Here is a 144,179-nt window from a genome sequence, read left to right on the forward strand (position 1 = left end):
CAAGTTATTTTTTAAATGACATTATTATATTAAATTCCATGACTCAAAATAGATGCACATACATTTCAACAATTTTCCTTTTGTTTTAGTAAATAACAGAAAATATGATTTGAGTTCTTGTGATTCATGAATAAATGGCATTCTTTTTCGCAGAATCTGTGAATACCATGAAACTGATTCCATTCTAAAGATGTCAAAACATTTCTGAGAGTTCTATTAAATTCGTTTTGTTTGGAATTTTATAAACTATTCTTAATTACATTTTGTGAAATTCTCTAAAATTAAGATGTTTTATTTTCTTTGAAAAGAGACAAAGTTATTAATCTAACAAATTATCATACTAAGAAAAAGTATTTTCAATACTAATTTAAGTATGTTATGTTTTATGCCTGTTATGGCATGTTATTTTTGGTGTCATGTCATTTTCTTTATAATGTGTAATTTGATATTGAATAATCTTTATGATTTTAAGGTTCTATTATGCCTTTCTGCTTGAACTTGCACTTTTCATTGCCTTAGCCCCAAAGTGACTCATATTACTCTGTTCATATTTTTTTCAGCCATAATAGTCACATGACCCCACAAGTGGGCTGGCAAGTTTGATCTCCCAAACACCCAGGAAGGAAAGGAGAACTCACTGTTGATGAGTCCTAGCAATGCCTTCCACATGCCCCTTCTCGATTCTAAACCCAAGCACAATGAGTGTTTTATTGTTATATTTATTCCACCTACATGTCTGTCAAAGCAGCTAACTCATAATAGATCCTCAAGAAACATTTTTTTGAAATATTGACAATGTCAAAGAAATTGACACCACAAAAAATTACAGAAAGTATATATTTCACGGATCCCAAAATGGACACAAAAATTAAAATATAACGATGTTACAAGAACTATTATAGCAATACCTATTATAACTGGTATTATAATAATACCAATGAATACTTAATGATTATCTGCTCTGTGAAAGCACAGCTATATAAACTTATTCAATTTTCACCATAAATGTATGAGATAACGTTCTCCTTCATCCTGTTGTAGAGATGAGGAAGACTGTGACACAGAGAGGTTAAATAACTTGCCCCAAATCACGTAGCTAAATACAGTAGACCTGGAATTTGAAGCCAGGTAGTTTGGCTCTAGAATGTGTGACTTTTTTCCCATGATGTCAAAATGCTAGAATTCATGAGCAAATCAACCATGATGGTATACATAACAAGAATCTTTCCAACCATTTTAAGGTTTAAATGATTCATTTAAATTGCTGAATTATCAAGGACAAAAATAATTCAGGAGAGAAGTAAATAAGAATATAGAAAATATAACAATCCATCTTGTTGACATCGAAGTGTACTCCTCAAGTGAATTTACTGGGTAAAACAGCATGCCAATATTAAAAATGAGTTATCAGAGATGAAAGAATTTTGCTGGTCAGTTAATGTTTCCTAAGAGATTGCTGTTTTAAGAAAAAGTATTGTAATATTAATGAAGAAGATTCAATATTGGTTTTACATTTTCCAATTTTAACCTTTTAATTTACTGTATACAATGTTACGATATACTCACAGAGGACACACCAGATGCCAAGCACTGTGATACGTGCTTTACAGCTATGAACTTATTCAATTCTAATAGATCTTTTTGAAAATCAGCTTCCTGATGAAAAACTGAGATAAAATACATGCCTGATGTCACAGTCAGCAAGTTCTGGGGGCAGGATTCAAAATCTTGGCAGCCATTCTCAATGTCCGTACTTGACATTCTATGCTCTTAAAATAAGAATCTTGTATATAATAATAAATAAATTATCATAAGAAATTTAAAATGTTTAGTTCATGTTCCCAAGGACAATGAGGAGTCTATCATGGGTTTCTTAGATAAATAACACAGTGTTTCTTTATTGAATAGCTTTTTACGAACTGATTTATACTCTATCTTTGAAGACCTTATCTTGCTTGTTTTTTCCTATGTTATATGAATATAGCAAGTGATTTGGATGCAGAGAGTTTATTTTGAGACATAATAATCTCAGTAACCAATTTTCTAACAATTCTCCTTAATCTGCCTCAGCTAGTAGGTATTTTGAAATGTAAGAAATACAGTGTTTTGGGTATAGGTTTTGGAGACAGCCTTGAATATTTGGTATGCCAGTGTCTCCCACAGTAAAAAAAAAAAAAAAAAAAAAAAAAAATGAAATGAACAAATAAACAAAATCTCTTCCATCTGATGTAAAAACAACCAGGGAAGACTATTCCCTTTGGTTAAATCAGTGCAATGTGAAGTCTGTAAACTTGTAAGCATTATGACAGATGGGAAAGAACTCATTTAAATTTAAAAAACCTTTTGCCTTGCAAAGGAATTTTCTTAAGATAATTTGTATTCATATCTAAATAGTAGGAGCCTGAAGATTAAGCATTGCAACTGCCATTTATATGGCAGAGAGAAATGCAGTCTTGAGCAGGTCATATGAATTCCATTTCTTCATTTTTCTGAGTCATCCTCTTTGAACTATTATTTGGAAGATGGTGTTGCTTTTTGTCTTTTATGGGGTTTCTTCACTTTGGTTGATGATAAAAAGGTGCCATTTCCTTTCATCCTCATTATCATGTTCATTGTTCTCCTTAGTTTGGTGCTTTTTGGATGATGTTCTTGTCCTGCAGAGAGCTGCAGGACTCCCTCAGCTCTGTTCAGGCATCAGAGCCCAATTCACAACGTTCTAACTATTCTTTTCATCTTAGAAATGGGTAAATTAAGGTGTTTACCTCTAAGTAGCTAAGGATTGAGTGCATATTTTTAAGTGGGTCTTTACTAAAGATCACAAAGCCTATCTCCGTATCATATTAATGAAGAGAACTAGAATATGACCAATTTTTATGTAAGAATTCATTTATTCGTACTGCCCATGATTCAGTAGAGAGAGCATTCCATTTATAAAGTTACCATTGGAATCATGTAAACTCTTAAACTTTGAACTCTTAACAACTGAATTGGGGAAAAGAAAAAAGTCCTAGACAGTGGTGATTAGCCAGAGAAAAATAATCCGTATTCTTGAGACTATCTGGTTTCTCTACATTGGCTTCTATTTGGTTATCATCATCATTGTAGTAGTAAGAACTCTGGCTAATGTAAGCAGCAAAAAAAAGGACTTAAAGCCTCTGGTCCATCTGCTCCAATTAGTGGGAAGATTGGAGAGCCCAGCTTGAGAAGTAAAGTGGGCTAAACACGCAGGCCCAAAGCCTCCTTCAGTTAAGGATGCTACTCATAGCATCACTCACACAGGATCCTTGATAAGAAACTTTTCTCTGGACTCTCATTCCCACCATTGCTATGAATTGTTTCCTACCTATCCTAAAATCTTTCTCTTATTTTCTCAACACTCAATTCAGGCAGGATTGAGTCACTGGCCTGGCCTCCAGTTATCAAGGGGCAGGAAGAGAAACCTTTTTTTTTTTTTTATTCTTAGTAAAATTATATATTTTAATAAAGGTAAGTCTGATGGTCAGAGTACTTGCTTTTACATAGGCAGTGGAAATATTAAACTTTCCACGTTTCTTTTTTTTTTTTTTAAACATCTTTATTGGAGTATAACTGTTTTACAATAGTGTGTTAGTTTTTCCTTTACAACAAAGTGAATCAGTTATACATATACATATGTTCCCATATCTCTTCCCTCTTGCATCACCCTCCCTATCCCACCCCTCTAGGCGGTCACAAAGCACAGAGGTGATCTCCCTGTGCTATGCGGCAGCTTCCCACTAGCTATCTAATTTACATTTGGTAGTGTATATATGTCCATGCCACTCTCTCACTTCGTCACAGCTTACCCTTCCCCCTCCCCATATCCTCAAGTCCATGCTCTAGTAGGTCTGTGTTTTATTCCCATCCTACCACTAATCTCTTCATGACATTTTTTTTTTCTTAGAGTCCATATATATGTGTTAGCATATGGTATTTGTTTTTCTCCTTCTGACTTACTTCACTCTGTATGACAGACTCCAGGTCTATCCACCTCGAGAAACCTTCTTGAACTTGCAGCCTTGAGGACCCTTCCTCCCCAGAAGATATATACTCACAGTGGGGGATTTACTAGCAACCAAAGGGTTTCTAATGCTCTTTAGTCAACCTTTTTGGACCCATTTCAATCATCATTGTCATATTCACAGGTAGTACAGTGTTGCAAAAAATGATCAGTTAACAAACAATTTGGGTTCTAATTCATACTCAGTCATTTACCATCCTGATGGTTTTGGCTAAGGAAGTTATCTTCTCTGAGCCTTTGTTTTCTCAGTTTTAAACTGGGATAATATTATTCTGTCTAGAATGTAAGGTCATTGTAAGGAATGATATGAGATAACCTGTGTAATATTTCTTTCAATTTTTGTCCATTCAAAAATAGTATTAAGGGCCTACTAGGTAGGAGACTGAAAAAAAAAATAAAGTAACAATATGTGTCCTAAAGAATGTATTATTGTGGGAATTCCCTGGCAGGCCAGAGCTTAGGACTCCACACTTCCACCACAGGGGCATGGGTTCGATCCCTGGTCAGGAAACTAAGATCCCACATATCGTGCAGCACAGCCAAAAAATAATAATAAAATAAAACAAAATAAAATAAAAAGTTAATCAACATTAAAAACAGAAAGTATTATTGTAAGGTATTTTAATTAACATTTTAATTAAAATATATTGAGAATATGCATGTTCTTATTCTGTTTGACAAATAGGGCAAATAGGTGAAAAGTCAAACAACACTATGATAAATAAGAAATTTAAGAGAACAGAAAATTAATGCTAGGCTATTTCACCACCACCAATGCCTCTTCTGAGACATATTTCTTATCCTAATCCAACCACTTTTTTTGTGAGAGAGCTGGCATTCTTATAAAACCCCACCTCTAGGGGAAAATGAATGGTCAAATGTAATCAATCAATCAGAACCCATTCCTGAAGCCTTTGAAGTTGGAACCATTTATGTTAAAATATGTGCCTTGGTCAGAAAAAATCTTGTGTAGAATACATCACTGTTGAATAAGGGATTCAGTGTATCTGTTAACTGGTGCTGGGGAAAGCACTGAAAGCAGGAAAGGCAAATCCACATCCTAAGCAAGTGTTTATTCCAGTGAGGATTCAACATTCTTCCCTGGAAGAGGCCAGATTAGGTTTTAGCATTTGCCTCTGCTGTTGAAATATTGGAAACTCATTCGCGATATCCAGATCATCCTTGTTGAGAGGAAGCCTGTGTTGTTCAGCTCAGGAGTCACTTTCATCTCTTTTGCAATATGACTTGTACATGTACTAACTGGGGGGAAAAAACTGGCTGGATTTCACCAGAGAAAGTTCATTTTTGTCAGTCAGATTATTCAGTCTCCACAGTGGGTGCCCTCTAGTGGACATTTACACCGGAAATGAGTGCTTTCACACTTTTGCCCCTTCTGAAAGTTTCACTCATATATCATCTCCCCAGAATCACAGCTTGGTGACATTAATATTTGATTGTGCCCTGATCTCAAGAGTGTTCCTAGTGATGCAGGAAAGCTTTTGGATTACTACCCTAATGGGGGCGGGGAGTTTCATTAGCTGCTGTTTGACCCTTTCCACCATAAGAGTTTTTGCTCCATAGATCAAGGAACCAACGTGTATTCGTCCAATTGTTAAATGTATCTATTCTTAGTACACATTTGTGACTGGAGAGAGAACCATAGGATGGGTCTGTAGTCCCTTAGGATCCACTGTGAAATGGACTTGGGCCAAGAATGGCATGAGCTCTGAGTCTCTATTTAACAGACACCAGTAAATCACCTTGGTTTATTGCCTTAGGAACCTCTGGAGAGGGCATCAAGGGAGGTTTTACGATATAGTCTTTGTTAATAAACAGAATCGTGTTCTCCCCAAATTCATATATTGAAGTCCTAACCCCTAGTACCTGAGACCGTGGCTGTATTTGGAAATAGGGCCTTGAAAATGGTGATTAAGGTAAAATGAGGCCTTAATCCAATATGACTAGTGTCCTTATAAGACGAAGAAACTTGAATGATAGACACCAGGGGAATGTGAACATCAAGGGACGACCATGTAAAGGAGAAGCAAAAGGGCAGCCGTATGCAAGCCAAGGAGAGAAGGCTCAGGGAAAACCAAACCTGCTGACACCCTGATCTTGGACCTCAGCCTCCAGAGCTGTGAAAAATAAATTTCTACTGTTTGAGCCACCCTGCCTCTCTAACACGGTGTTTTATTATGGCAGCTCAAACAAACAAACAGTCCTGGGTTCGTTTTCTACTGCTGCAATAACATATTAACAAATTTAGTGGCTAAAAAGAATACAAGTTTATTTTCTTACAGTTCTCTAGGTTCGATGTCCAAAATGGATCTCACTGGGCTAAAATTAAGGTGTCATCAGGGCTGCATTACTTTCTCAACACTTTAAGGGAACGTCTATGTTCTTGCCTTTTACAGCCTCTAGAGGGCACAGCCTGTGGCCTTTTTCCTCCGTCATCAAAACTAGAAACTTTTTCCTCTGACCCTCTTCTTCTGCCTCCCTCTTCTACTTTTATGGATCCTGGTTATTACCTTGGGCCAACTCAGGTAATTCCAGAATAATTTCCCTAAGTCAGCTGATTAGCAACCTTAAATCCATGTGCAAACTTAATTCCGCTTTGCCTTGTAACATAACATTCTTCTGGGAATTAGGATGTGGATAGCTTTCGGGGGGAGGACATTTTTCTGCCAACCCTAAGTGCTATCACCAGCCATTGGTTATTCTTAAAAAGTAGTGGATTTTTAGCTATCACAGTTCTGAAAATGGGTATGATATTGAAATCTCCACAGTAAGGAGAGTTAGGTTTCTGCCTAACAGACCCAGACATTTTCTGCTTATATAGGTCAAGTAGCCCTTAAGAGGCCACCAACATTCCCAGATAATAAGTATTTATTTCATTTCTAGACAATTAACATGAAGAACCAACTCTCCTTCCTTTCACAAATCTCCTGCCGGGCTGCCCATTTGCCAGACCTCATCAGAAGCCAGAGATCAAGAGAGCTATGTGTTTCAGTCCAAAAAGTCAACCTCTTGGGGAAAATAGAAGGGTAGAGAAAGGTGGAGAGTGGATCTGGGGTAGTAAATGAGAAAAATTTAAGCCCACCATCTCTCACCATCAAATCCATTATCAAGTCCCATTAAATTTGCCTTTTAATATCTCTCTCCACTTCTCCCCTTTACCACTGACACCACCCAAGTCCAAGCTGCCATCAACTTTCCCAGACACCATTGCAGTAATTTCCTAACTAGTCGACTTACGCTCAACCACACTGCCCACATCCAGTTTGTTCTCCACGTTGCACTCAGTCAACTTTTAAAATCCAAATATGTCTCATTCATCCCACTTCAAAATCATTAATGTCTTTCCACTGCTGTTTTTTTTTGAATTTATCTTTTTTGGCTGCGCTGGGTCTTCGTTGCTGCGTGTGGGCTTTCTCTAGTTGCAGCGAGCGGAGGCTACTCCTCGATGTGGTGTGCGGGTTTCTCATTGCGTCGGCTTCTCTTGTTGCAGAGCATGGGCTCTAGGGCACGCGGGCTTCAGTAGTTGTGGCACGTGGGCTCAGTAGTTATGGCTCGCGGGCTCTGGAGCGCAGGCTCAGTGGTTGTGGCGCACCGGCTTAGTTGCTCCGCAGCATGTGGGATCTTCCCGGACCAGGGCTCGAACCCGTGTCCCCTGCATTGGCAGGCAGATTCTTAGCCACTGCGCCACCAGGGAAGTCCCTCCACTGCTCTTAAGATAAAGAAAAACTCCTCAGTTCATGGCCACCTACCCAACGGTCAGCCTTAGCTGGAACCTTGCTTGCCACTTTTTCCATTTTTACCCCGGCCACGTTGGCCTTGCTCTGGTCTTTGACACTCTTTATGTTCCTGTCTTTTTCAGGCATTTGGATGCACTGTTTTCTGCACCCAAGGCAGTCTTTCCCTCTTTTCAGCAATTCAGTTTCCACTCCCTCTTTGGATGGTAAGTGTGCTTTTCTGAATTGTCAGACTACATAGACATCCACTATTGCTTTTTGCCTCACTACACTTTTACTATGTTTCCTATGCCCCACGGGAGATGCCAGGAACTACATTGTTCAGAATCCTCTGACGCATACAATTCCTGGTTAGAGTCGGCTAAGGAGTAGCGTTTTCAAGAGATTTGGAAGTCAAAGAGAGAGCCCTTTATTCTCTGAAAGCTAATGGAGGCAGATGCAACAGCAAAAGACAGATCTGAGCATTGTAAGCACTCCTGGAAGTCATCAGCCATGGCTTCTGAAGATATGGGAGAAAATGGAGATGTAGAGACGAGTAATTATGTGTGTTCATGAAAACTAAGGATCCAAGTGGCATAGTGGAAAGAACATCATAGAATATAGATTCTAGTTCATGCTCTGTCACTGGCCAGGTGTCCCTAGATAAATGTTTTGAGGAGTCTTTAAGTTCTCTCATTTTAAAGTGATTTTTTTGCTATGAGTCGGAAAGAATATGGCACATGTGAAGTTGCTATAAAGTGAGGGATAACTCAGTTTGCTGCAATTCTCTTAGCTGTGATAGAAAGTTCTGTTCTCTTTTGAGCCCCTAGCCTGACATCTCATAATGATTCCAGGAGACTTCTGGATAAGAATTTGCTTAAGGAGGGAATTCCCTGGTGGTCCAGTGGTTAGGACTCCAGGCTCTCACTGCTGAGGGTCCAGCTTTCATCCCTGGTTACTAAAATTCTACCAGCTGTGTGGTGTGGCAAAAATATAGAAAAAGAGGAAGAATTCGCTTAATGAATTTTGCTCAAGCTTAAATGGACACTTTTACCACATTTGAGCTTATTTAAACTACATGGGTCTGTCACTCTGAAGCCAAACTTCCCTAAATTCAGGGCATTCATGTTTTAAAAATATCGCTTAAAAATATCACAGTCACTTTTTTCTTAACTGGCATTTTTGTGTCTCTTTAATCAGACATGAATCACGAGGAAGGGGTGATTTGTTAATGTTGCTTGAGGGAAATTAGTCACTAGTATTTTGTACATACTCTACCCCCCCTTACCCCTCACCACTTCCCTAACTCTCCAAGGAACCTGTGACTTTTAGGGTTGGCACACACTTTCTTGCCTTGCAGCATGTCTTTTGTTGAAAACTGGAGTTGATGTGTCAGGCGGTCAGGTATAGGAACTGAGGTAAACAGCATGTTAGTGTGAAGTTTTATGGTAACCTCACTAGGACTTCCCTTAAAAAAGAACTTTGCAGGTCTTTCAGCTGTAATCCACTCTTAATCCTACCGGAGCCCAAGGGGCGGTAAGGTATGGGGCAGGGGAAGTGTTCTATAACTGATTAAATCCCAGTCTTTCACTGGGCCCTGTCCCCGACCCTGACCTTCCCAAGGGTTTCTTAGCTCCTCCCCCTCCCCCTTCAGTAGGGCGGGAAGGAAGCTGGAGGAGGGTAATGGCCCGTCTACGGCCCAGGTGAGATAAGGCCTTTCCCTGGAGAGTAAGACTTTATTACGGAATGCTCCGGGCGAGGGGGGACATTTAAAAATGCTTACTTGGGCTTCCCTGGTGGTGCAGTGGTTGAGAATCCGCCTGCCGATGCAGGGGACACGGGTTCGTGCCCCGGTCCGGGAAGATCCCACATGCCGCGGAGCGGCTGGGCCCGTGAGCCATGGCCGCTGAGCCTGTGCGTCCGGAGCCTGTGCTCCGCAATGGGAGAGGCCACAGGAGTGAGAGGCCCGTGTACCCGAAAAAAAAAAAAAAAAAAAAAAAAAAAAAAAATTAAAAATGCTTACTTTCCCCTTCCTCTGCCAGAGGCGCCAGTTGAGTTTTTGAGTTTTCTTGGCTCTTCGCTTTAAGAACCTGGTGGGGTTCCTGGGGATAAAGCCCAGGACGTTTGGGGTCCCCCCTGAGACTGCAGCCGCAGGAGTCCCTCACTCTCACACGGGCTCTCACCGAGCCTCCAGCAGTTCGTCCAATTTATAATTTAAGGGTTCCCGCTGGTTTAGGATTCCAGCGGATCTGTTCCAGGTAAGCAGAACTCAGCTGTGAGGTTTTGTGTTTACCTCTCTCACGTTTGCCCTGAGACCTCAGTTCTCTGCCAGCTCCAGGAAGAGTCACTGATTTCCAGTGTGTTCCGGTTTTTTTTTTTCTTATTGTAGGGACTTAACAGGCTCTTTAGAGATCTGCACTTTCTTTTGAAAACCGTATGGTTTTTGAAACAGTATGGTAAAGTGCGTTTCTCCAAGGAAAGTATTTTACGCCCTCTACCTCACTGAGTGTGGATTATATTACTTTATAATTATATGTTAAACCATAGAAACATAAATTTAGACCTAAATTCCATAGGTCTCTAGTTCTTAACCAACTTTTGGTTACAAATATATTTTACAGATATAATGCATTTGTAAATTAAGTTTAAAAACCCTACAAAAATACTAAAACTTTAATCAACTGTATCACTTTAGGATCATGTGGGTGAACCAAAACATTTGTCGTAGGCTTCACAGAAGGAAAATACACTTAGTTCTGATTCTGTACTTAGTTTGTTTATGTATTTTAACTTCAGTAATACTTTGGCAGGGGCTTCCCTGGTGGCGCGGTGGTTGAGATCCCGCCTGCTGATGCAGGGGACACGGGTTCGTGCCCCGGTCCGGGAGGATCCCACGTGCCGTGGAGCGGCTGGGCCCGTGAGCCATGGCCGCTGAGCCTGTGCGTCCGGAGCCTGTGCTCCGCAGAGAGAGAGGCCACAGCAGTGAGAGGCCCGCGTACCGCAAAAAAATAAAAAATAAAAATAATACTTTGGCAGGAAACTTCTGTTCATATAAAGTTATATAAAATGATACTGATAACATCAAAGTTTTTCTTATGATCATCGATCAAAAGCTCTGCTAGGATGCAATTTTTCAATACCAATTTTGATGAGGTATCTTTTGATAGTTTTATAAAGGCTTTATAGTCACATGGAGAGATGTGTCCAATGCAACATTATTAAAACTTTTAATCATTAAAACAGTAAGTAGATAGTAAGAATTACTATCTAACTATTATTTTGAGTCCAGAATAGGAAAAAATATTATCTTTGGGCAGATTTATCATGTAAATATATGGTATCACGTACCTTGTAACTAATGACCTGTTGCAATTTTAGACTTCAAAAGTATCACTTTATGAGTATAAAATGTATCTTCCTTTGAGTTCAGCTTGCATTCTTCTACCACAATGAGCGCTGTGAGACTCAAGTCAATTCTTCCAACCCATTTCTTTATTTATCCGTGAAACTTTATTTGAACATTGGGCATAATGTTATATAGTCTTTAATCTAGACAAATATGTCCATAAGCAACAAAAACGAAGTCATGGAATCCCATAGCAGTAACTGATGACAAAGCAACTATTCTGATGATCTGGAATATGCCCATGTTTTAGTTTGTTTTCAATATAACATTTGTACTAATGGCCCCTGATAATACACACACACTGATCTCAGACTGAGAGAAATGTGTTTGGCCAAGTTTTGAAATCATACTTAATTGGGTTTGAATACCAGCCCTGATGACTCATAGCTCTATGCTCTTGACAAGTTTACTTAATATCTAAGCCTCAATTTCTTAATCAGGAAAATGACCTGACAAAGTTGCTGTGAATTCAAATAAATCAATGGATGTAAAAATCCATTCGCTCCCTCTGTTCTTTCCATGAGTCATTAGTTTGACCTGAACATTTTCTACCTGGTTCCCTGGTAAGGTATCTTATAGAGAGTAAGGCCTAATAGATAATATAATACATTATATGATATTCTATACACACAGAGATTTTTTTGTTTTAAATGAATGATTAGGTTGACTGAAGAATGTGGAAATAATCAAATAGAGAAGTGGTTAGCATTGTGGAAATAAAGATATATACATAACAATATTACAGAGACATCCTTGAAATATAGCCCACTCTGGCAGAAATAAACCTCATCAGGATAGAAAGCTGGTGGCTTCGCTTGTTATTTCCAGAGTCTGACTTTTCTAATCATGTCATATTGACAGGGCTGTCTAAATTTAGCAATATACCTAGGGGTTCTTAAACTTTAGATTTTTTTTTAAAGACCCCCAAAGGACCATAGTCTATAATAAGATGTATATAGAAACGGTTATAAAGGAAAGAGAGTGAGTTCTGATGTTAGTCTCCAGTTCCTCTTCACGAAGAATTTGGTGAACTAGTGTGGTTAAGGAATAGCCTTCATGCAGGTCCAGCCTGGGTCCACGTCTGTGACCCTACACTTGTCTAAAGCTGCCTGGCCAGCATTTGTGCTGCCAGTTTCAACACCTCTGTTACTACTGTTGTTAGCCTTTGCAGTAATGAGAATGGCCGTGGGACACTGCTACTTTCTCTCAAGCAGTTTGCACTGTTCCTGCATTCTCTCTACCAGGCATGTTGTCTCCTGGAGGTGGGGTGGGGATAGTGTTCTGTGGTGCCCATGGGCAAGGCAAGGTCATTTTGACCATCTTTTGGTAGAAAGTAGGATCCCTCCCTGTTTGGAGCACCAAGAAGTATCCATGGAATATAAATTAAACACCTTCCCCCAAAAGAATCGATCTAAAAATTAGCTCATTCCTGTAATGTTGTGTGTTTTTCATTATACAAGCCCTTCTGGAACTTGAATGTGATTAAATAAATGAGATTAAAAGTGTAAAACTCTGACAGGGGTAGAAGATGAAGGTCATTGCTTTGCTCTGATTCAATGCCTGAGACCCCTTTCCTCTATTATACTCTTGGGGAAATAAGTAACTTTTTAGGTGCTCAGAAGAGATCGATAGATAATGCTAACATCACTATAGACAGAACTGAAGTGAACAGTGTGGGATTACTACTTTTACTTAGTAGGAATCCTTTCCTCCTGTGATTGGTGTTTGAAGCTAGAGATAAGGGATATAGGGAAAAGGATTAAGGAAAACAAATCACTGAAACATGGAGTCTTCCCTCAAGGTTATATAGTATGAAAGAGATCATGAGAATTAGTGGAAGATAATGAGATGAATAGAAGATGAATAATAATGAGAATGTTATAGAAGGCAGACATATCTTATAAAAAGGAAAAGATCAGTCTGCCATACATTATGTACCCTGTTACATTAACTCTGTTTCTTTTTCATTTTACTTCTCTTTTTCTTTTGTAAAGTCCTAGATGGGAAGAGGAATGAGTTATCTGACAAATTTAGATTTTGCAAACTTGTGCACTGAGGAGAGTACTATTGAAATACATTGTTAAGAAAGATTTCCAACATACAAATGTGTCATTTCCTTTCTTCATGTGCCCTGCTGAAATATTATGTGATAAAGGTTTTAGGTTTCAGTTGTTAAGAGAGGGAAGTGGATAAATCAGTGCTGCTGTCTTTAGGACACACGGTAAAAGAAGTTTACTTATGCTTTTCCCAAATTGCTTCTATTGAGTGTATGTGTCTACTCTGTGTGTTTGTGTGTGTCTAAACGTATGTGTGTATGTGATATGTGAGAGATATATACATATGTGATCAATAATTTGTGGTAGACTTTTTTAATCCTATCCCTAATTATTTGATTTGATTGTTTCAGTGATAGAGATTTCTGCTAGATTTTCTGTGGGTGAAAAATGTATATGTGTGCTGAACTAGCAAGAGATTTTTAGCATATAATTGTGCATATTTTATTAAAAATTATTGGCTTTATTCAAATATGACTAAATATATTTTAATTAGTCTCATCTTCTTAGTTTTTACATAATACTTTTGACTTTGATACTTCATATTGTCTTTACTGCTCATATAGCAAATCTTAGTTGGGCATCTATTATGTGCACTTCCCTGAACTAGATATAGGGAAAGGATACGAAAAATAAAATACAGTCTCTGTCTTCAAGAAGATCATGATCTAAGGCAAATTGGCATAATATAATCTGAGCACTGTAAGTGGTGTGAAAGTGCTCTATATAACTACTGTGGGAATACAGGAGAGGCCAAAACTACTTCAAGAGGAGAAAGAAAAATCTTCATGGAGGTGTTAGAATTTAAGTTCACCTTGAAGAATGATTAAGATTTACACAACATAAAGAATGGGGGCTAGGCGTCTCATTGGCAATGTGAGAATAGTGGTAGAAAAGTCATGAAAGAGATTATAAATGTTTTACACAGGTTTTAGGAGCTGTTGTTCTGGTAGTACACTGCCTACCTTCAGGCCCCGGCTCCCCCTCTCCCTAGTTGTGTTAACGTTAACTAGGTACTTCGATGTTTTAGCTCTTGGTTTCCCAACCTGTAAAATAGAGAAAATACCTCATGGCGCTGCTGTGAGGATAAAATAAGAGAAGTTCATGTTAAAAAAAAAATTGGTGTTTTAAAATAATGGTGATTCATTTATTGGTGGTTGTCTGTGTACCAATTTACAAAAGTTATTTTTAATCCTCATAATAATTCTTTAAGTTGATATTATAACCATATATATGGTTATATATATATAGTCATGTGTATGCATGTGTATATATGTGTATATATATATATATATATATATAAGACTCTGCAATCAAATAAATTAAAATATTTGCCAAAGATCACACAGCAAGGAAAGGACACAGCCAACATTCAAATCTAGACCTCACATTAAAGAATTTATACTCTTTCTACTTCACTACAGAGGATGAATATGAGTAGCGTAAGGGACAATATGGATGTTTCCAGGCCTTACCTTAATCCCTCTTATGGACGTATTCTGTAAGTGTAGAGCTACTGGTTTTACAAACATGTTAATTTTATGTTCACTTCATGTGGGTTTTTAACTGTTCATAAAATCAGAGTTTTTGTTTTTAAATAATATTACAAAGTTATTGTTTACCCCAAATCTTAACAGTGAAATGAACATTGAGAGTTTGAGGATAAATTCAAATAAGACATAGTCTTAGAAAAAAGAACGTGCATTAAATTATATTACATAAAAAAGGTTTTTTTTTCATATCTACGTAAAGAAAGATACCCTGGGGAATGTATGAGCGATTGATATGAATAAACAAAAACTCAAGAAGAAAAATAAATAGTAAAAAATTACATGGAAATAGCCTTTCCACACTAAAAGTAAAAAAATGCAAATGAAAGCCACCTTAAGGTATCATTTAACTCTTACTAAAATCTAAATAATTCTAAAATAAACATTATTACTGAATAGTGGTGAATTTGGCTTAAAACATAAGTGACTGGAATCTTTGTAAATGTGTACGATCTTTTTAAAGAGCATTCGGACAATAGGTGCTAAGAAGTTTGAGATAGTCTTCCTGTCACCTGGTAGTTCAACATATAATGAATTATCCTAAAGAAACATTTCAAAAGAAGAAAGCTAAGTTATGAAAATACTACAGCGTCTTCATCTATCTTAGTTAAACATTGCCCTCCAAAGAACAGGGAACATTTTTTTTTAAAGAATTATCGGAAAATGGCTGCATAAATAAGATACATATATTTGATGAATTATTATGTAGCCCATCATTTTAAATTTGAAAAAATAGTTCAAAGTATAAAGTTGTTGATATGATTTTAAGGGAAATGCACAAGACCAAATGATAATGTACACTGTGGTATCAATTTGTAACATGTATACACTCAATGTTTTTCTTCTATTAGGGTGATGGGATGATAGAAGTTTTGTCCCAACTTATCTTTAATAGTGTTATAATGTTTTTGTAATAAAAACAGGAAAAAAGAAGAGTGTGTTTTTGAAATTCTTTCATTGTTTTTCCTGTTGTAGCTTCTCTAAACTTTTCACCCACTTCATGAAAAGCTGATATTGCAGAGATGTGTTTCACTTCTCATGAGAACATGCTTTCAGTAGATTATACAAACTCAAACGATTTCATGTCATGTCAGTGCATTGACATTTGTTAGGAATAATTTTATGTGAAGTTACTTTTCTTCTTAACTTTGGAAAAGACATTTAAAGGCACACTCGGATTATGTGAATTGTTCACTGGCTGATAACAAAACTTCACATGTGTATATTCTCTGACATTGCTAAAAAATTTATACTGTTGGAGTAAGGAACTGAAGGAATCTGGTAAATCTCACGAATACCTTTGAGGCAAAAGTGGGAACCTTGGGGGTGAGATTTTTTTGTTTCAGTTTCCTATTTACACACAATTCAGAGAAAAACCTTTTATTTCCCAAAGTGTAGCAGAAGAATTTTTTTCTATTTCTACATTAGTGAAATGCAGACTTGTCTTGAGGCATAACCCCAGGTATAAAATCCAGTCATCTTGTAAAATATTTTGTCTTTCATTTATTTATGGAATTTCTCCTAGTGATAAACACATGCTAAGTGGCAGGAACTCTCTAGTCATTGAACCAAAGAGATAAAAACTCCTGAATCATGGATATAACTTGGACAAAAAGAGACAGACAATAGACAAGATAAACAAGGGAAATGTATTTCACGTTAGACGGTGGTAAGTTCGGGGCTGGAAATCAAGGCAGGAAGGAGAAGAGGAAGTGAAAGAGGTAGGTTGCCATTTTGAATCTGATGCTGGAGAATGGTCTGTCCGAGCTAGTGAGCTTTTAGTCAGGACCCACGTGAGGTGGGACAGTGTTCACATGTTTTGAGCAGAGGAGTGATCTGATCTGACTTAACTTTTTTCAGAGGAACATTCTAGAGGCTGTGTGGAAAGTAAAATGGAAGGAACTGAATGAAGCTGAGAGACCACATAGGGAGCTATTAAAATCGTCCAGGTGAGAAAGATGATGGGGCTTAAGCCAGGATGGCAGGAGGGGAGGTGACGAGAAGCAGTCAGTTTCTGCTTAGGGTTTGAAATCAGACGAGCAAGAGCTGATGGTAGATTGGATGTGGAGGATGACAGAAAGTGGGTGACAAGGAGACCCCTAGGTTTGGGCCATATTAGAAATCCAGATGGTGGTGTTAGGGAGATGCGTATCCAGGTCTGGAGTTAAAAGGAGTGGCCTGAGTGGGAGATGAAGATGGAGAGTCATCAGCCGTATAGATTGTATCTAAAGCCATGAGACTAGTGAGCTCACCGAGGGAGTGAATAAAGATAAAAAGAGGACAAGAACTGAGACCAGGTACACTCCAGTGTCAGTAGTTTGGGAGATGAGAACAACAAGCGGGAAAAAATAACCCTGTCCTCAGTGTACTACCTCAGTGCTATCTTCAGCATCTCTTCTCAACAGAAAAGCATGAACATGACTAGATTTCCAGTATACACTCAATGCATTTCATTTTTATACATTTACTGCTTCTTGATGTCTCAGCATCTGCTTTTGTCTCTACCATAAGAGTAATACAGCTCAAATTCCAAGTGGCAGGTTATGGGTGACCTGCATGTCTTGACATTCTTTTCTTTTTTCCCTGACCCTGACTTCCTGTTCTACCATAGTGTCAAAGTTTCTTCCTTATTTTTAGTACTGCCATTCTTTCTTTACTAGCCTACTAAATATGTTTGTTGATATCTGCCATATTTGTTTCCTGAAAAATAATTTCTACTGTTTGATTTTTTTTCCTCCTAGTCTTTGTTAAAGTGCTACATTTTGATGCTTGTTCGTCAATACTTTTGAATTTCCTCCTCCTTCTTAATGCCTCCTGGATTCGCCCCTCAGTTGCCTACCCCACTGCTACTATCTAAGATGCCTGGCTGGGTAGATAAAAATGAACTGAAATCTAAAAATTGGGATCGAGTGGAAGGAATGGCTTTGAGGAAGTCAGGAGTTGCTGTGCTACCAGATACACGTCTTTGGGTGAGAGTGATCTAGAATAAAGTCCTGGCCTCTGGTTTGAATGACAGTGCTTTTCTGGCACTGCCATATTAATTCTGTATTGCCATACACCTGATTATGTCATGTATGCCTTGCTACACAAAAAAATAGTAAAAAGTAGTAAAAAAAAATGATTATGATAATAAACAGATGATATAAATGGGTGGCATGCCAACATCAAAAATCCTGGAAAAAGAAAAGTTAGGTCGATGTGGAAAGTATACCATTGTAGCTAGCTCTATTATTAAAAATAAAATCTGATTCTGAGACATGAGATCTGAGCTGGATATATTGGCCTGGTCAGGACGCAGATAGTGGTTCCGCCATGGAAATAGATGAGATTCTCAGTGAATATGGAGACTAAGAACAAAAGAAAGAAAGAACAGAAAATGCCAGCAATCTTATGACAATGTCATCTATGATTAACTTAATCCATTTTTTAATGGAAAAAAGTATACTAATATTTCATACAGATCATGATTAACCCTTGTTATACACTGCTGCAGCAAACAAACAAAACTCATGATGCACCCAGAGTAGCCAAAGGGAAATATTTTTCATTCATCATGCCACGCAACAGATTTTCGTGTTCATCTCCCTTTCAGCCCTCTATACCTCTATAGCCCAGATATTTACTTATTTATTTATTTGTTGGCTGCACCACCCAGCATGTGGGATCTTAGTTCCCCGACCAGGTATCGAACCCATGCCCGCTGGAGTGGAAGTGCAGAGTCCTAACCACTGGACAGCTAGGGAATTCCCAGATATGGTCATTTAGCCTACTCCACTTGTAGACATTTATTAGAGGGTTTTCTTTTTCAGTTTTAATAAATCTACCCAAAGAAATCACAGTTTGAAATGCAGTAATGTAAAAGATGTATATTATCATCTAAAGCCCATAAAAGATAGATCAGAGTGTAGAGGCCTAAAGAAAAACAAAATTGAGGACTTCCCTGGTGGTACAGTGGTTAGGAATCCGCCTGCCAATGCAGAGAACACGGGTTCAATCCCTGGTCCAGGAAGATCCCACATGCCACAGAGCAGCTAAGCCCGTGCGCCACAACTATTGAGCCTGCGCTCGAGAGCCCGCAAGCCACAACTACTGAGGCCCACGCAAGCTAGAGCCCGCCCGCCGCAACTACTGAGCCCACGTGCTGCAACTACTGGAGCCTGCGCTCCACAATAAGACAAGCCACTGCAATGAGAAGCCTGCGCACCACAACAAAGAGTAGCCCTTGCTCGCCACAACTAGAGAAAGCTTGCACGTAGCAACAAAGACCCAATGCAGCCAAAATAAAAAAAATTGTAACTCACTTTATTAAAAAAAAAATTGAACTTTATTTCAGAATGTAAGGGAAATCAGCAAAATATTTAATGAACAATATATTTTTTGCTACTAGTAATATAAACCAGATTCCTATTGCTAAAACAAATAATTTTTTTGCTTACTTTGATAGGTACGTCTTCAATATTATATTTGGGTAGGTTGTGAAAACAAGGTCAATTTATGCCGTTGAAAAATGAAAGAAGAGATCGATGAGGAGGATGCCCCCAGCTACATGCCTCTCTGGCCTCTTCTGCTAACCCTCTGTCCAGGACTCCTGATTCCATGATTCTGATTCGCTCTAGGCCCCATGTTCTTCATGCCTTTATGCCCTTTAACAAATTTGCCATCCCTGGAATATTCTCACCCCAAATTCCTGCTCACTTTTCAAAACTCTGATAAAAGTGTCATCTTTTCTATGTTCTCACCTTGACTACATACTTTCCCCAAAGAGTTAATCCCTCCTCTTTGGACTATGCCTGAGCTTTGTGTGTACACATAACACACTGTGATTTTTTATAAAGATTTTAGTCTTTCATTTCAGTGTATAAATTCTTGGGTGGTCGAGAATATTCTATACATGTTATCTTTGGCATCCTAGACACTTGCACGGCCCTTGGTATAACGACACCTGACAGAAATTTGTTGGACTGGTCTACGTGAAGGGGCAGGTATTTCCATCTGAAAGTCATTGTTTGAAAATATCTCAGTACTTGCCATCTGTATTTTTGTTTTTATGATATAACATCTAACACTCTAGAGCCAATTTTAAAAAATGAGATTCTTTCTTTTCCCAAGAAAAGTTTTTTAAGCCAACGAGGCCCTGTGCGTTCTAAATTGCAAATGTATTTGAAAATACATGTGGAGTTTCTGAGCAAGTATATGGATAAAAGTGACATTCATCCTGCTTTGTTTGAAACCAAGATTAGATCAGTGGATTCTCATTCTGGATTTGCTGCTTTCTTTTCTCTTTAAAATAATAAAATGTTTTTAAGTTTTCTGCAAAAAGCATTCATATAGGCTTTGACAAAGATCTGTAATATATATATTTAAAGGGTTAAACACACAGAGAGTGTTTTGAAAGATATCCCCGTAATGATTTGAGGAATCTGTATTATTGCTGACGCTCATGAAGATATGCATTTTTTGCATTAAAACAAATCTTTATTAAAGATATGTTAACTGTCAGATTGCTCAAGGCAAATATTGGAGAGAGAAAGTTCCTTACTTTTCATCCACATTGGATATACATGCTGAAGAGTGATTCTCAAAGAGGGTTGGATGTTTGGAAATGTGTGGAGATGAAGTTTTGGGATTTTTTGGAGGAAGTAGCAGTGACTTAATGATTAGGAGGCATTATTGATATTTGCCAGGTGGCAGCCAGGGGTGATAAACATCCTACACAACTGAGACAGTCCTTCACAAAACAGAATTGTCCCAACCAAAACGCTATTAGTGTTTCCTTGAGGATGCAATGGGATGTGGTCATAGCTATTTGCCAATTGAAACTGACAAAACAAAAAGGAATGCTGAGTAGGTACAGGCTAGAGACAGTGGCAATGTCCCAATAATATAACATGGTCACCCAGCTCTAAGATTTGTTCCTGTTCAAGGAAACTATCAAAAGAGTAAGAATTTAGACTAGAAAAAGAAAAAAAAATCTGAATTATGGGCAAAACCTATTTACCAGTAAGTTCTCTATCAGAAGAAACAAACCTTTTTGGTCCCCCTACCTCTAAACATCCATCTTTTTTAAAAAACCCAAAACTATATGAGATTAGTATCTTACACAGAACAAATCAGATCATTCATTCAACAAATATTTATTAAGTATATTCTATATTCCAGGTTGCTTTACGTTCTGGTAATATAATGTTGAACAAAACCAGACATGGTCCCACCTCTTATGTAGCTCACAGTCTAGACAGATTTATCAGATTTAATGTTTTCACCTCTTTTACAAAAATATTCCCATCTAGAAGACTGAGTAATATAAGGATGTTTCCTTTTTTTGTTTTGTTTTGTTTTTCTTGGTTTTGTTTTTGTTTTGTTTTTTTGCTGTATGGGCTCTGTTGCAGTGCACGGGCTTCTCTAGTTGTGGTGTGTGAGCTCTCTAGTTGTGGCGTCCATGCTCAGTAGTTGCAGCATGCAGGCTTCTCTCTAGTTGTGGCACATGAGCTTAGTTGCCCTGCGGCATGTGGGATCTTAGTTCCCCGACCAGGGGTCGAACCCACGTCCTCTGCATTGGAAGGCAGATTCTTAACCACTGGACCACCAGGGAAGTCTCAAGGATGTTTCCTTTGTATATAGGTGAAAATGGAGTCATAATATCTCAACTATTAGAGCCAAAGCCATAGTCAAACATGTGGAGAAGGGGCTGGTAGACAGACTGACCGGAAAAGATTTCTAGGTACATAGCAGGGGTGTCTAAATGTATATACTTTGTGAGCCCATCGTTTATAAACTGAGTTCAAAGTTTAAAAGCTTTGCCACAGGCCTAATTGCTTTTTTTTTTTTTTTGGCTGTGTTGGGTCTTCATTGCTTCATGCAGGCTTTCTCTAGTTGAGGCGAGTGGGGGCTACTCTTCCTTGTGGTGCATGAGCTTTGCATTGCGGTGTCTTCTCTAGCTGCGGAGAACGGGCTCTAGGCGCGCGGGCTTCAGTAGTTGTGGCGCACGGGCTTAGCTGCTCCACAGCATGTGGGATCTTCCTGGACCAGCACTCGAACCCGTGCCCCTGCATTGGCAGGTGGATTCTTAACCACTGCACCACCAGGGAGGTCCCCCAATTGCTTTGAATTGTAGTCTTAAAATGCATTTAGCTAAGTTTTATTGTCGTCTCATTTGAAAAAATTATTTGTTCATTTGTTTTCCATGGAAAGTAAAAAACTGTCATCCAAAACAAATAATAGAGTGAATTAAAAAGGGGGAAATGGCAGGAGAGTCTGGACCTGAATTAATCAATTTGGTTTCCTATAATAGTGAATGTTCCCAGATAATCGTTTATTTAGCTTCACCTCTGCCTAAGGAAAGAGAACGTAGGTTCAATAAATTCCCTCTCTGACTGCTTCCTCCAGAGTAGCTGAAGCATTTAAAGAACGCACTCCTTGGTCAGATCAATAGGATTTACAAAAAACTAAAACCAGGTTATGGAATGATACAGGCACAAACTGCAAAATAAAGAATCTCCTTGGTAATATTTTTTAAAATATATTGACAGGAGTTGAGTCACATCTTTACTTGTCAATACCTCTTCCCAAAGTAGGATGAACGTTTACATATGAATGACTGTCCTTCAGTTTCTGGAGGAGACATGAGTTTGGTGTCCTGGAGCTGCCAGTGCTCTCAGTTACAACTTCAGCTGTGCTAAATCCATAACTCAGCATTAGAGAAAATAAATAATGATCTGAAGATGTTGGCTTTAGGCTAAATTTATCAATCAAATGAACTGAACTGCTTCCAAGAAAAAGTCATACAATTTCTTTTCATGGCAAATGTGCTTAAAATACAGTCCTCAGATGGGCAGCGACAGCGTCACTAGAAAAATTGTTGGGATTGCAAATTCTTTACCCCTGCCCTACATATCAGACACTCTGGGGGTGGGGCCCCTGGATGTGTTTTAAAGGAAGCCCTTCAAATGATTCTGTGCACCTTAAAGAGACATAGACCTAGACTGGGTCATAAAATATAATAGATTGTGCTTAAAAAGATACAAGCACATATTTGAGATGCTGCCAACGTATATAGTGAAGGAAGCCCTGAAAGAAAAATATGTGAGAAAGAAAAGAAAAACAAAAAAGGAAAAGAAAGGAAGGGAAGGAAAGAGAAAGGAAAGGGAAAGGGAAGGGAAGGGAAGGGAAACGAAGGGAAGGAAAGGAAGACAAAGGAAAAGAAAAAAGCTGGCTCCTAATCTTGTGACTAGACTTTGTTAAATCTTTCTAAAGGAATGAAGCTGATGCCTTTTTGGCAAAAGAAAACTTGGCTCGTGAAGCTCTGATAAAAGATCACAGGAAACATTTGTTCCAAATTTTGCATAACTGTTTGCTCTATCTGGAACCTCTGATAAAAGATCACAGGAAATATTTCCTTCAACTTTTCAGCTACTGTTTGTTCTAAGGGAAATTCTTTATTTCTTTTCAGCTAAATGTTTTTTTCTGCCAGTTGGGTTGGTTTTGGTTTTGTTTTGTTTTGTTTAGCTAAGAGAGCAAAGTTACCTCTCACTCTAAAAAAACACACACCTACAATCACAGGTACACATTTGTACATAGAAAGATACATGAGTGAGTTCATGTAAACCTGTCTTTTAATGTTAAAATTAAAACTTATGGGTAAGTATAATATGTTGCTGTATAGGTCAGATATGTAAATTTAACTAATTAATCATACTTGTTCCCTTGCTAAAATTGGATTTTAATTATAAATTTCAATTTGAAACTTTTTGCCAAAAGGCCCTAGCAATTCCATGTGTAATTATCATATTTTTCCACGTGTTTGATAGAAGTATGGAACCATGGGAGAGCTTTCCCAATCAACAGGAGGACAGTGATAGCTGTACAGAATCTGTGAAGTTTGATGCTCGCTCAATGACCACTTTGCTTCCTCCGAGTAAGTAGAATAAGAGTGGGGTGCTCGTGGAGATTGTCCTTAGAGTTAGTGACACTATGTAAAATTATGGCCTTGAGACTTACCCTAAATGTGTATATTCCATCTGCCAGGTTGGATTTCAAATTTAGTCACCTGACAGATGGAATATCCCATCTTGCTTATAGTGTGGTCGCTCATTCTCGTTTTTTAAAAAATTATTTATTTATTTATCTATCTATTTATTCATCCATTTTTGGCTGCGTTGGGTCTTTCTTGTTGCGCGCGGGCTACCTCTAGTTGGGGCGAGCAGGGGCCACTCTTTGATGTGGTGCACAGGCTTCTCATTGTGGTGGCTTCTCTTGTTGTGGAGCACGGGCTCTAGGCATGTGGGCTTTAGTAGTTGTGGCTCGCGGGCTCTAGAACGCAGGCTCAGTAGTTGTGGCCCACAGGCTTAGTTGCTCCGCGGCATGTGGGATCTTCCCGGACCAGGGCTCGAACCCGTGTCCCATGCCTTGGCAGGCGGATTCTTAACCACCGCGCCACCAGGGAAGTCCCGCTCCTTCTCTTTTTTCCTTCAATTGTCCCCCTTTTCTTTATTGTTTTCTTCTCTTTACTTAATTTTTTTCTCCTTTTTTGTTCAATCCCTTATAGAACATTATTGAACAGTGTCTAAACTTTTGTTCTAATTTAGGAGTTTACAACCTGAAAACACAATTTCCTTCTTTTTTATTCAACAATAAAAACAGTGGCCATAGGAAAGAAATTTGTATTCACTTAATCAGAGAAACGTCCTCCTTTGCTAGTAAGATTTCCCTCTACATTGAGTTATCTTTTCTACAATAAGCATCCCATTATGTAAATTGGTGTTCCATACAAACAAATAATACTAAAATATTACTGTGTTCTGAAATATCCAGAGAATGGGCTTCACTGATCCATTCCAAAGTTTAATCAAAATGTGAGTCATTTTATTTCATTTTTTTCACATTATATTCAAATCATAAGAAGCATCCAAATACAAAACTATTGAGATGAAATTCGGAGAGACAATTTGCATAATTATCATTGAAAATAATGTTTCTCCTATCTCACTTAAAATCTGAAGAAAAAGGTATAATTATATAGTTGCATGAAGAATTTTATTTTCACCCAGAATATATTCCCATGTGAAATAGAAGAATGAAATTTAGGTTTGCATGTATGTTGGTATGGTATCAATATTAAACTTTTCCAGCTAGTGCCCCCTGATGAGACAAGTACAACTTGCAGAGAATAGTAACTATGTCCTGGGTGTTTAGTTAATGGATAAGAAAATCAAATGTCCATACTGATGCCTGTATTGGCTTCTTCTGTGACTGTCCCTTTTGCTTTCTATTGAATAAACGAGAACCTATTTTTTTGTTTCCTTTTTATTCCAATAGGTTTGATACTAACAATATAATTGGAGATTTCAAAAATTTTAATTAAGTAAGAAGAGTAAGTTTTCTAACAGTAGGTTGGGTTTTTGTTTTTCAGATCCTAAAAATGGCCCAACTCTTCAAGAGAAAATGAAGTCTTTCAAAGCTGCACTGATTGCCCTTTATCTCCTTGTGTTTGTAGTTCTTGTACCTATCATCGGAATAGTGGCAGGTACAGTATTCTAGAGTTCTGAAACTCAGCAACTCATCTTGTGAATTAATTATTGCAGGAGCAAAACGAAGCATTCAGTCTTTTGTATATGGGAGATTCATAAGGGTGACTTCACATCACAAAGTGTTCCTCAAAGTTATTTCATGAAAAAAATAGATTCTGCAAAGTTATTAAGTAAAAAAAAAAGTTTTTAAATAGCATAGAAAATGGAAGTTTGAGATAAAAATATAGACATGTAAAGGTAAGACGGGAAGAATTAGACCATTTCAAAAATGTTATCCTCTGAAGTCCTATATATTTCTAAAGGTGCATCATAAATTTCATGGTAGGTATTCTAGTTGCCGGTGTGAGGATATAAACATGATCATTTACATTAATGATGCCTAAAATATAAAAATAAGCCAGTTGTTGAAGAAATACACTTCTACCCCTAGTATTGAGAGCAGAAAGAAGTATTCCTGTGAGTCTTCAAACAGAGGAAACCGTGTAAAATAATGGCCTATCCTTCAATAATATTCGTACAGTTTATATGGCCACATATTTCATAAGGGTATTATTTACAACAGCTCTAAAAATAACCTGCTAGCATCCTTTCAAAGAAAAAGAAAAATAGAACACTTTGCTTGGGCTCTACATGATGTTTTTCGGGTACATTTTTTTTTTCGGAGAGTTTGGCTTGAATTGGGGATAAATTTGAGGATTTCTACAGAGGTGGGTGGCTTGCATATATAACTCAAGCAAATCTGTAAATATTATTTTCCTCAGGAGCATTTTTGAGGGATTTGATTGGCATTTGAATTTATATACCTTGTAGCTCTCCTCTTTGTGAGTGGTAAAATGGACATACGCTCGAACAAGAGATAGGCTGGGAGGAAGATATATTTTTATGTGTATGCTAATCAGGTTAATAAGAAAATGCTCCTAATAAAGGCCAAACCTCCTCCGCCAAGAGACAACCTAAAGAATATTCCAAGACAAAGCCAAAATTCTACTAAGAAAGAAAAACAACAACGACTGTAACATTTTTGTAATGTTTCTGAGCATGTACTATGTTCAGGCACTAGGCTATACATTTTCCACAGATTATCTTAATACACCTTACACTTACCCTTGAGCAGATGTATGCTTACCCTCATCATCCACAAAAGGAAACTGTTCAGCAACGGAGTTGGAGTTCCCACCCAAGGCTCCTGACTCCTAACTTCTGTGGTCTATTATCTCCCAGTGCAATCGGGTTTTTAGAACAAAAGATGGTTGGCGAGTAAAAAAAACCAAAACAAAACAGAGCTGTCATAATTTTAGCCAGGACAATATTTTCCATATGTAAAAATCAACTCCTATTTTGAAACAAAAACATTAGCCAACCACAACAAACGGAACCAATCAACCTGTCAAACCAACCACAGCCATCTAAGTAAAAGAACCTGATACGTTTGTCATTAAACAACTAACTTCCTGATGAACTGAGATTATCTATGTGCTGTTTATGTATATGCTTATCTGTAGTTTGAAATGCATAACTGAAAGATGTGTCTTTGTTAGGGATCATTAGCTATCAACCAGTTAGAATTTGGTACATTTCATCACTTTTATACAAACTGTGGCCTACAGAGCCAGCCTCAGGGAGTGCAACTTCTTTCTACTAGGCCCAGGCAGAATGCGAACTGAAGTCTGGAAAGACTTCAGGGTTCTAACCAAGTTCAGAAATCTCTGGGCTATTAGAAAATACTACCAAGTCAACACATTTTTTTGTAGGGTTGACAATGATTGATTTGAAGTAGCTTTGTTTCCTAAAACTATAGCATGTACCTGACAAAAAGCTGAAAATGTTCAAATCTTATAAGTTCACATTAGCACCCAAATTCACCAGAATTTGAAACAGATCTCCCTGTGTCTATCATAGTTGAGTAATAAACACTGACAATCCGTTTACAGCTGTAAGTTGTAGGTCAGAATATTTTCCAAAAGAAAACTAAAATGCAATACATATCTCTACTTGATATCCAAAAATTTCAAATATAGACAAAATGTATCCCTGAAATGATAGAAATTACTCTGTTTTGGCAAATATAAATCAGTAGATAAAATAAAGTGTTATACATGAAAACTCTGTTTAAAGTGTCTTTTACATTGAAAGATATTCCTTAATTATAAAATCTTCTCCATGTGCTACCTTTTCTTCAAGAAGCTACTAGATCACTATCACAGTGCAGTGACATAGAATAATGTCTCTGAAGAATAAGATATAATCTAAGATTAATGTATATAAATTGTTACTGATACACTGAAGATCCTTTAGCTCAAAATAATATAAATTTTTGGTAGAAGAAGGTTTTGCCAACATGAAAGAGCAAATATGTTCTGTAAAATCAAATATAACTCTCTCTCTAGGTCTTTGCACAAGCCATAAAATTTGTCTCCTTTCAAATGTAAAATAGAAAACTCACAAAATGGCATCTCTCTGATGATAATGAAAGAAATGAACATGTGAAAATATGAACTCTGGCATTTTTTACCTATATTTCTGATACAGTATTAAATTTTTTAAAGAAAGTAAGGTTTAAATTAGTTTTCATTCAAGATTTGGGAAAATAAGCAATATTGTGTTTTTAAATCTATAAGCAAAAAATTGCCTTTATTGTCAGTTCACGTTGAACTTGGTATTAAAGAAAAATCCTTGGTCACATGACATTTTGTTAAATCAAGTCTTCCCTTTCTATACTGTGAAGAAGTTTTGCTTTACCCATATGAAAGAAAAAGCATTTCCAATGAAAGTAAAAATTATATGGTTGAGTAATTAGATCAATATGTCTGTTAAAGCACATATGTGCGTTAATAAACGATATTTGTTTTCCTCTTTGGGAATTGACATATACTACTATGTATAAAATAGATAACTAGTGAGAACCTACTGTATAGCACAGGGAACTCTACTCAGTGCTCTATGGTGACCTAAATGGGAAGGAAATCCAAAAAAGAGGGGATATATGTATACGTATGGCTGATTCACTTTGCTCTACAGCAGAAACTGACACAGCAGTGTAAAGCAACTATCCTCCAATAAAAAATAAATAAAGCACAGATACTACCTTTCTCATGGAACAGCCAACCTCCTCCCAATTTTTTTGTATTACACAACATCAATTCCCTTTGTTATCAGTATTGGGCATACAGATACTGAATCTGAAATACTAATAATAATTAAAATATTGAAAAGTATCAAATGTGTATTATGTGCCAGGAAAAGATCTAAGCACTTTGCATATATCAGCTCATTTAATTATTTAAACACTGACTAGTAGTGTCCCATTTATACAGATAGTGAAATGGAAGCACGGACCAATTAATTTGCTCAAAGGCACAGCTTATAAAGGAAAAGGCAAGAATTGCTAATCCAGGCAGTTCTCCTCCAGAACTTGGATTATTAACTGCTACCTAAAAAAGCAGTAATTATCATAAAAGAAAAATTTTTAAGGGACAAGTTTGAGATAATTTTGCAAATATTGTTAGTTTAGATTTCTGATTGTTAAAGTCAGAATCCATTCCCAGTCATTTTCTATTCCCAGAGTCACTCAAGCAGTGCTTTATATATAGTAGGTGCTTAATAAATAAATCATAGAATCGATGAATCCATGAATGAGGCTGTCAATCCCAAACTTGTTCTCTACACTTAATTTAATAAATGTGATGAGATCCAAGTAAGAAGTATACTATTTTGTATAATTTATTGATAGATTGAGAAATGTAAAATAATGTACGTGCAATATGGTCTTGGTTGTGGGTTATATCAAAATATAGTTACATATTTTATTAATTCAAATAAGCTAATTTTAAAGAGAATGTAACTAGGAAAATATGGTATAATGTGTTTTTGTAAATTGGGATTTAATTGCATATGTAGTTTAATACTTAACCATAGCTACAATGACAACCATCATCAAACAGCTTCTTTAAGTAAAGGTGGTGAAGACTGTAACGAAGATAGTATCTTTCAAGGATAAGGCACTTTAATTTGAGTAGTTTTCACACGTGCCGTCTGTGTGCTGCTTGATTTACATGCCCTATCGCATCCGTCCTCAGCACCCCTGTAAGATAGTTATTACTTTTAGATCACTGGGGAAACCTAATCAAGGAAAAGATAAATAATTTTCTCAGAGTAATCCAGCTAGTAATGAAGGAATGGAACTAGATTCCAGAACCAGGCAGCTTGTTCCTGTGCAAATATCAAGCTCTCATTTGTGTAACGGGTACCCTGAGCTCAGGGTGGAATATAATGTTTTTCATGTGTAATCTCATTTAAGTCTCAAAAACCTATAAAGCTGATACTATTGCCGTATCATTTTATTCAGAAAACTGACAGATCAGATATCACTGTTTATGTAGATATACTTTTAAACAATATTAAGTTACTCTTTATTGCTCAGTAATGGTCAAATATGGAAAATCTTATGCACTCAAATTAATATGGATGAGACTGATATAGACATAGCTAAAAGGTATAAACAATATAGATATATAAAGAGAGAGGAAGAAAAACAATAAAATCTTAACCACCACTGATTATATAAAATGGTGTTTAACATTTTCTTCATTGTGTATAATTATATATTATTTTTATCTGCAAAAGTAATGTTTATGCTTTTCATTTTTTGAAACTATAAACATATTCCTCTAGATCCTTTCAGGAGGATAATTAGCTTGTTTAGAGAACATATGCCCATTTGGAAATATATATCAGCACTTCCGTATGCCCCCAAATACCATTTAGTAGAATTTTTTTATTCAGGAAATAATTACTTATAAGATTGTTCATCAAAGTGTTCAATATATTAGTAGAAACAGAGGCAAAGTAAATGTAGGAGTTTTGTTAAATAAATCTGGTAAAATCACACATAGAACACAATGTAGTTATTCTAATTATTTTTGTAAAACAATATTAAATAATATGCAGAAGTCTATGACAGAGTACTAATTAAAAGCTAGTTTCCAGATTGTATATAAAATCTTGCTTTTGTGATGATAACATGGTAGTGGGAACAGAAATTTGATAGGCATATACCAAAATGTTAGCACTTAATTCAGGACGGTGAGATTAATGGTAAATTATTTTTCCTTATTACTTGTCTTTTCTAAATTTTCGAACAGCACACCTGAGGACCAGCATACAGTGTACTTCATGATCTCTAGAATTTACTCTTACTCTCAGAGCCATGTGCCACGACCCAGAAGATTCATCTAAGCAGCAGTTCAGGAAGAGTGACTTAACTGTGGGATAAACTCTGATGTAAAGTGGGAAAAGCAGACAGTTTCCCTCTCAGCAGTATGCCTACCTTGGTTCATACTTTGTATATTTAAAATACATACCTGATTTAGGATAGCGTTCAGAACGTTAGAATGGGATGAAGTGTTGTGGAATGGAATGGTGGATGCATTTAAGGTTACAGGGCATGACTCTGTTTATTTTTACTTAAATATGCAGCTCAACTCCTGAAATGGGAAATGAAGAATTGCACAGTTGGTTCAGTTAATGCAAACGATATATCTCCAAGTCTCACAGGAAAAGGAAATGACAGTGAAGATGCAATGAGATTTCGAGACGTCGTTACGGAACACATGAGCAACGTGGAGAAGAGAATCCAATATCTTTCAGATAATGAAGCCAATCTCATAGATGCCAAGAATTTCCAAAATTTCAGTGTAACAACCGATCAAAGGTTTAATGATGTTCTTCTCCAGCTAAGCTCCTTACTTTCCTTCATCCAGGGACATGGAAATGTAATAGGTGAAGTCTCCAAGTCATTAATAGATCTGAACACCACACTGCTTGATTTGCAGCTCAGTATTGCAACACTGAATGCCAAAGTCCAAGAGAATGCATTTAAACAACAAGAGGTAAGAGGTTTGTATTGGAAGGTCGTACCTGGGTTGAATCCATCTAGATCCTATCTCCTCAGATAGTCCAGGGGAGAGAAAGAGTTGCAAACCCTGTTTCAACATCCTTCTACTTACCCTGATTCCTCTTGCAATCTTACCAGAAAGTTTCAAATGGATTTACCCACTGCTTTCTCCAGATTCCTGGCAAAAGGGGAAATTTGTTTGTTTGTTTGATTTTCATTGAATATAGACTCAGGGTATTTTAATTTTATAAATACTGTTAGAATGCCTCTTGAGACTCTCGAAACCAATTATAGTTGTTAGATTATCTTAGCAGATTTGGACAGATAGATACTCTGCATTTGCAAATTTTATACGAAACCCAAACTTTCTTCATCATCAAAGGAATGAAAACCTTATTTACGTGGGCGAAGTACAAAATCTAAATTTTAAAATAGCTTGTCACTCCCAAGAAGCATCCATACGTTTTTATTTGTAAAGGTAACTATAATTAAAGAATTAAAGTTTGAATAATGTGTACAACATCTTATTACCATCACAGGATCAAAATACACAAGCCAAGAGAGCAAGACATATTCTAGACCAGTTGCTAGCAAAAGTTTCTTTGCAAAGGCCCAGATACAGCCCTTAGGCTTTGGGGACCACATGGTCTCTTTTGTAACTTCTTAACTCTGCCAGTGTAGCACAAGAGCAGTCGTAGACAACACATGGACAAATGAGTGAAAATGTGATCCAATAAATCCTTCTTTTCCGAAAAAGACTTTGACCCATGAATCATAATTTTCTCACCTTTGCTCTAAACTATTCTGTGGCCAACCCTCTGGGTCACTTTGTTTTGATGAGAAAGAAATTAAGAAGCAAGTTGTTTAGTTCAATATTGAATTACTTTTTGTTGTTGGGTAATTATAATTGTTCCAGTCCATGAAAAAATAAGCATATGGATAGAACTTCATTACTCATGTGAAAAAATAATCTTCATACTACAAAGTGTCTAAGCCCTAAGACCATAATTAATGTGAAATCTATAAATTTTCCACCATTAGCTCAGCAAGGCTGACATCTTTGTAGCAGATTTTACTTGAATAGACCATTTCTTAATTAATGAGGTTGTTTTCTGTATAGATACAGTGTTATGCAGTAGTGATTGTTAAAAATGGATGTCCCTTATAGAGAGCAAAGAGAAGCCTCTGAAGTTGTAACATCAGGTGGCAACCAACTAAATTATTGACTAGAGAATAGACTAGACAGATTAAGAAAGAACACCCAACACGTTTACTTTTTGTAAAATGCAATCACTGAGAAGACAGTGACATTGCTATTTAAATATGGAGACTGTTGGGGAACCTCATCCTAACACCAACCTTGATACTCTGTCTCTGATCCTTGTTACATCTTCCAAAATCGGACTGATAATGTTTCCCACACGGTTAATAAGTACCCAAGCATGTCAAATGCTATTGGAATATCAAGGACTCAAGCTATGGAGGAGTTAGAGAAAATTCTCAAAGAAGCAACTGTCCCCAGGGCTGAGGAACAGAGGAAAGTAAAATGTCAGCTATGGGAGTAGAAACTGATTACATTGGAGGGAAAGAGGAAGGGAGAAGAAATATTACTTTGTGTGGAAACAGGATCAGAGGAGCAGTGAGACAGGGAGTAGAGAGAACAAAGACGGACACGATGAAAAAATAATATATTTGATATTAGCGATGTCCCTAGTTCATTAGAGATTATAGAATATCTATGAACCCATGTAAATGAGGAATTGAAACCAAAGTGGAAACCATTTGGAAGGCAGTAGAAGTCCTGAACCTGTTTGAAGTGATACTTAATAGAAATAACCAAAATCTGGTGATCAGTGAGCTATTCAGACAGATTGCATTTACATTTTGGAAGGGGTCCTAGTATTAGATGTGGAGGTACAAGGGAAAGGAGGAACTTCCAAAGTTAATTATCTTTTCAAAGCTTTTTTTTTTTTTAAAGACAGTAGTCATCTGTGGAGATTTGGAATCTAGGTCAGTGCGTGTGTGTGTGTGTGTGTGTGTGTGTGTGTGCGCGTGCGTGCGTGCTTGCTCACTGAAAACAATATTTGGAATCTCATTCTCATCGCTTAAAACAATTGTATTCATCTTTGAATCTTTAGCCCAATGCAGGAATAAGTAAATTAAATGAATGCCTCAATCAGTAAATGCTGTTTGAGGAAAAGGCTTATAAGTAATAGCAGCATAATGTTTAGCAAGGACAGACCAAGAATTAATTTGAAAGAAAAGAGAACACTGACACAAAATAAAAGAGAGAGGTGGAATTTATCATCTCCATTGTACATACAAAGGACAGTAAGAATGCAAAAATAAATGCCTGTTTCTAGCAGTGCCACTGGTGATAGACTGTGGACGGTGTGTGGGGGTGCTGTATAGCACTTTAAAACATATATCAAATGCATTTTTCTCTCTTCCTAATAAAACTTATTTCAAGTGAAATACGGTTAATGTGAGCACCACATGCAGTTTTCAAAGACGAGAAAAAAAGGCAGCCGCAGCATTAGGTATGAAAAATATCGGCGGCTCCCAGGGTTTAGGTAGCAAAATCAGCAGCTAGTCCCCTGACTTTTGCTCTGTGGATATCAGGAACTACCTGACAGCTGTATATATTTGGCAATAGAAGCATACCTTAGATATATATTTAACCAATTTTTTTCTGGCAGAGGGTGTGAAAATTCAGCCATTCAGTTAAAAGAGGAATGCTTCAAAACCAAAGAATTACTATTTTTAAATTGCTCTCTAATTTCTATATCCTTATTCCATAATAGTACTGTAATATTATACATTTTTTAAAAACCTGACTTGTAGGGCTTCTTATATCAAATTATAAATTATATCAAATTATGAAACTTATATATTTTATAATTATGTGTGTAACAAAAATTGCGGATGTTTGCTTATGTTTCACAGGAGATGAGTAAATTAGAGGAGCGTGTGTACAATACATCAGCAGAAATAAAGTCTCTGGAAGAAAAACAAGTGCATTTGGAACAGGAAATAAAAGGAGAAGTGAAACTGTTGAATAACATCACTAATGACCTCAGGCTGAAGGACTGGGAACATTCTCAGACACTGAAAAATATCACTTTAATTCAAGGTAAAATATCCTCTCATTCTCCAGAAAATGATATACTAAAATGCACTGATATATGTAAAAATTTGATATTGGAAATTCTCTGGTTTTAAAATAGTTTACTAAAAATTTTACTGCAAATATCCAGAGGAAGGAGCCTTGAGAGCATATCAAGACATGTTAAGATGACAGTATCTTGGTATCCTTTAAATGGTGATTTTTTTAAAAAGCAAAAAACAAATGAAATTGCTCTTATGGTTTAATGAATTATTGTTCAGAATCTCATATGTCCAAATACAAGTTTTCTGTGAGGCACAAAGTTCTCTACCTGTCTGTAAATCAAGCTTGTTAATTCTCTTTTTCTAAACTTACAGGTTTTTTCTTCTTACCTGATCAATTGTATTCTTAATTAGAAAGGTCTTTTGAATTCTCCAAAAAAAACAATGAGTTTGTCAATTTCTTCTTTCGCTCCTGTGAGTAAAACAAGGTGAATTGAATCTTACTGACTTCTAAATTAGTATATATATCATATATATTTCTATACTAGGTTTTAGTCATTATTTACACTTTAACGTTTTTTTTTTCATATTTTACTTTCAACCTTTGTTATCCTTTGTATTAGGCTTATCTCTTTAAAGAATAGTTCTTAAAATTTACTATGCAATCTGGCCATCTCTTTTCACCATATTTACTTCTACTGTCATTTTGTGCTCCATTTCGGTCCAGTCCCATGTTCCTTTTGCTTTCCTTCCATGTCAACTTTAGGATTATTTGAAATTTTTCTCATTAAACTTTTCTCTCTATCAAAGGCACCAAAAAGATTTTGGGAACCTTATATTTATTTTTATTTTGCCAATAGTCATCCTTAAAATTTATCTTAAAGTCACAAGTTGATCAGTATCTTCACCTTCATCCTCAAATATACAAGGAACTTAAAATGCTCTGATGACCCTCTTGCGTGGTTTCCTGCTCTCTTTGAGTATAGCTCATTTCTATTTTATGTATTTTTTCAACCAAGAATTTAGTCAAGATTATTTTTCTTACATGATACAGACAATATTTATATAGATTAGCCCATGAGTTTGCCAATTTTTCCTCCTCCTAAATGTATCTGTGACATCTCTTCTGGGATCATTTTCTTCTTCCTGAAGTATTTTTTGGAGATTTGTTTAGTGCAAGTCCATTGGTGGTGAGATGTTTTGATTTCCTTTTTTTCTATTTTGTCCTTGATCTTTAAAATTGTTTTAACACGTACATATTTCTTAGGGTAACAGTTATTACTTTTATTTGTATTTTCTTCTGGCTTATGACCTTTCTTATTGCTTTTAAAATGATTATGGCCACATTGCTTGCCATTATCTTTGTCTTTAATACCTACAATTTCACTAGTCTGTTTCTTTTATATTGACAGTTTTTCCATGTGGCATTTGTTTTACTTCATTTTCTTCCTAAATCCACTTATATTTGTGGATTAAGTCTGTCATAAATTTGGGGACATTATCAGCTTCAGTCTCTGAATATTGCCTCTTCACAATTCTCTCTATCCTTTCCTCTATAACACTAGTTTAATTCATGTTGGATCTTCTTATTCTAGCTACCATGTCTGTTAAGCTCTACTTTACACTTTCAATTGTTAATTCTTATTAGAACAAGAGAAACAGAAATCCATGTGATTTCATCTTACATAACACTAGTTTAGGATAATTAAGAAGTCTTAATATCCAAATTTTTACAAGAAAAGAAAAATTAAAAAAATAAGTCCCAGAGACTATTTACAGTATGATTTTTGTTTCTAATGCTCATGATATAGCAAAAGTAAATAATGTATATTTACAGACACATACACATTTAATGAGAATGGTTGTGGTTTTTTTGTTTTGTTTTGTTGTTTTGCGTTACGTGGGCCTCTCACTGCTGTGGCCTCTCCCGTTGCGGAGCACAGGCTCCGGACGCGCAGGCTCAGCGGCCATGGCTCACGGGCCCAGCCGCTCCGCGGCATGTGGGATCTTCCCGTACCTGGGCCCGAACCCGTGTCCCATGCATCGGCAGGCAGATTCTCAACCACTGTGCCACCAGGGAAGCCCGAGAATGGTTGTTTTTAAAATGCAAGAAAATGAGAAACACAAAATTCAGGTTAATGATTGTTTTTGAAAAGGAAGAAGATGAATGAGATGGGAAAGTGGCTAATTAGCTGTTTGTTGGGTTTTAATGTTGCAGGTATATTTATTATTGTGTTTATAGCTAATCTGTATAGAATGTATTGCATGTATTCTTTTTTTAAAAATAAATTTCTTTCTTTCTTCTTTCTTTCAGTTGGGTCTTTGTTGCTGCACGCGGGCTTTCTCTAGTTGCAGCGAGCGGGGCTACTCTTTGCGGTGCATGGGCTTCTCATTGCGGCGGTTTCTCTTGTTGCGGAGCATGGGCTCTACGTGCACGGGCTTCAGTAGTTGTGGCACACGGGCTCAGTAGTTGTGGCTCACAGGCTCTAGAGCGCAGGTTCAGTAGTTGTGGTGCATGGGCTTAGTTGCTCTGCGGCAAGTGGGATCTTCCTGGACCAGGGCTTGAACCCGTCACCCCTGCATTGGCAGGTGGATTCTTAACCACTGCACCACCAGGGAAGCCCCTATTGCATGTTTTCTTTAAGGATTACATTGAAACCAATGATAAAGAAAAATTGAATTAATCAGCTTTCACTCTAACAATTAGACATTCCACTTGGGATTTCGTATTCCAATTGGGATTTCAATTAAATATCCCCAACTTTACAAATCCACACCCAAACCCTTAGATCTTTTTTTTTTTCTCTCTCTCTCTCTTTTTTTTGTTTGGCCGTGCCACACGGCATGTGGGATCTTAGTTCCCTGACCGGGGATCGAACCTGCGTCAAACCCTTAGTTCTTGAGAGCACCTACCCTCATCCACCCCTCAAATCTGTTGCTTTCCTAGTCTTACCTGTCAATTGAGTCATTGTCCAACCAGTAACTCACTCCAAGATCTTGGAAGCAAGTTTTGATTTCTCTCTTTCTCTCACTCTCTGTATCCAATCCATATATGAGTCCTGTTAACTCTTCTTCCACACAATAAAACTCCTTCTCACTGCCTCCTCTGCTATGACTCTAATTCAAGCAACTGTATTACAGCCTGGTGCACTACATCAGCTTCCCAATTGTTCTCCCTGATTCTACTCTTAATCCATTCTACAGAGAGCAAAAGAGTGTTATTGAAATAATAATAAGAACATATGATTAGATCTTTTCTCTCTTAAGACCCTCCAATATCTTCCCATTGGACTTGGAATAAAATCTGAGCTCCTACTTGATCTGGCCTCCGTCTACTTATCTGCCCTCTTTTCTAACTTTCCCTCTGTCTAGCTTGGAGAGCTGGAAGAATGAAAGTGCCATTGAACAGTATCAGTTAACAAGGAGGAAGTGCTGGTTTCACTTCTTGCTGTCAAAACGTGCGCTAGACAGCTCTCTCTCCCTTTCAATGTTCTCTTAGCTTTCGATTCTCCTTAGATCCACTCAAAATTACCTTTTTAGTGATAATTTCTCCCTCCCCATTCTCATCTCTCTATATCATGGTGTGCTTTAACTTCCCCATAGTATTTAAAAGTACATGATACTGTTTCATATATACATTTGCTTATTTGTTTATGACAGATCTTCTTGAATAAAATGTGAGTTCCATGAGGTTGGGTCTCGTCTCTCTTGTCTATCTCTCCATACACGGCACCTGTTAGAGTGCCTGGTATATGGTGGGTGAGCAAACGTATATGCCTTAAAGGAATAAGTGAAAGTAACACTTCCTTTTTATGAAGTTACACTTTGTAATGGTAATGTCATTCTTCCAGATTTCCAAGGTAGCAATTTTAATTGTTGTTGTTATTTTCTCCCAAGAATACCATTAGTTCTTATATTCCACATTCTCTAACCCCTTGTCACTCCTTTATATTCTGTGTAAACTATTCTTATCACTACTCTGCCAGACTATTGAAATAGTCTCACAATCATTTCCTGCCTCAGTCTTTCAGACTACAATCCTTTCTACACTATTGTTAGAATGCAGCCTTCCTAGAGGGACACCCTAGATTGCAAAGAGACTCCCTATCACCTCCTTATTACACATACACTTTTCTCTGCCGCGCTCAAGTTCTTCTATAGTGCTTCTCTTAACTACTTTTGAATGCCTCATTCCCTGTCTTTTCCCTTCTCATTTTCTGTCTTTTCAAATATTTCAATTGATTTTACTGTGATTCTGACATGCCCAATACTTTTTACATCCTGCCTCATGGCTTTTCCTTCATTTGAAAGAATATCTTTCCTTTTCTATTTGTATCTGAAAATATCTATCTATCATTAATGTCCATACATGACATACATGCAACCTCATCCATGAAGCTTTCTCTGGTCCCACTGTAGTAATACTTTTGCTGGCATTTATATCTTGCTTACTTTTGAACATTAAGTATTCTTTCACCAGAGAATTCCTAATATGATTGTTATATCTAAAAATATCTTATACTGTCTTCTATCGAAATGTTGTCTCTTACTGGAAACAGTAAGTTCATTAAAATTACGGGCTAATTTTTATATCCTCTACAGCACCTAGTCATAATTTTTAATAAATATTTATTAAACTATAACCCAAGAGAGACATTGTATTAATTAATGAGTGCTTTATCTAATGTCGGTTGTAGGATCAGTGTCATTACTTTGTGTCCCTCCTCTTTTATGTTAGCAGTTACTAAATATTTATGAAGATTAAAGAGGTAAAGATATTTTAATATATTTCTCAAGTAATTATGGCAATTAAAGTCTCAAAGACTAAGTGAAATTTCATTGTTGAAATGGTGAAGCAACATTTGGTGCGGAGTGGGGGATAACATGATTTAAAAAGACAAAGTCGTTAAACATTTGAGGAAGGAAGTTAAGAGAAGTTAAGAGAAATAAAATATGACTCATTGCTGAAAACAGTCGTTATGTGGAAAAATGTTAAGCATTTTTTTTCCAGAAACTAAAAGCACCCAGAAAAGAAAAAAAGTGTATCAATTGATCAATTGTCATAATAAAGAAGAAGAAGAAGTGATTGATAGAATTTGAATTTGGAGATTTGTACAATTAATTATTGGGATTTAAGAAATGAATTGTGTCTTTGACCACTATGTAAAAGAAAAATTCATCTCAGGAATAATGAAAGAACAGATGCCAAAAGTGAAATCAATTAATTTTGGAAAACTATAGCCTGGAACATCAGGAAAGAAGTATTCTAGTTCTGATTTTACCCAACTGGCTTTAAGACCTTGGGAATTCACTCTCTCAGACCTTTATAATTATGTTTGACTAAGCAAGCTTTAAGGCCTCTCCCAGATTAAACATCTCTAAGTCAGTGGGCATGAAAACTGGAAGGAAAAAAAAAAGGTTTAAATAGCAACAGCCTAGAAGATTTGGCAGATTTTTGTGGTGATCTAAATGTGAGGCAAGATTGAGAACAAAGTAGGAAATTTATGATCATAATGAACACGACATGGAGAAGCATAGCTCTGGAAATTTGGGCAGATACGATTAGTGCTATGTTATCATTTGAGGATTTTAAATGATGTGATGTCCCTGGGTTTTCTTTCCCAGTAAATTGGGTAATTTTGATCTATGATATTTTTTAATTACTGAGTATTTTAAATCAGTACATCTCTGTGGCTAAGTAGAAATCTTAGTTTTCCTTAAAAAAAATCATAGGGAGACAGCTAATAGCGGATTTGGTGGTGTGTTTTATAGAGGGAATTGTTCATGGCAAATTACTGCTATAGCATTTATGAATTATCCCTGTAACTTTGCAGTTAGATGGTACTAAAGACGATGAAAAATAGTGGAATTCTTATGGCTTCTTGAACTAGGGCAAATCAGATGTTTTGAACAATATTAATTTAGCGTCCTTTGACATACGTTAGCAAGAGAGCTGCCAGGAAGCATTATGTCCATTATTGATGCACAGAGGTGGTTGTTGATGTGATTATGGGGCAGAATTTTGAAAGGTTAAATAGTAACTCAGAACCAAGAAGGTGACTACAATAGACTCGAAGTCTCAGACTTAAAGTTCTTCATTCTTTTTTTCCATAACGTGGCAGAATAAATGGCTACATTTCTTTACAGTTGATGCAGACATTTGTTTTTAAACTGAAATAAATGAATGAATGAGGGTGGAATAGACAAAATATATTCAGACCAGATTTTAATAAAAAACCCTCTAGATTGGTCGAACTGCAGTATGATAAGGTTGTGAGCAAACAGCAGGATTGGAGAGACCAGTTTTGGAAGGTAGATGAGAACATTATGTTGATAATGTTCTCGAAAGTTCTACATAAGAAGCTAAGAGGAAGTAGTGTATGATCTGTGTACTTCCATCCCTCCAAAATATCGAAAAGACACTTAAACCATTGAGATACTTTCCACATTTTGTTCTAGGCAGTAGAAGACACATAACAAATTATAGAATTTAAACAGAATGTAATGGGTGAGATTAATGTTACGTGAAGACTAAGATAACAATAAAAATGTAACATCCAACACAGTCAGTTAGAACTCTTGAAGGAAAGACTTTACCTCGTTTTCTTACTCTGGGATTCAGGTACCTGGTATCAGCATTTTTATACAAAATAGACACAGAGGGATCTTTAACTCTGAATTTTATAAAATAGCATGGGTGTATTTGTTATGATTGAGTTAATGCTCTAACATTTGAGCTGTGTACAGTTACTATACATAGTTACATGCAAAATAATTGAAAAGATAGTGAGTTCCATTTCTTACTTATTAAAGAAATGGTGAAGACTCTTGATCTCAGAGGCTAAGAGCCCAGAGCTAATCTGTGTCCCTTGTTTCTTGTGTCACACCTTCTAGTTTTTCCTGGAATGTCTGTCTTGCTTTAGAGCCCTAATCACTGAATCAAAGTCTTTTCACGTGCAATTTTTTTTTCAAAATGCCATCCTGGAGTACTGTGGATTCGCTTCCCTTTAATTTGCCCAGCAGAATTCAAGCTGCAAATTGAGTCTTTCTGTCCTGCTTGCCCCCACCATTTTCACTGTGCAGAGATGAATGAACTGCAGTTGTGTTCATGGTTGTGAGAATTAAAACCCCTTTGTTGGGGAAAACTGCATTCTGCAGGAATAGAAAATGCATAGATTCCCATTGATGTAGAACCATGACACCTCTTGTGGACACCTTAATATATGTTTCCAACATTAAGCTATAGCTTAGGAGAATTTGCTAGTTGTTACTACAATTACTTAATGCCCAGTAGTATGCAGTTTGCATGATGATTATGTAAAAAAAAAAAAAAAAAACCAAAAAATACACACACAACACAAACAGAAAATAAATGTTAGTGATTATTCTCTTCAGATGATAGAATTATGTATTATATTTTCCTCATTTTGTCTAGGCTTTTATATGTCCTATAATATGTAGAGTTACTATTGTAATGAAAATGCAATAAAACCTTACAGCCCAATGGTGTGTATGAAGGGAAATGGATGATGTGCCATTGAGAAGAGCAATGAGATCTGGAAAATTACGTCACCAGGGAAGGAAGGTGCTAAAACCCAAGTTGGACCTTGAAAAATCAGAAACAGATCAGAAAAATGGAGAGAGGCAAGGGACAAGGATTTCAAAAGAAGCAAAGAAAACGGACAGAATATACTTACTCATAAGATTATCATTATTTATGGAGCCCCTTCTTAGAATTTTTCAAGTATCATATCTCCCCACCTGATTAAAATGTGTCAACAAGTGCTCTCTAACCAGTGATGCTAAACATAGTTGTGTGTTATCCTTGCTGTCCTTGAGCCACGGAAATTGAAAATGACACTTTTAAAACATCACTATTTGATTATTCTATGGTATGTCCAGGTTCATTTCTTCCTTTTGGAATTGAGAAGAAATTGCTAAGTGTTCTGCTTTAAAGGAAAGGAATAACACTTGTCCTGTGGCACTCCATGTAGCAGAGGGCCGTACTCTGTGCCATCATTCTAAAGAGGTGATCACCAGATATCTGTTTTGCTGGGCACAGAAAATTCAAATGACTAAATCAGTGTTGATCAAACTCAGTACTAGGGGGACACCTTGGTAATTGCCATGCCAGGTAGACAAAATTTTCCCTGCAACCTCTCCAACTTATTTTATAATGTCTATAGCTAATATTTTCGTTGAAAAGTTATTCCTTTACTCATTTTCACCTTCCTGCCTTTCCCCGCATCTCTCCCACTTACCCAGCATTCTCTTTCTTCTCATTCTACCCATTCTTCAAAATCCCCTTCAAATCCTACCTCCTCAACTAAGTCTTTTCAACCATTACTCCTCATGCTGACCTGCATTTTCCTAATATCCGAGAGTATCATTTTCAATGATAGGGTTTTGGGTTGTCTACTTCGTGTGGATTTTTGTTTCTCTTGAGGGTGTCACACATGACTTGACTTATACATTTTTCCACAGAGCATCTCAATTAATATAGTGAAATCTGCCTGGTGGTGAGGTAACAGGGTGATGTTCCCAGAAACTTAATCATCAACCTTCCGGTTCCAGCCAGTGTGGGGTCTACCTACTAGTGGTCAGCACATAGCCACCAACCTCCACATGGGTGAAGGGCTTAGTCTCTACAGGTCAACTCAAAGATATGTGTCAGATTGTTATGTATATCCATTGAGGAGGAACTAGGACTCCGAAGTATCATTCTAGCTACCTTGCTTGACCTCTTCTCCTTTGTTTCTGCATCCCCTCACTTCTCTCATTGTTAACTCCTTATGCCTGCTCTTTGGGGCTCAGGGAAGGCCTAGGAAACTGAAGCCTTTTTTCTGCAAACAAGAAACAGGGGACCTGGAGGGGTTTTGTACCCAGGAAGGCCCTGCAGGGTCCTGCTTGGTTTCAATCCCCCTTTTCTTTGCTATTCCTCAATCCTGAGGGGAACAGGGGTAGGACAAGAAGGGGAATAACATTTTGGATAGAGAGGCTAATCATAAACTTGGCAAGGGAGCTCAGTTTTAGGGGCACTGGGTTTCATACCCAGTGGGTACACGATACTAATGTGGATTTGTGCCATCATCGACTCACTGTCTTTCTCTGCCCCCAGGATCTGAGAACCTAGAACACTGCTTGGCACACCGAAGTATTTAGTCCATAATTAGGTTGTCTAATTTAGAGCTATCTCATTGCACTCTTCAGTAGCAGGGTAGGCTTCCATTCAGGAAGGTTAGTCTCATTCATTCCGTGTAATTGTGCAACAGATAAAAGGCTTTGGATTTACCTATGTAACTGTCTTGACAAATGACAAATCTATTTTACCTATGCTTTAAGCCTATGATCAGTAATTGTCATTTATTTTTTAAAGGTCCTCCTGGACCTCCAGGTGAAAAAGGAGATAGAGGTGCCAATGGAGAAGTTGGTCCACGAGGCATTCCAGGGCCAGTAGGTATGGTAACTACTCCATCATATACTGCAGGGCTAAGTAATGTACATCTGTGTCTGTGTGTAGGGGGAATGAGTTATTTGACTAGTTCCCTGTGTGGTGTGTGTGTGTGTGTGTGTGTGTTGAGGGGATATCAAATGTTTTGGTAGCCTAATCACTATCATGTTCTGAATGGTAAGCATTGACTCTTGATTTTTAAAGAAAGTTAAGTGCTTTAACAACATGGGGTTGTTCATAAGTCTAGAGAGTGCTGTCCATATCACTGACTGCAAACTGTATTTGGCCCACCTAGTTTTAGGTCACATGTGAAGGAAAATATGAAAACCATCTTCACATTGAATATATTTGGAGGTTACCTGGTTTTTAAGATACAAAAAAAACCCCACAACTAATGTAAAGCAAAGGCAAATTGGATTATACTCCTTATATAGTCCTTAACTGGAATTTATCTGCTTAAACCTATGCAATCTCGATGTAAATATTGACTAGAACACAGATGACTTTTCCCTTTGCTGTCAGCCACTCTCTGTATCTTACTTAGAGCAAAATTGTTTCAAATTATTTTCTTCTGTAATCTTGAAAGCAATATTTTGAAAGACAATAATAGAAGACAGAAAAAGAGAAAGAGCATGAACTTTCTTTGCTCTCAAAAAAATAAGGATAATAACAGTGACATGATCATCATGTTATTCATGGCTAGAAATCAAATACCTGCATGCTTTTTGAAGGTGGGGAGTATACTGCTCAGTCTAATGATAACTAGAATAGTTTGTGCTGCCAAGAAAATGTCTACACACCAGGGACTTGATCTTATTTTTCTGTGTTTTGATTATATAAACTGTTCTTCTTTCTGATCAATGTATCAACCAGCCCAGGTTACATCAGAAAAACAATTTTTAAAAATGAAAAGCATGAATTTGACACATGCCTGCCCTTTACATCATAGTGCTTAAAAAGCCAATATATAAAGTTTACTTTAAAAAAAAGCTTTTAGAATTATTTATATATATATATATATATATATATATATATATATATATATATATATAAATTGTTGGTTTGCCTTTGAAAGTAATACTAGGTAAGATTCTTTATTCAGGAAAGTCTTTCTACTTGACTAGCACCCAGCAGGTCTTAGCAATGGTACATTAATGTCATAAGCAGGGGAAGTAGCCAGTGTTATATTATCTGCCAGAGCGGCTATTGTCAAAGGTCTGTCAGCTCCTCCATTACAAATTGCAATTGTCAAAGCTTTATAACTCAACCATAAAAGTTCAGTCTGGGCTACAACTTGCCTTCCAAAGCTTCATCTTGGGACCATCTTTTGTAGCTGTTTCGGAATCAAATAGAAAGAGGGATTTAAGTTTCAGCTTTTGTTACTACCATGGACAGATACCGTTGCAAAGCTGCTTTGATTCTTTAAGTGAGGGTTTAGTCTGCTTCTGTTGGTATCGCTCATATACACAAATAGGCATTATCTGGCCCCTCACAAAAGAGAGGTAGATTTCATCGTTGGGGTGATAAATTGACTCTCTTAGATGATTAGGTTGCCATTTGATTTGGTGCACTGCAGCAAAAATATTCAAGTTACTAGGCATCTCTCCTACCTAATTGCTGCCTTCTGTTTTGTTCTTTGCCAGATTGCCTATTTGCCCCATGTTTGGTAGAGAATCAGGAAGTTAAAAGTATATGATGGACTGTCTTGATAATTCTACTTCCTGATTTAAGCAGGTTTACTAAAATCCCACCTATAGGGACTTCCCTGGTGGTCCAGTGGCTAAGACTCTGTGCTCCCAATGCAGGGGTCCCAGGTTTGATCGCTGGTCACGGAACTAGATCCCACATGCCGCAATAAGAGCTCACATGCCTCAACTAAAGATCCCACCTTGCCACAACTAAAAGATCCCATGTGCCGCAACTAAGACCTGGTGCAGCCAAACAAATAAATAAATATATATTACAATGGGAGTGTTTAAAGAAAAGACAAAAGAAACCCTGTACCAACAAAACAAAACAAAAACAAACAAACAAAAAATACCTGTACATGCAATTGAGCCCACTAAACTCAGCTTGACTCGAAACCATGATATGAAAATCTGAGAAGATATAAGTGCTCAGTAGTATTAAATAATCAGTACATTAAATATATTACAATTGTTACTCATGTACTGGGGTGGATATTATGTTAAACTGTGCTTTATCTCAAAATAATATAATAGAAATTCATTTCAGCATGCTGTTTCCTTGGAAGCATGCCAAGGAGAATTACCTATGACCTTTTACTTTAAAAAATGTTTACTGAATACTTTCCCTGTCCCTGGGACACACACACACACACACACACACACACACACACACACACACACATATGGGTACATTATTGTTTGGGATTACAGTGGAGTATGTAAAAACAAGAGCATGAGAGATAGAGTAATATATTCCTGCACTAGGGCCTCAGTATTTTTTAATAAATATTCTTCGATACTTCTCATTGATTGACTTGTGATTTTTCTGGGACAAATCTTAAAAATCCAATTTTTAGCTTACATTTCAAAGTTATCATTTCAGCTATAGCAAAATTCTGCCGTTTGAAGATTCCTGATTAGACTCTATAAGCCTTCCAGTTAAAACTCTAAGATTCTTTTTCCTGTGTGTTTTTATTTGTAGTGACAATATGTTACATACTGAATATTTACAGTGTACTAAATGTACTAATGTTTCTTCTTACTGTTACTGTTATTTGTCAATTTTTACACGTGAAATTTTAGGAAAGACATTGTTCCTCCATTTGGAGATTCACCTCTTTCATATCCATTAGTGAGATTACATTGTTTCATTATTCTCTCAAATCTTTATGCAAAATGAATTATTACCACTGTTTTTGGGGGGGGTTTTCTTCATTTACCATGTAGGTCCTCCAGGTCTTAAAGGTGATCGGGGATCCATTGGTTTTCCTGGAAGTCGAGGATTCCCAGGATCAGTGGGGAAGACCGGGAGGCCAGGTATTATGATAATACGTATTTTCTTCACAGAATATGTAAAATAAACACCAAATCATAGATATTCCTTTCAACTTCTTAGATAACAAAAACAATGGTCATCATAGTATGAATAGCAGCACTCACATGCAGTTTATTTTGTGATCTGAAACATTTTGAAACTGATTTCTGTCCACCTGAGGAACGTTTCTATGTCCAGAAGGAAAATAGTTCCATATCAAATCACAGCAGAGGATCTGTCAACTCCGCACCACTGTAAATCACCCTGAAGAATGGTATCTATCTTAGAATAAAGAGAGTGGAAAGACTGGTAGAGAAAAAACAAACAAGCAAAGTTTTAACACCCCTGTAACCCAAACTGCCAAACCCTGTTAAGTTACAGTTCGCAAAATACAGGCAGACCTGGAATCCTATCCTTTGCAAGAGAACCTGCCTGTATATTAGTACTTAACATTAGTACTTAATAATCACCATGTTCGGGCCCTTTACAATTTACGTACATGATGACATTATTTCTACTCCTTATGCCGCGAGCCTAAGCTTGAATTGTGAGCTGTACACAGAAATTTTAGAAGAGAGCAGGGGACAGGAAAATGCAGAACCAATTAGCTGTATTACCAAGTGGTAAGTAATAAAACATTTGTAGTGGGACAAAAGTCATGGAAGCTGGAAGCTGTGGAAGTAGAGTGATTAACTCTGTACAGCAAGACAAGGTGGTACAAAGAAAGTCGTGTTAGAGCTGGCCTAAAGATGCACAGAATTTCTTTGCATTTGTGGTTCTCAAACTTCAGCAGACATTAGAATCACCTGTAGGGCCTGTTAAACGAGCTTACTGGGCTCCACCCCCGGAGGACTCTCTGATCCAATAGGTTAGGGATTGGGCTCCCTCGGGAATGTTTACTCCTCACCGGTTTCCAGGTGACAGTGATGCTTCTGATCAGGGACCACACTTTGAGAACCACATCTTCAGGTGAAGAAAACTGGAGAAAGAGAGACTGGAAAAATGAAAGCAGGGGTAGAGGTAATAAATCCCTTGACAAAAGATATTCTCAGGATATTACTTCCTTATTAAAAGACTCAAATTTGCCAGACATATGAGCAGCAGTGCCTGGCACTAGTTTAGTTATACTGCAGATTAAAAGAGTGAATGCATTCTTCCTCTACAAGAGTCCAAAGAGGGTAATAAAATTAGAAATAAAATCTACTAATTGTCATTTTCTAATTAATGACACAGCCTGGACTCTCTGAGTGATATCAAAGCAAAGTGATTTCAAAGCAAAAAGATTAAGAAAGAGCAGCCCTATTTATTTTCTATTTTCTCTCCTGCTTTCCTTTTCTTCCCCACCGTCCCCTCTTCCTTCCACATGTATTAAGTACTCAATATGTATATATACAAGGGACAATGCTTGGTGCAGGGAAATGAGAAGTAAATAAGACACAGTCCTTAACTGATAAAGTATACAAATATAAGAAGAGAAAGGGAAGACTTTCTTCTTGATCCATGGCAGATCTATAGAGCATTTACCATCTGACAGATTTACGGCAGAGAGCTGGGAGGATTTAATTGAAGTGTGACCTTACATATCTTCAAAATCCCTAGATTACTCTGAATAGACCCTCATTAAATGAACTAGGTTTTCCAGCAATGTAAATAATGTGCTTCTCTCCAGTTGGACTCTTGGAGTCCATTCAAAGTCTGATTCTAAGGGTGAGTTATGGTCTTTCTTAGGAATGTCTAAAATTATAGACCACAACGAATTTTCTTTCTTTATTTGACAAACAGCTATTGAACCCTCTGTGCCATTCATGGAGATATTTATAGTCGAATATATGGGTTTGGAACTCAGAGGGGAAGCCAGAGGTAGAAAGACAGAGTTGTAGCTCTGCTCATATAAATGTTCATTGAAGTCAATGCATTTTAATAATCATTGACTTTAGTAATATTTTATGGGTAGGCAACTGTGAGAAGAGAAAGGGCCTAGGATAAAGCCTTGAGTGGTTCCAGAAGTACAGACTGAACAGAAAAAGCAAAGCAGCCAGAGTGGGGAAGAAAACCCAGAGGAGGTGGCGTGAAAAAAGACCACAGGAGTTTCACAAGTTGGACAAGTAAGATGCAGTCAACGGAAAGCTCTTTGCATTCGCTGCTGTGAGGATGTTGCCTTTACTGAGAGCCGTTTGGGTGGGGCTGCGTGGAGCGGGGTGGAGGCCAGATTGGGGAATGCCCAGGGGTGCCTGGTGATGAGGCTGGTAGACCGTGGGGTAGAGCAGTCTGGCTCTTCAGGGTGGGGGGGCAGAGAGATCGGTTTTTTCATTTGATTTTGTTTTCTCTTTGAAAGTGAATTTGAATACTGTTTAAATGCTGACAGCGAGGTAAAATAGAGAAGTTGTTGAAGATACAGAGGAGAGAAGGGTTGAAAAGATTGTGGAAGGTTAAGGAGAAGGTTGGAGGTGAAAAATTCAGGAAATAGAAAGAAGCATTAGGCGGAGGAGGGAAGATGCCACATCTGAACTGAAGCAGGTGAAAAGAGTTGGGCTGGGCTAAGTGTGCCTGTGTGTGAAAATGAGGAACCCAGTGGCTAGCTCATGGCAGGGGCTCTGAAAATGCTTGAAGTCACAGTGATGCTATTGAAAATACCTCCTCTTATATTGATATTTAAAGTTAGAGTGGCAGTATATTCCATACCATCTGCTTCTTACTTTTCAGTGGCTTTCAGAAATATTAGTTCTTTATTTTTGACAGAAGAGTGACATATCTGACAGGAGGTGGTTAACTGCAGGTTTTGACAGAGCCCTTGGGCTCGTTTTTAGCCTAAGGTGTCATTATAAAGGGGCGAGGAATCCCTGTTCTCTAGAAAGGATGTTTTTAATGTGTTCAAGTGTGAGAAAAGATTTGCAAGTGTCGTCTGTGAGGAAATCTCTGAATCATGCTAAAACGACATAAAACATTTTTTTTTAATTTATAAGAAGAAAAGTGGGTCATTTGTTCAGATGTCTGGCTTGAACAGAGATCAAGGTATCGTTAAGATACCTAAGACAGGGGCTTCCCTGGTGGCGCAGTGGTTGAGAGTCCGCCTGCCAATGCAGGGGGCACGGGTTCGAGCCCTGGTCCGGGAAGATCCCACGTGCCGCGGAGCAGCTAAGCCCGTGCGCCACAACTACTAAGCCTGTGCTCTTGAGCCCAAGAGCCCCAACTGCCAAGCCCACGAGCCACAACAACTGAAGCCCGCACGCCTAGAGCCCGTGCACCGCAACAAGAGAAACCACCACGATGAGAAGCCCGCACACCGCAACGAAGAGTAGACCCCGCTTGCCGCAACTATAGGAAGCCTGGACGCAGCAACAAAGACCCAACTCAGCCAAAAAGTAAATAAATAAATTTATTAAAAAAATAAAATACCCAAGACAAACTACAACATGAAAAGACTTCCCAGAGTAATTTTACAATTATTTTCTAATTCTGAAAATAATACTAGAATGATAAAATTAAGCTTGTTTATTATATTATCTTCTCTGAAAAGAATTAGAACCAATCAGTTACACTATTTTAACGCCCCCCTCCCCCAATTTTTGTTTAATATCTTAGATTTTTCCTCTTGAGGAAATCTAAAACTTTGGTATTATATCTCATAAAAGCCTAACATCAAAAAAAAAATAGAAAAGGTTTTAGATACTTTGTGCTAAATTAGTGATTCTTGTCAATTTAATATTACCTGAAATGACTGAATCACAATTAAAAAATGAATTTAATGATGTATAGTGTAATCATATAAGCAAAGCAATTAGAGACTATTATACTGTGATAAGGAATGGTTGGCATTTCAAAATAAAATTTTAATTGGAAATAGCTTCGATTTTTAAGTGCTAAATCTCAATTTTCATGTTACTCATCATACGTTATTTTGTATTTTTTTTAATCTGGTAAATTAGAGATCAAAAAAATCTTCTCTAAGATGTGAATAAGGACAAGTGTTCGAAAACAAAGCATGGATGAGGCGAAGTAAGCTAGAGAAACAGACCAAAAAAACCAACAAAATAATGATTAAAACTGCAAAATAAAATGTAAAATAGTTGTGCCATAGAAAAGTGAAATGAAATGAAAAAATCCTCTCATTCACTGAAAATAAAATCACAGAGACCGTTCTAGCTAAGTGATGTTGTAAAACAAATAAGAGCTACCATCTCTTACGTGCATCTCTTAAGAGCAAGGCCCTTTATAAACATTGTTGCTAATTTTCAAGGCAAGTTTGCAACGGAGGGTACTATTTTTTCATTTGAAAGAAGAATAAACTTCAGCTCAGAAAGGTTTAAAGACTTGTTCTGAGTCACATACCTAATAAGTGGCAGAGCAAAATCATTCAACACAAGAGAATTTAAAATTATTGTTATTATTCCAAAGCTCATGATCTTTGAACTATGCCCTTTGAGCTCTTGGATGAAAAGAGAACAGTCCTTGATTTTGCTGGAGGAAATCAAGAACGTTAATGAGAATTTTGACTTAGAGATAGATGGCTCTCTGATCAGTCCTGTATTTATGCCAGGAAGGTGATGACTCACAAGACATATCTGACGACTCTTGGAAGAAGAATCGATATGTGAGAACAGCACGCCTCTAGTGAGATGCAATTGTCATCGGTGAATTCTCTTGTCGGTACTAAGGGCTTAAACTCTGGATATAGCTTTAGGAACCTTAGGTGAAATAGCAACCCGTTAGCAAAGAGCAGGGTCTTAACAATGTTTCCATATAAGGTCCTGACCCTTATTAGCACAGGGTCTGTAGCACACCTCTTAAAGTATGTGAATGAGGTTTCTGGAAGCCAAAAGTAACAATCTAGAGGCTTTGTCACTCCTCAGACCTTCGCAGCTTCCCCCAAGACCGAGGTCATTGGGATCTCACCACTCCCAGAAATTCATTCACAGCCCCACCTTCGCTAGGCGTCACACAAAAGAAATATTGTAATGGGAACGGAAAAACAAGGTTTGGGATGAGATGGAGGGTACCAGGCTTTCTGGGAGAGGGAGGAAGACGCAAAGAAGTAGGAGAAAAAGGAACGTGAATAATCCCAAACAAACTGCTTACACCTCAGTTTTGCCTACTTTAGGAAAATGGAACATTTAATGTCCTGGTAAGGAATCTGAGATAACGTATGTAAAGGACCTACCCATAAAATGCTAACTAAGTTCATAAGAGGGTTTCTAAACTGATAGCTATTATTATTATCATCATCGTCGTCACCAACATTATTATGTCTGAAAATCTGTAGGTTGTTTGTTATACTTTGTTATTCTAGATGACCTTGTGCTGCTCTGTTTCCATTTCAAGCACTGTGAATTGCCTAAATTAAAAAAAGTTTTTTTCCTTTTATTTATTTTTATTTTTTTTTAAAGGAAATTCTGGACCAAAAGGCCAGAAGGGGGAAAAAGGGAGTGGAAGCATGCTAAGTAAGTTTATGGTTTCTTGGTTTTTTTGTGTGTGCCTTTGTAATAAACAAGCTTGTGATAGTGGTGGTCTGGGCTTGAGGCAAAGGTGGAGAACTTCAGTGTTGATCCATGGAGATTCTCTGGAAGTCAGCCACAGCTTTCTACAAATAAACTGTGCTAACTGGTGTAAAACAAATAGATTAAATTATACTACTCTAAATCTCATTACCCATTTGTATTTAGTTTTTGTGATGAGTGTAATTTTCTAAAAATTTCACATAGAAAATTGTTCAATTTTCAAGCCAATTTCAATCTGCTGAAAGAAAATCAAGCTTATGAATAGAAACAATACAGCCTCCCTACCTACTAACTGAAATAACTGAAATGTTACATATAGGAATTTGAACAGTCTAAGAACAGGCTAATTCGCTGACAGCTGGGGTATTTTTGTGTGTTTTGTTTTGTTTTGATAAAAACTTGAAAAGTGGTCTTCGATATCCCAGACCTTCAAAACTGCAACAGAATAGATCTCACAACAGGGATCTCTGTGGGTGGAATGCTGACCTCATGTTCCAATGTAGCAGTTTTCATTTGTAATTATTGTTTAAAAAATGCAGTCCCAGTTTCTCTGTCTTAGTAAAAATAATTATTTTTACCTCATACACTGTGTTGATGCCACATTTAGGCAACTTAGGGCCACCATTGTGAATGCCAGCCATTTAAGTAATGGTGTAACCACACGATGCTTTCTACGGTTGTTCTCAAAATTGTTGCATTGTTGAAATGTGTTTGCCCCTAAATTGAACAACACTGAGTATTGTGTCTCCTCAAAGTGCTTTAGTGTTAGTCAATGGTTATTATTGTTGTTATTATTATATTAAGATAATAGAAACAATAGGAAAAATTCTCCTTTGTGTCCATTTATTCTTTGATGTGATCACTTTGATCTGCTGTTTTTCTTTTTATTCCATTTCTTCTCCTTTCTCCTTGTCACTCCATTTATTTTCACTGAGCTCCTGTGTAACTCTTCCCTATCTGCATGTTTATTTCTATGTTTATCTCTACCTTTATCTTTATCTTTGGTTCTTCTTTATCTCCTTTTCTCCTTTTCCTGAGACTTTCTCTGAGCTTCTTAACCTTGACTCTGGTTAAGCTTGGCAAATAAGGGACACCTTTATTTTGTAGCCTGTTAATCTAACACCCACACTGTCTTTTGTTACCTGAGGTTATCAAATGCTTTGAACTTTTTTTTTCCAGATACATTCAGATATGTTTTCAGTTACAGATATTTTCATGGCTGTTTTGAAGTTTATGTGCTTGCTTTCTTTGAGGAAGTATTAATAAGAGATTTCTGTGTATAAATGTGTGTGTGTGTACATAGCCTCCAGATTCCTCTCCATGTACCCAGCCCCTCATGGAGAGTATATAATTCCATAATGTTTCAAAAAGACAGAAAGAATCAAATACAGAAACATCTATACAGTGTGTTCTGTTTTCTCCTTATTTAAGTTAATATGCCAATCATTTGCTATGGCAGTATATGTGGCTCTTTTCTCTCAGTGGCTACACACTATTCCATTATATAGCGCTACCATAGTTAGCATAATGTCTCATTCAGTTCCCTAGTCAAGAACACTTGATGATTTTTCTTTGCTTTAGCTCGGCTTTAAGAAACAATGCTACATTCAGCGCTCTTTTACATGATCTTGTGGGAATATTTTTTAATAGAGAATTTGCTAGCAGTAGAATCAATAGTTCAAAGGTGACATGCATTTTACAATTTGATGGATTCTTGCAAATGGCTCCCAAAAGGTTGTACCAATTTGTTCCCTGTGAAAGTGCCTCATTCCCCACATATTCAATTAATTCTGGTATATGAAAATTTATATTGAATTATTTTGCTGTACTTTTAAAAAATATTTTTCAAGCATGATTTAAATATAACAAAAATAATCATTGATCTCTTTTATTTTTTTTTGGTTCAGCTTTTTAAAATTACTTTTTATTAGAGTATAGTTGTTTTACAATGTTGTATTGGTCTCTGCTGTATAGCAAAGTGAACTAGTTATACATATACATATATCCACTCTTTTTTAGATTCTATTCCCATATAGGTCATTACAGTAGAGTTCCCTGTGCTATACAGTAAGTTATTATTAGTTATCTATTTTATATATAATAGTGTGTATATGTCAATCCCAATCTTGAAATTTATACCCCCCCTTCCCCCTTGGTAACCACAACTTTGTTTTCTACATCTGTGACTCTATTTCTGTTTTGTAAATAGGTTCATTTGTACCATTTTTTAAGACTCCACATATAAGCAATATCATATGATCTTTGTCTTTCTCTGTCTGACTTACTTCACTTAGTATGACAATCTCTAGGTCAATCCATGTCACTGCAAATGACATTATTTCATTCTTTTTCATGGCTGAGTAATATTCCATTGTATATATGTACCACATCTTCTTTATCCATTCCTCTGTTGATGGACATTTAGGTTGCTTCCATGTCCTGGCTATTGTAAATAGTGCTGCAATGAACATCGGGGTACCTGTATCTTTTCGAATTATGGTTTTCTCTGGATATATGCCCAGGAGTGGGATTGCTGGATCATATGGTAGCTCTAGTTTTAGTTTTTAAAGGAACCTCCATACTGTTCTCCATAGTGGCTGTATCAATTTACATTCCTAACAACAGTGTAGGAAGGCTCCCTTTTCTCCACACCCTCTACAGCATTTATTGTTTGTAGATTTTTTAATGATGGCCATTCTGACTGGTGTGAGGTGATACCTCATTATAGTTTTGGTTTGCATTTCTCTAAAATTAGCAATGTTGAGCATCTTTTCATGTGCTTCTTGGCCATCTGTATGTCCTCTTTGGAGAAATGTTTATTTAGATCTTCCACCCATTTTTTGATTGGGTTGTTTGTCTTTTTGATATTGAGTTGCATGAGCTGTTTGTATATTTTGGAGATTAATCCCTTGTCGGTCACTTCATTTGCAAATATTTTCTCCCATTCTGTGGGTTTTCTTTTCATTTTGTTTATGGGTGCCTTTGCTGTGCAAAAGCTTTTAAGTTTAATTAGGTCCCATTTGTTTATTTTTGTTTTTATTTTCATTACTCTAGGAGATAGATCAGAAAAGATCTATCACATCTTGCTGTGATTTATGTCAGAGAGTGTTCTCCCTGTGATTTCCTCCAAGAGTTTTATAGTATCTAGTCTTACATTTAGGTCTTTAATCCATTTTGAGTTTATTTTTGTGTATGGTGTTAGAGAATGTGCTAATTTCATTCTTATTTCCTCTTTTATATATGTGTCAGGACCAGCATAACTCCCTGATCATATTAGGGCAGGCCCCTTTGAAGATCAGGTGGGTTGGGCGGGACACCCTGTGCTACCATCTCACTAAAAGGACCTTCACCTCTGGACAAGTCACAGCACAGCTGATTCCAAGATCCCTTTGTGGCTCCTCCAAACAACCTTGGTTCCCGAGTGGTGCCTGGCTTCCGCATGCCTTCCTCTCCTGGTCCTTGGTACTGTTTGGGTCTCTGCTCCCTTGCTCATACCTCTCCCCACTCCAGCACCCCACCATCACCACCGTCCTGAGCTGGGACGCCTCCCGTGTATGACTGGCGGGCTGTTCCTACCTTCCTCAGAGCCAGGCCAGGAACCCTCTGCCACCCACTCATCGAGTGTCTCCTGAGCCCATCGGGTTCCAGGAGAAATCTCATGGATACCGATTATATGTGCATTCTTTACCCTCCAAAATACCAGTCTAAAGCAGAGATAGGGATGCCCTAAAAGAATCCATTTGTTCATTCAGCATATGTTTATTGTGTACCTCCTAGAGCTGGACTTAACAGCTAAGAAGATAGCTATTGTCCCTGGACTCCCTGAACTAATTGTCCCAGGAAGACATAGACATGGAAACAGGCAGTTTTATAATAGAGCAGAGGTATATGGGGGGAAGGAACAGGGCTCCATAGGTGTTCAGAGTAGGTCAAGATTTTTAAATTCCTTAGAATTTTGAAAAGGTAAATTGACTGTGATTTGCTAGTTTACATTCATGTCTTCTTATTCTCCAATTTATGGCATATTGTTTTTCAAGTTTTATAGTGAGGTCAAGTGGAGCTGGGGCAGTTCATTCAACATTTTTGAACCAAAAAACAAAACTTGTTTCCTTAAAATACCTAGCTGTTTCAAGCAAGAATGTTTTGATCATAAAAAATAAAAAAAAAATGATGAAAAAAATGATGAACTTGTTTTAGTCTAAAAAACTCTTTTCACCAGCCTGCTGCATTTAGTATCCTTCGTAAAAGCACATGTAAAAAACAAAGTTCCTAAGTGTGCTAGTTATGTTATTGAATAAAAACTGTAAACAAATTTTTTTTTTAAACACAACTCATTGTACTTTATGCTTTAAATATCCAGTATAGATCCTGGAGAAAAATAAATATCTCAGTAGAACTGGAGATATTTTGTGTAGGTGAAGAAAGGGCTGACGGTGAGAAAGGAGAAAATGTAAGAAAAGGCAAACTAAAACAAGGAAAAATGTGGGATTCCATGTTAGTTTTGAATGTCTCTCTATTAATCAACAGATTGAATTTTCTCAACTCTCCTTTCCTTCAAGGTTTAACACATAGTCCCAGGATTCACAACATTAAGGTTCCAGTAGAATTCTCAGTAGTGTCCCTATGTGTGTCTCCCCACACATAATAGGCATCGTATTGCCTACTTCACTGGATTGTTGTGAGGGTCACATAAGATATTGTGTGTATGCAGATGCTCTGTAATACTATAAAGTGCTTTACACTCATAAGGCATAGTTCTCAGTGGTCGTGGTCTCTCTGAACTGGAGCTGCTCTTCCTCGCTGGTATAATGCAGACATTCAAAATCTGTAATCACGACAGGAGTGAGAGCCAAATGAAAATGCAAGAAGCTAAATAAATGCCATGGACAAAAAGAGGTGCTGGAGAATCAGATAAGATTTTACATTAGATAGAGCAACGCAAGTGTGACCAGATCACAAATCAATGAGTTTGAGCCGAGCAAAAGAGCATAAGTTATAAATAAAAGGAGTGACTAAACAGAGTGCATGCCACAGGCCAGAAGCTGTCAACAGAGGTCAGAACAAAAGGTCAGGCTAATAAAACAGAAGTTCCAGGCTCTGAGGAACAAAGTGTGAGCCCAAGACGCTGCTGATGAAAAAGCTCCGAGAAGTGTTGAAACAAATTAGAGTTGTGAGTGGTACTCTGGATCTGTGCCGGCTTGACACCAAAGTCTCCAGGAAAAAAAGGGGCAGAGAGGAATCAGATCGTCCCCAGTAGTAGCAAACTGGCAACGATGACGAGCCAGTTAAAGCAAACATGTGAAGATGAGTTGGATCTCTTTGCCTGTGGTTTCATTGGATAGGACTTCCTACCCCATTCTGTACCGGGGGGCAGGCAGCACCTGGGCGCCCTCTTCTTCTCCAGCAGTACTTGGTCCACACTTGCCACTGATGGCCCTGATCCCAGTGACCCTGGGAGACAATGCCAGGGCATTCGGTTCACCAGTTATCTGGCACCCCAGACTGCAAAGGGATTCCTAAGTGTGTCAAATACGAACCTGAACTTTCCAAATTAGGGGAGAAAGGCTTTCTTCTTTAGACAAAAGCAGAGGCTGAAATGCTCAGTTCAAGTGCACAAGTTACACCAAATGTAATAACGTATAATGAAGAGAAAACAAGTCTGCACTGAGTTCTAAAGCTTGTCCTGATAGTTTGCCGTGTTCTCGCTCCAACTTGAAAATGTATGTGTTTCCAGCAAACAGAATTCCGGCCATACAACGAAACACTTCGCGTGAGGTTCTGTCCTCAACAGACCAAGTACTAATGTGTCATTTGTTAGTGTTTTCTACTGTGCTTTTTACCCAATAAGACTGTAATCAGGATGTGAATTTAGAGTAAATGGCTTATTTTGACACTCATACAATGATACGAAATATCTGTATGTCTTTCATTTGATTTCTGCTGAGGACTCAGCACAACCTTAAATGAATTCTGGTCTTTCGCCAAGCATTCAGTTGACCAAAGTATAAAGGCTTCTCTTCCAAACATGAAATAAGTATAATAATGAGCTTTTAGAAAATATTTACTCTCTAATGCAGGGGCTTTAATGCGTTATCTCATCTGGTCTTCAGAAGAGCCTTTGAGGTAAGTCCTATCATCATTTCCATTTCGTAGATTAGAAACCGAAGCTTACCACTAAGTGGTAGAACAGGATCACACAGCCTGGCGTATTGATCTCCAAAGTCCCTGTTTGTAACTGTGACTCCATTCAACACTCCCACAACTAGCTTTATATATTTTTTATATATAAATACCACAAATATGTCATACGGAAGGTGTGGAGAGAGAAAGAAAGAAGGGAGAGAAAGAGATTTGTAAAGAGCAATTTGGTTTTCTAGAATGGGCCTAATCATTGAAAGACCTTAACATAAGAGTTCTTACAATCTGAACTCCATTCGGTCAAATTCCCAAAATCATTCTCAATTAATCTCTGTTAGTTTATGTTTCTTCCTTCATATCCCATTCCAGCCATTGCCTCCAGTCTCTTCCCCCAAGTATACTAACTCAGAAACATAGTCTTTCTAGAATGCTTACCTAGCCTCCATTATTGTATTGGGAATTACTCATATGCACAAGGGAAAGAAGCTACCTGCTACTATTCTATCTTTATTTCAGTAACTGGCTCAATTTGAACATTTTTTTTCAATATAATGTGGTTGCTTTGATGTCCTCTTCTTTTATTGTGTCTCTTGTTTAACCCCTCACTCTCCTTTTCTCAGTAGCCCAGCTAGGCTTCAGCAGAGCAGTGTACCTGAGCAGTGATGTCTCCAGCTGACTTAGATAAATACTGCTCATCCTTGACAGTTATGTGGTGTTTCAAGCTTTATATGATTCCATAAATGGGCACTAAAAACATATAGTATTCCATTAACACAGTACATGTGTTCCTTTGTAGTATGTATAACTAATGTGTCTTGTAAATTGAAGTAGAGTTTTTTTTTTTTTTTTTTTTTTTTTTTGCGGTATGCGGGCCTCTCACTGTTGTGGCCTCTCCCGTTGCGGAGCACAGGCTCCGGACGCGCAGGCCTAGCGGCCATGGCTCACGGGCTTAGTTGCTCCGCGGCATGTGGGATCTTCCCGGACCAGGGCACGAACCCGTGTCTCCTGCGTCGGCAGGCGGATTCTCACCAGGGAAGCCCTGAAGTAGAGATTTAAATCAGCAATGAATCCAGTGGTTAGCACTGGTCCTGTTTAGGAGTTATCCCAGCTGACTTACGGCCTGACTCTCACCAGAGCTAATGAGACAGAAGAAAAAAAAAAAAAAAAAAACATCAATACGGTTCCAGCCAGGTCTTTTGCATTAGCAAAATTTGAAATTCCTTCAGTTATGTGCTGGGGTTCAGATGGAGTAGAGAGACCCAACACTCCACTTCCCTTGCCTCCACAACCTCGGAGGACCAAATGGCTTTCTTCTTCAGAGAACCAGGTCCTGGCTTCCTGTTCTGCAGTACATGTAGTCTTACACTAATGCAAGATTGTTTCTTTTGTTCCAATTCAAGCACTTTCCAAATATAGGTTATAGGTGCCAGCCTTTTTTTTTGGCCGCACCAGGTGACTTGTGGGATCTTAGTTCCCTGACCAGGGATTGAACCCGGGCCCTCGGCAGTGAGTGCACGGAGTCCTAACCATTGGACCGCCAAAGTATTCCCGGTTCACAACCTATCATTTGCTCCCTTAACCTGGCTTCTCTGGCCGTGCATTGCCCTACAATGTGAATCTCAAGACGAGATTCCCTAGAACAGCAGTTACTTTCTTGCACGTGAAGTGTCCCAGAAATATCTCCCACTGTGGCTTAACCTGCAGATCCTGACCCTTTCCTTGGGGTACTACAGTTATTCTCATCCCCTGCTTCACCTGAATTGTCGCTCATATCCTGCTTAATCCACTGCGAAGTAAGAACTTTTAAGTTATAATAGATTTACTCAATATCATCTGAGGTTTAGTACAGTTTATTTTGACGCAGCACATTCTCAGTCTTTTAAGTATTCAGTCGCTGAACTCTGGGTGTTCAGTGTCTTTCTTCATGGTTAACTTTGCTAAGTCACTAATTTCCAGTGTAACCAAATGTCTACTCCCCAGCTATTCTCCAGTCCTCAAATCTTGGGGGTCAGTTCTTTAATACTGAAATAAAATTGTTTGAGCACCAACCTCACATTCTAAGGCAATTCCAGGGCCTCCTGTCTGAAGTAGATTGGCGAAAATATGGAAAAATTATATTCCCCATGTCTCCTCAATTCAGATCCCTGCCACGGCTGTGATAGTGAGTTTAATAGGGTTTCTAGAAATTCATGTGCTCCTGAAACCTCAGGATGCGACCTTATTTGGAAGTAGGGTCTTTGCAGGTTTAGTTAAGCTAAGATGAGGTCATGTTGGATTCAGGTGGGCTCTAAAGCTAACCACTGGTGTTTTTATAAGAGGAGGCCACAGAGACATGGTGAAAACCTGGAGACAGGTTTTCACCATGGGATTAGAGTGATTCGGTTACAAGCCAAAGGACACTGAGACTGGCCGGAGTCATGAGAACCTAAGACAAGGCAAGAAAGGATTTCTCCCCAGAGCGTTCAAAGAGAAAACAGCCCTGCGGACATCTTGATTTCAGACTTCTGACCTCCAGAACTGTGAGAATAAATTTCTGTTGTTTTAAGCTGCACAAACTGTGACCATTTAATATCGTAGCCCTAGCAAACTCACATGCCTCTGCATCTGTGATCGCTCCTTTCCCCCCATGTCACTCATTCCAACACAGAGCGTCACACCCCCTCCCTTCATTTGAGAATGTTCCCTAGCTCCACCTGGGGATCTAAGAGAATTTTACTGAAGACTTATTCGTAACAGGAAAATGTGAGCAGAAGAGTCTACAACTTTCAAGTTGAACCTTAGACTTTACTGTGTCGAAATTCCTGGCTAGATTAGACTCCATATTTTCCTCACTGGCCACTCTCCTCAGTCTCTCCCCTGCCATCAAAATACTTTGCATACTCCACTGAAATCTTCTGCCTCTGGTTTCTCCTCTAAAACCCTGTTTGGGGACTTCCAAAATACTTGTTTTCTTTGACTTCTGGAGTAAGATTCAAAATCTGTTAACTTATTTTTCCAAGAAATTCAACCTATTTCTCCAAACATCTGATATCCAGTGTAAAAAAAAAAAAAAAATCAGTCAATCTAAGAAAGAAATGGAAAATTTTATTCAGACCAAATTTACGGGTTATAACTCAGCAAGAGCATCTCAGGTCTGGGAACTGTTCCGCCCATTAGAAGTCAAGGCACAGTTCTATAAGTTTTTTGAGACAGAGGGCTGTACACCAAATGATGTATTATTGACAGTTTACATAATCCAGATCTAAGGGTCACTGTGGTAAGTCATGGGATCCCGTACAAGATCAAGAAGGAATGTTATCTTTAAAGGAATTGTCTTGCTAATGCTAGGAGAATGTTGTTCTTTACGGTTGAGCAGGTATTTCTGCTGATGGGGGAGGTCTGGTCGATGCATAAGGCAGATAGATACACAATGCACAGTAGAAGGGAGAGTGGAATCCAAAGGGCAGAGAACATTTTTTTATGTTTAAATTTTTCTTGTCTTGCCATAAAATGAGTTTTATTTCACACCAGGATGTACCTTTCATAGCTAAATACCTCATTAAGCTAATTACCTTAAATTGAAAAATCAGTTCCCTTTCTAGAGGAATTTTGCCATATTGCAAGGACTTCTGGGTCAACTTGCAACCAGACTTTAAAAAAAAAAATGTTTGTTACATTTGAAACGCAAATATAATAATTACTTTTGAGTAATAAATTTAACCCTAAATCCTAATTCCAATAAATGATACAAAGAAAAGAAAGCATGGCCGTGAGGTAAACAATATGATAATAATTGAAATGCAATGGCTACACTCCTCAAAAGTCATTTCACATTTTAACGTCAGTTCTTCATTTCCACTCAAGTAGCTGTGATGGACACAATGCAAAGGCAACCCATAGTCCACATTCTTCCTGACTTCGCTTTTCAAATTAAAATTTTGTCTACTAGAGCTTGTTGCAAGAAAGAAAGTGGGGCACGAGAGGATGGTCACGTCCCAGGTCTCGCGTGAGTCCCTGGGACTACCCCCAAGTGTGGGTTCTTGGCTTTGCTCAGGAAAGAATGCAAGAGCGAGCCATAGTAAAGTAAAAGAAGTTTTATTCGGGGAGATACACACTTCATAGACAGGGTATGGGGCATCTCAGAAGGCAAGAGTCCCCAAAATATGGGTGGTTAGTTTTTATAGGCTGGGCAATTTCATAGGCTAACGAGTGGGAGGATTATTCCAAATGTTTTGGGGACGGAGTGGAGATTTCCAGGAACTGGGTCATCGCCTATTTTTTGGCCTTTTATGGTTGGCCTCAGAACCGTCATGGTGCCTGTGGGTATGTCATTTAGTATGTTGATGTGTTACAATGAGTGTATAATGAGGCTCAAGGTCTAGTGGAAGTCAAACTTGTCCACCATCTTGGACCTAGTTGTTCTAACCAGTTTGTTGTGTCTTCAGTGGCTATGTCATTCTTTTAAAGGTTGTGTCCTGACCCCTTCCTGTCTCAAGCATAGTAGATTCATATTTTTTCCTAACTTTCAAGAAAAGACTTGTATATGAAGCACTTTTGTAATTTATTTTGGGCTCATAGATGGCTCCATCAGTGTCCCTGTGAACATGGGACTTTAAATAAAATAGATTTCAAATATAAAGAAAAGAAGGAAGAACATTTACAACAAATAGCTAATACATAGTCATGTACACACCACCCACATTTTAGAGGTGTTGTCCTTTTACCATGCGGACTACACATATTTCTCTTTTAAGAAATATCATGTTGGGCTTTCCTGGTGGCTCAGTGGTTGAGAATCCGCCTGCCGATGCAGGGGACACGGGTTCGTGCCCCGGTCCGGGAGGATCCCACATGCCGCGGAGCGGCTGGGCCCGTGAGCCATGGCCGCTGAGCCTGCGCGTCCACAACCTGTGCCCCACAACGGGAGAGGCCCGCCTAGCACAAAAAAAAAAGAAAGAAATATCATGTTAACTAGCACAGATGAAGCCCCATTTATGCCTGCCTCCGTTGCTTTTCCAGGTTAAACTTCTATCATGGAGTTTACATGTTTCTATTCATGTTTTTATATATTCACTACATATGTATGTTTGCATAAATGATAGATGGTATTATTTTCTGTGTTTTATATAAATGACATTATACTGTATCTCTCATTCTGAGCTTGTTCTTTCCCTCAATTTTATGAATTTCAGCTTAACTTGAATCATAGACCCTTTAAAACAGTAAGGACATTAGTGACTGTCTGGCCACCACTTATTTTAATTAAATTAATCTTAGTTTTAAAAATAATATAATTTCAGAAAATAAGAAAAAGATTTTATATTCAATTTCTGTCCCCTGTATGAAATTACTGTCAATATGCTTAGATACTTCCTTCTAATCATTTTATATATCAATTTTTTGGGAATATTAAAATGAAACTTTAATGTTAATATAGTCACTTAAATTTTATATTATCATTTTTCTGTATTTTCTATATGATTAGTTTGACAGGAATATTTAATGAGTCTAAAACTATCCATCTAATGTATACTATAATTAATTTAACTATTCCTCTATTCTGAGATATTTAATATATGTTTTACTTCCAAACAATAATAACTAGTGAACTTGTTAACTTTCACTATATTTGAAGTTATTTTCTCAGATTAGATTAGAAAACCTTTGTAAATTATCTACTCTATTATTTATTTTTTGTCTGGTATCTTATAAAAATATGAATGAACTCTTTGTCTAATAAATATTTTATATATTTTAATTTCACACACAGACTTTAAAATATATATATAAATTATCAGTATTCTACACTTTCCTCCAAATCTAGGGAATAAGAATAGTAAAGTTGCCTTTAGAAAGTTAAACTGCAGTGAATCAGAGCAGAGATATGTCAAACCACCTAACCTGATGGAATATATTAACAGATATAAAGAAAAATGTGTTAAGCAAAGAGCACTGGCCAAACCCAGAGGCAAAATCTCATAGCTATGTCTCATTGTAAATTAATAAATTAATTAAACGAATAATTCACTGATTGTGATTTGACTTCTTGTGCAGATTGCCCACAGAGAGAAAATGGCCTTGTCAAGTAGTTAAAAATATTCCCGTTTTTGAGGCAATTACATTTCTGGTTGTAAATTGAATTGACATTTAGTCCCGAGAGTCTGTTTAACATTAATCTGCCACTAAGAGATAAATCCTCTAAACCTACAAAAATCAGGTTTTGGAATATGTGAGGTTTCTGATCAGACCCTGCCACCAGACCAGTTCACCTTGGAGGGCTCTTAGTGGACAGCCACATAGTTTTTTCCTATAATAGGACTCATGTTTAAATCAACCTTTCCTCCACAATTTCCTTTACTGCTTCTACACATAGAAACTATATTCTCTCTAGAGACTGGTGACATACTAAATTCTACTTCTTTCAGGGTTTGATATTTCAAGCATTTGCCAATTTAATCCACTCAGGTAATAGAGATGGTGTATCAAGAAGAGGTCAAAATTCATTCATTCATACCATAACTCTTCATCAAGGGATATTTGGTCAGGTATTGAAAAGATAACTGGAAGGATCTCAGTCTGGGAGGGAAAATTACCTAGTTTACGGTGCTTCGTAAGGCAGTAGTGCTATGCGAGCCTGAGGAGGGATACCAATCCAAACTGGGGGCTGAGGGTGAAGAAATGGGAGGTGCTGGTGGTGAGGAGGGGAGGAAAGGGTGGAGGGGATTGAGGAACGAAAGCCCAAGAAATAAAGGAGAGCAAGGCTTATTTGGGAATGTGAATAATTATATAATTGAACTAAAGGGAGCAAGGAGAGGGGACAGAGAGGTTTTCAAAGGGTTAAACTGGAGAAGTAAGTAGAGATTAATCATGACCTTATTTGTTCCAGGGGTCACACGGCAGGATTTTCCCTACTGAAATCCTCTATCATCCTAGTCTTGTGTTTTCAGTTATATCGGGGGTTGGCAAGCTTTTTCAGAAAAGGACCAGCTAGTAAATATTTTTGGTTTGCATGCCAGAAGGTCTCTGTCACACTATTCAACTCTGCTGTGTAGCCTGAAAGCAGCCCTACACAGTATGTAAACTAATGGGCATGGCTGCATTCCACCAAAACTTTATTTACAAAAATAGACAGCAAGCTGAGGTTGGCTTAAGGCCATAGTTTACTCATTACTGGTCTCCAAGAGTCTCTTCAAGATTTATCATGTTTGGAAATAACAAAGGTCAAATACACTCACATCTGAAACCATAGGGTAGGTTTTGTCTGTCTGTAAAATATCATCCTACTTGGTTAAGATCTCCTCTTTGAGAAGGATAAGTATTAAATAGGAAAGTAGTTAAAAAATTAATAAGTAAGGTGATTAATATCAAGATAATATGTTCATTCGAATGCTTTCTCCAGGAAATGTAAACCTCAAAATTTTCAAAACTTGTAAAAGTAAAACCTTCACATTTGTACTTCATTTTAAAGAATGAACTATTTAACCTTCAAAATAACCTCAGAAATACTTGAATCTTGAGGGCAGGATACATGCTTTATTCAAATAATTTCTGAGACCAAGGAAAACGCCTGGCACAGAGAAGTTGTGTTTAGATGCTTTAACTAAGAGCAAATATCATTTTCTCTTTTTAACAGTTGGAAAATTCGGTCCTAACTCGTGGATTTTTAATTTCAGTTATATTCTATAGTCAGGGATATTAAAAGAACACCAGGCTAAACATATAGTATAATGAATATTCATAAATACACGAAGATTATTAAAATGTCTTATGAACCGGGCTTACTGTCTTTGCTCAAAACTCACCTTCAACAAGGAAATGCCTCTCCCCTCCCCCCATTCCAGGAATGGCATGTGAATGTAACTGACCCTGTCTTTGGCCCCAGCTGTTTAGTCCATAGATGGGCATCTCGCCCAAACTAGGTCATAGGAGGACTTCCTTGGATATTTTAGAACTGTCTCTGAGAAAGAGCTTGTAAAATATAAATTTAGGAGTTGTTAACAGACATGTTCACTGGGGAACAAAGATGCCCAGCTTGCAATCAAGGGAAAGAATGAAGCAACTTAACAGAGAGGCTCTTGGATAAAATTTGGAAAATCCTGAGCAGATTCAAGTGTTGATTCAGCTGTTCCAGGTGCCTAACTTAAACTGTGTATCTCAGATTGGGACTTGAACCCACAGTCTTTGAACTGATACCGCACACCTGGTCTCAGAACTTACTGAAGCTCAGGTTCTTGATGTCTCATCACAGAAGGAATTCCGTGAGAGACAAAGTGATAGGTAAGAAGTGGATTTTTTTTAGAGAGAAACGCACTCCACAGACAGAGCATGGGCCATCTCAGAAGGTGAGAGCAGCACCAGGGTACAGGGCTTGTCAGTTTTTATGGGGGGTGGGGTGTAATTTCATAGGCTAATGAGTGGGAGGAGTATTCCAGCTATTTTGGGGCAGGGGTGGGGATTTCCAGGCACTGGGCCACCACCCACTTGTTGACCTTTTATGGTCAGCCGTGGAACTGTCATGGAGCCTGTGGGTGTGTCATTTAGCATGCTGATGTGTTACAGTGAGCATATACAGAGGCTCAAGGTCCAGTGGAAGTCTCGTCCACCGTCTCAGACCTAGTTGGTTCTAACCAGTTTATGTCATGTCCTATGGCTCTGTCATTCTTTTAAAGGTTGTGTCCTCTATTTCCAATAGCCAGGACATGGAACCCATCTAAATGTCCATCAACAGATGAATGCGTAAAGAAGATGTGGCACATATATACAGTGGAATATTACTCAGCCATAAAAAGAAACGAAATTGAGTTATTTGTAGTGAGGTGGATGGACCTAGAGTCTGTCATACAGAGTGAAGTAAGTCAGAAAGAGAAAAATAAATACTGTATGCTAACGCATGTATATGGAATCTAAAAAAAAAAAAAATGGTTCTGAAGAACCTAGGGGCAGGACAGGAATAAAGAGGTAGGCATAGAAAATGGACTTGAGGACATGGGGTGGGCGGGCGAAGCTGGGGCAAAGTGAGAGTAGCATCCACATATATACACTACAGAATATAAAATAGTTAGCTGATGGGAAGTAGCAGCATAGCACAGGGAGATTTATTTTTGACTTCTGTAAAAATAAACATTTGGGTGTGGCACTAGTTACTATTACATGACTCTAATGTTTTAAAACTACGTAATCTATTCCTGGATTATTATTTCCTATTTTCTTAGGCATTTACAGTGAATGATTGGGTCACCCAGGTATTCTACTTAGGAATTGGAAGTTTGAATACTGCAATAGCAAATTATTTTCCTTTTTAAAAATGTTTTTAATGTTTGTAACATGTATATTAAATAAGGAAGGGCTTATGCACCTGGACATTATTACATTAATTCAGTATTTAGCACTGAATTATATTTTGGACGAATCAAGAAAATAATTATAATTGTAATACTACGTGTTAATACATGTTTGCTTTTCATGTTTCTGAGTGGCTCAGTCAGGCTTGTAGGAAATTGTTCATTTTTTTTACATGTTGTTGGATTACTGTTCCAACAAAATTTACTCAAATTAGAAAACAAAAGTTACTATTTCTTTAGTTAACTGAGTTCTGAAAACCCATACACTAAAACTCCATTTTCACGTTACAGAGATATTTCTGTTGTAACAATTACATCTTGCTTTTTTATATTATGGTGTTCTTCAAACTCATATTTGAAAAGATATATTTAAATAGAACTGTGTTTATTCATTGGCTTTTCTAATTATTAGAGAATATTTTTATTTTATTTAGCACTAAGTAAATTTTTAAAATTATTTTCTGTCTTTGCCTTTTTCTGTTCTTCAGCCAAATGATTTTTTAACAAATACTAGAATAGTTCAGGCTGTTTAAAGAGATAGAAATTTCTAACTCTAAGTGAAATTTTTTGTGATACTACTTACACACTTTTTCTGTTCTTAGGTTCAAAATGTGTATGTTGGTTTTAAAAATGGGAAAGAGACATTTCATATTTATGTAAATCACTGCACATGATCAAAGTTTTATAAAAGTTTACTGTATATATGGCAATTTTGATTACTTAGGCATTGCAGAACAAAATTACTTTGTTGTAAACATGGTATGTTTCTTCCCAAAGTTTACTGCTTTAGTGATTTCTCAAAATAAATGAAAATTGTCTGATTTCTAGCTCATTAATCCTTTTTCAAAACAAGAAAAACACTTTGGGACAAAATCCAGGGGGCTTATATCAAGGAATATCTTTGCTATTTCTAAATTGATTTTGTCATTTTAGTTACCTTGTTTTTCTTGGTAAAGAACAGGATGTTTGGTCTATTTTTATGTTTATGATATTATAAAATATCTTCTCCTCAACCTCCTGTATCACTGGAAGTCACTGGATGTATGTTCCAGTTTGTGTGTTAGTGTGTCAAGAAAGCAATCACTTTGTTAAAATTTTTAAAAATAGTATGAAAAATCTCTATAACCTTCACAGACTTGTAGCTGTAAAATTTCCAAGTCACTGGGACAAAATCATCGCAGTGTTTTCATAGATGTAACTTATAAAAAAGAAAGAGTAGATTTACTCTTCAGATCTGACCAATATGTACATTGTTTGCAATTAAACTCTTTACCAATAGGTGGTGCTAGAAAGTTTAATATTTATTCCAATAATTGAACTTGCTGGAAAAATGTGCTCAAATGCTTTTTTTTTTTTTTTTTAAGCATAAAGCAATATGTACATATATGTAAAATTAAGCCCTGCTTGTTTCTGTGACAGCACCGTCTAAGACAGTTCGACTGGTTGGTGGTAGCGGCCCTCACGAAGGCAGAGTGGAAATTTTCCATGATGGCCAGTGGGGTACAGTTTGTGACGACCGCTGGGAATTGCGTGGAGGACAGGTCATCTGTAGGAGTTTGGGATACCAAGGTGCTCGAAATGTGCATAAGGGAGCTTATTTTGGACAAGGTAATTTTTTTTTTTTTAATGAAATGTAGGCATTCAGTACGTACAATCAAGTAGAAGCAGGAACATATAGAGTAGGAAGCAGGATTCTTTTTGAAGGCCTTTCCTAGAAAGTAGAAATGAGAAGATAGAGATTTTTTTTTTTTTTAAAGATGCTCTCAGACAACATTTAATGTCTAAATTTCGTTTAGACTCAATCGGTTAGTTGGACAATAGAGGAAAATATGGAAAATTCCTGGTAAAGCAGAACAACAGGAACCAGTGAATAATATAGACAGGCGTGACGTCCTGGGAAACTTATTTACGTATCTGGGTCTTGTGGGCAGCTGGACAATTCCACGTGCTCCCTCGTTCTCTCTTCTGTGGAACTGGAGGGTGGGTGGTGGGTACCAGCTTCTGCATTTACTTCCCAAACCTTAGTCCATGATGGAGCACCTGTATTCTGAAAGGACAGTGAAAAACCATGAAAGAGAAAGAGACGATTTTACGGGTTCTCTATGCCTACTAATTGTGACTTCTCCTTTAAGGAACTTGATGAGAAATAAGGGAAGAGAAAGGTTACTTTTCCCTCTATTTGAGGTCGAATTGAATAATTTTTTTGCTGCATGTATATCTGTGTATTTTCATCTGGATGACTCAGTATCTTGTTCTATGAATGTATTGAAAGAGCTAGGAAGAAAATTTGCTGGGGACAAAATGTTTGAATGTTTACCCATGATATTTTTATTACCTCATTTTTTTTCTAAATTGGCACCTAATAATAGGTTTTATGTATAATTAAACATATATTAGTGCTTCAATTCTGAAGGACAGATTAGAAAAAAGGAGCCATATATAGGTAAACTAAAATTTTAAAGTCAGTATTTCCACTTTATTTATTCTACTGTCCATATGTGATGTGATAGATAATTGGTATCTCTGAAGTTGATGTTGACCAAAAAAACAAGATTTGACCATCTTGATTTTGTGTTATTCTTCTAGATAGATATGGGCAATAGGAAATTGTATGCAAAATAATAGAGATAAAATAGCATTATTACCAGATAATCTTGTGTATGATGGTAAAATAATGGAGTATATCAAATCATCATGTCAAAAGACTAAACAAGATAAGATAGACTTCTTAAATTCATAAAATATATTGTTAAGTACTATTATGCTACAGTTTACTGAGTAATAACTGTGTCAGGCATTGTGCTAAACACGTAAATAGTATTAATAATAGATCACAATTATATCCTTTATTCCTTTAGGAAAAGAATTCATTTTATCAAATTTAAGAGATGAATTTTAGCAGGGATCCAGGTTCTAAAGTCTTTAGAGACCAGAAGCTTGATTTAATTTCATAAAGAGGCTAAGCACAAGACAGACGAGAGTGATGATGTTGAAAGTTTCTGCACCCAGGTTCAAGCCCCCGGCTGCCAGTTTTTAATTTGTGCCTTAGAGTTTTGAGTAGAAGAAACAAAGGAAATAGAAAATATCCATAATTTGCCATCATCCAATAGATCTTTGGAATTTCCAAATTTTCCATTTCTACTACACTTTCAGAACTTCTTCCCCATCTTGAAAAGTGTCGGACCAAAATCATCCTTGCACCTGTAAAATTTACCTCCTAAATGAATTGTTTAAACAGCAATAAGCTGGATTTTTTTTTTCCGCACAGAAGGGGGAAAGAAAAAAATCCCTAACTCTTAGTCAATAGAAAATCAAATGAATCAGTGAATTGTTTAGGAAGACTAAACTGCCAATCTGAGTTTCTACAATGTTCTATGAGGAGAGAATCCATTTCTATGGTAACTAAGATCCATAGCATGAAAGGCCATTTATTTAAAAATACATAATTGTATAAAACATTTCAAATACAATCTGTGGTGGGAAAGTAAGACGTTATATGCTAGCTCTGTTCTTTTTACGAATACGAAGCCTTGCCATAGACTTCAAAGCTGTTCTTCCATTGAGGTTCTAAACCTAGATGGTAAACACACAATTGGAGACTATTATCTTAAGATTCCATTAACTTGCAGACCTAGTCTCACAAGTAAAATATTCTTTTCCCCGCAGCTTTTATTCATTCTTGCTTATACCTCTAGGGATTTCTAGTCTAAAGCACTGGTAAGAAAGGAAAAAAATACATATTCTGAAATACTGGCCCCCCAAAAAGAAAGCTCATTATTTATATAAGAAACAATAGAGTTTAGTCTCACGTGAAATCAATCATTTGGCTTATATGGAGACGATTGTCTCAAGTTTTCTTCAGGTAACTGACTACTTCTCTAAGATGAGCATCCCTTTTCCGTGAGGCTTTGTATTCGTGGTAGCTGGTGATCCTATACATTAGACTAGAGTTTTATTATAATAAAACAATGAGGTATATCAATTTTGTTTTTCCTCTTACATTCTCAAATACCTACCAAAGTGAACTGGAAAGACTATAAGTTTTATAATATAAACTAAGCAGATAGGAGTTGAAACCTTAGCTCTGATACATCTCAGACTTTCAGTTTCCTTTCCAATAAAATGAGAATAATAATAACAACCCAGCAGATGTATTTTAATCTGAAATGAGCTGCATATAGAAAGTGCTCATTATGAAGCCGGACTCATAGCATCGCTCAAGAGTGACAGAGATCACTGGTAGCAGCACTGCCAGCTGTATAATTACAAGTTTATTGGCCATCCTTGTTGAATGGTAGAAAAGTCAGATCCGTGTTATACTGTAGAGCCATATTCACAATGTTCCAAGGGTGGTAAAGTTGAATGTGGCTCTTCCCACAGCACAGAGGTGTGATTTAAGAAGCGTTCTGTGTAACCTTCTCTTCTAATCTCCCTACTCTGCTCCACACACATCCAGCTCTCTTTTAGCCCTCTGCATAGAGTCCCCCCAAATTGAAGAATGATGATGAGAATTTTAAAATAATAAAGCGAGATGAGCTGGGAGAAAGAATAGAACTGAGGTGATTTGTTCTGGAGAAAAAGAATCTAAAAAATAAATTTCATGATCTGCTTCCTTGTACATTCTATTTTAAGAAACAGGCTTGCATCGTACACTGGTGTTGGATTAGTCATGGTAAAACACCTTTTCATGTAAAGCTGTTTCAACTCCTCCTTTTCCCACTCCTCCACCTTAAATTTACAGTTTTACTCAGGAGGAAAAGAAAAAGTAATTTTGAATGCAGAACAGAGACTGGAAAGGAAACTTAGAAATATGAGTGGAGGGGTAGAGAGAGGAGGAGGAATGCACTCGAGTTTTAATTATGTGTCATTCTCATAGGAAAGTAAGAAGAATCAGATTAGTACTATATTTTGCATTATTATCAAAATTGAAACAAGAAGAACAAAGTTTAAATTTATCTCCTTTGTATCTCTCCTCCCATTAAGGAAAGAATATAATTTTCTGGACACAGTTTTCCCCTCTCCTTTTTTTTTCTTTCTTCTTTCTTCTCATTTTAAAATAGCAAACCTGGCTTACCAGAGATAATCCTTATTAGCTTTAAGAACAATGAGTTTTGCAGTTACAAAGAAAATGATTTATAGGAGCAAAGCTTAAAGCACACTCCTTTAAATGGGTTCTTTCATCTGGTTGCACCATTTGCATAAAGTGGAATGTTCTTTCTTTTTCCTGTGTAGACAAAAAGGTTAAATTAAGGAAGCACTGAGAAGCTTCTGGTGCCGGCAGGGAAGGGGGAGGGAGCCTCTTCTCTCCCTATGCAAGCTTTCCAATCTCTCATCCTGGTGGTCTCCCTGTAGCAAACTTGGATGAACTTTGTCAGACGACAGTGGTAGTCCGGGAATTTGTTCCAGGCCTATCTGAGCCTGTCGGCTGATGCAGGAAGTGATCTTGAGCAGCTATCTCATCTTCTCCTAAATTTAAAGGAGTTGGTGCTGAAGCTCTAAACTTAAAAGAAGAAACAAAAGAAAATTCGAAACATAAATGCTATCTTTTATTCATTACCCCTTTCACATTCCATAATCAATTTTCTGAGTGGAATTTTTAAACAATTACAAGAATAAACTGAAGGAGATCAAAAATATAACTCTGCATCTCTGAACTATCCATTAGTGATTGGAAGTAAAAACACTCTCAAAGATGAATAAAATATAGCAATAGGTCAGAACTCTAATTCTTATGTACTATTCCCTGCGCAATGAAAGTTTTGAAATGTAAATGTTTAGATGTTGGGTATTATGGAACCTGATATAGAGCCGTTATAATAGGGTTCTTAACATGTCTGTTCTGTTACTTACAGTAACAAAGGCAATAAATACTAAGTATGGAATAATACTGTTTATCAGGTGTTGACTACACGATCTCATTCAGTGCTTACAGTGCCTGTGAGAAATAGATATTACAGCCCCACTTTTCATATAAAATTAAGTAAAGCTGACAGAAGTGTCACCAAACGTGCCCCATTTTCATAGCTATTGTGGCAGTTGTGGGGAGAGTCCTCAGCATCCATCCCTCACCCTGTCTCTCCACTAGGCAGACTGTCCTAAGTTCTTTAACCTTAAGAACTTCATTTCTAAAGAGCTTGCTTCTTCAGAATCTTAGGATCACAGAATTTTAAAGGGAAATGAAATCTTAGAGCTCTTTCGACCCCCCACCTCTCTATTCTGCACCTATAATAAAACAGGGAAAATAAGTGGCTTCTCCAGAACCACAAAACTAGAATCCAGAACTATAGTCTAAGTTTACCCATCCTCTATTCTGATTCCCATTTCACTTTTAACATTGATCCGAAAACAAAAACCCAGAATGCTTTTCTCAAAGAAGAAACTGTTGACAAATCACTTCCCAACTAGAAGTCTTAAAGTGATATAAATGCATGTCACCCAGCCTTGACTGGATGTAATTAAAATTCATTCAGAGACTTTAACCATTAGTGATTTTTGCTTCCCCACTTATCCATTCAGGAGCTAATCTCAAATCTCATCGTGTCCTTGTATATCTGGCTGATGTTTGAAATATGATTACTTTTTTTAATAAAAGCAGTGTTACCAAAGATTAAGAAAACTCAAATCCCTCAAAGAAATATCAATATTTGTCTTTTTAAAAGAGAGATTAAGAGGAAATAGTATCATCTGTCAAGCGTACTCTTAAGCGTCACAAACCAAGCTCATAAAATTCCAGAAGCCATGGACCACACGGTTATTGTTGTGTGCTTTGGAAACACAAAATTGGTCAATCTGTCCTCCTTATGCAGCCTTCAAATTGTAAAGGAAATTGTAGATATATAGATGGTTAGGTAGATAGATAAATAGAAGATAAACAGGACTAGAGAATAAAAACATTTCTAAAATATATACATTGATTTTGCAAAAGTTTCCACTAGTAGAAAGGATAACTCAGAGGCAAAAAATAACAATGACGGCAGCAAGAAAAAATACCCTTGAGTAACAGTTACTACCTAAAGAAATAAAAACAGGTCTCTTTTTAAATCTTTGAGGTGCACATGAAAATAAAATTTCATGCATTTTATGCTACCTTGGCATTAATTTTTAATGCAGAAAACAATTTAGAAGGAGATGGGACATGAGTATTAAATAATTTTTTTCCTTAGGCTTGATAGTCCCAAATATATTAATATAAAAATAAAACAACAAATCCTTGAAAATTATTTTTATAACTATCTGGGCTTCTTTGTAGTCAATGAATAGCTCTAAGTTTTAAATATCATCATGTTCTGTTGCTTGGCTCTATTCTCTCTGTTGTTTTGAGAAAGTCATGCATCCTTTCTGAGTCTCAGTTTATTTACCTGTGAAATGGAAATAATTGCCACTATTTTACAAAGTTATTAGAAGTAAATTTTCTAAATGGTATGTGAAAAGACCTAGCATGTTCACTGTGTCTGAATCTTTTCCACATAGCCTAAGACCAGAGTTACTGAATAATACAATATATTTATCACATCCATATGTTCTTGGTGAGAAAAGCACTGAAATATGAGTTAGGGGTTCTAAATACAAGAATCAGCTTTGCCACTAATTACATATGTGACCTCAGTTGCTGGATTTACCTAAAACAGAAGCCTTCACTAGAAGGTCAGTCCAAGAGAGAATGGATTCTGATTTTTGTTCACTCACATAGGCACTCAAAAGAGCTTTGTTAAATGACCAAATCTAATAATGCAGGGGATTGCAGTAAATCTTTGATTAAAGGCACTGACACTAGGCAGACCCAGGGTGGGAATACTGGCTCCATTAGGCATTAGCTATGTGACCTTGGGTGGAGTTACTTTTTCTCTCTGATTTTCACTTTCCTCAACAGTGAAACAACACTGTAATGGCATTTATTAACTTTTTAAGGTTGTTTGAGAATTCAGTGAGATAACAACTCAAAAGTACTTTGAATATTTTCTGCCCCATAGTAAATTATTTAAAAAGTGGGCTTAAATGTTCATTGTTATTACTATAGCTTTGGTATTCTAATATTCATGATTTCCTCTACTATGGTTTCTAAAAACTTGTGCTCACATGTCAGCACATTGACTGAATAATATCTATCTTGTGCTTCCCCTATGGGGATGCCCTTCTGGATAATTCAGACATTGAGAGGATTCTCACCCTTAATTCTCTTTTACTGGATTGTAAAAATTCTGCACTGCTGAGACATAAATCTGGTGACTAGATCTACAAAAAGTAGAGTGAAAGCATCACTGTCCCTTGGGTACAGAAGCCATGGAACCATACTGTTCTCATGCTCCCAAACACAACAGAGCCATGGCTTTCACCAAAAGTTTTACTTATGTTTATTTATATAATTTATAAATGTTCATAAATGCAATAAATATAATACATAAATGTCCCACTGTTTTGGTTCCTTTACATGTTAAAATGGAAGTAGTTTGATTACTTGTGCAATTGTTATTATTTGCCTATGGTTTTTTTATGAAGGTTTTATTTATTTATTTAGCTGTGTTGGGTCTTCATTGCTGTGCGCAGGCTTTCTCTAGTTGTGGTGAGTGGGGACTGCTCTTCATTGTGGTACACAGGCTTCTCACTGCGGTGGCTTCTCTTGTTGTGGAGCACAGGCTCTAGGCACATGGGCTCAGTAGTTGTGACTCGTGGGCTTTAGAGTGCAGAGTCAGTAGGTGTAGCATACAGGCTTAGTTGATCCACAGAATGTGGGATTTTCCTGGACCAGGGCTCGAACCCATGTCCCGTGCATTGGCAGGCGGATTCTTAACCACTGTGCCACCAGGGAAGTCCTTGCCTGTGTTTTTGAATAGCCCTTTGGAGCAACTTCCAAAAAGTTCAGATAGACTTTATATATTTAAAATAAACACACATACACAAACATGCTCATACATACAAACACAAACAGAAAAGGGACCATGATATGCCTAGTAAGAGCAATTTGGAAACCAAAAAGTATTCCTGGCAAGGTTTCTGACTTTGAGATCATATTCTCCTAATCTTTCCCTTTTTATCTGCCTTAAAATTTCAAGTTGAAAAGTCTTAATACTCTTATAAACATTTCAGAAAACACTTGAGCTGTCCAGGTTACTACTCTTATAATTGGTCAGCCCAGGAAAACCTTTGCTTGTCTATTAGAAACATTGTTTGGATTCTATTGATTTAATTGCTATTATATGAAGGGAAAAATACAATATTTCCAGTTACCTTGATAATGTAAACCTGAATATAACTTGTCTCATATTTGGATATTTCTAGTGAAGGTACAAATTATTCAAAAACTAAGTGAATGAACCTATTTATTTTATATGTGGAAATCAAAATTTCCTAGTTCTAAGGGTAAATAAGAACATGTCTTCACAGAAAATGTCTATATAAACATCCTATTAACTGTTCTTTTAGCTTATAGATTTTTTTCGTCTTCAATCCAGCTTCCACATTTCTGCCAAACATACAATTCTAAAATATAGTTCTGATGATATTTCTTTTGGTGACTCACAACATAAAATTCAAAAATGTTTATAGCATGGTCCCAGCTTTCTATCCAACCTTCGCAAAGACTCCCCCTCCCCTCATTAATATACTTTGTGTTTTCGATGCCAGGAGACCATTAACTGTTCTAATACATCAAGCATTTTCATGCTGCCCCCACTATATGGAATGACTTCTTTTCCATATACGGAAAACCTCCGTTTTTTAAGGTTCAGTCAAATGTTACCCACATTGTGATTATAAAATTTCCAATATCTTGGAAATTTATTCATATATTATAGGCACATGCTGCTATACAATTATGCACATTATTAATAGTGCACATGTTAATTTTTATTTCTTGTACTGACATAATATTTGAAAAATCAGTTAAGAGTAATGTAATTATATGTGCCATTATTTATGCCTCTGTGAAAAACAAGTCTTCATTTAACTTTTAGAAATACACAAAGGTATGTTTCTAAGTCTTGAAGACATTTCTAAATATGCTTTATATAGCTCTTGTGACTGAAAGAGAACCTTTTAACATCATATTGATTCAAATGGAAAAAATGCATTGTTGATTATGCTTACAGTATTAAGATATTTATTTACCATCCACCAGTTTTGCAAAAGTGTTTATTGAAATTTTGCTGCTAAATCATCAGTTTCTTGACAACATGAAATGTTCTTGAAAATTCATTAGGAGGTTTGCAATATTATATGTTTAACATAACCCAATGAAATCGTTCATTTAGAAGTTTTTCAAAGATTCAGCTCCCAGATGTCTTAAGTATAAAAGAACAAACTTTTATAGTGATACACTTAAAAAATCTTTAGAGACTATCAAAAAAACATTTCCAAACATTCATTTTAAGTTATCTTTTCCTGCCATGAATTCCTTTCAAAGCAACAGTTGTTTTCTTATTCATTGATAAAATAATGTCCTTATCTTGAAAGTGGCAGTTACGTTCATTTAGTTAATTGTCTTCTAGGTAACCTATGCTGACAGGCCGTTTTTCCTTCTAATGTGTCTGAGGAAGAATTCGGACAAAAAGAATAAGTGTTAGCTGTGTCATTTTCTTGTTGTTTGCTTGTGTTTGCACTTAATAATCTATGGTGTTCTTGCAGGATTTTTTTTTTTTTTTTTTTTTTTTTTTTTGCAGTACACGGGCCTCTCACTGTTGCGGCCCCTCCCATTGCGGAGCACAGGCTCCGGACGCGCAGGCTCAGCGGCCATGGCTCACGGGCCCAGCCGCTCCGGGGCATGTGGGATCTTCCCGGACCGGGGCACGAACCCGTGTCCCTGCATCGGCAAGTGGACTCTCAACCACTGCGCCACCAGGGAAGCCCTTGCAGGATATTTTATAAGCCCTTTGCTTATCATATTAGTCTTGGTTTAATTAAAAATAGATAACATGTCTGGTAAACCAGACACATGCAAATTGAAATACACTGGAACCTAAGAAAAGAACTCCAGAATTGCTTATGTTCTAGATATGCCTTGTACAGATACATATAGATCATTAAATCATTGCATATATTCATTATTATTAAAGTTTATTTCCTTCCTTATTTTTAAAAATAAAACTATTAAATCATTAGAGGAAACCAATAGTTCTTTAATCTATTATTTCATAGAACTCTGTATGCATGTTCGTTACACCTCATATTACTTAGTATTTTAGTCGTTTACACAGTGACAGAAAATAAAATTTTCTGGAGCAGGAGGTTAATTTTTGAATCTTAATACAGAGCACAGAACTTGTATATGGATAATGATCAACATTTTTTTTGTTAAATTGGTGAAGAAATTAATGGCTCTGTCCCACTCAAACATAAACACTAAACTATACTTATTAATACAGTTGTGTCTGATTTTTGCAGGTACTGGTCCAATATGGCTGAATGAAGTATTTTGTTTTGGGAGAGAATCATCTATTGAAGAGTGTAAAATTAGACAATGGGGTGTGAGAGTCTGTTCACATGCTGAAGATGCCGGGGTCACTTGCAATACATAATGCACCATATTTTCATTCACATTTATGAAATTGCTGCAAAATGATTCTTATTACTTTGCTTCATTAAAATCAGCTTAATGAATATTTAAGAGATTAAGAATTTTGTCCACAGAAAAGGAATATTTAAAAATCAGTGGATAAACATATAAAATACCTTCATAATTACTATATGTCTATATCTGAACCATTCTAACTTCTCTAGGTTTTCAAATGGAATTTTTAATATAATGACTTATGTATTGAATTGAATATACTGAAGTTTAAAACTTCTAGATTACAAACGCCAGTGATAATGGAAACACATCCCAATCACTGCCTACAATTTATATCTTCCCAAGATTACAATTTTTGTCTTCTTTGTAATCTGTTTAGTTCATTTTAATGTAATTACTTTCTGAATAATGAGAGGGTTGGAAAGTTTTCTTTTGTGCCAAGTTGGCAAAATCTGCAATCCATACACATTTCTAAAGGAAGAATCTTATCCAGCTCTCAAGATCTCTGTGTAATAACTTAGCTGTTAGATAGCAGTGGCCATGATGAACAACTCATCATGCTTTACATGCTCATATATTGAGATGGTCATTAATAACGTGGCTAATAGCATGGTCATTAGCAATAACATGTTTATTTGACACGGTCATGTATTGACAGGTTTTTTTTTTAACTGCACTATAAAGTTAGTTGAAAACAGGACATATGAGAAAAGGCACCGGCCCACCATTGCTATATGTGTCCAGCTAATTAGTGGATCAAAAATGTCATTTTCAGCATGGAGCTCAGTTTGCTATGCATTTTAAATTAGTATGAGTAATTACTTTGTTAGAATTCTAGGACACTGTGTTTGCAATGTAAATATATCTACTTATTCCATTTTAACTAACACCATGCAATGTCTTGAGTGCAGAAGGAAGTTTCAACAGCCCTCCTCTGTAGTCTTTCATGAAGTGAGTCAATATTTACAACCAGAGAGCAAGAGGCATCTTCAGCCCTAAAGGGTTGATGACCCTGAGCATGCCAAAATAGTGCCAAATTCACCCTGGAACCCAGGGATTGTGCCCTGCTGTCTAGGTGTACAGGCAGAAAGACCAGTGATTGCTATTGAAATTCAACTAAATCTAATCTCAGCCCTGAAAAACATAATTTTCAAGTTTCCTAAGCCCAACTCAGAGAAACTTGTGATTAGAAAATAGTACTAAAACAGTACTCTACTGTTCTTTCTTTAATGGTGATAAGCAAAAGCATGGGCTTAAGCATTTTTTCATACCCTGAAGTCTCACCTCACAGATAGTAACCAGATAATAGACTCCCTGTCCTCTCACTTGCAAAGGCAAAATTGTTACCTTGGAATTGGGACTATTGGAAATGGTCTGCTGAAAATGCATTTATTGTGGAACATTCTTCTACTTGTTGAACGTAGGTGATTTTCTCCAGTGGTGTATTTTTGTGATTAAGTGTTGAAGGAGTGCCTCAGCACAGAGCCAATCTGCAAATGCTGGGAGAGGTGGGTTTTGTTGTTATTGTTGTTGTTTTTGTTTGGGTATGTTTGGTGTTTTTGTAGGGTTCTGTTTGTTTGTTATTTTAGCTCCTAACATTCAAAAACACTAGCTGAACACAAGCTAAAGAACAGAGACTTCAGTGACTACCCACAACAAAGAACATAGTCTTTGCAAAATTGTTCAGCGAAGTAACTTTACAAATAGACTCTACAGCCTTCAGCAAACAAATAAACAAACAGAAAAATCCCCAGCAAATCATTGGGAAGGGGGAGAATCTGCTTTTCAGAGTTACTGCATTATAATATTCTTATGTCCAGTGTCCAACAACAGCAGTTAAAAAAAAAATCACAAGGCATATAAAGAAACAGGGAAGTATGACCCATTGAAAGGAACAATATAACTTGACAGAAAAAGTCACTGAGGAAGTTTAGGTGTTGGGCTTACTTGACAAAGTCTTTAAAACAACTGCTAAAGTATGCTAAAAAAAAAAAAGACAAACAATTAAAGGAAACTGAAAACAGTGTACTAACAAAATCAGAATATCAGTAAACAGTAAAGAGAAATTTTTTTACAAAGCCAAACGGAAATTCTGGATCTGAAAATTACAATTACAAAAATGAAAACTTCACTTGAGGGATTTAACAGTACATTTACACAAAAACAAGAAGAATTAGCTAATTTGAAGATGGGACAATTGAAATTATTGAGTCTGAGGATGAAGAAAAGTAAAGTAAGGTACCTGTAGGTTGCCCCAAAAATGCATTATAGGAGTCCCAGTAATAGCAGAGAATGAGAGAGAGAGAAAGGAGAAGAAGGAGAAGGAGAAGGAGGAGAAAAGGAAGGGAGGGAGGAAAGAAGGAAGAAAAGAAAGGTGGGAAGGAGGGAGGAAGGAGAATATCTGAATAAATAACGTGCAAAACTTCTCGAATTTGATGGAAGATCCAAATATACATATCTAAGAAATTCAACAGTATCCAAATAGGATAGATTCAAAGTACCCACAGAAAGATATATCATAATAGGCTATTGAAAGATAGAATCCTGAAAGCAGCAAGACAGTAGCAACTTGTCATGTACAAGGGATCCTCAATAAGATTAATGGCCAATTTCTCATTAGAAACCATGAGGCCAGAAGACAAGGTTTAAAGTGCTGAAAGGAAAAACCACTAACCAAGAATTCTGTATCTGGCAAAACTGTCTTCAGGAATGAAGGAGAAAGTAAGACATTCCCACATAAACAAAAACTAAGGTAGTTTCTTACTACTGGACCTGCCCTATAAGAAAAACTAAAGAGGTGTCCTTCAGGTTAAAATGAAAGAACACTAGAAATTAACTCAAAGTCATAAGAAATAAAGCAGCAGGAGTAGGAAAGTAGCTTTTTTTTTTTTTTTTTTTCCCTAACCAGGAGATGTTCTACTAATCACTGATAATTGTGCTTGGAAGTTTGAATTTCTTATACTAAACAAGTATTGTTTATATAACCAGACTTTTTAAAATTGAAAACTAATAATTTTAGAAATTGTCTTGTGCATTATTTTCCCTTTTTTCAGATAGAACAATTGCAGCACAGTAAGACAGATTAATTGCCAGAGATTACCCAGCTTTTACAGAGAAGTCACGCCAGGTTTCCCTATTCTCAAGTCATTGTTTTTTCAACTAAACAGGAATGCTCTGACTCTCCCATAGACTTGTAGGGGAGATACTGGGCAAATCACCTTCTACATAGATTTTGTTTCTTAAGTGCAATTCTACAGATCAGAAATTACAATGGTTGTATAAAAGGGGAAGAAAAATCAATAATCTCTATTTCTTTCACAAGAATGCTATAGTAAAAAAAAAAGACTTTAAAACAAAATACAAAACAGTGTCAAATCAGTGATATACAACAACAATAATTGGTGTGGTAGTACTAGCCAACTTTCTCCTCCTCCAACCTACTAAAAAACAAACACAAAACAAAAACAGACAAAACACCCTATACTAACTAGGCCAAATCCTCCCTGCCTTCTCCACTATGCTGCTGGATTTATATTGCATCAATGTAGCTATGGAAGGGCTGCACTTTCCAGGATTCTTTCTCTCCTATGTTGTTCTGGTTTATCATGGCCCACCAAGGACATTTTTGCATGGGATTGAGAAATTGAGCATTTAGCAGCAGCCATGGTCCTTTTTTTGCTCAGAAAGTCACTGAGGGGCAGCAGGGCGCGGACACAGCATACACAGATGGTGCTGTGCTGATGGCTGACTGGGTTTGCAGGACAGCAGAGCCTGTAGCTCCTGAACTTTCCTGTGGAGCCTCCTGCAGTTTCTCTCCCATCTGAGCCAGGTGCACGTTGAGCTCTGTGATGAATTTACTACCTTCTCCTGCATGCTACCTGGGTCATCAAAGTTGGAGGAGTGAGAAACTAATGCAGGTTCCAGCTCATCTATAGGGCTTCCATTTTGTCCTCACTCTCCCAGTTCACACCCATCCTCCCTCCTAAACAGCCACCACCTGACTTCAGACCCAGGACCAGGCATAAACACAACACACTTGCCTTGAAAACTTAATCATCAGCCACAATCCACAATTGCATAAGATTGAATCTCTTGAAGGGAACAAAGGGACAGTTGCTCTGGATCTTGAGACTGGTCTTAGGCAGAAAAGGGGACCGGAGAATAGAGGACATTTAATCATTGCAATGGGACTTCACTGGCAGTCCAGTGGTTAAGACTTCACCTTCCAATGCATGGGGTATGGGTTCGATCCCTGATCAGAGAGCTAAGACCCCACATGCCTCATGGCCAAAAAACCAAAACATAAAACAGAAGCAATATTGTAACAAATTCAATGTAGACTTTTTAAAAAATGGTCACATCAAAAAAGAAATTTAGATTCTCTTCTGGTTTATAAAGCATACAAGTAAAACATGGAATTATTTTAAACTACTTTGACTGTTGAACAAGCGTTCTGAAAGCAACACTACGTTGAAACTGAAACACATGGGCCCAGGTTTTAAAAGTGTTACATAAAGCATGAAACTATTGTGCTGTAGGTTTTTCTACAAAAATGTCAAGCACCCAAAGAAATTTTAAAAGGGAAATTACTATATTATTTTTAGTAACTCTAGAATGGACTGTAACCCTAAAGCTCTTTGAGGTTCCCTGAATGAAAAAAACTTCAGAATTACATGCCTAGAGTAATTTTAGGTTAGGGAGAAAAGAAAAAAAAAAAAGATTGAAATACATTTGTTAATCATCCATTAAGAACCTCCCTAGGGCCAAGTCAGTTCAATCAAACCTACTGGAAGACGTTTGAATTCTTTCAAAAAATGTCTTTGATGTTTCATGCTGACATCATTTCCCTAAAAAGACATAAAATTAATGACATAAATTGCTCATGTATTTTATTTTATTAAATGGCATAACATTGTCCTACTGTAAAGATTCAATGGCAGAATGAAGTGAAAACACAGCTGTTATTCTGAATAAGGGCCTATTCAAGAAGGCAAGGCTTGCTGACTTAGAGAACTAATATCTCATATCCAAGTCAGCTGCCAGAGTGATTATGGGGTAAAAGGGATAACCTGAGAGTTCAGTATAAAAGGAAGGAAGGACGGGAGGAAGGGTGGTAGGCGTGAAGGACGGACGGACGGACGGACGGACGGACGGACGGACGGACGGACGAACGAACGAACGAACGAACGAACGAACGAACGAACGAACGAACAAAAGAGAAGGAAGGAAGGAAAAAAAAAAAGGAAAGAAGAAAAGAGATCCAAGGAATAGCAAGTCTGCTAATCACCACTTCATTATACACCAAAACTTCTGAATTAGAAGGTAAGTCGGTTTGTGATATTTTTAAACTTCTTATGCTGAAGAAATGAGGTAACAATTTAATTGGAGAAAAAAGCCTCTTGGGACTATGGTAATATTAGACAATTCTTTTTATCTTAATATTCAGATTCGAAAGCTGACTTCCTACCTAAAGAGAGAGCTTTACTCCACATTGCACGTAGTAAGGGAACCAAGAAATTCAGGGGAGCAAATTTAGCATATAAAAACTTCCCACCAGTGGCCGTGGACTCCAGTTACAATTGGGAGAAATCTCCACCCATAAACTTAGGTTCACAGTGTGACAACAGAACAAACATTTCCTATGCTAGAACACCATTTGTTGTATGTTTCATTTTAAAATAGAATTACAATATATTGTCTTTTAATCCTTAACACTGAGAAAACATGACATTAAGATGAAGCACAAATGCATAATGTTCTCTGTGGTTTATGCGCTTCTCATAGGGGTGAAAGACTTAAGCAGTTCGTTGTAACTTACCAAGTGTTTTCTCCACCAACAAGGCATTTCCTTTTCGTCGTTTCACGAAAAGGCTAATGTTTATTAGGAAGCCCTGTGATACGGTCAGTTTACTAGGCTAGAAGGGAAAACCAGTCTTTCTCTCCTGGCTCTGCCTCCTGCTGGCTGTACGTTCTTTAGGGAAGTCATTTAACCTCTAAATTCTCAAACCTTAGTACATAAATGGGAGTAATTGCATGTGATTTACCTAAAACTAAGGGCGTGCTTGTGAGGGGTAGATGTGAACATGAGTTACTGACAGAACAGAAGTGATTCAAGTATCACTAATAATTACTAGCCCTCGCGCGTTTGGTGTGAATACTAGTAAAGAAATGGAATGATTTTGAAGTTTCTTTTGTTTTCTAGACTGTGCCCTTTTCACTGGGACATGACCCTGAGACCCCCCCACACACATAGTATCATTGGGGTTCAAAATGTGACAGTGTTCTGGAAATTCGAATCGAACGTTTACTGTGTATCCAGAACTTTGAATTGACTCGGATCTTTTGGGAGGAGAAATGTTGTGGGAATAAGCTTAGTTTAACCTGGTAAAGGAATTACCTGGTAAACTGAAAAACATAAGGGGGACATTTCCAAGGCTGCCTGGGGGTACGCGCTTTGTCCCCTATAGAAGCAGCTTCAGGCCTGCACAGGAGTTCAGAGAAAGAAGACAGGAGAGAGACAAAGAAATTTGCAGACTGATCTTGAGCCACAGCAGAAATCTCAGCTGAAGAAGCCAAAACACTCCCCAGGTGACTCTCCTTCTCTCTGCCTTCCAACGTGTCCCTTTTCTGAGTACTTTTCTCTCGATATCATTCTCTCTTATCTCTGCTGTTCCTTTCCTTTCCTCTCTCACCCTTGAAAAGGCCTGGGGTTTTATTGAAAAGCCACTAGACAAACACTGGCCTGTCCTAGAGAAGGCCTGCCAAGGTCTCCATCCAAAGCACTTAACTAAATGAAGTGAGTCAGCCAGCATCTGATACAGCACACAACCACGCGAGTCAGGTTGGGGAAAGTTACAGAGACCTAAGAAAACAGGAGAGAAAGAAGGAAGAAACTTGGGCCCTTCTTGGGAAGTGGTTATGGTCTAAAAAAAAAAAAAAAGTGTGATTTGGTACAGAAGAGGTTCTTACAAGCAGGGCCACGAAGGGGTACAATGTTAACAACCTGAGAAGAATGCTAAGAGCTGAAGGAAATTCCTAGGAGGAGAAGAACTCCAACTCCGGAGTTTTTAATTGGATTTAAGAAGCATCTGGGACCCATTGTAAAGCTGCGGAAAGGAAAGTCGTATCTAATGACGATTGTGGCTAGAGAGAAGCTGATTATCTGCAGGCTTGATGGGCTGGTGATGCAAAATACCAAGCATCTGTTTAGCCCAATAATGGGCTCGTTCAAACTGAAAGCGATCCTCCCCTCTGCTACTCCACAGTCCGGAGAGCAGCTCCCCAAATCGGGATTGAGCTGCACAAGCCCCTAACGAGTAGTGTGAAATTAAACAGGGTGATGACACGTGTTAGGCTTAACATTTATTCATCTTTAAAATAAGATACGTACACCTGCAACTCCTACTTGACAGTGCCACTGTCGCAATAATATTAGACTCATACGAAATATGGGTATGCTGTGTAAATGTTTTAGTAACATTTAAATTAGCTTTATTATTATTGCTGTCTAGGAGGAGGATGGGAGAGAGAGGCAGAGAAAACGTGCTTCTATTTTATTCCCAAGGAGTGACTCTGGCTTGGTATAATTCCAAGTATAGAATTATACGTGTGTGTAGGGTGAATTTTTAATACATGATAATAAGTTTCTTAGTAGTTCTGATTAATCATTTTGGCATAATTGCCTTGCTTTATTGTATAATGCATGTTATGACATTGCCATGTGCCAGCATTGTTACTAATAGCGGTTCTGCTTTCATTTCCATATTTTTAAATGGTTTAAGCAAGGCCCACCTTTGGCCTATATAAGGCACAGTGCTATGTGGAAAGTTTTGGGGACAGACCATGGTGGCTGGGCTCCTACTTCACTTACCGGTTCCTCCTGTTCTCTGATGGTCAGATGTGAGTTTGGTGCTGGTTCCCATATACAAGTGTAAACTACACAAACGTCAGTCTATGACTGTCGGTTTTCTCATATGTGGATATGGTGAAAATAAAAGTGCTTACAGACTTGTTGTTAAAATCAATAAAATGTGGGGAGCACTTGAGGGTAATTTTTAAAGATTGGTATTTAAGAAGTCATTTAGAAAGAAGGATTTCTCAATGTCAGAAGACAGTGCTGAAGAGGACTTTATTAAAAGTAAAGAGGACAAGTGACAGGGTTCTATAGATCCACTATAATTCCTGGGTGTTGCAATTCCATCTCCCCACCTCTAGAGTCTCAGATAGACTTTTAGGATATGAAAGTACACAGGAGGATGCTAATTTTAGAAATTCATTATCTTGAAGGATTGTAAACGTGTTTTTATAGCGATCAGAAATTCTTTTAGATCCGAATATATGTATTTATTTCGAATATATGTATTTTTAAATGCCAAATGCATACTGAATTACAAACTGGAAAGATAAGATGAGTAGAGAATTTCTTTTTGCTTTCGTTGTCTGGAACTGAAAACTCCTGTAAAATTAAATCCAAACATTAAACAAATTGATTTCCCTCCCAACCAGCAAAGGGAGACTTGGGTCCCTCTCAGATTTACTGGAGGGAGCCAGTTAGAACGGAGGATGCTTCACCTGGTCAACCTGGGATTCCCATGCCTGCTTCTTCTAAGTTAAATTTAGGGTTCAGCTTAGTGTTTCAAGAGTACATTTCTTTTTCTGCATTGCCTCATTATGGACACCATTCGAATTCCTCTGTGTCCAAAATAAAACATACAAAAAGCCTGAGGATTCAAAGAATCAGATAAAATTCCCAATAATGTTAACAATACAGGACCAAATATTAAGCATCCCTGTTGTTGAAGCCCCTACCATCGGGAATGTGTCATTGAACAATCTTACTTTCCCTTTGCTTCTCAGATACCTACCTGTTTCCTCAGTTCTTTCTCATTCTTCTTAGGCTCTAACCCAGCATCCAATGCCTATTAATTGCTTGTGCATCACACATCTTCATCTTATGTTTTCTCATCATATATGTCCTTGACTAAGGAGTCTTACTTTCCTCCCCAAAATCTACCAACAAACTTTGACCTCATAGTTTTCCTTCTCCCTAAGAGGGCCTGTTACAAGCTACTGAAACAAGTTTCTTCCTTACCTTATAGGTTAGTTTCAAAAAGAAAACACAACCATGCATTTTCTAAGAACTCAAACTAGGCAAGCATTTATCTAGCTACTATGGGACCAAAAAATGAATAAAATATAATTTGTCAATAAGAGGTGGACAGGAAGAGTTACCATGGTTATAGATGTACTGAGTTTCTTATTCATAATCTGTAGAAGGCTGTAGCAAATAAACAGGCTCTGTTATTCAATACTTAATGACTCAGTCTGGCTGCTTCTTGCAATAAGACTGAACACATTGGAAACCCAGTTCTCACCAGCAGGTGTGATCTCCGATGACAAGCGTAGTCGTAATCTTGGTATCCATCCTGTTTCCTGAGAATGCTGAGTGTCCTTGTACCTCCAACAAGAGGCTTTCTTATTTATTCTGCTGCATAAGCAGGCCAAATGACTGCATGTCTTTCTCAGTGCCTGATTATCACAGGGGTCCCCCACTGGCCTGGAGGACTACAGGGTCTCTGCTCTGCTTCCTGGGGTTTTATGGTCCTATTTAGTCCATGTCAGCACACTCTCCCTTTCAGTCAGCTGGGTTTTCTAGTCCTGTAAACCCTAATGTCCCCCTGTGTATGTTAAGAGAGTCCGTGAAAATCACAACCCCAACCATCCTGATTTCTGGTTCTGTGACTTCTTATTTGGACCCAACCAAAATATCAACCCACTACATATCCTAGTCAGCATTTGAAAGGGATGGAACTCCCCACCCAACTCCCTGTCTTTCCTATACACCAAACTCATTGATCCCGTAGTATCTCTCCAGCTATCATTTGAAAATAGTTCAACTCTTTAATCACTTTATTCTACTGATGACATCATTCATAATATCACAGCCCAGTGCTTCTCAACAATGCTCCATTTAGAAGCTAGTGGGAGTAACTACTAGTTCAAGCACAGAACTGTTAATAGACCATAAAAAGGTATTTGTTCCTGTAAAGTATCACTCATTGCTTTCCCATCATATCCTTTATCTAAGCACTGTGTGGATGGCTCTGCAGTAATAAATTTATTTTTGGACTTTGAAATAAGCCTTTAAATGACTTAAGCATCTCCTTAGCTGAGGCATAACCTTCCCTGACTGTTGGTGCCAGTGCATATTCAACATTTTCTGACTTCTCATGGCATATTTTCATAAATTAAAGGTAATGGAAAGCAATTTACAACTTAGAAAATATAATAAATTAGTTTAAAACATTTTCTTTAGCTGAGTACTCTCTCAGATAATAAATCTGGCATCTGAGAATCAGTAGCTTTTATCAATGGAAATAGATAGAAGGGATTAGAAATAAAATTTTATAATAGAAAAAACATGATTTCTCAACATTTATAATTTCTGAGGATTTATCAATAGAGTAGAGTAGTAGGAGATGGTGAGGGATAACACCCCCGTTTTCCCTGGACTCAGTGAGACCTAGGGGGGGACCTGACTGAGAGCGTTGTCAAGGTTTAATTACATACTTTGCACTGAGGCATCTGAAGAGATGCTATAGGATGACCCAGCCTGGAGATTGAACACAGAGATGGGGAACTGAAGTGCATAGCACAGTAGGTGAAAATGCACCATGGGAAGGGCACAGAATCCGAAGTCCAGGAATCCTGGGTTCAAATCCTAACTCTGCATTTTACAAGTTTACGTGTAACCTTAGGCAAAGTACTCAACCTTCCTTAGACTCGCTGTCTTATCTCTCGTAGTCATGTAATAAGAATGATCATAAAGAACCATGGTCATCTTTCTAGCTCACTGGAAGCCTCACTTAATGTTATCACTAGTCTGGCTCAGTCCTTGGAAAAGCAGACCAGTGATTGCTGTATTTGCTGGTAACTAATAGGATTGAGGCTTCCAGACCAAAAAGGAAACAAAAGGATAGGGTCTATTGAAACTTAAACTGATGTTAACAACGGAATGAAAACAGATGACACTCCACCTAGGAGCCTGCAAAGCTGGGGCAGCATCCAAGTGGGATGAGCTCAATCACCCCAAGGAGGGCACGCAATCTGGGGTCCTAGCATTCAGCCTTGGGATGTGGTGAGCTGCTGAACTCTGCAGCAAGAAGCACTGTAGGCGGAGTGCCCAGAGCAGCCAAGGATGTGGCCTTGCTGCCGTGTCCCAGCCTCACCTAACAGAGGAGCAGCTGAATTCTAAGAGAATTTTCTATTCTTCTGCCTGTAGGTTGTTTCAGAACATCCTGCCTCAAGGTTAGATTGGTTTTCAAACTAAAGGCTGTTTTGTCAGAAAAGAAGATGACTCATTCTTGACTTCTCTCCTGGACTTATGGATAAACTCATCCACTATTTCTCCTATCAAGCCCTTAGCAAGTGGTCTTCATTACTTAGGGGTCCATTGATAGGAGGTGCCTCCTGGGCTGTGTTACCCGGCAATGGTTTCTTGTCTAGGCAGCTGGGGAGTGTTGAAGTACCACCTCCCAAATCTCAGAGATGGAAGCCATAGGACCTGTCTCACTATAACATCATCCCCAAACAGAGGCTGAGAGGTCAAGAAGCCAAGACTGGGTCTAGAGCTCTGTTTTTCAGTTTCAGGTTTACAGAACCAGGTTCATGTGCCGTCCCTGAGCTCTGCTGCTCTGCGATTCCTTGTTCCTTAGTGTCTTTTTGCAGGCAGGGGTCAAGAATTCTGCTCTTTTCCCTTTATTATCCCTGCAACCTCAGTCTTAGCTATGAGGGGGTGGTAGAAGATGGCCAATGTGGTTCCACAGATGTACAGGTTGCTGAACATGGTATACTCTTTCTGCTGCTTTTCTACATCTTATAGGTAGGGAATAGCATGAATTAGGCAAGTCCTCAAAGATATATGCTAGTCCCTGTGTTCAATCTCTCTACCCCCAGTAGCAATCAAGAAGTATGATTTTTAAATCTTAAGTGTTTATTTTAAAAATCTCATAAAAGTCTGGAAATAACTTTGAAAATCACTGTGTTTGGGTGATTTGCAAGAGGCAGGCACCTAGATGTAAGTAGCAATGAAATAGATTGATTAGAGGGAACATCTGGAGGATAAAGGGGAAAGAGAGTCAGCCTTAGACTGTGATGTAGGTTTGATACTTGGGGAAGAAATGAGGGAAGGAAGGAGGCTTGGGTAGGAGAGGACCACAAAGCAGTTATAAGAAAGTTTCTGCCAAGCCAATGGGGAATCCCTGAGTCAAAGTTACCTGTCAGAGGAGACTTGAATTAAGCAGGACTGGGCCTGAATTTAGTACCCTGTGGGCTCCTTCACTGGCTGGGAGCAACCTTGAACAAGTGCAACGTCACCTGCCTGAACTTGATGATAGATCCAGAGAGATGGCAACCAGGGCCTTTATCCATCCACTACGCTTTCTACACTAAGAGGTCAGAGAAGTGCATTTCCATAGTCACTACAACATTAAGAAAGCTACAAACAAAGAGCAAGAGATTCTATCTTCGAGAATAGAAAGTTTGGATATCATTTTTAAAATCCCCGTTCTTCCCCAAATGACCTAGAGTAAACACAGTTCCAATTAAAATGGCAACGGGAATTTAAAATTTGTTTTTTTTTTTTTTTTTTTTTTTTTTTTTTTGCGGTACGCGGGCCTCTCACTGTTGTGGCCTCTCCCGTTGCGGAGCACAGGCTCCGGACACGCAGGCTCAGCGGCGATGGCTCACGCGCCCAGCCGCTCCGCGGCACGTGGGATCTTCCCGGACCGGGGCACGACCCCGTGTCCCCTGCATCGGCAGGCGGACTCTCAACCACTGCGCCACCAGGGAAGCCCCCAAAGACATAATGCCATAAATCCTGTTCAATCTCAAAGTGTTTCCTTCCTTGTAAGGCCCACTTTAAAATCACCTAGCCCAGTACTTCAAACTGCATAAATATTCTCCCTGGTTTGTCCCTTCTGAAATACGTTTAAAATTGTCAGTGTTGTTTCTGTTTACTACAGTAAGTCTAATAAACTTTACTTGATTAGCAAGTTTTTCTGGTGGTCTTTTGGGCAGTCAGCAGTAGTAGATTTAAACAATGAATGTACTATAAAAAGAAGTGGTCTATAGCTATACAAAACAGTATGAATAAATCTGACAAACAACATTTAACTTAAAAAACAGTAACAATAAAACAAAAACTGCTATAGATATAGTTTAGCTCCATTTATATAAAATTTAAATAAATGCAAATCAACAGTATAAATTATTTAAGGATACATACAAATGTGATCCAAGTTGAGAAAATGAATATAGATGATATTGACCATATTGAGGGTTTGGGGAATGGAGAGAGAGAGAGAGAGAGAGAGAGAGAGGCTTGCAGTCAGGAAACGCGTGGGAAGTTTGAACTGTATTTGTTATGTTTTAACTTTCTTGAGTTAAGGTGGTGGCCTCGTAGGTGTTCATCATAGTGTCATTTAAACTTTTTTTTTTTGCAATTTTCATTATTTCACAATTTTAAAGGAAAAAGTATTGTAGGGCACAATATTTGATGGTGATTGTTTTCAGAAAGAGGGGATGATAGTATCATGCTGCAGAGCATTTTAAAATGAAAAGCAGAAAGTGTCTTCTGGATTTAAGAACCTAGCAAATTCTTGATGACCTGGGAGCAGGGGAGAGGGGTGGTAGCAATGGAGGTTGAGAAGAGGTTGGAATTTGTGGAGGTGGCGACAGGGAGTATGGACAACTTTCATGAAAGAGATATTTACTCCAGTTGCACTGTTGTAAGATCGTCTGGGCACAGTTCAAAAGCAAACCTACCATGAAGAGTTTTACCATGTGTGCTTTTCTCTGCATATACCCCTGTCACACTTTAAACCAACAGACATTGTCATTAGTTCCTCTACTGAGAAGCAGCAAAAGCGCAGCAAGTGTTTATAGTCATGCATTTTTCTAGAACTTAATTGCTTTGAGTGTAGGCCACCTTTGAAATGAGAAAGAGCCAGAAAAGGTCAACAGGATGGGGGCACTGGAGTAAAGTTACCTGAGTTTCCAGTTGTTGGCACAGCTGTCAGGGGAGAGCTGGAGACAGATCCAGGAATCAGGAAGAGACGAGAAAAACAGGAGAAATAAAATAACATGAGAAGAGAGGATTAGGGAAAGCCTTCCTCAATTTGCAATTACTGACCCATGAGAACACAGTTAATACTTCCTTTGCCTCCAATAAGTATATTCACAATTAAAAATGCACTATCTGTGCCTAACACATTTTAAAACTGTGTGCTCACTTCTTGAAGCTGCCAAGCTCAAGTATTTAACAAAATGCTTACAAAGATGTTAATCCTGTGGCAATAATGTCCAGAAAATTTGTAAACCAAGTGAAGTCAGAAACAAATGATCACAAATGAAGGTTAGACCAGAACATCATACTCAAATGTGAAGAATACTCAGTGATGTGTAACTCAAAGGAGTGTTTAGAATCTGGACTCATACAGCACCTTAATGAAAGAACAATAAATTTGTAAAGAAGTGACAAGGCAAAGGGAAAGGACTTCAAGTTTCTAAGGGTAGGACGTATTTTAATACATTGGATTTTTCTAAAACTTTCCTTGTTTTGTTATTGTACTTGATTATTTCTCTTTCCTCAAAATAAACTATACTTGTAATCAGTACCTTGATTTTTACTGAATGCAACCTATTAACATTTTTAACGTTTCTTTCTTAAGGCAAATAGCTTTCTCTGATAAATAACAGTCTGTTCTTTTCCCATTGGTGTATATGATATACACCAATGAGGTGTATATCATATTATTGATTATATTAAAGGACGATAGCTTCAGTCTTCCCAATATCACCAGAAGAAGTACAAGGTTTTGCAGTAAAAATAACATGGGACTTAGTCCTAGCTTCAGTACTTTCTGCTGTGTGATGTTATACAAGCCACTTGAGTTCTGAATTTCAATTTTAATTTTTTTTTTTTTTTTTTTTTTTTTTTGCGGTATGCGGGCCTCTCACTGTTGTGGCCTCTCCCGTTGCGGAGCACAGGCTCCGGACGCGCATGCTCAGCGGCCATGGCTCACGGGCCCAGCCGCTCCGCGGCACGTGGGATCCTCCCGGACCGGGGCACGAACACGTGTCCCCTGCATCGGCAGGTGTATTCTCAACCACTGCGCCACCAGGGAAGCCGTCAATTTTAACTTTTGTAGAAGTGATCTAAATAGAACTACAGTACTTCATAAGGTGGTTGTGAAAGTTAAAAAACACTAATACAAGCAAAGCACTTAACAGTGTCTGGCTCATTCTAAGTGCTTCTGGTAGCTCTTGTCAGTGGCGAATCTTAAATCTGATCCTTTTTCTCAATTTTAGGAAGCATTGACTTTTATCACACAGGCGTTCACCATCATTTGGGATTCTTACGCCTTCTCTATAGAAGGGAGAGCACAGAGCACGTAGCAAAGTGGAAACAGTTGTTCTCAGGAAAACTTCCTGCGCCTGTCTCCATTCTTCCTCTTTGATTTTGCCATCTTCCTCTGCCTTAGCTGTTCATTATCTTTATGTTGTTCTCCATTAGATGTGTCATAGGAGGCTGGGGAAATTTTTTTCTTGGTAGAAGATCACTATCCCAAGTATCCTACAAAATTTCTATCTTCAGACCTACTTTCTTGCAAACCCTATTTCTGGTAGCATTTGTATGAACGAATCTCTCTTACCTTTTCCGTTGTGGCAGAGAAAAATAACATTTATCAAGCCTATTTGCCTTCCTCCTGGGAATGCAGTTGCGGAAGTGGTGGCCATGCTACTGAGTTCTGACTAAAGGAATATAGGAAGAAACTATATCTACCACTCACAGGCCTTGCCCATAATATCTCCTCTCTTCTCTCTCTTCTCTCCCTTCTCTCTCTCTCCCCCTCCCTCCCTCCATTTGCAGTCTGGAACACACCCCCAAGATAACTTTCAAAACCATATTATAAAGGTAAGAACATCTGCTGACCTGGGTCCTACTCGATTGTGGGACGCTTACCAACCAGGAACATATCAGGGTCTCTTATACAAGCGAGGAATGAACAGTTATCGTTTATAAGTTGTTAGTGTCGAGCCACTAATATTTGGGGGTTTATCTGTCAGAGTACTCAGTGAGCATTTCCTTATCTAATACACCCATACAACACATGATTTAACATGAGCTTTAAATTAACCACCTAGAAAAGACACCAATAAAATTTGGGAGAAAACGATGGGATTTTGAGGTAAAGGATACTTTTAGGTAACCTCCTTTGGTCATATCATCTGGTTAGATCTTTAATTCCATATTAGGCATATCTAGCCTGGCGGGGGGTGAGGTGGGAAATTACACTCTTTCCTCCATGCCACATCTAGCTGATATACTCATTGACATTTACGCTATGCCCATGGACAGATACGTATTATCTCTGGGGAGGAGGTAAGATCCAGGATGTTGTTGGTGGATCAGGAGTGAAAGATGATAAATTACTGTACCCTATAGCATCTCTCCCCCTCCACCCATTAGATTTAGGATGGGAGCCTAAAACTGAGAGGAACGGTTTATTAAAATCCTTATAAGCATCAAAATTTGTATGAATAAAATAAAATGAAGACTTGTATGAATAAAGAAATGCGATTGTAGATCATATGAAGCAAGAGGACAGTTGACCTAATTAGTCAGGGACATCTCTGGGGTGTTTTCTCTGGGATCTGTGTCTATAGAAACAATCTGATTAAAAATGCATTAAAAATAACTGTGAGGTATAGTCTTTTATTGATAAGATTGAGAATAACATGTAGAAAAGAGGGACCCATTTACTTATGTCCAGTCTGTACATGTGACAACTCTTTCTAGATGTCCCCGCTCCCATCCCATCTTCCTCTCTGGGCAGAATCCCAGTCCTTCCCTGTCATCATTAGTGGGCTTGAGTGCTTTCTGTTCTTTCCAAGGACCTCTTTCCTATTCCATGTGTCCAAAGTAGAAAATAACTTCACGCTCTACAGAACTTTAGAAGTTCTGTTAAACTTTTAAGTGTATATCTCTGCAAATGGAAATTATAAAGTAAAAAGTTAAACACATATACATGTATATAGCCATAAGTTCATCTCTGTAAGAAGTCTAAGTTGATAGTAAAGAAAGGAATGCATTTAACTAGTTACAGATAGGGTAAGGGATGAAATAGTGATGAGAAAAAATTATATTTAATACTATGGTAGAGCCATTTGTCACAGCGTGGGACTCAGAATCCGGAGAAGATGGGTAGGAATATTTTTCCAAGAGATTTGGAAGCAAGGATGATCTGACAGCTGGGACTGATAGGCCAGCCTTCTAGCATTCATTTCTTTTGTCACAGCTGCCTTCAAATGAATGGGGAGAACTTTAATCAGGCCACCCAGGATAAATCAGTCTGTCAGACCACTGCCACCTGAATATTTCCTGAGGAGACCTCATACTATCTTTCATCTGCCTACAAGTCAGGAAAGTGCTTGGACCCAAATGTAATCCATATAGGGGCACATCTTTTGTCACCCAAGAGCAATCAAAAAGCCCTTTGGGCCCTCTTTCCTTTCCATTACCTTCTTGTTCTCCAGGTAAAATTTGGTGAGAAGATAGGGGAAAGAATGATATTTTTTTTTTGTACAAGTCCTCTGCCTTGGGTTTATTTATCTGACCCTGAAATAAACAGTTTTTGAGAAACATCCTAACTTGTATCTCTGACCTTCATGTAAGGACTAATGACATTTATTCTAAGCTAGCTACTGTTTAGAATTTACTGACAAGAGTAGAGTGATGATGATGGAAATAATAGGGTATGGAAGAGAGAGGGAGAAGAGAAAAAAAAAAAGATACTTCTTTACCCTAATAGATCCACTTCTATACCTTAAGTCTATTTAAAATACTTTATATAACAAACATGTATTGGCCCATCAAGCATGAAAAATATGTCAAGTGGAACACCGATTTGAAGAGATGGAAACAATTTGGGGTGGTGTGGTAGATCCCAAAGTTCTCTTGTATTTCAGTAGCTTTTATTTTAATTGTCGTGGTGGGGAGTTTACTGTGTCACATGAATGGAGGAAATCTAATTTCCATCTATCAATACAGATGGTTACTTATAGATTAGTTTTGTTAAATTGGCTGTACTTTTTATCTCTTTCTAACCTGCAGCCCCCTTCTCAGTATTTACCTAATATATCAAGGAGACACACTGCATAATCTTGATTTTTCCAGACTGTGAACTTCTTTATTTAACTTTCTGTCTGTGATGAATAGCGTATCTGAGTCCACACCCCTGTAATGGGTCTAGTCGTGTTTGCCCACTACACCGAAGTGTAATGACATTTTGCTCAACTGAGATCGGACTTAAGAGGGGAAAAAAGTGAAAGAAGAGTGATGTGCCTCTTTTCTTTCCGTTGTTCGTCTCTTTCTTCAGTCTTTCAGTAGATCGGGTTGAGAACAGGAAAGACAGAGCCAGCTGGATAAAAGATAGAAGAGAAGCTTGACAGGCAGTCCGAATTATACGAGGGGAGGGAATTACTGCAAAAACACCTTGCTGCAATTGTCTGCCTGGCAAACATGAACTTCTGTTTAGAAGCACACTTAGGGAACCACAGTTTCTTCCCAACTTTTTCAAACAGTTGCCTTCTTCTTTAAAGACACCAGTAGTTAATGACAGGTTCTGGAAACTGTAATCGCTTATGGCTGTCATTGGAATCACTGTTAGTGGAGCACTGGTGGAAGGTTCCAGACAGTTTCCAGAGACCAAACAAAGCAGTAGCTTCAGTGTTTTTTATAAAGCTTTTGTGGATGTCTCTAAATTCAATTGTCTATTATTTGTGACACAGGTTCCAAATATTTCTATCAAATTATACTGTGAAAAAACCTTGTTCAACACTGACAAGGTCTCCTTGGGGATTCATTATTTTAACAACAAACTCATTTTGAGAGTTATGATCTGAAGTGAACTCGCAGACTCTTCCATTAGAATCCAGTTAGAAGCAGTGTGTACTTGAAATTGTTTTAATTTCATTCCTTCCTGCATTTACAGTTTAAAAAAATCTACTCATTCAATCCCGATGATAGTGTCTCTGTTCTTTTCCCATCTTTAACAAAAGCATGGCTTCGTAGACCTTAGTCCTCTGATTGACTGCATTTCCAGAATTTCTGAGTTGCCTGTACCCACTCACTGTCCCATTAACTTAAAGCAAAGCAAACAAACAAATGATGATTTTAACATGGAAACAGTTCTGTATGTTGGAGAAGCCTTTTGCAATCTTTACTATAAAAGAATAGAAAAACATAAGATCCAAGGCCAATCAGCACGTGGCTGTGAGAATGCTCCAACTTTATTATTCATGGCAGTGAGGGGAGAGGGGAAGTTAGGCTGAATAGTTTATATCATCAAATAATCCAAGCTTCTCATTTTGTCATTAGCCCCAACTGCCTCCTCACCATTCTTATTTATGGGCAACTGACAAATAGAAAAATTGGTGGATTTGAATTCTATCTTTTTCACTTCCATATCCTCTCCTTCACGATACTAATATCCAGTGAAATGGCCCTCAGGCACACAGAGTTAGTGTAGGTGAGGAAGTGTTATCAAACCACAAGACTAGATAATTAGACCCTGAATAAATGGGCTTTCTGGCCTCCCATGGAGATCTTGAAACCCCCTGGAGTTGAATTTAATGGGTTGAATGCACATTTCTTCTTGCCAGTACCACAGTGCAAGACACAAGAAGAAAATTCCTTTTGGATACAGCATTAGCAGAAAGAGGACCTCATGGTATGGTGGGCTGCTCAGGGGGAAACATTGCTTCTTGTTAAGAAGTGCCTGACTCATTAGGGACTCGAAATGAGTGATGAATAAATTAATGACAGAGGCAATGAGCAAGACTAAGAACTGTATTCGTTCTTTGCACAGCCTCTTACTAGCTCTGAACGTGAGCATGCCATTTCACTTTTTCGAAAATCAGTTTTCTCATCTAAGAAGTGGTAACAGAAATAGGAGTTCTGACTGAGTTTTTCTGAGCTTCGCATGACAGAATGAATGTGAAAGCACTTTTTAGCTTAACCTATTACTATTAGAACTTGAAAAATGATGTACCATTTTCCTCAAGATCTGCTTACATGAGTTTTACGTACAGTCCTCCCTTTATGATCGTTTCATTTATCTTGAGCCCACCAGCCAAGCTGGATTGGTTTGGTCTTTAATGGACCCATATTAAAGCTCTAGTAAAGCCAGATTTGGAACATCCTTACCTGCTCCTGATTAGCATATAGGTCTGTTAGACTTTGCTTGATGCACCAGTTTCTCAGAATGTTGATGCCCCTGTCTCGTCTCCCTCTGCTCTGTTCTTTAAAGCCTCCACATTAAATGGGCTCTAAACTCTTGGCAAATCTTTGACAAATAGCTTTTGGGTCCTTCCCTGGAGCTGCTCTATTTGTGGATCTTCCCTTGGTCCTTGCCCTCAACTCTGATTCAAGCGTCAGACTTTTTTTCATCATATAATCTTGGACCAGCCCCTACATACTGCATTAGTGCCCACAAATAGGCATCCCTGACCCTGGGTCTCAGCGTCTGCTAATCCTATTACAGTAGAGAATATCAAATCACAGAGTCCGTTCCCCCTTGCATCTGACGTGTCTGACTTGGAAAGCCCTGGACTTCTGTTTCTTTTTTAAAATACATATCTACAAAATCAAGACGTTCAAATATATAATTAGATTTTTGTGTGTACTTTTTGTGTATACTTTACTTCCCCATCCTCTAATATTTTTATTTATGTCTTTACCTGTCCAGTGTTTCTCTTCAAAGAGAAGCAAATAAAAAGCTCCACACGCATAATATTTCTCCCACATTCTTACATGAAAATCACATACTACACACTTATCTTCCCCAAGAGTTTTTACTCAATAATATATACCTATTAGTGTATAACAGTATATAGATATCCTCCAAAATATTTTTCAACTGCTTGATCTGCAGTTTCTGGAAAGCATAAGTTAAAATCTCAGAATACCTTTTGATCCATTTATTTTCCCCGGGGATTCTGTCAGGTGTTGCCTTTTATATCACGACTATATTTTTCGGGCCCAGGTGTTTCTGATCAATTGTTTGCTTGATGGAGTATCACCTTTATCTGTATATAACTTCCTCTTCATTCCTTATGATATTTTTCCCCTTAATTCTATTTGATTGGCTATTTAATTATCTACCATAGCTGCTGCTTGTTTCCATGTTTGCCTTTCATATAAATGTCCACTTACATTTACATGGACCCCAAGGAATCAGGACAGGCATCAGCCCTGGTGCTAGAACAGGATCCTGAGTATCGTCTCTGTGTCAGGAATTTGAGGAGCTCCCCAACGAGAGAACGGGGTAGCCAGAGTAGTGGGGTTATGTTATTTTCCTTTTTCACATCTGCTTTTTTTTTTTTTAACCCACATTTGTTTTTATTTATTTTTGGCTGTGTTGGGTCTTCCTTTCTGTGCGAGGGCTTTGTCTAGTTGCGGCGAGCGGGGGCCACTCACTATCGTGGCCTCTCTTGTTGCGGAGCACAGGCTACAGACGCGCAGGCTCAGTAGTTGTGGCTCACGGGCCTAGTTGCTCCGTGGCATGTGGGATCTTCCCGGACCGGGGCTCCAACCCGTGTCCCCTGCATTGGCAGGCAGATTCTCAACCACTGCGCCACCAGGGAAGCCCTCACATCTGCTTTTAAATAATGTATGTATCGTTTGGTTGGAAGTCTTTCTCTTATGGTATCAAGCTTCTCAGATATTTAGATATTTAGTCCCTTAAACTCATATTCCCTTGGAAGAATTGGCTAATGCGTTGTTGGGGGAAGGGTAACTGAGGCGAGGTGAAAATCCGGGTCCTAGCGTTTGCCCTTTCTGTCTATGTGGAGATTGTGGTGGAATTTGCTTTAGGGTCGAGTTTATGACATTCGATATAGTTCTAACACTTCCCCATCACACTTTCCCTTCTACCAACCAATCTTATCTTTCGGGGAACCTCTTAATATCTCAACTGTAGGTCCTGCTCTTTTCGAAAAACGACCCTGGGGGGATTCATCCACATGCGGTAGATAAGGAAGAATCCATCGTGGCCACCCTATTCACACAATGTAGAATTTTATAGTCCCCTCATTAGCCAGCATGTCCTTCATGCTATTCTGGTAACTCCAGTCAGCACTGAACTGCTCTTGATGCTTTTCTGCCACCAGATAGAGCTGGAACAAGAAATGATCCAACCAGGGCATAATCAGAAAAGCTGCCAAGGGGATCTATCCATTCCTTTCTACCCAGACTATTATTTTCTGAACTTATATTAGGACCCAATCACCACCTAACTGGTCAGAATATTTAAATATTAGGTTCTGGGATAAGCCATATGTTCTCTTCTGTGACATCTGCAGGGTGGTTTTGAGGGGTGGGAATCAGTAGCTATTAGTTCACTATCTTATCATGAATTAGAGACCTTTCATTACCCCCGGCCCCCAGTAAATGCATATTGCACAATTTACAATTCATTTCACAGTATCTATCCTGGGATCATTGTAGAACGTATGTGTTTTTAATTCTCTAAGCCTTTATTGCATCTCTATTTTATAAAGAATGCAAACACATAGCCTTCTTGAAAATTGAGGTCTATGATTGATTATTATATTTTTCCAAATCTCTGCCAAAGTTCTTTGAGCATAATAAGTACACCATTAAAGTTACCTGATTTAAGGGACACCTTCAACATAACTGAAATTCAGAAAGATAGCTTTCACACAAGGACAAAATGTATGGAAATTCATGCCATCTCAGATATGCCACCTAGGTTTTTTTGCCTATGAGAAAGGTATTCTCTATCATGCGGTTTCTGAATGAAATGTTTCCATGGCTATTATAGCTTGAATTATCTCCATTTTATTAGTTTTAAAAGCCCAGTGTGGAAATCTAGTGTAAGCTTCCTTCACCGCAATGTTGGAGAGCTATACTCTCTGATTCCTTTATGATCTAAAACAACCTCACCACATACGGAGCCCAGAAAATGCAGTCATAAACTCAGTTTTTGGAGAAGAGGTAATATTATCTAGGGTTTAGGGTTCTAAGACGCGGTTATTCTGTAATCACGTTTTTGCTTTAAGAAAAACCAGTAGGGGAATTTCAAGATGTCAACCCAAAATAATGGACTAAAAACGGGATGTGAGAGAAAAAGTAGAGTCTAGGATAATTCAAAGATTTGGGCCATTTGTAAAATTAAATTAAAATTAATGATCACCCACATGCCTGGTGGAAAACTTCCAGATTTTGTACTGTATCAAATCAACCGTATGTATTTTTGTTGATAGGATCTAGGTAGCTAAATACAACTAGAGACAATTATACAAGATAAATGGCTCCCATCATGAATGCACAATTACTGACTCTGAAAACTGCTTATTATATTTCTTTAGTTAAATCAGTTTTACACTTCCTGCTATGACAATTAGGGCTAAGCACAGTGGGGTATCTAGCCCCAGTTTGAGTCTTAGCTGTCGTGTAATCAGGATATGCTAAAGTCACTTTGTAGTCTATTTTTACTTTAATTATGGCTTTTTACAGCTTAATTAAGATTTAACTTTATTTTTTATTACTCTTTAACACGCTTTATGCCGTATTTCTGTTAACTTGGGTCAATCGTATGACCGCGGTGGCTGGCACGAAATTTACCAACCCTAATTAATATGGCTTAGTCGAACTTTCGTTTATGGCTTAATTTTTATCACTACTGTCTCCCATGGGGGTGTGGTTGATCAAGGCCTTGTGAGCTACTGTCATAGTGCGCTTGATACCTGCTCCTTTTAATCTTAGTGATTTAGAGGACATTCTCAGAAGAGTGCGGAAACTTGCATGTGTAATTCTATTAAAAATTAATAGAAAGGCTGGGACCAAACCTGTGTGTTTATGGGGCTAGTAAGCCCATCTAGGCATTTTCAGTGCCTTGCTTTAGAAGTTGTTTAAGCTACATCAACTTGCTGTGTACAGGTGGTATTTATATGGCTGTGTTGTGTGGTTTTTGTCGGATTTAGTATTAACATTTTTGATAAAATGGCTAATGAATCTAGGGGAGATGTCAGTCTATATGGGTGGTGAATATCTAAGTACTTTATTGGTATGATAGGGGTGTTTTTGAGGTTAATCTGTTTTGATGGGTGTTTGTTTTAGATGGGAGAGGGGAGACTGGAATGCTATGTCTATTGTACATGTGTACATGTATAATATTGTTATATCCTGTAACCACTGACTGAATTACACACCATGAATTGTTGATGTTGGTAAATAATTTTCAGTTGAACTCCAACTACAATTTGCTTGACTGTGTTAAGACCTTTTAAGGTCATGGCTGTGTCCAAGTATCCCCCCTAAAAATTAAAAAATACCAGATGCATGAAATCACAGTTATGTGTGAGCCTGGGCTGATTAGTCATGAGTCCATCGATATGTCTTATTTAAGGCAAAAGAGTGGGCGGTTTTAGGTGAGATGGCCCTGGAGTAAGAACCAAATGTCTGATAAAGTTCATTGATAGAAGCCCCCACAAGTTATGGGCCCAGAGTGAGAAGAGGGGTACCTGCCAAGTGGGTTGATGGTTTTACGTGACCTGGTGATTAAGCTCGTGGTCTAATGGACAGGATATGCATGTTGACTAGAATAGATTTGACTTAATGTACCATGTACGATTGATAATCTATATGTACTATGTAATATGTACATGCTTATAAGCATGGGGTAGATAGTGTAATGTACAATTATACATATAATGTAATATGTACATATAAGATGTATGTACTTATTAATGTGGTAATAGAAGCATGCACGATGTACATAGTAGTTTGTGATAAAATGGGCTGTTTTGATACTGATATAGTACTTAACGATTCTGTAAATGTCTTATCATTTCAGGGAATAGTTTGAGAAGAATTTCAGCTTTGGGTGCTGGCAGTGAAGCTTGGGGCTTCTTCCTTGAGTCTTAGGGAGGTGTGTTGTTCTCCTCTTCCAGTTTACAAGACCGGGGTAATATGATATACTACAAAGACTCTTCATTTCAGGAGATTGTTTCCAATGATGCTAGTTACTGGTATTAGCACTAGAATTAAAAGAAAGTATAAAATAGATGTGAGTTGGCCGACAATGATGAAGGGGTGTTCTACAGGTGGTCCTCCAATCCATGTCAGTGTTAGTAGGTCTGCCACTAGCACTCAAAATATGAATTGGCTAAGGGGTTGGAATGTTATGCTTCATTGTATGGATGTGTGGAGTATTGGGATAAATGCTAGAATTAGGATTGAGAGTAATAGGGCTAAGACTCCTAGTTTGTTGGGGATTGAGCATCGAATTGCATATGCGAATAGAAAATATCACTCTGGTTTAATATGCAGTGGTGTGTTGAGTGGCTTTGCTGAGGTGGAGTTGTCACGGTGTCCTAGCAAGTCGGGTAAAAATAGGACTAGTATTAGTGAGGCTAGGATTAGTAGTAGAGTGCCTAGGATGTCTTTGATTGTGTGATAGGGGTGGAATGGAATTTTGTCTGTGTCAGATGGGATTCCTGTGGGGTTGTTGGATCCTGTTTCATGGAGAAATAGTAGGTGGACAGCTGCTAGCAGTGATAATGAAGGGGAGGATAAAATGAAAAGCAAAGAATGGCATGAGTGTTGCTTTGTCTACAAAAAAGCCACCTCAGGTCCATTCGACAAGAGTGGTGCCAATACATGGGATTGCTGAGAGCAGGTTTGTAATGACTCCCTCAGAATGACATTTGTCCTTATAGTAGTACATAGCCTATAAATGTAGTAGCTATAACTGCAGGTAGTAGAATAATTCCGATGTTTCATGTTTCTAGAAAGGCACAGGACCCATAATACAGGCCACGTCCTACGTGAATGTAAAGGCAGATAAAGAATACGGAAGCTCCGTTTGCATGTATATATCAAATGATTCACCCGTAGTTAACATCTCGATAGATGTGTGCTAATGATGAGAAGGCAGTTGCTGTGTCTGGTGTGTAATGTATTGCTAGGAATAAGCCTGTTAGGATTTGCAGGATCAGGCAAATTCCTAGTAGAGAGCCAAAATTTCATCATGATGAATTCTTTTTTAATTAATTAATTTATTTATTTATTTTTGACTGTGCTGGGTCTTCGTTGCTGTGCGTGGGCTTTCTCTAGTTGCGGCGAGCGGGGGCTACTCTTCGTTGCGGTGCACGGGCTTCTCATTGCGGTGGCTTCTCTTGTTGCGGAGCACAGGCTCTAGGTGCACGGGCTTCAGTAGTTTTGGCCCACAGGCTCAGTAGTTGTGGCCCACGGGCTCTAGAGTGCAGGCTCAGTCGTTGTGGCACACGGGCTTAGTTGCTCCGTGGCAAGTGGGATCTTCCCAGACCAGGGCTTAAACCCGTGTCCCCTGCATTGGCAGGCGGATTCTTAACCACTTGCACCACCAGGGAAGGCCCATGATGAAATGTTTGATGGGGTTGGGAGGTCAATAAGTGCATTGTTATTAGTGGGTGTGTTTGGGGGATGTTGGTCGTTGGTGTTCTTATACTTAAATGACAGCGATGATTTTTCATGTCGTTGGTCATGGCTGAGATCCATGTGAGAATGATGATGACATATTTTGTATTTAGGTGTTATTTTTGTGAACAGTTTTGCAGGGGTTTCTTCAAAACCTTCACCTATTTATGGGGGCTCTGGGTTAATTGTGAGTGGTGGTGTTGGGTGTGGGATCGTGTTGAACTTGGGTGGTTCATTTTTAGGTCTGATGGTGTTTTTGATTCATTTAAGGGGGGATATTAGTTGTGTTTGGTTATATGACAACTATGGCCACTGAGTCCTGAGGTTTGGGTTTCTAATAAGACTGTCTTGGGGGCATTTCTTTCAGGGTTGATAATAGAGTTTTTGATGCTCTTATATATTTTAAAGGATGAGGAGGTGGAAGTTGTGTTTAAGTTCAATGGGTTGGGAGACTGGGTTATTTATGATACTGGTGACTGGCTTTTTTAGTGAGGAATTTAGTGAGGGATTATGGAGTGATATAGTTATGGTACCTGGTCGGTGATTGTTACTGGTTGGTCGCTGCTTATTGGTGGTGTGGTTATTATGGAGATTACTCATGATAATTAAATAAAAGCATGCTAAGCGTGAGAGTGATAAGGAACGATAGGAACTATAGTTTGATAAGGCCTGTTTGGCTTGAGATAGATATGGAGAACTTCAGTTGAATAAGGGATACGGTTTTGGGTAAAATGTTTTCTAGTCAGATTAAGCCCCAAAGAGAGGATGCCGATTGGGGGCTTATTGATAGGTTTAGGTAAGGAGGTGGACGATGCATGATGGTGGGGAAATATCCTAAGAGACTAGAGAATTTAAGGGTATTTGAGGGGTGGATAAATTTTCAGTTTTGTGTGTTGACGTTAATTTTGAGTGCCAGTGCGAAGCCTAGGGGGGTCACTGCAAGGGCAGTTAGTTCTAGATGTAAGGGTATGGCTACTAGGGGGACTGTGGCTGGGGGCATGTTGTTGGAGATAATGAATCCAGCAGACACTTCCAGTTACTGGCGTTTGATGGAGTTAATTAAGAGGGGGTTGTTTTCACTGAAAGAGGTTGGGGGAGAAGCCAGTTGTCCTAATAGAGGGAAGAAGGTAATGTGGGTACTATAGGCAGCTGTGAGGGAGGTGGCAATTAGACTTGTTAACAGGGCTCAGGTGTTGGTATGAGACGTGTTAGCAGCTCCAATGATCAAGTCTTTACAATAGAAGCTGGTGAGAAAAGGCATTCCTGTCAACGCCAAACACCCGATAATAAGGGCTGTTGTGGTGAAGGGTAAAGCCTTGAAAAGGCCTCCTGTGTTTCGAGTATCTGGTTCGTCGTTCAGGCTGTGACTAATGGATCCGGAGCATAAGAATAGCATGGCCTTAAAAAAAGCACGTGTGGGGGCTTCCCTGGTGGCGCAGTGGTTGAGAGTCCGCCTGCCGATGCAGGGGACGCGGGTTCGTGACCCGGTCCGGGAAGATCCCACGTGCCACGGAGCGGCTGGCTCCATGAGCCATGGCTGCTGAGCCTGCGCGTCCGGAGCCTGTGCTCCGCAACGGGAGAGGCCACAACAGTGAGAGGCCCGCGTACCGCAACAAAAAACAAAAAGCATGTGTGCGGATGTGTAAGAATGCTACATAGGGTTGGTTGATTCCAATTGTTACCATTATTCGGCCTAATTGGCTTGAAGTGGAGAAAGGGATAATTTTGTTAATGTCATTTTGGGTGAGAGTGCATATAGCTGTGAATAGGGTGGTGAGGGCTCCTAAGGGATAATTTTGTTAATGTCTTTTTGGGTGAGAGTGCATATAGCTGTGAATAGGGTGGTGAGGGCTCCTAAGCACAGCGCCATTGCTGGAATAAGTTTGTTGTTTTCTGTTAAAGGGTAAAATCGAATAATAGGAAGCCTCCTGCCACAACTATTGTGCTTGAGTGGAGCAGGGCTGATACAGGGGTGAGGCCCTCTATTGCGGAGGGGAGTCAAGGGTGGAGTCCAAATTGGGCTGATTTTTCAGCTGCGGCTAGTACAAGTCCGATAAGGGGGAAGTTTAAGGGATTTAGGTCGAGTATGAAAATTTGTTGCAGGTCTCCTGTGTTTGAGTTAAACAGGAATCATGCTATTGATATAATGAACCCGATATGCCCAATGAGGTTATATAGGATTGCTTGGAGAGCAGCTGTGTTTGTGTCTGCTTGCCCTATCACCACCCAATAAGCAGGAAGGATATAATTCCAACCCCCTCCCATCCAATAAATAGTTGGAAGAGGTTGTTGGCAGTAACAAGGATTAGCATGGCAATGAGGAAGAGGAGTAGGTACTTGAAGAAACGATTCGTGTAAGGGTCTAATTGTATGTACCATATTGAGAACTCCATAATGGGCCACGTGACAAATACTGCTACTGGTATGAATATTATTGAGAAGCAATCTATTTTGAAGCTAAGTGTTAATGTAAGGGTTTGGACAGTCATTCAATGTCAGTTTGAAATAACTGTTTCTTGACCTGTGTGTAGGGATATTATTGTTGGAACTAGACTGGTAATAAAAGCATATGAGACAGTATTTTTTTTTTTTTTTTACAAATGATGGATATTTGTTGCTTTTGTAGCAATCTGTGTCAGTTATTATAATTGGAATGATTAGTATAAGTAGTGTGACCAGAGCAAAAGAAGAAAATAGGTTTATTACTTTTACTTGGAGTTGCACCAGTTTTATGGCTCCTAAGACCAATGGATCATTACTATCCTTTAAAAGCCTGAAAAAGACATAGTGTTAGGTATGGGGGCATGAATTAGCAGTTCTTGCAATACTTTCTCAGTCAATAAGAAGTATCAGTCTTCTGTTACTAGATTCACAATCTATAGTGTTTTTTAAACTGTACTTACAATACATGGGGCCTAGGATGATTTGGGGGTTTAGTGACGAGTAGGAGAGGTAGAATGGGGAGGGCTATAAGGACGTTTTCTCATGTAAAAAAGGGTGTAATATTATTAGTGTGTGTATTTACCATGTTGTGTCATAATTAGTATACATATAGAATATAGGGCTGTAATTACAATGTTAGTTCCTATTAAGATAATGGTAAAATTTGATCATGAGAAGGTTGATATAACTACGAACAGTTCTCCGATTAGATTAATAGTTGGGGGTAGGGCTAAGTTTACCAACCTTGCTCTTAGTCATCAAGTGGCTATTAGTGGGAGGAAGGCTTGTAGGCCTCGGGCTAAGATTATAGTTTGGCTGTGGACTCGCTCACAGTTTGAGTTTGCTAGGCAGAATAATATAGATGATGTGAGGCTGTGGGCGATTATTAAAGTGGTGACTCCTATGTAACTTCAAGGAGTCTGGATGAGAATAGCTGCAATAACAAGTGCGATGTGGCTGACAGAAGAATAAGCGATAAGTGATTTTAGGGCTGTTAGGCGTAGAGAGATTGAACTGGTATAAGAAAGGGTATGCTCTGAATTCTGTCAGGGGTTTGAGTATTGCTGTAATTTGTAGCATGCCGTAGCCCCCGAGTTTTAGTAATATGGCTGCAAGGACTATAGAGCCTGCGATGGGGGCTTCTACATGTGCTTTGGGTAGTCAAAGGTGGAGGCCATAGAGGGGTATTTTTACCATAAAGGCTATTATGCAGGCTAGTCATATAAAGACTTTGGATCAGGAGTTGGGTAATGCTTGTGTTCAATATTGGACTACTAGAAAATTCAGAGAACCTGTGGTGTTTTGCATATATACTAATCCCACTAGCCGTGGGAGTGATCTGATTAGTGTATAGAACAGAAAATAGAGCCCTGCATTGAGGCGTTCTGTTTGGTTGCCTCATCGAGTAATGATGATGCATGTAGGAACTAGTGTGGCCTCGAATATAATGTAAAATAGAATTAGGTCTGTGGTGGTAAATGTTATGATTAAAAATATTTGTAATATGATTAGTATAGTGATGTATAGTTTTTTTTCGGGTCAGCGATTCTCTGAGCAGGTGAGATTGACTGGCTATTAATATCAGAGGTAAGAGTCATATTGTCAAGATCAGTAGTGGTGCAGATAGGGAGTCGGAAAAGAATATTAATGAGAGATTAAGCCTATTATTAAACTGGTGAAGAAGTAGGCTTGTGAGGCTAATTAGCAGGCTGTGGGTTGTAGCGTTAATTCAAATTATATTTTTGATAATCAAGTCAGAGGTATTAGTATAATCGTAGGGATAATAAATTTTAGCATTGGAGGAAGTTAAGGTTTTGTACGTAGTCGGTGCATATAATTTCTTCTTCCAACAGGACGACCATCATCTCTTGCCATCTCTTGACTATGGCCTCCTAACTGGTCTTCCCAATTCGACTCTTGCTTCTCTCAAGTGAACTCTTCGTGTACAGCTATGGTGAGCTTTATTTTTTTAACTTTTTATTAAAGTATACCATACATGCACAAAAGTTCACATATTATGTGCGCCATTTCATAAATTTTCATAAACCAAAAACACCCACATAGTCATTACCAAGTCAAGAAAGGGAACATTTCTAGCCCACGGAAGCTTGCCCTGTTCTCTCTTCCAGCCACCGCCAAGAGCAAATAATTTTGTGACATCCACCAGCATATATAGTTTTGTCTGTTTGTGCTTTATATAAATGGATTCTTGGAGAAGCATTCTTTGTTCAGTGGGAATTTTTTCTTTTTTCACTGAGAATTATGGTTGTAAAATTAATCCATGTTGTGTGTAGTTGTTGTATAGTCTATTATTGTGTGAATATACTAATATACACACATTAACCTATAAATACCCATTTAAGTGGTGGGCATTTGGTTAGTTTCCAATTTAGGTCTATCACACAATTGTGCTGCCATCAACATTTCTCTTGATAACTTTTCATGAACATGTGCATGCCTTGCTATTGCATAAGTACCTAAAAGTGAACTAGATAATGCATTTGTTCAGTTTTACTATAGACTTCCAAATAATTTACCAAACTTTTGTACCAATTTACACTAACAAACAGTGTATAAATGAGAGCTACAGTTGCTTCAAGTATTTGTCAGCACTGTATATGGTCAGTCTTCTTTTTAAACCTTTTTTAAAATTCTTGAGGATGCGGAGTTGAATCTCGTTGTGATTTAAATTTGCATTTCCCTGAAAACTAATGAAGTTGAGCACATTTTCATATGGTTATTGGATGCCTGAATATCTTATTTTGTGAACTTCTCATTTTTCTATTGGGTTGACTGGCTTTCCTTATTGATTTGGAGGAGTTCTTTATGAGTATGCATTCTTTGTCAGACATATGTATTGCAAATATCGGTTCCCACTCTGTGCATTGCCTTTTCAGTCTCTTAATGGTGACTTTCTAGAAACAAAATTTCTAAATTTTAATATAGTCCAATGTACCATTTTTAAAAATTTATGGTAAATATTTTATGTTTTTTAAAGGAAATATGGGCTTACTCCAAAATCACATTTTTTTTTCCTCTAAATGCTTTGTTGTTTTACCTATTACACTTAGATCTATCTAAGAATTGATTTTTATGTTTGGTGTGAGGAAGGGATCAAGATACATTTGTTTTACATATGGATATCAAATTATTCAACACCATTTATTGAAAAGACAGACTTTCCGCCACTGCATTGAAATGTTACCTTTTTCGTAAATCAGATCAGCCTATATGTGGGGGTCATTTCTATAGTCAGCTTATCTGTCTTGGATCCAATACTACATTGTCTTAATCACCAGGCTTTATAATAAATCTGATTCTTGATATTTGGTACTATTCATATTCCATCTGTTAATCCTTCTTCAGTATTGCAGGACTATTTTTGTACCTTTGCATTCTATATAAATTTTAGAATCAGTCAATTTCTTTAGAAAAAACACTGGAATTGTTATGGGGATTGCACTGAATCTATTAAGTAGTTTTTGGAAAAGTAGTATTGAATCCTTCACTACAAGAATATGGTATAATGTTTCATTTATTTACTTATACTTTAATTTTTCTCAGCAATGTTTTGCCATGTTAACTAAGCTGTCTTGCACATCCTTTTCTGGATTTATTCCTAAATATTTGATTTTATAAACTGAAGTATAGTTGACTTACAATATTACATTAGTTTCAGGTAAACAACATAGTGATTTGGTATTTTTATAGATTATACTTTATAGAAAGTTATTTTAAAATATTGACTATATTTCCTACACTGTACATTACAACCTTGTAACTTATTTATTTTATACCTAGTAGTTTGTATCTCCTAATCCCCTTCACCTATTTTGCCCCTCTCCCCTCTGGTAACCACAAGTAACCATAAGTTTTTTCTCTGTATCTGTGAGTCTGTTTTATTACATTTGTTCCTTTGTTTAATTTTTTAGATTCCACATATACGTGAAAACATACAGTATTTGTTTTTCTCTGCCTGACTTATTTCACTAAGCATAATACCCTCCAGACCCATCCATGTTGTTGCATATGGCAAAATTTGATTCTTTTTTATGAGTGAGTAATGTTCCACTATATTTATATATGCCACATCTTTTTTATCCATTCATCTGTTGATGGACAGTTAGGTTGCTTCCATATCTTGGTTATTATAAATATTGCTGCTATGAATATTGGGGTGCATATATATTTTCAAATTCGTGTTTTCATTTTCTTCAGATAAATACCCAGGAGTGGAATTTAAATCATATAGTAGTTCTATTTTTAATTTTTTGAGAAACCTCCATACTGTTTTCCATAGTGGCTGTACCAATTTACATTTCATCAGAGTTCCCTTTTCTCCACAACTGTTGTTATTTCTGGTTTTTCTGATGATTTCTGACAGGTGTGATATGATATCTCATTGTGGTCCTGACTTGCATTTCCCTGGTGATCAGTGATGTTGAGTTTCTTTTCCTGTGTCTGTTGGCCATCCACATGTCTTCTTTGGAAAAATGCCTATTCACTTCCTCTGCCCATTTTAAAATCATTTTTTTTTAGAGTTGTATGAGTTCTTTTATATATTTTGGATATTAGCCCCTTACCAGACATATCATTTGCAAATAACTTCTCCCAATCAGTAGGTTGTCTTTTCATTTTGTTGATAGTTTCCTTTGCTGTACAAAAGGTGTTAAGTTTGATTAGGTCTCATTTGTTTATTATTGCTTTTGTTTCCCTTGCCTGAAGAGACAAATTCAAAAAAAATATTGCTAAGACCATCATCAAAGAGCATACTGACTAAGTTTTCTTGTAGGAGTTTTATGGTTTCAGTTCTTTCATTTATGTCTTTAATCCATTTTGAGTTTATTTTTGTATATAGTGTGAGAAAATTTTCTAGTTTCAGTCTTTTACATGCAGCTGTCCAGTTTTCCTAACACTGCTTATTGAAGAGACTGTCCTTTCCCCATTATATATTCTCTCCTCCTTTGCCATAGATTAATTGACCATATATGCATGGGTTTATTTCTGGGCTTTCCATTCTCTTTCATTGATCCATGTGTCTGTTTTTGTGCCAGTACCATACTGTAGTGTTGTAGTATAGTTTGAAATCGGGGATTGTGATAGCTCTGGCTTTGTTCTTCTTTCTCAAGAAGATGTTTTGGCTGTCTGGGGTCTTTTGTGGTTCCACATGTAGTATAGGGTTATTTATTCTAGTTCTGTGAAAAATGTCATGGGTATTTTGATAAGGATTGCATTAAATCTATTGATTGCTTTGGGTTGTATGGACATTTTAACAACATTAATTCCTCCAATCCATAAATACAGATATCTTTGTATTTAATGGTATCAGCTTCAATTTTCTTCATCAGTGTCTTATAGTTTTCAGAATACAGGTTTTCACCTCCTTGGTTAAATTTATTCCCAGGTATTTTTATTTTATATTTTTGGGTTTGATTGTAAATGAGGTTGTTTAACTAGTATTGGAGGTCCTAGTCACAACAGTCAGACACGAAAAATAAATACAAGGCATCCAAATTGGAAGGGAAGATGTAAAACTGTCACTATTTGCAAATAACATGATTTGTTATAGAGAAAACCTTAAAGACTCCACCTGAAGGCTATTAGAACTAATACATAATTTCAATAAATTTTCAGGGTACAATATTAATATACAGAAATTTGCATTTCTGTATACTAATATTAACTCAGAGAAATCAAGAAATATTTGATTTTTTAATGTTGTCATTCCTGGTTTCTTTTTATAGTTTCTTTGTGGCTGGCATATAGAAATACAATTGAGTTTTTATATTAACTTATATCCTGTAACCTTGATAAATTCATTTGTTCTAATATTGTGTCTGTATATTCTTTTGAATTTCTCAAGTAGTCTGTCAAGTCATCTGTGAATAGTTACATATGCATTTCTTCCTTTCCAAAATAATACCTGTTGTTTTATTTTCTTTGCCTTATTGCAGTATGATCTTCAGTATAATGTTAAGTAGAAGTGGTGGTAGTGGGTATTCTTGTCTCATTCCTGACCTCAGGAAAAAATTTTTTATGTTCACCACTGATTGTGTTGCTCACTGAAGATTTTTATGGATACTTTTATTAAATTAAGGATATTTTTCTATTGCAAGGTTATTAAAAGTTTTATCATGAATGGATGGTAAATTTTGTCAAATGTGTTTTCTGAATCAATCAAGATACTCAGGTTTTTCCTTATTGTGTAAATTTGATTAAAATACATTGCTTGGTTTTTATAATCTTTAGTGACCTTTACATACTTTAAGTAAACCCCACTTGGTCATGATATCTTATCCTTTTAATACTGCTAGGACTTCCCTGGTGGTCCAGTGGTTAAGACTCTGTGCTTCCACTGCAGGGGGCATGGGTTTAATCCCTGGTTGGGGAAGTTTCACATGCTGTTCAGTGTGGCCAAAAAAAAAAAAAAAATACTGCTAGATTCTGTTGGTAATCATTAAAGGCTTTTATGAGATAGAGTGGTCAGTAATTTGCCTTTATTAAGATATCTTTTCTAAATTCTTGAATTACAGTTATGCTGGTCTCATAATTAAAAATTGCTCTTTTTTCCTGTTCAATGGAAGAGTTTGTGACATTGCTATTGTGTGATATTCTGTGATATTACTTTCTAATATATGTGGAAGAATTCATCAGGAAAGCCACTTGGGCCTGGAGTTTTCTTTATGGGAAGTATTTTTAAACAATATATTCAAGTCTTTAATAGACCTATTCAGATTTCCTACTTCTTTTTGTCACCTACAGTAACTTGAAATTTCCAAGAAATTTATCAATTTTGTTTAAACTAATTAAATAATCAACATGAAGTATTTGTAATACTTATAATTGTGGGATCTAGATGAGGGAGTTTTTAAAAATAAAACTATGATTATGTTATTTCTCTGCTTAAATATTTCAGTGATGTTTCTGGCTCTTAGTTAAAGATCACACTGTTATCTTGTCCGAAAGGCTATGCTTAATACCGCTCTAATTCCTTTGTTGGTCTTTTCTGGTGCTACTCTCTTGCCTCTGCTCATGGATTTCTAGTCAAAATGAGCATTTGTCAGTTTTTTAAACATTACATTCTTCATCTTTGCATGTTGTCCTGGAACATGCTTTTTGTCCTACCAGCATGTTTTTTCTTATGTCACTCCCTTTATGTAGTCAACACTCATAGTTATCTTTCAGGGTTCATCTCAAGCATCACTTTCTCAAATATATATTCTTAACACTCATGTAGTTCCCTCTCCCTCCCAGTGAATCAGAAAATCTGGTGATGGTTTCTAGAATTTGCACTTTTAAGAGTTCCTCAGGTACTTCTTCTGTATTCTGAAGTTTGAGGGTCTCTGGTTTAGTACTTGGATCGGGAAAAGCATATCCACAAAAAAGTGTCTGGTTACTAATATTGGACATGGAGCAAAATAAGGTACATTTGGAGGGTAAAGAAACATCTCATATGTGCTTTCTGGGTTTTCTGTTCATCCTTTGAGTGATTCCTTTTATCTTTTGCTAATAAACACTGGGTCATAAGGAGCCTAATATGAGGGACAGCAACATATACAACCCATGTAGGGTCCCTGAGAGGTATATAATGTGCCAGAAAGAGCATGACCTTTAGATTAACTAGAAAAACTCAACACTAGTAAGCCATACTCTGCCAGTCTTACAGGGTCATTGTTAGAATCAAATGAAAGAAAATGTGAACAAGTTTTGTAAACTACAAATGGGAAGGTCAACCACAGATGAGTAAACAATAAAAATCTAACTTCTCTTGAAGCCATTAGAGAGCTGAGATTGCAGAACAGTCAAATTGCCTGTAATCTAAGGAGAGACAGACACCTTCAAGGAGGCCAAGTGAGGACCAGCCTCAGAAACAGAGAAATCAGCTGAATTTATAGGCTCTTCTCCATCGTCCCAATAAGATACTAATAACAAAGATTGGGGGCAGAGTGAAAGTCAAGGGGTCTCCCTTCGGGTGTGCGTCTAGTGAGGTGAAGCAGCCTCTATAGGAAAGGCTTGAAGGCCTCACTGGATCCTTCTTACCTGCCTGCCTTCCCAGGGGCAAAGCTGCCAATGGGCTCAGTTTAGATCAGCTCACCTCCTGCTGGCTGGGCTCTGTGGCCAGGGGGTGATTAATTTTAACATTGTATCTGTGATATAATAAAGTGTATTTGATCTTTGTCCCTAGTTTCTGGCACAGAGCTACAAAAATCATTGCAATCTCCTGTGTGCTCTTTCTTTGCTTCTCTCTCTCCCCCTACCATGTGTACACATAGTGACAAGGTGGCCAGAAAGAGAGCTCTTAATAGTAACCAAATCAGCTGGCACGTTTATCTCTGACTTTCCAGCCTCTAGAACTGTGAGAAGATATTTTTTTTTCTTTCAGCCATTCAGTCTATGGTTTTTGTTAGAGCAGCCCTAGGAGGCTAGGAGACTTGGGGACCGCACTTGAATCTGGTGTCTGAAGTAGGAACAGTCTTGTGAAGGACTGTGCCTTCAATTTGTGGGGTCTTCGTTTTTTCTGGGTAGTGTCAGAATTTAATTGAATTGTAGGACATTCAGCTGATGTCAGAGAACTGGTGTTAGAATACAGTGTCAAAGGTACAAAATCTTTTCTCTAACATTTCTGAAGTACAAAACAAGACAACCAATGACACTTGTTCTCTGAACTTCTCATCTGCTGAAAACATAAATATCTACAGGCAGACCTGAGAGAGATTGTGCTTTGAGTTCCAAACCACCTTAGTAAAGTGAATATCTCAAAATGTGTCACATGAATTTTTGGTTTCTCAGTGCATAGAAAAGTCATGTTTACACTATACTGTAGTCTATTAAGTGTGCAACATTATGTCTAAAAAATAATGTAAATATGTTAATTTAAAATACTTTACTGCTAAAAAATGCTAACCATTATCTAAGCCTTCAGTAAGTCATAATCTTTTTGTTACTCTTGCATTGACAAACCAAAACATTTGTGTGACTTGCTTTATTGTCATGGTGTGGAATTGAACCTGCACTCTCTCTGAGCTCTGCCTTGTAATATCAAAGGTTACTGATCACAGATGACAACAATAAATATAATAATAATGAAAATGTTTGAAATATTGGGAGAGTACCAAAGTATGACACAGACACAAAGGGAGCAAATGCTGTTGGAAAAAAATAATGTAACATCTGTGAAGCACAGTAAAGTGCAATAAAATGAGGTCTGCCTTTATAACTTTTAAACTGCTTTCAGTTCCGTTGTCTGCATCCTCAGCTATATCCCTAGCACCTAGAACAACACTGACACATAGTAGATGCTCAATAAATACTCATGGACTCAATGAATGAATGAACCATTACCCTTCTATTCAGAAAACTGATGTGTAAGTGCCATCAGAGTTTAAAAAGATATTTTCCTAGAAATTTTTCTAGTATTACATAGTTGCTAGTTAGACTTAATCCAGATATAATAGGGGGTCTTCTCAGTTCATTAAACGTCAGTAGGACAGCCTCAAATCCCCCAATTTCACAGTTTGGCAAAGCTCTAAAATCTCCTTCCTTCTAAAAAACTGTGCTAATTTATATAAACTATATTTCAAAGATTCCCTTCAATTTCCATCCCATTTTCAATATGCATGCTTTCTGTTGTATCTCATCCTGCCCCTTATGTAAAGCTTATTCCCATTTATCAGTACACGGCCACCCCATAGCAAGCATTTTGTAAACTTAATAACTTTCCCATAGATTTGGGGGGTAGAGGTCAGAGGGGGTCACAGGACACAGCAGGTCATCCTTTTCCTTGTGCTGTTCCTCCTCTCCATCCTCCCACCTCTGACTTCCCGATACCAGGTCGGGCTCTGATACCAGAGGCTCGTTTCCCCAAGTGGTCTAATCAAGGCATTTTCCAGACAAAGACAGCTTGATCCCTACCTCTCTTTTTCCTACCAGCTATGAGAACTCAATTTTCTCCCTCATTACATCCTCCGGTGAGCAACACAGTTAGAGCTCCTTGTGAATTTATTTCCTAAATTCTCTCCTTGAAGCTTAGGTGAGGAAAAGAAAAGGAGCACAGTGGCAAACAGGTCCACTCCCTTGGCCCAGCCTCTCTCCTTTCTTTCTAATCTAGAGCTCTTCTTCGAAGCCCCAGAAGGGTATTGCTTGCAGAATTTTCCCTGGTGTTGACTAACTTCCTTTTGGGGGTGTTAATTACCCCATGCTCCTTCTCTGCATTCAAGCCCGGCAGCAACTCCCCTCCTCCCTGCAACAGCAAAGTGCCGGGTAGTCCACGAGGGGGGCCGGTAATTGTACAGGTGTATTTGATTCAAACAAGAGAGCCTTGAGATTGTTTAGGGTCCCTTTTAGGTTTAAGCAGAAATTTCAGTGCACTCTAAGAAAGAACGCAGTTAAAAAGTAAGAAAAAAATTTACAAATTGAGTATCTTCAATACTGATGGGAGGGAATGCCTATGTATTTTGAAGAAATGTTTTCTCTGAAAAAATTGTCCCAGAGCTTTTTTCTTTTTAAGTAGAATGGACAAAGAATCAGAAAACATGATGGATTCTCTGACAGATTTCATCTGAAGCATGGCAACTAAGCCCTCTACAGATACTCACTGCAAACCAGTGGCAGAATTTCGTGATACTTGTTTTAATGAAAAAGGAAATCAGATTGCTGGAAGCAATTCTTTTCTGGACTAAAAAAAAAAGATTCAAGGGAAAGTGAGCTTTCCAAAGCTGTAGTCACCAGAGAATTCCCCTTTTTACAGACTCTAAGCATTGAAATCTTGGAGAATCTAAACACTGAAAGAATGGGCTGCCCATGATCTGAGTTTTGGATCCACAAAAATGTTAAAATAGCAAACATTTGTACAAAGACACCGAAGAATAGTTTACCAGTGACTTCAGAGATCTTCCTGTACTTTGCTGTTATTGACAAATATAAAAACTGCTTTCTTCAGTGTGGACAGACAATGTAAGGTGTGTGTGTGTGTGTATGTGTACTGCTCTCATTAGACTAGAGGCAGATAGTAAACAAATAATCACAGGAACAAGTGTGATTGAAATAAGAGCTATGTAGCCAACTTCAAGTATAAATTCTTATTTACATAGGTTTTCAGACTATAAATTTTTGGACAAATGAAAAGTCTATTATAATATGAAATATGTAGAAGAATATTTTTGTAAATATGCCCCCCAAATATTCTATTTTTCTATATTAAAGGAAGATAATGAAGATCAATTATATATTAAAGTCTTAGACTATTTAATTTTCACCAGTGAGGAAATAATGTTTAAAAATGCTTTTATGTTAGGGAAGTTTTATATTTCCCTAAGGTTTGATTTGCTTTTTCTCTTCCAAATTGAGAACTCTATAACAAGTTAGGTTTCCCTTTTTGTAATAATTTTGAAGAAACTCAGAGTCAAATTTAAAATTATGTCAAATACCATGGCTGACATTTGTATGCTCATTTTCCTTTGTTCTGATGTTCTATTTCTATTGCATTATTACTTGTGTTTATCTTTTATTATGAGCCATTTAAGAAAACTTTATAAGAAAATAATTGGGATACATAAACAACTTTGAACAACTGAAAAAATCTGTAATTATGTGAATATATATCTCTATAGATGTTAAAAAATGAAATTTCAGTAATCCATAGATTCCTTAAGCACCTATTTTGGAAATTACCCTATGAAAACAAAAATTACTAATAAAAGAAAATCTATGATAGCCATCCATTCCTTCTGTTTATCATATACTCCAGGATATAAACATTTAAACTAACAAAATGTATTATTTTTTCTTCAATATGTTAATGTTTCTGAACATCGTACATGATTTTTACAAAACACTTTTTCATATATTGTACCTTGTGAACATACTTCTCGTTTGTCCATAAATTTATCATCTGAGAACCTACATAAACATGAATATATACTTGAGGTTTCGAGCTCTTACTGTAATCATACTTTTGCTGTGGTTATTTGTTTAATATCTGCTTCTATTCTAATGAGGGCAGGAGCCGTATTTATCTTTTCATCAATTTCCACATTCCTCTAGAGCAGGGGTCAGTAGACATTTTTTTTGTATAGGGCCAGATGATAAATATTTTAGCTTTGCTAACCATAAGACCTCTTACAACAACTCAGTTCTGATGTCCTAGTGTGAAAATAGCCATAGACAATAAGTAAATGAATGGTTGCAACTGATCTCCAATAAAATTTGATGCACAAACACTAGTGGCAGGCCATAGTTACCCCTGCTTACCCCTGCTGTAGAGTTAGTAGACATGCAGTATTTTTGCAACTGAATGAATGGGAATCTTAAATTCAACATAAGATCTGGAGAAAGGACAGATTCCATATTTAACAGCATTAATGGTGGAACAGTTGTTTGTTCCTTTTTTTAAAAATCACATTACTCCTGAGTTGAAAATGATATTAACTATTCTAAAAGAAATCAGGACCAAAGTTAACACGCTCACCATTGGTCAACTCTGAATGGTAACATAATCTAAAGAAATATTATTTTGGTTGTTTGCAATATAATTTCAGTGGTTTGTCATTATGTTTTTCCCTAAAAGGGAAGAAAATAAAAATGTCATTGCATATTTCAAATCTTCAAAAAATGTTGATCTATTTTTGCTTTTAATTATCCCCTCAAGCTATAAACATTACATTAAAAACACATTTAGTATGCTTTAAATGAATGGTACTTAACAGATTATCCAAGACAAAATGTATAGATGCAGAAGTATAGAAAAGTAGAGTTAAAATTATCATCCCAATAATTCAACCCAAAATAGCACGTGCCATTTTGTGAGAAAGTCTTGTTTAGTCTGATTTAGCAATGTATTTGGTCAGTAATGACTAGCTTCTTTGTACAGTATTCAGAGATAATTAGAATAACAGCCCACTAACAAATATAAGGTATATGCATATTGATGTATATGACAACTATCGTCACATCAAGAAATCACTATAGTTGAATGAGTTTAAACAGTGAGAGCTTCTTGAACTACTTGTCTATTGAGCTGTGTTTTTCAAGGGAAAAAAATGGATTAGCCTGGAAACAAAGGAGAGGATGTCTCAGCCAAAGCTTAGTGGATAATGGATACATGGTAGGGCAAGCCTTAATTCCCCTCTCAACTTTGCTAACTTAGGCCTCCCCTAAGTAAAGAAATATGAGATGAATACCTCCAAGTCATTTAGCTCTGAAAAATAAGGCTAATTTTTCCGCAGACACAGCTTTCCAATAGTTTGCCTAAAAGTAGTTTCTACTGCTTCTCCCACAGACTATAACATGCTATTGATTTTTGTAAGCTTTGTAATTTTTATTTTTTCTGTCTACCGTCTCTTTCATGCTCTGCTTTAGAACTTATCTCACTGGCTGGGCATACTGCTGTTGAACATTTAATCTGAACTTTAGCCATTTTCCATCTGGGTCTCGAAGAGAAGAATTTTTATTTCTGTTCATTTATTTACTGGAAAAAATGAGACACATTGCAGAAAGAATTAACCCAAATGATGTGGAGATATCAAAATAGATTTTAATAGGTACCTACCATGTTGCTGGTTTAGTATGCTTTATGGTCTGTGTACTCAAATTGGTTTCTTTGCAAATTAGCTCGTAGAACTTATGAAGTAAAGAAAAATAAGATTTTTGAGACTAAAACAATAATTTAAGTGAAATTTTATAGAATTAGGAGATAATTGTACCAAGCTGTCAGAAGAAAATCAGAAAATGAACTTCAGTGTTGGGGTGGGAAGCATCACTGAAAAGAATCACCTAAACCTTTTACATATAAAAGAAAACAGGTTGGGAAATACCTTTGCAGATAATACAAGAGTGAATGCATGTATCATATTCTATGAAGTGCCCTCTATAAAGAGAACATAGTAAGCAACCAATATGTAAATGAAGAAAAGAAATAATTGAACAGAAAATGTACAAAAGACAAGTAGAACTTTGTAGCAAATATAAGGACACTTTTCAACACTTGTAAACAAAGACTGCTATGTAGCAACATTTTGGTCAAATTCATTAATCCGTTTTTGGAGCACTCCCCAATGTTGGTAAAGATGCAGTGAAGCTGGTTGGGACTAAACATGGGTGGCATGAAACCTTTTTAAGAAGCAATAAAATAGTTGGTCATATTTGCCAAGAGGAGAAAAAAATGTTAATACTTGGGATAAGTCATCCCTCTTCAGGGCAATCATGCTGGAGAAATAATCTAAATGGAGAAAGGTAGCTATCTAAAAATTTTAATAGCATTTTAAAAATAATAAAACTATAAAAACTTAACTACTAGTAATGATGGCACATGCAGACAATTAAAATAGCAATTGTGAACACCATATACTGCAAGAAAAATTCATCTATAGTATTAAATAAAATCTGAATGCAAAATTATATGTACATAATTACACACACATGTGTGTGTAATTATGTACATATAAACAGTGTTTTATATATATATATAAAACAAAGATATGTAGTAGAAGTGGGAATATGGCTATTTTTAAAATTTTTAATTCTGTTTAGTGATAGAAAAATGCAATTAAACATTTGAACTTAATGCTACAAATGTAGTAATCTTCAATAAAATAGAATCATTTAACTAAAATATTAAAGTTATCAAATAACTTTTTAAAAAAACTCACCTTTTTTAAAGTTAGAGAAAGAAAAAATTTGTTTTTCTTAGTGTCATAGTTGCTTTTACTTCTCAAGGATTTCTTTGAAATTGGCTCATCTGCCAAACTTCACACAAGCCCAGTTTCTGTTATGAGGTGATGTAAACAACCTGAGAACACTATTTTGGTGAAATTAAGATTCCATAGATTTCTATGCCCAAAGTGACATCTATTCCTTTCTAGAAAGGGCTAGATTGTACGAATATGGAGTGTCTGAAAACATTTCATAAATATGTGACTTTGGCCTCTTTATTTAATCTGGAGATTTAGATTCCTAATTCATAATATGGTAATAATTTCTCTTTTTCAAGATTATTATAAGAATTAAATGAGATAGACCTAGCTTCATTAACACGAATTTATTTCATTTCCTAGTTTGAGTAATAAAGTGAAAATCAGAAAAGTATATGATACAATTCCCTGCCCTGAGAAGCAAGAGACCTGGTTCTAAATGTGTGCTGCCTGGATAATCACCCTGTTTCAGACTCATTTGTCTGATCTAGGAAATGGAGCTGGTCTGGATGACTTATTGAGGTTCTGTCTCATTTTATTGCCCCCAAAAGTGAGAGTTCTGCAACCACATGCATAATGATAATTTTTTTTCACATTTCACCTGAATAAAAGTCTTACGTTTAGTCACTAGGAGTGTTTGTCTCTAATTAGGAATATTCTCAAACCTCAGATTTATAACTGGAGTGGAAAACTTAAAGCAACAGATAGCTAGGTAAAAACTGAAAACAGCACTGCCTAGTTATAGTGCAATTTTTGTTTGATTATTGGACATGAGTCACAGGCTATGCTAAATCAGGTTGGATTATAATAAATCACCTCAGACTCTGCTAAATTTGCTCAGGCTATGGTGAATCTGCACAGAGTGTGTTGAGTCAGCTTGGATCATGCTGACTTAGGTCAGGTTATGCTGAGTCACCATCAACGTAATGGTCGAATCCATGTGAGGGATCCCTGATCCCTCCTCCAAATCTCCCAACGCCATTGTCTTCTTTATTTAAAGCTATTAACGTACCATATGTTACAAACAGTAAGTTCACATAATGATTCCAATAATAATAGAAAATCCCTCTCCATGATCATGTCAGTGCCTGGGAGATCTCAACCACCTTAACCCTTCTGCCCTGGAATTTGATGACAGGCTGTTTTATCTGGTTGTAAACACAGGTTTGCCTTGAAACTAAAAGCAGAAGCCTGAAAGGAAGGCAAAACCCATTTTTCACAAGAGATTCATCAACCTGAGTAGTAAACACTCCAGCTCCACTTGAAGTCGGGCTTTCTCTACTAGTGGGAAAAACAACGATGTGAAGAGGGAATAAAATGTAAAGAGGTTACAGGAAGTAGAGTGAGGACTCAATCAGAGGCCAACATCACCGAGAGGGAGCAGGGCAGTGTGCACCTTCCAAGCTGCCCTGGTCACTGTGTGGCTGCACCCGTAAGCCAGAGCCTCACAAAGAAAGCTGCGTATTATAAAGCCTGACCTAGATTAGAAATTCACAGGAGTTTTAAGAGCACTCTCCATGTTGGTGAGAATGTAATTAAAAAATAGGACTGCAGAGAATGTGCCTGCTGGAATGGGTAAAGGGAAGTTTTCACGTATTTATTTGACACAAGACTCTTTTAGGGGACATGTCCCTGGATCAGCAGTTGTTGTAGCAGTAGACCTATCAGTGGCAAGAGCTTCCAGAGTGCACGATAGTATGTTTTTATGGTTTCCTTTTTTATAGTAGATAGCACCTAATTAGGAAAAGAGATTTTATTGCAGATTTTATTTTACTGTAAAAGTCAAAGCACTTTCAGGAAATGAATGTAGCGATTTCCCAACTGCTTAGCCAAATGAGAATTTAAGAAAACGGCAACTGGCAAAATCTTCTCCTTTTCTGTGAATGATTGGTGAAAAGAGAAATAATGGCTAGTACTGGAAGTTGTAAAACTGTTCAATGAATTTTATACAAATATCAACCTTCAAGGGAATGGCAGATTTGAACTTAGATATTAACTCAATTTTGATTGTTTGCTATGCACAGTATTGCACTGGATGTGACAAATTTAAGGTGGCTGCATTAATACTATCCTTCTGCATTAATGGGTTCAGTTGTGAACCCATTAAGAAATACGACAAAAAAGAGACCTATCCCTGATATTCATCCCTTTAGAAATCCCCATGGAGACTATCAGTAGTTCAGCTAGTACACACCAAGTATGGACCGCGCGTTTTTCACAAAGATACCGTTAAAGCACAATTAATACAATAAGAAGGGTTATACAGAAGGGGAAGGAAGAAGGATTTGGTAGCAAGAGTTGCGACCTGCTGTGCAGCTCTAGGAAACTTCTGCAAGGCTGATGCAGAGTGCTTCCTGCACAGGACAAGGCAGAGGAATGGACTGCAGTGATAAACCCACTGGTTTCAGTCATTTGCTGGGATCAACCTGGCATAGCAAAGCCTCAAGACATAGTGTCATCCGGAGGGCAGCCCTGCATGCTGACTGTCTATGACCCCAGCTGCAGGAGACCAGGATGTTGCAATTCCAGCTGCCATAACTGGTATGGTAATTAGGAGTCTTTTCCTTTCTGACTGAAGTCCAGTACGTATAGTTAAAAATTGGTAAAAAAAATGTTTTCATCCTCAAACATCTTTGTTTCACCTTCATGCTTTAAGTGTGTTCACTGTGCCACAATACTGTATTGACAGATACTACTTCAGCCCTTTGAAAATAGTGCTGCGGGGTTTTCTATCTTTCATTTTGTATTAGTAAATCAGCTTTCAGTCTAATTCTCTATTTTAAAGTAAATTATTTTCTTTCTGGTTACTTTAAGCTCCTTGGCTTTGACGTTCTTGTAATTTCACTACAGTCTGCCTAGGTATAATTTTGATTTACTTATGCTAATAGATTTGCTTGCATTCCTGAATCTGGGCATTCACTTCTTTTACCAGTTCTGGAGGTTTAAAAGTTTTTTCTTCCACCTCTATTATCTCTTTCTGGAACTCAGATTAGACTTATATTCAACCTTCTCCCTCCAATTGCTGGAAGGTATCTGGGGATAGATTTTGCTAAATCAAAAGGAAGAACTGATTAAAATTTAGATATTTCTAGGGATATCCTACAAAGCTGAAGGATGAAATGAGAGTGTTGTCTTTGGTGCTAGAAATGTCTGAGCACAGTCTGGGCATGCTTAAAGAATATCTTCTTGCCGATATCCCAACATGATAAGGGTGAATTTATAAGACGATTTTTAAGTTTCTTCAAATCTTAAAATTCTATTATTGGTTTAATAATGTTCAAATAATTTTATTTCTAAAACCTCAAGGGTTGTTAAATATAGTACTTGAACCTACATCCCATGATAATATGTGTAAAAAGGGCCTACCTTGCCACTCTTTCAATAATGCTGAAATTAATTTAAAATGTTCTACACAGTTGACCTTGATGTTCATTCAGCATGTATTAATGTTGACATAAATAGTACAGTTACCTGTCAAAATTATTTTAGATTGCCTCAGTGGTTTTGTTTTTAACATCTTTATTGGAGTATAATTGCTTTACAATGGTGTGTTAGTTTCTGCTTTATAACAAAGTGAATCAGCTATACATATACATACATCCCCATATCACTTCCCTCTTGCGTCTCCCTCCCATCCTCCCTATCCCACCCCTCTAGGTGGTCACAAAGCAGGGAGCTGATCTCCCTGTGCTATGCGGCTGCTTCCCACTAGCTATCTATTTTGCATTTGGTAGTGTATATATGTCCACGCCACTCTCTCACTTTGTCCCAGCTTACCCTTCCCCCTCCCCGTTTCCTCAAGTCCATTCTCTACGTCTGCGTCTTTATTCCCATTCTGCCCTTAGATTCTTCATGACCTTTTTTTTTTTTTTTGGATTCCATGTATATGTGTTAGCATACGGTATTTGTTTTTCTCTTTCTGACTTACTTCACTCTGTATGACAGACTCTAGGTCCATCTGCCTCGCTACAAATAACTCAATTTCGTTTCTTTTTATGGCAGAGTAATATTCCATTGTATATATGGGCCACATCTTCTTTATCCATTTATCTGTTCATGGACACCTAAGTTGCTTCCATGTCCTGGCTATTGTAAAAAGGGCTGCAATGAACATTTTGGTACATGACTCTTTTTGAATGATGGTTTTCTCAGGGTATATGCCCAGTAGTGGGATTGCTGGGTCGTATGGTAGTTCTATTTTTAGTTTTTTAAGGAACCTCCATACTGTTCTCCATAGTGGCTGTATCAATATACGTTCCCACCAACGGTGCAAGAGGGTTCCCTTTTCTCCACACCCTCTCCAGCATTTATTGTTCGTAGATTTTTTGATGATGGCCATTCTGACCGGTGTGAGATGATATCTCATTGTAGTTTTGATTTGCATTTCTCTAATGATTAATGATGTTGAGCATTCTTTCATGTGTTTGTTGGCAATCTGTATACCTTCTTTGGAGAAATGTCTATTTAGGTCTTCTGCCCATTTTTGGATTGGGTTGTTTTTTTTTTTGATATTGAGCTGCATGAGCTGCTTGTAAATTTTGGAGATTACTCCTTTGTCAGTTGCTTCATTTGCAAATATTTTCTCCCACTCTGTGGCTCAGTGTTCTTGTGCAGCTTTAATCAAGTTTAAAACGTGTTAAAGAAGCAAATCTTCCTTCTTTGGCTACAGTTCCCAATCATTGTTCTGTAATTCTTTAAAAAAAATTCTTGCCTATAGGGTCTTTGAAAAAAAGAACCAATACTTGCATTTGTCCAAATGCTTGTCTTCAGAAAGCATGTCCACCACCACTCCAGATTTCTTGTACTCTTGAGGTTCATCATGTAATTCATATCAGCCTACTTCCCCCCATACTACTAAGATGTCTTTATCATTGCTTTTTTCTAAATCAAACAAAAATTAAATGAATTAATAAATGTAGAGCATTTAAAATAATGCCTGTAGATAAAAGAGAGAGTGGCATGTGAAAGCTCCCAAAGGAATTGTTTATGGCATTTCTTGCCCCTTTCATGGTCATTTGGATCATCTTTTACACTGTCATCCACTATGACTGAGGTACAGCCCTCACCTGCTCCCTGTCCGGTCCAAAGGACCATCTTAGTTATTGCACAGAAACATGATAGTAGGGGCTCCCTACCCACATGGCGACTGGAAGTCCTGTGTTTCCTGGACTGAGATTCAGTGCGTTGGGGGTCGGTGTTTTCTGCAAGGGTTGTGACCTGAAACGTTTTAAAGAACAATCCACCATCTGGGGCAGCATTTCTGAGTTACCCGTCACCAACTGTTTCTTCCTGGATACCCCCAGGAAAGAACAGTTTGCCAGTTAGAGCTGTCATTTAATTTGATGCACCTCTGGGTCTGGATGAAACATTAAACTGTCTTCCCTGACCCCCATTAGGTATATAGTTTTTAAACTATTAATGGAACTTCAAGTCTTCAGAGAACAGTATGGCTGTATGTGCATGGTCCATATCACAGTACAAACAGCATCTAGTAACAGTTTCCATTGTAGAATATTTTCAGTTACTAGAATGAGTCAAATCTTTAATGGAAAAAAAAGTTGTATTTAATAACGTTGTTTTCTACTTTACCAGAATGTCCATATCATACAGCCCCTGAGGGTGTCCATGTAAAGAGCAAGCCCTTGGTTTTATGTAGTACACAGGCTGCATGGCTGTAAAAAGTGGTCTTGCATGCTAATGTAACTGGCAAAAAGTTATCACAGTTTCTTGTAGAGATGAGAAAAATGTTCTCATTGAATTGGTCATGAGGAAACTCAATAACTATTATGACTACTCTGAACAACTTCCCAGTAATGCTAATTATTAATATGCATCCATTCAAATCAACATATTTATTGGTATATGTACGCATGGTAATTTATAATTTTCAAAAAGTTAAAACAGTGAATCTCATGTAAATGCAAAATAAACAAAAGCCAGCAATTTTTTATGTCTGTAATTTTATTCAACTCATGAATTAATGAGCAAACTAGTAAGATGTAGACTGCCTCAAATAGAATTTGAGGAACATATACATGTGTGTGCACACGTGTGTGCATGAAACAAATATGTTATATAATATTAAACTGGCTAATATTTCTTAGGGCAGTAAAATGAGATGTCTTTAGTTATCTTGACTGCATAGCAGAAATTACTTGTATCTCCACTGAACAAAATTTATTGTATTACTATGGACAAATATCTTGTACAATACTAATAGTTCTGTACAAGTTAATTTCTAGCCCACAACTTATAAACTAGCCTACAAATAGAAAATCAATTAAATATACACCCTCATATAAGATGAGACAATCTATGGTGGGTTTCATAGACGATGCCCACCAAAATCCCTTGCTCATTTCCAAGTCTCAACTCAGAGAACTGCCGAGTAAATTAGGTATGTGAAAAATGTCAGTATGGTTTGAAGATACATGAATTGTATTGTCCTGGGGCTGTTTCTCTGAACCTACTAATGAAGACTGAGTCTTTTTAGTTACTTACTTTTACTAAGTCTAAGTATAGTATTTATTCTGGAGAAACAATTTATTTTCTTATGTAGTCTTTCTGGGTTAATCCTTCGTGTGTGTATATACGTGAGTACTTATATCTTTAATACGTTGCGTGAAAAAATTTTAAGGTTTATAAGATCAACGGATACAAGTAAAAAGTCTTTATCATCAAGCCCAGTGTTATCTTTACTTTTCAAGCAATTCAAAATAAGTTCATTCGTTAATCCCATCTGCTGTGATGGTTTATATAATGATTTATATAAACCATCAATAATGGTTGGTTTATATGATTTATATAAACCATCAGTAATGAATATTGTCTCATAATTGGGAAATTTTTCTTAAAGATACCTAAATAGTTAATTTATTTACAAATTCTTCCCATAGAGTTAAAACATGATCCATGCTAGTATATTTCCTTCCTGCCAATTGAGCTTTAATTTTTTTAAGTGGTGTTAAAGTGTTGGTGTTTTAGTAGAATGAGATGCTCTCTGTTCCTTCCTTCTATCACTTTTTCCATTCCTGATCATATATTAAGGCATTGATTAGTCTATATGCTCTCTGTTCCTTCCTTCTATCACTTTTTCCATTCCTTGATCATATACTAAAGCCTTGATTAGTCTGTATTATCTGTATTAATGGGTAGAATCACTGCAGCCTGAAATGCACACTTGTGTGTGTACCTCTCACTCTAGCTTCCTATCACCTCCAGGTGAAATCCGTAAGCCAACTAATTCTCCCTTCCTGAACTCTTTTCCTTGTACCCACAGCTAATGCAGACTAGTTATCCCTTTGGATTATGCAGCCAGGTAGAAGGAAGTAGACGTATGGAAGGATATTCTGTTCTCTTCCCGTAAATTGCATGTTCCAACAGTGTTTTACCAAGACTCTGCTTCACTAGGCCAGCTAGTAACATGGGGGCTGCCCTTTGCCCGGGCGGTGTTGCTGTCCTTCTTTGTGTCCTTAGTCCCCTTGGGAAGCCTGAGTAGAAAAGGAATGATTGGTTAACTTCACTTGTACACCTAATAGTTGCCACTATTGATTCTTTCTGTAAAATGCATATATTGCTTAGTGTTTGGTATAGATGGTTGTATTTTTATATTAAAGCTCTTTACGAGACATAAAAAGAGGATAAAGTTTTTCATTAAAAAGAAGAAAAATGGAAAAGACGTTTCTTCCAGTACATTTTAAAGTCTGTTTGTCTCTACTCCTCCACACCTATGCCAAAATGACATTAAAATTAATACTTAAAATAGGGGAAAGAAAAGAAAGCAAAGCAAAAAAATAAAAAATAGAGAGGGAAATTAAAGAAAAGGAGATTGGGAGTCATCAGTGAGTTTCTGTTATGTATCAGGAGCTCTGGTGTTCCTTGCGAAGCAGCATGCTCTCAGGATGAACGGACTGGGCTCTGAGATCATATTTCCTGGACTCATAACCTTCCCCCACCTACTGGCTAAGCAACCTTGGACATATTATATAACCTTGTTGCTCCTCAGTTTTCTTATCTGAAAAATGGAAACAATAATGGTTGCTGACAGGGTTAGGTAACTTACTCTCTATAAAACACATGCGAAGAGAGGTGATTTTGTATCTTTGCCTTCAGTTTTTGCAGTCACCCTGTAAGAAGCCCTTAACATTTCAATGAAAAAAAAGTAATCAAGGGCTTCCCTGGTGGCGCAGTGGTTGAGAATCCGCCTGCGGATGCAGGGGACACGGGTTCGTGCCCCGGTCCGGGAAGATCCCACATGCCGCGGAGCGGCTGGGCCCGTGAGCCATGGCCGCTGAGCCTGCGCGTCCGGAGCCTGTGCCCCGCAACGGGAGAGGCCACAGCAGTGAGAGCCCCCCCCCCCCCAAAAAAAAAAGTAATCAACGTGAAAGCTCACATCTAGATTATTAACACTTTGCTTCTTACTGAAGTGCAAGGTATAAATATGTGTCTGTATTTTAGAGTTACTACAAACAAAAGGTTTGGCACAGTTTGGAAGCGATCAAGAGTTGGCAAGTTTTAGTCTCTCAACATTTAGTTTATCTGTTTTTCTCATCAACACAGCACTAAAAGTATAGCAAAGAGTAACGCACTGAAGTGACTTTCTCTGTTTTTAAGGAAGACTGACAAGACGAGACATTTCATTTGGAGAAAAAGTTAAGTCCCTTTTACTAAATTTCCTTTATATTGTGGCCATTACTTACCTTTTCCAAATCATTGTTTCTGACATCTCAATTCTCCAGGCAAATAGCATGAATTGCTTTTTCCCATGCGTGCGCCATTATTTCTTGTCTCTGTGATAGACACCACAGTATTTGAGTTGACTCTAAAAAGCATTTATTCTGTTCCTGAATTATCCTAATCATACCTCTAGGTTAGCCAAAATGCAAACATTTCCAGGAAGTCTTGACTGAGTCCCCCAAATAAATGTAATCTCTCCCTCCTCTAAACAAACTTGAGACTTGATCTGCATGCGTCTTCTGATACTGTTCATATTATTACTTCTTTTGTGTGAAGAGAAAGAATTGCCAGTTGCAGGCTAAGTTTTGTCTCAGTGTGCCATTTACTCTGTGTGTGATATGTCTGGGGAATTGCTGAGTCCATTCAGCGCAACAATTCCTTAAATCTCAGAGTATGTAGCTTGCAAGGAGAACATCTCTCCAAAGAGGAAAGAGCGTTAGACATAATGAAGTGTTATTTTTCAGGGAAGTGGTGAGACTTGCTTGATGTCTTTCACTTGAATTTGTTGTGGGATGTGTCTGTGTCTTGCATGTTGAAGAAAAAGGGGCAGCGAGGAGGTTGTAAGTTAAAACAGGAAGATGTTTTACTAAAACTCTATGAGAGGCTGGAAAATAAACAACACACTTTGGTATCCCAATTACAGTGCATTAAAATGCAAAGAGGAAAGGGGCCTTTTCCGCTTCATGCTTTAGAACTTTGATATCTTGAGAGCCACAGTGCATCCGTGGTATCACCTGGCAGAAATCTAGGAATCAGCAGCAATACTCCTCAGGCATGGGTGGCGGTACATGGGGGGCATGGATACCCCATGGAAGAAGCTAAGGAGCTTCGTAACAAATGTGTACCAAGAGAGTGCCGCAGAGTCCCGTGAAAAGGCAGGGATGCCTCCAAAGAACCACGTGACCTGGAGGGGGCACCAGTGGCCAGCATCTATTGGATAAGGGACAAATCCTGTTGGAGCCTAAAAATATTTGGTTGTGAATGACTCCACAGCCGGCTGAGGTACTAAACCTGGAAAATGAAGGAAAATGGCAGCCAAACGTGTTCCACCCAGTGTTAGTATGTTCTAGTCAACTCTGCTCTCCCCTACTAGGATTGTAAAGAGGAGACTACACATAGAAGAACCCCCACAATGTTAGCCGAGTATCCTGTTAGAAATACTGTGAACAAAAACTCAAGAAATGAACAGATGAAGCTGGAGTAGTAGTCTAATCCCATTAGTTAATGGGATGTGTGATTTTTAGATCCCTACTATGTGTCTGGCAAAAAAAAAAAAAAAAAAGATGCATTATATATTTATTGTGTACAAATCACACATGAAGAACTGTATTAGGTGCTGTGGAAGACACAGTAAATAATTATATCTGAACATGTGAAAACAATACAGTTTACTTAACAAGGTGACAGACTTAAAAGGAAATCAGAAATCAAGCAAATTAGATATCTAACACTCTTCTTATGTAAGCAGCTTTGAAGTTGGCCCTAAATTTCTTTCAGTTTTTTAGTATATGGTATATCTAGGAAATATGTGCTTCATATTATATGAAATAAAATACAAGTAATTTGAAAACCGTTTAACCATGATCACTGATCAGAAAAATAATGACTGTTATATAGCATTATTCACAAAGTGTGATTCATTCATGAACAAGGCTACTTTTGAGAAAGGATTCCATAGCCAAGTTCCGAAAATATCATCTATTTCATTTTCTTAAAGATTCACAAAATAGGAGCATATTAAAGACCCTGATAGCAGTTACAGTAAATAATCCTGATGAACTGAATCAACATTTTCAAAGTTACTTGAGTAAAAACATCAGGTTTCTCATAGTACACTGTTCTGCTGAAATGAACTTGAAAAATGCTTACTTTTCAAAATAATTAGAATAAGTTAAAACAACATTAAAATATAGGAACTAATTGTATTCTTTCCTGTTTCTTTTTGACTATTAACCAAAATTGAAAATAAGTGATAAATTTCTACTTTCTTAAAACATTTAACTGTTCATAATCAATTTTCCCAAGTAAGTACAAACTTCATGACTACAAAAGATTTCTTAGTGTTTATACCTTGCCATATAGATGATAAGTCAAGACTTACAAATTACTGTGGGTGGGCTAAATTGTTCAATAAATAAATCAAGAAAATAAATTGAAAAAAATTATTTAAATAATTGCAATTATAAATACAAATGTACAAAAATGTGTATTTTAGTTAAAACTAAACAAAAGCCATAAAAATTTGAAAAAAAATAGTGGAAAATATTTAGCTAGCACATAATTATGAGCTTATTTGTAGACATATGAACAATGAATACATTTTTAAGGTCAGTATATGTGACTAGGCAGATATAAAAATATCTGTGCCTTGAAAACATCATAAATAGATTGAAAAGCAAACAGCAAGTTGAGAAATACAACCACGTGGAAAGCACTCAGCCTATTGTTGCTGACTTTGAAGGTACACGAGGGGAGTGTAAGCCAAGGAATGCAGGGGGTCCCTGGAACCTGGAAAGGAGAAGGAAAAAGATGCTCTCCTAGAAATTCTAGGAGGAATGCAGCCCTGTCAACCCTTGGACTTTCAGTAAGATCCATTTCAAACTTCTAATGTAAAGAACTGTAACATAATGTGTGTCATTTTCAGTCACTAAATTGTGGTCATTTGTTAGAGCAGAAACAGAGAACTAATAGACCAAGAATAACTAATAACTAATAATATTTTACTATTATGATCTCATCCTTATACTTCTGAAGGTAAAGAACATATATATTCAAAAGAAGAAAGAGTAAAGAAAAGTAAGAGTCCTCTTATATTTCTGACATAAAGTTTGATGTTCTCTGAATCCTGGGCTCTGTCAGGGGCTCTGTCAGAAAGTCTGTAATTCCATCGGAAGGGCACCTCTCATTAATGCTAATTTATTTCAAAGAAGACTTTATCCACTGGGCAGATGGCTGTGAGGGAGAACAGAGAAACAAATCCACTTTCTGAATACTCAGAATCATTGTATTTCTATTTCGATATTAAATTAAGCCATTATTTTCTGTATAGTTATCTTTTAATTGCACCTTTTGGGATACCTCAGCAGTAGAGACATAATTATAAGGTTGATAAGCACAATTTCATTTTCCTTTCTATTTATTCCGTGACTAAGAATGGTTGAAAATTGTCCTCTTATTTTTCTGGTATAGTATTCAGATATTTAATCTGATTTGAATACAACTGCAAAAGGGTTTCTGAGCAATTACTTTGCTCACACATTGAAACCACAGCCCTCATTACAATATAATCATCAAGTTCTATTTTATACAAGAATGGAAACACACAATGCATTCATTGTTAATTTACTCTAGAAGAATAAAGGAGATATTTAGGGAGAAAACCTGCATCTTTAAGAACAAATTACTGATGGCTTGTAAATCTACAAATGACAGTGCTCTAACAACTATCCAAGTCTAGGAAAAAGTTTAAATTGATAAAACTGAGAATGACTCACACTTACTTTCAAAGCAGTATAGCTATTTGCCTGGGTGTAATATACATAAGCATGTAAACTCTTGGGAAAGAGAACCACATTTTGTTGAGCATCACTGATGTGCCTAATATATTGATACAATAAATGCAGCCTGTTTTATGTGCTGAGGTTCACCAATGTAGTTCATTGCTTGCCTACTTCAGATAATAAGCTAGACGATCCTGCAGAACTTGTAGCACTGTGACCGAAGATGTCAGACACCTGAGTGTTCCCCATTTCCTGTCAAAACAATAGGTTCTCACAAGATCCCTCAGGTGCTTAAAACAATAGATGACTTCACAAACATGTAACTTCCTTGAGTCCAACTTAACACTTTGAACTGAAAACTTCACTTTGGTAAACACTAACGAATATACATATATGTATATGCTCATACATACACACATGAATTCTGCAATTATGATTAAATGTGATCAGCAATTTTTAAGACAAAAATTCATTCTAGTCATTAAAATTCTAAAATTGGAGAACAATAAGACCTTATAGTTATCATCCTCATTCTATAAAAGGAAATCGAAGACACCCAAATGTTAAGAAATAAAAGTGTATACAAATCAGGGCTAAAACAGGTCTCCTCATGCTTACACCTCTTTTTATTCCTTTGCTTTAATATCACTCTATAAATAATATGCATGATCTTTATAAGTATGTTCAGATTTTACATTTTTTGTAGGGAGACATCTGGTTCAAAATCTTTCATTTAAGAAAGGATACCTACATAGTCTCTGTTATGTGTGTGTATGTGTATATATACATATATGTACACATGTACAAATATATAATTTGAAGGTATATGAAAAGTCTGCGAACTCTGTGTTTAGAATACCTGGCTTAGCTGATCAGTGCATTAACTCGGAGTTTTCCTAGGTATTTCTAACATGATGTATTTACCTACTGAATTAGCTTGATCTTTGTGTCACCTTTCTTTCTTTCTACTATTTTTCTCCAAGCAGATATTAAGTAAAAATTCAGTGAATTCACACAATTGTAGGTTTTATGCATATTATTTAGAAAACTGTTTTCTAATATTCTTTTATCTGTTTAAGCCTTTCAAATGAATCTCACCTAAGACAGATTTTAAAAATTTGAATATTTTCTAGTGTGCTTTAAAATGCAAGGCAAGATAAATCTTTCCTGATTTTTTCCTGATCTGCCCCAACTTACTAGGGTAAATTATGCTTTGTGCTCCAGAGAAAGAGAAACAATATCCTTCCCTGTACCTCTTCAAAATTTTTTCTTCTGGAGTTTCCGTTCCTTTCTTTCTTTTGTTTATACCCATATAATACCCAAACTTTTTTTAAAAAAATTATTTATTTATTTATTTTATTTTGGCTGCATTGGGTCTTCGTTGCTGCATGCAGGCTTTCTCTACTTGCAGTGAACAGGGCTACTAGCTGTTGCTGTGTGTGGGCTTCTCATTGCAGTGGCTTCTCTTGTTGCAGAGCATGGGCTCTAGGCACGTGGGCTTCAGTAGCTGTGGCACGCAGGCTCAGTAGTTGTGGCTCGCAGGCTCTAGAGCGCAGGCTCAGTAGTTGTGGTGCACGGGCTTAGTCGCTCTGTGGTGTGTGGGATCTTCCCGGACCAGGGATTGAACCTGTGTCCCCTACATAGGCAGACAGATTCTTAACCACTGTGCCGCCAGGGAAATCCCTATAAATACCCATTTAGAAGCATGTTCCTCTCCCCCAAACGCTGTAGTTGATGTAAGTGCATCTATGTATCTTGTGAATTTGATTATTTACTAAGCCTGTTGCTACTACCAAACAATTTGAAGTTTCAGATCAAATCTGTGATTTGACAGCGTCACCATATGAAAGTTTTTCATTAGCATAGATTGATTACACGTAAATACAGTAATGCTTTCCTTTTACACTTGAAATCATATACAAATCATATAAAGACAGTCAGATCAGTTTAATCATATTGGTAATCTTACTGAAGCCAAAGTCCAGAGAGGAATGTTGTAGAAAGAAAAAGACAAAAACCTTAGGAAATCTCGACATTTTTCACGTACTTCTGTGACATTTCTTCAACACGTTCTCCATGACAACATCTTTTCATCACTCGTCCCACTTCTAGCCATCTCTGTCACTCACTCTCTTACAGCTACTCTGGTCTTTTCTTCCCAAATTAGCCTCATTCCTTAATTTGCTAACGTTTCAAAAATAATTGTGGAACACACAGTATCTGTGCCAAGCACTGGACAGAGAGAGTCAGACAATAGACATCTAAGTAAGTGACCTAATAAAAAATAGAGCAAGATAAAGGATAAGAGGGTAACTAGTGAGCAAATGACTTCTGGGCCCAAACACACTGATGGCCAAGAAAGGTCTGGGTACCTCTGGGGTCCTAATAATGAGGACTAGGGAGAAACTTTGTATCCTTGGCAGAAAAACTGATATCTCTGGCCGTAAAAACTTCTAGGGAGATAGAGAAGTGGATTGCTGAACAGGTTATTCCCAAGGCTGAGAGATACAAGGAAATCTCCATTTCTGGTGACTTCCCGCATGGGCCTTTGGAGGGCATGACAGCCCGTTTGTTTCTGTACTGTCCATCTGTAGGGTGGAGATGTTGTTGACTTCCTCTGCCTGTGGTGATGCTTTCATTTGTGGCCTGAAACATAGCAATCCAACAACAAAAAAATAGCAACCTGTCTAAAAGAGACCAACATTCAAAGAAAAATGGCCGGCACGGTCAGGGTGCATATCCAGAGAGGGAAAGCTACTGAGGGATACAGATGACCATTTGGTTCAAAAGAATAAGAGTTTGTAAGGAGATCCACATATCATAAATGCCTAGAAAAGAGGTATTTGTAGGTGAACAATGTGATTTATCAACTAAACAACTCAGGAATGAGTTGAAAGAGAGAATATTTACTACTGAAATGTGTGTCCTGGAAGATCAAATACAAAACATATTTCAAAGCATGGAGGAAAAAATAACAGAGAAATCAAAGCAAAACCATGAGGGAAAAGAAAAAAGAATCTTGGAGGATACAGCAGGCGACTTAATATAAGATTAAAAGGACTACCAGGAAGAGAAAAAAAAGACAGGTGGTGTGGAGTCAATAAAAAAACAAAAAATAGGACATTTTTTTCCCTGAACTAAAAACTTGATGCCGCAGATTAACTAGGCTTTATGAGCGCCAGGTCAGATTAATGAGATAAGAGATGACACCTAGAGACATTCTGTAAAATTTCTGAACTCTGAGGAGGGAAAAAAAAGACAGAAAATGTTAAAAGATTAAGTCTTTTAAAAAAAACAACCCAGAATTCTCATCTACAACAGTGGAAGCCAGAAGCCAGTGAAAGAGCAGCTACCAACCACTGTGAGAAAAATGATGCAACTCAAGAATACTAGATCAACAAAGACCAGCCAAGATTCTTTATTTCGTTTCAAGGTTAAAGAAAAAATGTTTGACAAACTGCAAGGGAAACTCTCATCCAAGTACCCTTTAAGAAAAAAAGTAGCAATGTATCCTAGCAAAACAAAACAGAATAGAAACCTAAAGGTAGCAGATAAAGAAGAGAAGAGCCACTGGAAATTAATCAATACATCTTTACATATAGATATAGACCCACACAAAAAAAGTCAAGGTCAAGTGTGTAATACATTTTTTTCTTCTATTTAATGCTGTCTTGATCTAGTTTTTTTTTTTTTTAAATTTTAACATCTTTATTGGAGTATAATTGCTTTACAATGGTGTGTTAGTTTCTGCTTTATAACAAAGTGAATCAGTTATACATATACATATGTTCCCATATCTCTTCCCTCTTGCGTCTCCCTCCCTCCCACCCTCCCTATCCCAGCCCTCAATGTGGTCACAGAGCACTGAGCTGATCCTGTGCTATGCGGCTGCTTCTCACTAGCTATCTATTTTACATTTGATAGTGTATATATGTCAACGTTACTCTCTCACTTCGTCCCAGCTTACCCTTCCCCCTCCCTGTGTCCTTAAGTCCATTCTCTACATCTACGCCTTTATTCCTGGTACATCAGAACCATTTTATCTTTTTTCTTTTACATTCCATATATATGTGTTAGCATACGGTATTTGTTTTTCTCTTTCTGACTTACTTCACTCTGTATGACAGACTCTAGGTCCATCCACCTCACTACAAATAACTAAATTTCGTTTCTTCTAATGGCTGGGTAATATTCCACTGTATGTAACTGCCACATCTTCTTTATCCATTAATCTGTCAATGGACACCTAGGTTTCTTCAGTGTCCTGACTATTGTAAATAGTGCTGCAGTGAACATTGTGGTACATGCCTCTTTTTGAATTATGGTTTTCTCAGAGTATATGCCCAGGAATGGGATTGCTGGGTCATATGGCAGTTCTATGTTTAGTTTTTAAAGGAATCTCCATACTGTTCTCCATGGTGGCTGTATCGATTTACACTCCCACCAACAGTGCAAGAGGATTCCCTTTTCTCCACACCCTCTCCAGCATCTATTGTTTGTAGATTTTTTGATGATGGCCATTCTGACTGGTGTGAGCTGATACCTCATTGTAGTTTTGATTTGCATTTCTCTAATGATTAGTGATGTTGAGCATTCTTTCATGTGTTTCTTGGCAATCTGTATATCTTCTTTGGAGAAATGTCTGTTTAGGTCTTCTGCCCCTTTGTGGATTGGGTTGTTTGTTTTTTTGATATTGAGCTGCATGAGCTGCTTGTAAATTTTGGAGATTAATCCTTTGTCAGTTGCTTCATTTGCAAATATTTTCTCCCATCCTGAGGGTTGTCTTTTCATCTTGTTTATGGTTTCCTTTGCTGTGAAAAGCTTTTAAGTTTCATTAGGTCCCATTTGTTTGTTTTTGTTTTTATTTCCAATTCTCTAGGAGGTGGGTCAAAAAGGATCTTGCTGTGATTTATGTCATAGAGTGTTCTGTGTATGTTTTCCTCTAAGAGTTTTATAGTGTCTGGCCTTACATTTAGGTCTTTAATCCATTTTGAGCTTATTTTTGTGTATTGTGTTAGGAAGTGTTCTAATTTCATTCTTTTACATGTAGCTGTCCAGTTTTCCCAGCACCACTTATTATTGAAGAGGCTGTCTTTTTTCCACTGTATATTCTTTCCTTCTTTATCAAAGATAAGGTGACCATATGTGCGTGGGTTTATCTCTGGGCTTTATATCCTGTTCCATTTATCTATATTTCTGTTTTTATGCCACTACCATATTGTCTTGCTTACTGTTGATTTGTAGTATAGTCTGAAGTCAGGGAGCCTGATTCCTCAAGCTCCGTTTTTCTTTCTCAAGATTGATTTGGCTATTCGGGGTCTTTTGAGTTTCCATACAAATTGTGAAATTTTATGTTCTAGTTCTGTGAAAAATGCCATTGGTAGTTTGATAAGGATTGCATTGAATCTGTAGATTGCTTTGGGTAGGATAGTCATTTTCACAGTGTTGATTCTTCCAATCCAAGAACATGGTATATTTCTCCACCTATTTGTATCATCTTTAATTTCTTTCATCAGTGTCTTATAATTTTCTGCATACAGGTCTTTTGTCTCCTTAGGTCAGTTTATTCCTAGATATTTTATTCTTTTTGTTGCAGTGGTAAAAGGGAGTGTTTTCTTAATTTCAGTTTCAGATTTTTCATCATTAGCGTATATGAATGAAAGAGATTTCTGTGCATTAATTTTGTATCCTGCTACTTTACCAAATTCTTTGATTAGCTCTAGTGATTTTCTGGTAACATCATTATGATTCTTTATGTACAGTATCATGTCATCTGCAAACAGTGACAGCTTTACTTCTTCTTTTCCGATTTGGATTCCTTTTTATTCTTTTTTTCTCTGATAGCTGTGGCTAAAACTTCCAAAACTATGTTGAATAATAGTGGTGAGAGTGGGCAACCTTGTCTTGTTCCTGATCTTAGTGGAAATGGTTTCAGTTTTTCTCCGTTGAGGACGATGTTGGCTGTGGGTTTGTCATATGTGGCCTTTATTATGTTGAGGAAAGTTCCCTCTATGCCTACTTTCTGGAGGGTTTTTATCAAAAATGGGTGTTGAATTTTGTCGATAGCTTTTTCTGCATCTATTGAGATGATCATATGGTTTTTCTCCTTCAGTTTATTAACATGTTGTATCACATTGATTGATTTGCGTATATTGAAGAATCCTTGTATTCCTAGGATAAACCCCACTTGATCATAGTGTATGATCCTTTTAATGTGCTGTTGGATTCTGTTTGCTAATATTTTGTTGAGGATTTTTGCATCTATGCTCATCAGTGATATTGGACTGTAGTTTTCTTTCTTTGTGACACCTTGTCTGGTTTTGGTATCAGGGTGATGTTGGCCTCATAGAATGAGTTTGGGAGTGTTCCTCTGCTACATTTTGGAAGAATTTGAGAAGGATAGGTGTTAGCTCTTCTCTAAATGTTTGACAGAATTTGCCTGTTAAGCCATCTGGTCCTGGGCTTTTCTTTTTTGGAAGATTTTGAATCACAGTTTCAATTTCAGTGTTTGTGGTTGGTCTGTTCATATTTTCTATTTCTTCCTGGTTCAGTCTCAGAAGGTTGTGCATTTCTAAGAATTTGTCCATTTCTTCCAGCTTGTCCATTTTACTGGCATATAGTTGCTTGTAGTCATCTCTCATGATCCTTTGTATTTCTGCAGTGTCAGTTGTTACTTCTCCTTTTTCATTTCTAATTCTGTTGACCTGAGTCTTCTCCCTTTTTTTCTTGTTAAGTCTGGTCAACGGCTTATCGATTTTGTTTATCTTCTCAAAGAACCAGCCTTTAGTTTTATTGATCTTTTCTATCATTTCCCTCATTTCTTTTTTATTTATTTCTGATCTGACCTTTATGATTTCTTTCCTTCTGCTGACTTTGGGTGTTTTTTGTTCTTTCTGTAATTGCTTCAGGTGTTAGGTTAGGTTATTTGAGATGTTTATTGTTTCTTAAGGTAGGATTGTATAGCTATAAACTTCCCTCTTAGAACTGCTTTTGCAGAATCCCATAGGTTTTGGGTCATTGTGTTTTCATTGTCATTTGTTTCTAGGTATTTTTTGATTTCCTCTTTGATTTCCTCAGTGATCTCTTGGTTTTTAAGTAGTGTGTTGTTTAGCCTCCATGTGTTTGTATTTTTACAGATTTTTTTCCTGTAATTGATTTCTAGTCTCATAGCATTGTGGTTGGAAAAAATACTTGATACGATTTCAATTGTCTTAAATTTACCAAAGTTGACTTGTGACCCAAGATATGATCTTTCCTGGAGAATGTTCCATGAGAACTTGAGAAGAATGTGTATTCTGTAGTTTTTTGATGGAATGTCCTGTAAATATCAATCAAGTCCATCTTGTTTAATGTATCATTTAAAGCTTGTGTTTCTTTATTTATTTTCCTTTTGGATGATCTGTCCACTGGTAAAAGTGGGGTGTTAAAGTCCCCTATTATGATTGTGTTACTGTCGATTTCCCCTTTTATGGCTGTTAGCATTTGCCTTATGTATTGAGATGCTCCTATGTTGGGTGCATAAATATTTACAATTGTTATATGTTCTTTTTGGATTGATCCCTTGATAATTATGTAGTGTCCTTCTTTGTCTCTTGTAATAGTCTTTGTTTTAAAGTCTATTTTCTCTGTTATGAGAATTGCTACTCCAGCTGTCTTTTGATTTCCATTTGCATGGAGTATCTTTTTGCATCCCCTCACTTTCAGTCTGTATGTGTCCCTAGGTCTGAAGGTGAGTCTCTTGTAGACAGCATATATATATGAGTCTTGTTTTTGTATCCTTTCAGCCAATCTATGTCTTTTGGTTGGAGCATTTAATCCATTTACATTTAAGGTAATTGTCAACATGTATGTTCCTATTCCCATTTTCTTAATTGTTTTGGGTTTGTTATTGTAGGTCTTTTCCTTATCCTGTGTTTCCTGCCTAAAGAAGTTCCTTTAGCATTTGTTGTAAAGCTGGTTTGGTGGTGCTGAATTCTTTTAGCTTTTGCTTGTATGTAAAGGTTTTAATTTCTCCGTCAAATCTGAATGAGATCCTTGCTGGGTAGAGTAATCTTGGTTGTAGGTTTTTCTCCTTCATCACTTTAAATATGTCCTGCCACTCCCTTCTTGCTTGCAGAGTTTCTGCTGAAAGTTCAGCTGTTAACCTTATGGGGATTCCCTTGTATGTTATTTGTTGTTTTTCCCTTGCTGCTTTTAATATTTGTTCTTTGTATTTAATTTTTCATAGTTTGATTAATATGTGTCTTGGTGTGTTTCTCCTTGGATTTATCCTGTATGGGACTCTCTGTGCTTCCTGGACTTGATTAACTATTTCCTTTCCTATATTAGGGAAGTTTTCAACTATAATCTCTTCAAATATTTTCTCAGTCCCTTTCTTTTTCTCTTCTTCTTCTGGGACCCCTATAATTCAAATGTTGGTGCATTTAATGTTGTCCCAGAGATCTCTGAGACTGTCCTCAATTCTTTTCATTCTTTTTTCTTTATTCTGCTCTGCAGTAGGTATTTCTCCTATTTTATCTTCCACGTCACTTAACTGTTCTTCTGCCTCAGTTATTCTGCTACTGATCCCTTTTAGAGAATGTTTAATTTTATTTATTGTGTTGTTCATCACTGTTTGTCTACTCTTTAGTTCTTCTAGGTCCTTGTTAAACGTTTATGTATTTTCTCCATTCTATTTCCAAGTTTTTGGATCATCTTTACTCTCATTATTCTGAATTATTTTTCAGGTAGACTGCCTATTTCTTCTTCATTTGTTAGGTTTGGTGAGTTTTTACCTTGCTCTTTCATCTATCGTGTGTTTCTCTGTTTTCTCTTTTTGCTTAACTTACTGTGTTTGGTGTCTCCTTTTCACAGGCTGCAGGTTCATAGTTCCCGTTGTTTTTGGTGTCTGTCCCCAGTGGCTAAGGTTGGTTCAGTGGATTGTGTAGGCTTCCTGGTGGAGGGGACTAGTGCCTGTGTTCTGGTGGATGAGGCTGTATCATGTCTTTCTGGTGGGCATGTTCACCTCTGGTGGTATGTTTTGGGGTGTCTGTGGCCTTATTATGATTTTAGG

The 144,179-nt window shown here is 37.4% G+C and overlaps 1 protein-coding gene across 7 annotated transcripts; it reads left to right on the forward strand.

Annotated features, from left to right (window-relative positions):
• Positions 1-13,284: 13,284 nt before the first annotated feature.
• Positions 13,285-81,645, forward strand: MSR1 (macrophage scavenger receptor 1). 7 transcript variants are annotated; one of them, XM_067022426.1, is made up of 11 exons: positions 13,357-13,397; positions 16,641-16,729; positions 23,588-23,694; positions 25,189-25,302; positions 30,782-31,194; positions 34,146-34,332; positions 43,684-43,764; positions 46,674-46,763; positions 52,146-52,199; positions 69,134-69,322; positions 79,091-79,621. In XM_067022426.1, the coding sequence occupies exons 3-11, from the start codon at positions 23,592-23,594 to the stop codon at positions 79,222-79,224; spliced, it is 1,365 nt and encodes a 454-aa protein (XP_066878527.1). In that variant the 5' UTR covers positions 13,357-13,397; positions 16,641-16,729; positions 23,588-23,591; the 3' UTR covers positions 79,225-79,621. The 7 variants fall into 7 exon arrangements, with proteins under 7 accessions (XP_058905251.1, XP_066878523.1, XP_066878524.1 ...); XM_059049268.2 differs by lacking the exon at positions 16,641-16,729 and having other exon boundaries at positions 13,285-13,397; positions 79,091-81,645; XM_067022424.1 differs by lacking the exons at positions 69,134-69,322; positions 79,091-79,621 and adding an exon at positions 55,506-56,561 and having other exon boundaries at positions 13,339-13,397.
• Positions 81,646-144,179: the final 62,534 nt, after the last annotated feature.

This window comes from Kogia breviceps, chromosome 20 (genome assembly GCF_026419965.1).
Source record: "Kogia breviceps isolate mKogBre1 chromosome 20, mKogBre1 haplotype 1, whole genome shotgun sequence".
Classification (NCBI taxonomy): Eukaryota; Metazoa; Chordata; class Mammalia; order Artiodactyla; family Physeteridae; genus Kogia; species Kogia breviceps.

What these genes read in the sequence shown, in the direction of transcription:
- MSR1 (XM_059049268.2), top strand. Translation starts at nt 23,592, where the DNA reads ATGGAACCATGGGAGAGCTTTCCCAATCAACAGGAGGACAGTGATAGC. An exon ending in ATGCATTTAAACAACAAGAG is followed by an intron (nt 31,195 to 34,145) that starts GTAAGAGGTTTG and finishes TATGTTTCACAG; the next exon opens with GAGATGAGTAAATTAGAGGA. An exon ending in AGGGAGTGGAAGCATGCTAA is followed by an intron (nt 52,200 to 69,133) that starts GTAAGTTTATGG and finishes TTTCTGTGACAG; the next exon opens with CACCGTCTAAGACAGTTCGA.